Raw genomic sequence first — 130,536 nt, forward strand, 5'->3', positions numbered from 1 at the left:
CACTGCAATAAAGAGAATATCACAGTAAAGTGATACACACGAGTGTGTTTGTTTCTTAGTACATATAAAAGTTATGTTAATCCAATATTGTAGTGTTATGTGTGCAATAGCAGATCTTAAAAAAAAAAAATTTACATACCTTAATTTTTAAAATATCTTATTGCTATAAAATGCTCACCATCATCTGAATCTTCAATGAGTTGTAACCTTTTCTTTTACTAGTTGAGGGTCTTTCCTTGACGTTGATGGCTGCTGACTGATTAATTTGTAAAAAATCGACCTATCTGCTGACGGCAATGAAACAAAGTGCAGCAAACCGAGGAATGTCTGTACTGTAGGATATCTAAAGCTTAGGAATCAAAGAGCGCTGCGACATCAGGAGCCTTACCGCTCTGGTTCACAGGCTGACCTATCATAGGTCGTCACTGAATAACGGATTGAATGACTGAATCCACTAACCAATATATCATAATGGCTCAATGGAGGCCTCCAGTATAATAACGCAGAGTAGAAGCTTTGAAGTCAGATCTGAGTTTGAATTCCAGTGGGGGCGCCGGGAGTTTCTGAGCCTCAGCTTTTACACCTGCAATGCTGAGGCGGTTACATTGAATGTTAAGTGCTTGGTACGGTAACTGGCGCGTGGTGGGCGCTGCATAAATGGTCTCAGTTGTCGGTAAAATCCCTTTCCCAGGAATGCTCAGCTCTCCCAGGCCGAGGACTGGGTGGAAGTAGGCGGCAGGAAGGATGCGGGTGTGAGTGTGATGGGGAGCGGGGAGGAGGGGTGGGTACACACAGCCTGAGGTGACGCCCAGGACCCATAGGGCCCAGCCAAGGGCGGAGTTGCCGGGCGGGCGGGGGCCGTGCTGTCCCCTGGAGGCACCCAGGGGCCCGGCCAGCCATTCGCCCGCCCACGGTGCGATGACCAGCGCCGCCCGGGGCCCGGGGCCGTGGCGCCCGCTCCTGCTCCAGCTCGCCGCGTTGCTTGGGATGCTCGGGCCCCAGGTGAGAGCCGCGGGCGGGCGCCGAGGCTCTGCGGTAGAGTCCGTGGGGCGCAGAGGGATGGGTGGCGCTCGCCGGCGAGAGCGCCCCGAGGCAACAGGGAACTACTGCCTTGCGCTCCCTTGGGCCGGTCCCCTCAAACGAGAGAAAACCTCTTAGGTTTGGGCATTTGCCAGTTGCCCCCATAAACACCTTAGCAGGGAAGAGCTGCCGGCGCGGAAAGGCGCAGGTGGACCCAAGACTCGTCCCTTCTGCTGGTGGGGGTGGGGGTGGGGGAAGGGAGCTTGGCTTTATTCCGGGCTTCTTAAACTTCTGGGGGATCCGGGGTCCCTTTGAAAATGGGGTAGACTTAAGAGTCCCTCTCAGCCAATAAAGGCGCCTAGGCGTCCAGGTTTACAGACAGCTGCAGGGGGTTCACGCCAGCCCCCAGGGCAACGGATTCCAGGTTAGGAACCTCTGGGGCGATAATCTGGTCCACTCCTGCCGGGAGCAGGAAATACACATTTACAGAAATACAGTGAGAAGGCAAAAGATCCCCAGCCTAGAATCCAGGTGTCCAGATTGGAACCCCCAGAATAGCTACGGGGAACACGGGCGCCTGTGCCCCCCACTTCCTGCTCCGGGTCTGTCCCAGGTTGCCAAGTAGGAATGTGAGCCCAGTGTGGTCAGCTGCAGGGCTTCCAGAAAAATCATAAATCTGGATTTTTAAAAACGAAGTCTTTCATTTTTTTATAAATTGGCAGTTAATTAAAACAGATTTTTTTAAACACCACGAGGGCTGGACAAACCCACCTGTGGGCAACCATTTTGTAGCCTCTTCTCTTTTCCATGCTCCTCCTGCCTGTTGCATATGACAAAACTGAGGCTCAGAAAAGAGGGACTAAAAGGCAGTTACCTCCAGCACCATTGGCTCAGCCCCAAAACTGAGGGTCCTGGAGCAGGATGTGGCCTTTGCAGGGATGTGGCTGGGCCACCCGGATGTTAGGGTTCCTGCTGGGAGCTCTGCCTCGCCCTGTTTGCTCAAGGAGGGGCTGGAGCAGGTGAGTTAGCCCAGCAGGGGCCAGATATAAGGGTAGCTCCAGCCCTCCCTCCAGAAGCCAACTGCCCAGCCTTGGCTCAGGGGGCCCCCCTGGAGCCTGGCACCAAAAGCAACTGAGCCAATTTGAGGAGGGAGAAGGGGATATCCCAAAAGCAATAGACCACGTGGCAAAGGAGAAAGAGACCAGGTGCTGGAATCAGAGAGCTGAGGGTTCAAATCTCAGCTCTGTCATTTGTTATTTGTGTACCTTTTACTTAACCAATTACTGTGTACCAATTACTTAACCTCCCTGGGCCTCAGTTTCCCTCACCTGTACAATGGGGAGAGTCATAGTACCAATCTGTTAGGGAGGCTGTAAGGATCAGTCAAATAGTTTTATAAAGGCTTTGGAATAGTTTTGTAAAGACTTTGGAACCAAGAGGAATGGTTTTGTAGTTTTTGGAAAATGAGAAGGAATTGGGAAGGGGAGATGGAGGGTGGGGGGACTCGCAGACACAGTGGAGCTGGAACCCACTCCATTCCCACTACAAAGAGATGATGGGTGGAACCAGCAGCTTCTCAAATCATTCTCTCTGCCCCTTCTGGTCACACTCTGGGAAAAGTAGAGCCAGAGACAGCCCCGTCTGGGACAGGGGCAAAGAATGGTCCCAGGACCCTCAGGTTTTGTTTCCCACAGCAGGTCCAGACCCTCAGGCCGGAGAGCCTCCTGCTCGTGTCCACCTTGGATGGAAGTCTCCATGCACTGAGCAAGGAGACTGGGGACTTGAAGTGGACACTGAAGGATGGTAAACAGCCTTTCCTCCCTCTGTGGGCCCTGAATTGGGGGTATTACAGTACCATAGATAAGAACATATGTTCTAGAATCCAGCAAACCAATATCTACAGGTAGCTTCACCACTTACGTGCTGTGTGGCCTAGGGAAGGTCATTTGACCTCTCTGAGCCTCAGTATCTTCACCTGTAAAATGGGCAAAGCGTAGTGACCTTACATCACAGAGTTCTTGGGAGGATTGCATGGAGCAATGTATATCGAATGTTTGGCTTGGTGTCTGGCGCGCGGTAAAAACTTCAAATGAATCTACCTTTTTTTAATGGGAAGTCTGGATGGGCTACTCATTTTTCATGTCCCTGTCCCTGCAGATCCCATCATCCAAGGGCCAATGTATGTCACGGAGTAAGTGAATCTGGGGCCTTCTGAGGAGGGGGCAGCCGGGAGATGGGGGAGCCCTAATTGTCTGGAGGAGGTCATGTTGGAAGCAAAGGAAGAGAATGGGTTCTGAATGTGATGTCGCGGGTGGGGATTCTTGAGCTCCTGGATGTTTCCTGCAGGGATGGGCTTCTATTAGATGAAGGGTTGGAGTAAATGGGGACTTTCATGAAACCTGGAGCATGAACCCAACCCGCCCCCTGTTCTCTCTGCTCCACAGAACAGCCTTTCTCTCAGATCCAGCAGATGGCAGCCTGTATGTCTTGGGGACCCAGAAGCAACAGGGATTAATGGTGCGTTTCCTACAGAGCCTGGGAATGGGTGAGGATCAGGGCTTCTGACAGCCAAAGCCCTGAGGGGGTGGAGTGGAGTGTGGTCAGGATCTGGGTGTCCTGCAGATGTAATCCAGGCCCTGAGTGCACTGAGGAAAAGGCTGTCTGGAAGGGCCTGTTGAAAGGGCATGGGGAATGGGGTTGGGCTCTGGCTGTGTCTACAGACACAGATTTGGTGGCCTCTCCTTTAGGGTCTGAGAGCTTTAAAAGAAACCTATGTAAGAACTTTTGCTAAATAACAAATCATGGCAAAACTCAATGATTTAAAACCAAACCATTTGCTTAACTCACAGTTTTGTGGGACAGCAGCTTAGGCTGTTCTCAGCTGGGCGGTTCTGCTGGTCTTGGCTGAACTTGCTTGTGCATCTGTGGTCAACTGCTGGTCACTAGGCAGCTCTGTTCCAGAACATTGGCTGGTGGTCCGCTAGCTTTTGGCAGGGGGAACTGGGTCATGTGTCTCTCATCCTCCAGAAGGCCAGCCTGGGCTTGTCAACAAGGGGCCCAAAAGCAAAAACGAGCCAAAGCCCAGTGCACAAGCACTTTTCATGCTTCTGCTTGAATTGCATCTGCCAGTGTCTCATTGGCTGAAACAAGTCTCATGGCCAAACCCAGAATTAGACTCTACTTCTTTATGAGAAGACCTGAAAAGACACATTGCAAAGGGCGAGGAGGAATTTGTGGCCCTTTTTGCAATTTTCCACAACCTATTAGTCCAGGAGCTTGTCAGTGAGGACTCGGAAGGGGACTATCAGACATGACTCGGCATTGCTTTTGGTGAATAGGATGGGAGGTGCTTTGTCTGAATTTTGACAGCGCCAGCTACCAGGCTTCACACGCATTGTCCCCTCTGGAATACTCTTCTTCCGTCTCAACTTCCCTGAAATAGTCAGTCTGCTTCCCTGAGTACTTGGGAATTTGCTCTTACAAAGGCCACCTTCAACCACCCACCTCAGTAGTAGCGAAACTTGCAGCTCTCTTGGGCCGTCGTTGATTCCAGGGGTGGAATGGGGAGGCATCTGGGTTCCGAAAATCCTAGCTGTGAGTGTTGAGAGTGGGGACTGTCAGTCATGGGCTCTGGTATGCCAGAGTGGGAAAGGCATTACAGTATAGAGATTAAGAGCATGGGCTCCCCTTGGGTCCAAATTCCAGCCCTGCCACTGACTGACTAACTGTGGGGTCTTGGGTCTCAGTTTTCTCATCTGCAAAATGGGGATGATAACAATCGCTAATCCATAGGGTTGTCGCGAAGACAAAGGATTGAGTACATGTAACATGCTTAGAATAGTGTGCCTGGACTGTAGCACATGCTCCAGAGAAGTCAACTGTCATTATTACGGAGGCAGGTGGCTTGGCCCTGATGTACCCGGGGGCTCTTGCTGCTAGTGCTGGGTGTGGCTTGTGGACGGGGCTGCCGGGCAGGCCGACAGGGCAGCTGTGGTGGCTGGGCAGGGCTGAGTAGATAATAGGAGGTAGGAAGTGCTCCGAGTGTGTCATTGTGGCCACTTCCTGGCAGGAGTCTCCGTCACTGGTGGGGTGGATAGCAGGGGGCTGTCTGTGAGACACTGGGTTATACAACACGTTTCTGAGGATGATGTTGGCTGGAGGGTGAACAGGCTGTGACATGACTTTCGAGCATGGCCTGGGTGCTCATTGGCAGAGCTTTGTATATGGATTTTTGGTGATGGGGAAGGGAAGTAAACCTTATAATACAGTATAATTTCAAACTTAAGAGAAATTGCAAGAATAATGCAAAGTACGCTTTATCCAGATTGGCGAATTTTTAACATTTTGTCACATTCGTTTTATCATTCAAGAGAGAGAATGATAAAGCAAATATATATATACATATGATTTTATATGTATCATTTCTTTTTGGAACTATTTTAGAATAGGCTACAGGCATCATGGTCCTTTGCTACTATTTATTCAATGTGTACCTACTAAGAACAAGGGCTTTCTCCTATGGAACCTTAGTTTAATGATCAAAATCAGGAAACATAGCATAAATACAATCGTTTTATCTAAATCACAGTCCACATTGATTGTCTCGACTCTTCCATTAATGTCCTTTATTGTTTTCCTGGTTCAGGATCTCCTCCAGAGTCACCCGTTGAATTGGGTGACTTGAGAAGAGTTACTCCGCCTTTCCAAATCTTTCATGGCTGGTAACAGATTTGAAAACCCTGAGATGTGTTTTTGAGGAGTCTGTCAGGCCAGGATCAAGTGGATCATGTGGCATCTGGGCACTGGGTTGGGATTTTCTGCGGTTCCACAAGAGGCAGCATAGCAAAGTTCTTTTTTTTTTTAATTTATTTATTAATTAAAAAAAATTTAACAAACCAAATAAAACACCAACATACATAATCAGTAATTCACAATATGATCACTTAGTTGCATATTCATCAGTAGCAAAGTTCTTAAGGACGCTGGCTCTGGAAGCTAATTGCCTGGGTTCAGAATTACTAGCTGTGTGATTGTGACTGAGTTACTTAGACTCTCTGAGTTTCAGTTTCCTCCCTTGTAAAATGGAAATGATAATAAAAGTACCTATGGAATTGTAAGTACGATGTAAAAACTAATAATAGTACTTGTTGAGAAACGAAATGGGTTAACATATGTGAAGTGCTTAGAAGGGTGTCTGAGAAGCGTGCCTAGCAGTGAATACTGAGGATGTCTTTCTTACTCTTACTCCTTCCCAGAAATGTTCTCTCTCCTTAGAAATTGCCATTCACCATACCTGAGCTGGTTCACACCTCCCCATGTCGCAGCTCTGATGGGGTCTTCTACACAGGTGAGCATCTTTCCAGCCTTTGGGGCCCGGGGGGGGGTGGTGGACCAGCAGAAAGAGGGACCCAGGTCATACGGGCTGGCTTGGACATGAAGCCAGCAGGACACACACCATCTCCCGCGTCATCTTGAAAGCTGGGACACTTTTTACCCCCATAGGCCGGAAGCAGGATGCCTGGTTTGTGGTGGACCCTGAGTCAGGAGAGACACAGATGACACTGACCACAGAGGTTCCCTCCATGCCCCGCCTCTACATTGGCCGAACACGTGAGTCAGACCCAGCTGCCCCCCAAGCTCTGGGCAGAAACTCCTTCAGTTCTGCCTACGCCTGGCAACTGTTTTCCAAGTTGAATCCGGGTCAATCCGTTGATCTGTCAGTCAGTCAACAAACATATTACTGAGCACTGAACAGGTTGCTGGGGATACAGCAGTGAGCAAGACAGCCCCAGTTCCTGCCCTTGTGATGCTCACAGACGTCTGGACCTCTGGGCTGGGTGCTCGGGATGTCCCCACACCCACAAGCTGAATGGTCCCTAGGGTTGGGGTTGGAAAGAGCATCTCATGGCGTTCCTGGTAACTTTGTTCCTGGGGGTTCCCAGAGTACACGGTCACCATGCATGACCCAAGGTCCTCAGCCCTCCGCTGGAACACCACCTACCGCCGCTACTCCGCAACTCCCATGGATGGCTCACCTGGGAAATGTGAGTACCACCTTTCTTGGTCCCACTCCAGAGCAAGGCCCCTGACTCAGGGAACCCGAAGTGGCAACCACAACCCAGTCTCATCCACGTACTGACCAAGACACCCGAGCTCCTCGGGGACACACCCTCATGGATGACCCTAGGCAACCCCGTCAATATGCAGATGGACCCCCACTTAACCTGAGCGATCTCTCAGCGTCCGAACTCTTCCGTACCCCGAATGACTCAACCCACTCTGTCTGACTCCCTACATCCTGAGTGACTCCAACCAATGCACACATCCTGAGCAACCCTTACATGCCCAAACTGAGCCCCAAATGTTGAATGACCCCTGCTACATGACCTTAAGTGACCTTTCCCCCAGAGTGACCACCTGTTGATATTATGACTGTCCTACACAACGACCTGAGTGACTTCATAGGTGCCCCTGACTAACTCTCATTCCCTGACTCCAGCATCTGCATGAGACCCTATGCAGTTAACCCTGACACATCACAAATGACATCCTCGGGCACCACTGACTGATTCCCCTCAGAGCCTAAGTAGCTCCCAAGTGACACATATGCTTTCGGGCCGCCTGAACTGACCCCCATCCTGGGTTGCCATCAGATGGGTCATGACTGACTGCCCCACATCTCAAGTGTTCTTTCTCAAGTGATCAGACTTACACACACCTCAGTGACCCCCATCCTGCATGGCTCTCCACTTAGCCCTGAGCATTTCCCTCATAATTCACAATAACCCAGTGAACTTCAACTAGCCTTCTAATGTCTTGATAACCATCCTGGTGATTTCATCTGACCTCCACACACCTGAATGACACACCCCTTTCCCGAGATGACCCACTCTTGGGACAATTCCCCCAGCCCCAGACGCACTGAGGTGCCCCACGGCACCCACCCCAGACATCTTTCTTGGCAGACATGGGGTACCTGGCCTCCTGTGGGATGGGCCTGCTGCTCACTGTGGACCCGGGAAGCGGAGCAGTGCTTTGGACACAGGACTTGGGTGTGCCTGTGACAGGCATCTACACCTGGCATCAGGAGGGTCTGCGCCAGCTCCCTCATCTCACGCTGGCTCGGGACACCCTGCATTTCCTTGCCCTCCGCTGGGGCCGCATCCGACTACCTGCCTCTGGCCCTCAGGGCACAGCCACCCACTTCTCTGCCTTGGACATCCAACTGCAGTAGGTGCCCATACTTAGGGCTTGGGGAGGGAGGCTTCTGGAAGTGTCGCAGCCTGGACCATGGGTGATGTTCAGCCATGACCCACTGGTACGGCTGAGCCAGGTGTCGAAATATTGAAATAATTCCAAACTGGCTGGTAAATAACCAATGCCCTGAGTGCCCCCAGAAGGGTCCCCAGAACCCCTGGAGAGCCCCACTGTCCAGCAACTGATAGGGTAAAATCTTGCCCAGGAGAGGCCTCCAGAATTCTACTACCATGCTGCAGCTGGCACCTGTTCTGATTGGCAGGTGCTGTGTCTTATTGGTTATTAAATATTTTAAATGTCATCCCTCCTTATAGCATATAATATCTTAGTGTCCCCATCTTAGGGAAGCAGGAAATAGGCTGGGGAAATCACTCATTCAGTTCATTCTGCAAATATAGTGGAGTACTTAGCATTTGCTGGTCACTTGCTAAGCTCTAGGAGGACAACAATCAATAATTCCATCATTGTCTTGTCTAGAGGAATATCCAAGTCTAATGGGAGAGACAGATGTTAAAGAATTAATCATAACATGGTATGATAGAAGATGAGAAAAGAGAGGTACAGAGTGCCACAGGAAGGGGACCTAATACCAGATAGGGCGTGGGATGCAGTCGTGGAAAGCTTTCTGGAGCAACAAGCCTCTGAGTTGAAACCTGAAGGATAAATAGAAAATAAGAGAGAGGGTACATGGCATCAGGGAACAGAAATAAGCTAAATAAGGCTGGAGTATAAATATGAGCAAGAAATAAGTCTGAGGCTATAAGTTAAGGAGGGATCTTATAGCACCATGTTAAAGGGTTTGGATATTTTCTCCCTAAGCTAAGAAGGTGTCACTAGAGGGTTTTAAGCAAGGAAGTTCTTTGATCAGATTTTCATTTCAGAAGGATCACGCTGGCTGCAGTGTGAAGAATTTCTTAGAGTGGTATAGAGATGTGGAAATACACTTAGTGTGACGTTACTTTAGTTCAGACAAAGGATGGCGATACCTTGGACCAGGGTGGAGCACAAGAGATGGAAATAAGTGAAGGGTAAGAGATCTTAAGAGGAAATACTGGTAATTATTGAGGAGTTTCATGACTGTAAGCAAGAAGTCAAGGGTGATGCTCAGGTTTCTAGAAGCCATGAGTGCTATAATTTTCAGAGGTGGGCAGCATTAGAGGAGGGGGGAAAGGAGGAAGAGGAGTTGAGGAATGAGAAGATGAGTTTGGATTTACAAAACTGAGCTCTTGAAAAATATCAGGGCAAGACATTGATTTAGAAATCATGACTATGGAATTTGTATTAGTTAGCTTTTGCTGTATAACAAATCACTCTAAAACTTAGAGTTTAAAACATCAAAAATGTATACCTTTCAAGATTCCATGGATCAGCTGGTTGGTCTTTACAGAGCTGGGCTGGCTTAGGTCACATCTGCAGCCATCAGTGTCTAGGCTAAGGCTCGTCGGTCTAGAATGACTTCACTCCCCTATTTCATTTCTGGTGCTCTTTGGCTTACAGGGCATTAGATAGAATGATTTATCCGTACTACAAAAGGTCTCTAATGCCTCTGCAAGCTAGCCCGGTCTTCCTCGCATGGTAGTCTTTGGAACAACATGGTTGTTCCTTGAAACAATACTAGAGGGAAGCCCCAAAACACAGACACTTTTCAAGCTCTGTTTGTGGCACATTTGCTATTGTCTCAGTAGCCAAAGAAATTCATAAGGCTAATCCCAGCCTCAATGTGGAGGGAATAACACTAGGGCATAGATACAGTAGCCACTGAAACAACCCACCACCACTGCTCATCCTTCTCCCCTTTTTTCTCCTCCCTCCTCCCCAGGATGACACTGTATGTGGGGAAAGATGAAACTGGCTTCTATGTCTCTAAAGCACTGGTCCACACAGGAGTGGCTCTGGTGGTGAGAAGGGGTTTCTGAGTGGGGTGGAAAAGGGGGAAGGAGCAGAGGAGAAACCTCCCTCACTTGTGCTTTCCGTTTTCTGCCCTAGCCTCGTGGATTGACCCTGGCGCCCATGGATGGCCCCACTACAGATGAGGTGACACTCCAAGTCTCGGGAGAGCGAGAAGGCTCACCCAGCACTGCTGTCAGATACCCGTCAGGCAGCGTGGCCCTCCCTAGCCAGTGGCTGCTCATTGGTGAGGTCCCTTGGCTCAAATTTGAAATAGAAGAAGATAAAGGACCTCTGAGCCCAACTTCTTTCACTTGCAGCTCTCTGACCTTTGCCCTGCCTCTTAGGACACCACGAGCCACCCCCAGTCCTGCACACCACGATGCTGAGGGTCCATCCCATCCCAGGGAGTGGGAGTACTGAGACAAGACCCCTAGAGAATAGCCAGACTTCAGCTCTCTTCTCCAAAGAGGTAAGTGCTAGAGAAAGTGAGAAATTAAGTCAGAAAAACTATAAAATTGGTCTCTCCTGGGAGAGGGTTGGACAAGAATCACTAATGGTTCAAGATGAGAAGGAATGGCCATGCCCCGAGCAATTATTCTCAATTAGGTTTGCTCATCAAAATCACCTGGATAGATAGATAGAGATGAATGGATAGATGACATAATTGGACAATTGGCAGTTGGATAGAATGGTATGGCAAATGTGGTAAAATGTTAAAAGTTGGTGAATCTTTGTATCTGGGTGGGAAGTATGTTAGAGTTTTCTATATGGATTTTATATTATCTTTCCAACTGTCCTGTTAAGTTTGAAATAATTTCAAAATAAAATGTTTATTTAAAAGAAGAATCACCTGAAGTCCACTCCAGACCCACTGAATTCAGAATTTCTGGATATGGCATGCCTGGGAATCTGTATTTTTTGTTACATCCCAAGAGATGCTAGTTAGCAACTAGGTTTGACAGCCTCCTGTCGTGGGGCACCACGATGTTTCAGCACCACGGAGAGCGCCCGATTTCCCACCATACACAGACCGCTGTGCTTTCACCTATCCAGGCCCTGATAGTGGGTGATTAAGAGGGACTGGGGGATGGGCCACTGTGGCTCAGCAGGCAGAGCTCTCGCCTGCCATGCTGGAGACCTGAGTTCGATTCCCGGTGCCTGCCCATGCGAGAAAAAAAATTTAAAAAGAGGGTTGAGAGGGGTTCTACGTTAGGGTGGGGGGAGGGGTGCTAAGAGCCCCTGTTGTCCTTAGATCCTAAGCCTGGGCCAGAAAGAACCTTGGGACCTGGAGCTTCATCCTGAAGAGAAAACCCCAGACCTGCACCCAAGACTGGGAGCCCAAGACTTGCTGGCAACCAGCCTCATTGCTGTGCTCCTGGGAGGATGGATTCTCTTCCTGATGAGGCGGGTAAGCCCATCGCCCACGACCTCAGGTTCCTCTTAGGGCCTTCCAAGACCCCCAACCCTGCCTATCCTTTCTGAGATCACTCAGCCCCTCTCCTCCTCACCCACCTCTGATTTCTCCCCCTGCTCTCCTAGCAGCTACCTGAGTCCCTGCCACCATGCTCTGTGTGTCCTTGCTCCTATGTGAGGCCACCTCAGGTACAGCTACTGGCCCATTGGGGTAGGGCCTGGCCACAACTGAGCCTTCTTAAGCTCTCATGTTTCAGCAGCAGCAGCTGGTGGAGAAGCAGCAGCAGGCACCCCCGGCACCTGCGGGCTCTTCGCTCATCTCACAGGATGCTCAGTCCCAGCCCTCAGAGGCCACTGCAGAGGTCCAGGAGAGTCTTCAGAGCCCCTCAGAGCAAGTCCAGCCACTCGATGACCCCCAAGGTAAGTTTAAGTGAAAAAGGAAAGGGCAGAATCAAAAATAGAGGAAAGCGAGGGACAGGTTTAGCTTAAAGTCGGTTTATTAATACCTAAATGATTTTAATATAGAATGTTATGAATATAGAGTTTTGAGTTAATATAGGGAGGGTGTGTGAATAGTGCCTCGTATATAATTGAACACTCTAGAAGAATCTACAATTATTACTTATTGGTGGTGTTGTTTTCAAAGCCTCTAGATACTGAAGAACCAGGTATTAAACTTAACTCCCTTATCTGGTAACAGTGATGAGCTGCTTAACTACTCTGACCTTCAGTTTCCTCATCTATCAAATGGGCATAAGAATAACGCATACCTTATTGCATCACTGCATTGTGAGAGGTTAACAAACAGCACCATTATTAAATCATACCTAGGTAATGTTGTTAATTAATATTTAGGTTAAAATAATAATAGCAAATCGCCTAGGTTACAGCTGGGTACCTTTACCCCGGTTTAGGGTTTTGGTTTTTTCCCTTTTTAACATTTCTCTCATCTTTTCTAAATTTAATCCTATAAACAAGCTCTTTCAAAGTTCCTCTGGTATATGTGGGATGCTACAGGTGATCTTTCACATGATTTTCAGGGCCAATCCTGGTTACCTCTCCAGCGTCTTTGGCTCTGGGCTGGGCTCGTGCTCTCAGTCCCCTTGGGGAACTGCTGCTGGCAGCCCTTGGTCACTGCTTACACCACCACCCCAAGTCTGGGAGTCCCCCCGGCTGCCACCTTAACTCATACTGCAGTCCATCCTGCACCTGGCCTGAAGCTCCAATATTGCTTGCAGCCACCAGTGCTTACCTTTCCTCTGCTGAGAGGGAAACGCTCCTCCTCCTTTGGGGTTCGCTCCTGTAGAAGGTCCCAGAGCAAAGTTGCCTGTGCCCTGAAGTGTCGTAGTTCTTGTCATTTTACTAGCCCTGAGGGTGGACTCCCCTACCCCCACTGCGCCCCGAAGTGCTCATCACTTTGGACCTTCTGACTCTGGAGCCGAATGTGTCTGTCACTCCCCAGAGAACCCAAACTACATCTTTTCCAGGGTGGCTCTCGGCAAAGGGCCTTGTGGTTCCTCCTTACCATTTTCCTTCCATTGCCTTTCCCCCACTACCATGTTTCGTTAGAGTCCAATCATTAATGTGATTTTAATTCCTTCCCCAGAAGTCTCTTTTGACTCATATAAGTCAGTGGATACCAATAATCCTCTGAGGATTGAATGCTGAATCCCAGCTCTGGTTCAGCCAGGTTACCTCGTTATATAAAATACTTTTCTTGCTATAAGGAAAGCATCAGGAAGATGCCTATGCATTAGGACAAGAGTCTAAGAAAATAAAACAAAATAGAGTCTGGTACACCTTTGCTACTAAACCCAATGGTCACCATTTCTATATAGTGTTAGAGTCCCTCTGTAATTTATGTTTCTTTCACTTTGATTAAAGTGCTAATAAACTCTCCACTCTGGCGCTTCGATGACTCCTTGCTGCCAGCACTGGCAGAGCAGGGAGGACACAGAAGAATAGGCAATTATTATACAGTGCAATGAATGAGGCGAGGCAGCTCCTGGACAGTGCCGTGACAGTGGCGTCACGGAAGGAGTTGTGGGAACCAGAGGAGGGACATGTAACCCAGGCTGGTGGAAATAGGAAGTATCCCAGAAGTAAGCTCCAAAGGATAAGAAGGAATTACGCAGTGAGCCGGGAGGAGTAGGGCAGAAGCATTCCATGTGGCAGACATGACCTAGGCAAAGGTTCAGAGAAGACAGAAAGCAGGGATCGCATCCTGGAACCTGAAAGTTGGGTTGCAAACTCATGGCTGTGGGGAGGCCAGATGGATAAAGTGAATGAATGAAGCAGCCATGTGGGACAGAGAGTTTGGGAATGGTAGGGACTGTGGCAAACTGGAGAACATCTGCACTGTCTCAACTGTGGCAGCTCTGCCTGTCTTGCTTGCTCCAACAGCACCAACACCCTTCTCAGGCTCGGTGAATATCTATTGAATCAATAACTGATGCTGGATGCTGGAGAGTCTAAAACAATGTTCTCCAACTCTAATATATGTGAAATGGATAGGTGATAAGCAGATGTGAGGAAAAGGCTCACACGCTGGGACTTGCCCGTCTGAGATGCAACTAATCGCCATCTAAGGAATCAAAATCTTGGTTTAGTGCTGGCGAGTCAAATAAGTGAATGCAGGTGGGAGTGGAAAAGCTGTCAAGAACCACTCTGGTGCAGAAGGCTGAGCAAGGAGATGGCAGATATCGGTGTGCAGACTCAGCCTCCTCCGCTCGCGATTTCTTGCACCCCAAGCCTTCCTGGCCATAAGTCTGGCCTCGGTCTGGCTTGAACATCGGACTTGGCAAGCACTGAGCAAGTGTTTGCTCCAGGCCAGCTGCACCGAGAGCAGGGTGAGGCAGACACACAGAGCCAAACGAGTGGGGCGAAAGAGCTGCTCCCGGGGCTTGGTGGCCAACGTGACCCAGTCTATCTAATGGACAGTGACCATCACCTGGAGTCAGATGAGCTGGTCTTTGTACATAAGCACCTCTCATCCCGCTCTCTGCACAGCCAAAGAGACAGTGAGGGCCACTTTTATCTATGACAGGGCCCCGAAGACGCCCACTCCCCTGAGCCCACCGTCCACGAGTAGCAGGTTGCTGCCCCACCTTGCCGACAGATGAGAGCCAACATTTAAGCAAAGAATCCAGAGCAGTGCTGAGGAACAGTTTGGCACTTTTCTCCCTAATCCTCAATGTTGTTTTTCATTTGCTCTTCCTAAAAGTTGATGGGAGAGACTGAAGGCGGCAGCTGTCCCCAAGTGATGTGTTCTCAGGCTCCCGCACTGCCCAGCTCCAGGTGCCGATACACGTGCTGTGTGGGAAGGGTGTGCCCCGGAGCTGAGCAGGGCACAGCCTGTCCATATGCGCCTGGGTCGGGGGCAGGAGTCTCTTGCACGCTACCCCAGGGCAGGAACAGAACATCCAAGCCTACGGGCTGCTGCCCACCTGAGCCAACCCCACCCGTCTCAACGGGAAACCAAGGCCTTCCCAGGGGGGTTGCTTCCCAGTTAGTTCTTAGAACTAACTCCAGGGCTGCTTGGCATTGAATGTCCACTGCTTCCCCACTGCCCTGTCCAGGGCAGACATTTTGGTAACCACACTCATTCTCACTATGCCTCCAGCTGTCAAACTCACCTTGCTTTCTGAAGCCCATTCAACCTCCATTTAGTTCCTGTCAAAGGGCGGAGGTAGGGGGAGTGAGAGAGAAAGGAGAGGAAAGAAAGCTTTCCAAAAGATGCTAAGATAGGGCAAGTGATAAAAGAGGATAATGTGGGAAACACCTCCCTGGCCCGCCCACTTCCCTTCTTTCCATAAACTCATTAAGTCTCATGATAATACTGCTTTACACATGAGAAAGCTGAGGGCAAAGCAACTAAGCAGCTTGCCCAAGGCCACGTGCTGGACCCTGGCACTCTGGCCCCACCTGCACCTGGCTGAGCACATGTGGATGGAAATCAGGGGGGAGGAGGAGGAAGGGGGGAGGTGGGCACAGGGGTGGAGGCATTGAGAGGACACCCTGTGAGGCTGGGCTCCCTGAGGCCCCATCCTTCTCCTCCTCCACCCCCCTAGCCGAGCAGCTCACTGTGGTGGGAAAGATTTCCTTCAACCCCAAGGACGTGCTGGGCCGCGGGGCTGCTGGGACTTTTGTTTTCCGGTGAGTGGCATCCAGAAGCCAGGCTGAAGATGTGGCGTGAGTCCTTCGGGCCAATAACTTTTGGAGAGTCTTGCTCTCAAGGACTCCCCAAAGTGGGAGGTGGGTACAAGTTGGTACCCCCTTTCTGACTCTCCTGCTTAACCAGGGGACAGTTTGAGGGGCGGGCAGTGGCTGTCAAACGGCTCCTCCGTGAGTGCTTCAGCCTTGTTCGGCGGGAGGTGCAACTGCTGCAAGAGTCTGACAGACACCCTAACGTGCTCCGCTACTTCTGTACTGAGCGAGGACCCCAATTTCACTACATTGCCCTGGAGCTGTGCCAGGCCTCGTTGCAGGAGGTGAGGCCCCGGTGCAGGCAGGTGCCTTTGGAGAGGGGTGGCTAGGAGGGCCTGGGTTGGAGGGTGATGCTTTGACCCTCGCTGTTACTTAGTACGTGGAAAACCCAGACGTGGACCACTGGGGGCTGGAACCTGCAATGGTGCTACAGCAGCTGACATCTGGCCTGGCCCATTTACATTCCTTACACATAGGTATCTCCGCCTGCCTTGTGCCCACTCGCACCCACCTCATGCCCACCACCCTTAAGCACCCTCCCTCTCCCTCCCCTCAGCTGTCAGCCTCCCTCTCTGCTCCACAGTGCACCGTGACCTGAAGCCCGGGAACATCCTCATCTTGGAGCCTGACAGCCAGGGCCGAGGCCGGGTGGTCCTCTCCGACTTTGGCCTCTGCAAGAAGCTGCCTGCCGGCCGCTGGAGCTTCAGCCTCCGCTCGGGCATTCCTGGCACAGAAGGCTGGATGGCACCGGAGCTCCTCCAGCTCCCGCCCCCAGATGGCCCTGTGAGTCCTCCCAGCTGGCAGGCACCTACCCCAGGCCCCAGGATCCCTCCCTGTGCCAGTACCCCTCCTGACAAGGCTCCATTAGGCAAATTATGCAGCGGTTAAGGCTTGAGGACACTACCCGCTCTACCACTTGCTATGTGACTCTGTCACTCTTCCTGGCCTTAGCTGTGTTATCTGCCTAACCTCTGGAGGCATGAAGCTTCCAAGCCTGAGCTAGAAGCTCAGAAGGGGCAAAGACTTTGGATGAAAACCATGGGCCCCTTTCCATGGTACAAAGGGGAGGGGAGCCTGAGCCAAGGAGATGCCTCTTAGGAAGCATCCTTGAGTTCTCCTGTCTACCATATCAGCCCATGGGATAAATTAGCCAGGAAGATTTCCTGGAAGCAGACCTCCCTCATCTCCTTCTCTCTGGCCCCTAGACCAGTGCAGTGGACATCTTCTCTGCAGGCTGTGTGTTCTACTATGTGCTTTCCAGTGGCAGCCACCCATTTGGAGAGAGTCTTTATCGCCAGGCGAACATCCTTGTAGGGGTTCCTTGCTTGGCTCACCTGGAGGAGGTGGCCCATGGTGAGGGAGACCTGGGTCCGGTGGGGAAGGAAGGAAGCAGGGTATGAGGCTGGGCTGCCCGATGCCACTTCTTCTCCTTCCACCATACAGATAAGGCTGTTGCCCGGGACCTGGTAGAAGCTATGCTGAGCCCGCTCCCGCAGGCACGCCCCTCTGCTCCCCAGGTGCTGGCTCATCCCTTCTTTTGGAGCAGAGCCAAGCAGCTCCAATTCTTCCAGGTCAGAGGGAAATCTTTGAAATGGTACCTGAAAGTTCCAAGTTTGGGGGCCTGCAAGACCAGAAAGGGGAAGCCAAATTGGCTGAGGGAATTTGGAGTGTGCCTGGCCTGGCCCACTCCAAACCAGGATGAAGCCCAGATTCCTGCACTTTGCCACTTTCGCACTCTAAATCCCCCTACCAGGTTCCTAGTCACAGTCACCTTCAGGCCAGTATATACCCCATTCCTTGGAGCACAAGTTGTCATTCAGGCCAGAACCACGCCTGGAGAGCCTGTTCCGCCTGTGTGACTTGAGTGAGGGACTTCATGCCTCTGAAATTGTTTCCTTGTGTAAAGGGGGTACAATAGTCCCTCCTGCCTAAGCTGGTGATTAAGATCTGGGGGGGATAATATAGGGATTCAGCACCAGGAAGTCACACTCCAGAAGCAACAGCAGCAGTCCTGGTCACCCTAAACCAAACAGCTGTGGCAGCTTCGCTTCCCCTCTGAGCCATTCAAACCCTGGCCTCGTGACCTCTGGTTCTGGTTATAAGGCTGAGGTGCTTTCTTGTGTCCCAGGATGCCAGCGACTGGCTGGAGAAGGAGGCTGAGCAGGGGCCCCTGGTGACAGCTCTGGAGACAGGAGCCCACGTAGTGGTTCGGGGCAACTGGCACAAACACATCTCAGTGCCACTGCAGACAGGTACAGCAGCAGAGGTCCAGGTTCAGGGTGGGCCTGGGAGGCTGCTGGGAGCCCCAGATGGAACTGCTTTGCCCATGCTGTCCCTGCCCACAGATCTGAGAAGGTTCCGCTCATATAAGGGAACATCCATGCGAGACCTGCTCCGCGCCATGAGGAACAAGGTTGGAAATTCTGGCCTGGGTGGGGCCTAGCCTCGGGGAAGGAAAGTCTGGCCAATACTGAGCCAGCTCTCTGCTCCACCCCTCTCCAGAAGCACCACTACAGGGAGCTCCCCACTGAGGTACAGCAGGCACTAGGCCAAGTTCCTGATGGATTTGTCCAGTACTTCACAAGCCGCTTCCCACAGCTGCTGCTTCACACGTACCGTGCCATGAGGAGCTGTGCCTCTGAGAGCCTCTTCCTGCCCTACTATCCACCAGCCTCGGGGGCCAGGGAGCCTCGTGCAGGAGCTGTTGGGAGCTGAGGTGGCCTGGAGGCAGAGGCACCTCCCCCCAAGGCCAAGGAGGAACAGGCCTATGGTCTAGATTGTCCTCAGCATCAGAAAAGACAGGCTGAGGAAAGCAGCCTGGTGGTCTTAGAGCAAAGGCGGACTCAGGAGCCCAGGCGCCAGCCACAGCTCAGGGGAAACAAGAAGAAAAAGAAGATTCACATATATTTAATGTGGATAAAGCCAAGGAAAGGAGAGTCCCAAATTCAATAGAAATAATCTGTACAATTCATATGGCGGGGTTGGGGGGAAGCAGCCACAGAACCCACACCGGAACATGTACAAAAATAACTTACATAGCAACCCCCACCTGCATGGCGGCAGCTTTCCCACCCCAGCCCCCAGGGCTGGGAGGCACATTAAAAAGCCAACACCAGGGGAGCTGGCCCATGGTGCCGGGGGTGGTGAGGGGCACCCAGTCCGGAGAGGAGGGGACTACGAGGAGGCCTTGAGGCGGTGGGAGGCAGAGCGGGAGCTCAGCAGCTTGTCCACCATGGTGCGGGCATAGCGGAGCCGACTGGCCAGCTCCTTGGAGCAGCCATACTCCTCAAGGAGGCTCAGGCGGTACGTTCGGAAGTCCCGCTTCTCATCGATATAGGTCACAGCCGCCATCAGGGGGCACAAGATGAGTTTGGTGTGGTCCTAGAAGGGAAGGGGTAGGGACAAATGGAGCATTTTCAGTGGGTTGAAGATCCCAGCTACTAGAGTATGCAAAGGGAGAGGTGGGGGAGAGCATCCAGCTGATGGAGGGGCGGGGGAGGGCATCCACTTCACTCGTGCACCTGTTGCTAAGGACAGGTTCCCAGACCTCCTATTCCCTGTGGAGCTAGACAACCTACCCAACTCCTGTGGGCCCATGGCCAGGCCCAGATACCCCATCCAACTCTCCCCTGCTCCCGGGTTCACCTCTGGCTCACCTGGAAGAAGTTGATCTGCACACAGCCGTTGCTCAGGTGCAGGATGATGGCACTGCGGGTGCGAAACCAGGTACGCAGATAAGGCAGCCGGGCTAGCTCATCGCCTTCCCGGGGCGTGATGTTGGCACCCGCCTTTAGCAGGTGTTCACTCATGTAATTGCGGAAATACTTAAGGAGTGTGATCTGGTTGGAAAGTCAGGGAAGCAGGGTCAGTTACAGCTGGAACTCTGGCATGACACCCTCCCATGTCAACTGGCAGCCTCAAGTGCCCTGAGCCGGCCAGCTCTCACCTTCTTCATTAAGGAGTTGGGATGGGAGCTCACAGTAAGGTAGGACTCTGTGCCATTGCGCTCAATGTACTGCAGGCTATCCCCATCGTTGTAGAGGATGAGGCGTGTGGAGTCGTTGAAGAGCACTCCCACGCTGTTGTCACACAATTGATAACCTAGAGGTAAGATGAGGGGAGACCTCATAAAGTGGGAGTTGGGAATGGGGTAAGGGGCATTAGAAGCTGGAACTGGGAGCCTGGGATGGAAATAGGAGAGTGCCAAGAGAAGGGAACCCAGGTCACAGGCAAAAGCTGTGACAACTCAGAAGGGTCATTTGGTCATACCAAACCACCTGCCCATTCTGGAAGAAACCTACCAAGGCCGTACTTGTCCGAATAGTCCACCCACTTGCTGACCCAGAAGATGGGGATGCAGGCAGGATCCTCAGCTTCCTCTGAGACAGAGACAGAAAGAACACTGGTCAGGACTGGCCTCTTTCCTTCTGGACCACTCATGCAGCCCTCACCAGGGAAGCTGTGCCAGCACCCCAGCTGGGCTCAACCAGAAGGAGACACCTACTATTTCAGGCAGACTAGAGCCCTAGAGAAGAGCAAAGCAGGGCTTCTGCTGCCAACCAGCTCAGAAAGCACAGGACAAGACATTTAAGCAGAAGATTACAGCACAGTGCACCAAGTACCATTCATTCATTCAATTGACCTATTTATTGGAGGCCTACTGTGTGCTGGCCACTGTTGTAGGCAGAGTGAAATGGAGACAAAAATCCCAGCCCCCATCTCATGGTGCTTTCAGTGTAGTTACAGGGATAAAGACTAATAAAAATAAACATGATAAAACACATAAGTTACTTTGATATGGTGAGAATCAATGACTGACAAATTGTCTAGTGTTCCAGATTTTGAGTGATTAAAAAATTGTGAGAAGACAGTCAATTCCAAATACATCAAAATGTGATGTTTAGGGCATGCATTAAATCTCGTTTTAGGTGCAATACATAAATATGGAAATCTTAGGTGAGACATACAATGAAGAAAAATGAAGCAGGTGGCATGAGAAGTGCTAGGAATAGGTATGTCGAGGAAATGCTCACAGAAGTGATGCTAGAGCAGAAAATTGAAAGAGGCAAAATGAACCATACAGATGCTGGGGGAAGAGCACTGCTGGGGAATAGAACAGTAAGAACAAATGTCCCAAGCTGGATCATTTCAATTGCTCTAAGGATAAATCGGAGTTCACTGAGCAGAGGAACAGATGCAAATGTATAAAGGTAGCATATTCAGGAAACAGCCAGAAACTGAGGTGTGAGAAGACAGGGCAGCTATGTAGTGAGAATAGATGGATCAGAAAAAAAGCAGGAGCCAAACCATGGAGGTCTTTCAAATACCATACGGATTTTAACCTACAGAAAATGGGGGAGCTAAAGGTATTATGGTATCAGAGCCAGGACAAGGCACCAACACTCTGGTGGCTGGGCCATCCCTGCCCTCCCCAGATGCCCCTGGCAGACCACCCCTGTGCCAGAACCTCGCAGTGCCTACCTTGCCTCACCAGACCCCGTTCTGAGGGCTTGGCGGCATTGACACTGTGTAGCTGCTGCAGCATGTCACCAAGGTGGCAGTCAACCGCCTCGCCCATCTCCTGCACCACCGGCTCCTCTTTTTCCTGGGGACGCTCAGGCACGGGGTTTTCCAGGGCTAGGAAGAAGACAAGGGATAGTCATCAGCTGGGCACAAAAGCAGCAGGGTTGGGAGGGTATAGGACCCCATGCCACAATTGGTGCTTTCCCCAGAGAAAAAGTCTTTCAATTGCCATTGTCAATCTGTACCAGGTTATCAGAGCAGCTGCTGCTCATGATGTCACTGGTACTTCAGGGCCAGGCCACCCTTTAGAAAGGCTTTGTGGATACAGTGTCAGACACTCAGGCTCTGACCCAGCAGCGTAGCCCTGAAGGTCATCTCCCACGAGATGGCTGGAAGACATGAGCAGCTCAGAGCTGCCCATCTTTAAGCAAAGAACTAAAAGCATCGTCAGCATGCAGGAAGATGAGAGGGCTCAGTGAACCACAACACAACTCATCATTAGGATGGATTAAGTGAGCATTTAAGTGAAAACATAAAAGGGGAATTATAAGATCTTTTTTCACTCTAAAATTTGCTTTATATGTTTATATATGACCAAAAAGAGTCTGAAAATATGTACATCCAAATTGTAATCCTGGTTATATTTGGGTAGTACAGACATGGATGGCTTTTATTGTCTTTTTATCTAAACATTTAATTTTTTTTCCCACCACCATGTGCCACTTCTTGAGCAATATATATTTGAGCAATAGGAGTTTTTCCTTAAAATATTTTAAGATCAGAGTTTTTTATTTAAAAAATAACTATCCTGAGACAAGGATTTAAGTGTGAACTAAGACACAGCAAAGAAAAAAAAAGAACTTGGGGTGGTGTGGAACAGATTAAATAAGTATGGACAAATATTGGTAACTATGAAAATAAAACCAAAAGAAAAAAAAGAGTATTATAATTAAAATTACAATATCAGATTAAAACCCAAAGAATAAAATAAGTATCCTTGAGTCTATATTGACATGAATAACCAAATAAATAAGTAAAGAAATGAGGGAGAAGCCACAGCATAAGTAGTGTGGGAAAGAGAAAACACACCATTAGACCACCGCAGTAACTGCTGTAGACAAGATCCCCCAGGGGTGAGAAAATTAGTCGGCAAGTTTGAGGATAAACAGGATCATCTCAAAGTACCTCCTCCAGCATATTTATTAATTACAAAGGCAGTAAATAGTAACTTTGCAGTGGAGAAACCTGTCAGACACCATAACCAAGGGGTCAAGGCTAACACCACCTGTAATAAGACATCTGGTAGGATGCACTGACAAGTGTGTGACACTGCCGTGGTGTTCTCCCCAAAACGTATCACCTCTACCTAATCTTAAAAAAACATCAGACCCAAATAGAGGGCACAATACTGAGCAGTGCTCTTCGGAGGTGTTAAGATAAGGAAAGTAAGGACAGCCGAAGGAAATGGCACCAGTTGGAGGAGTCTACAGAGACAGGACAACTAAATGCAATGTCCTGGGACAGAAAAAGGGCATTTGTGGAAAAAACTGGTATAATCTGTAGTTTAATCGAGGGTGTTGTCCCAAGGTTAATTTAAGTTTTGATAATTGTTCTACAGCTGTGCAAGATGTTAACTTAGAGGAGTGTGAATGACAGAGACATAGGAACTCTCTGTACTACTTTTGTAAATTTTCTATTTAAGTCTAAAATTATTTCAAAATAAACAAAGTAATCCCTAAAAATTGAAACTTAACTACAACAAATGAGCTTTAGCTGTATATCAAATTGGTGATATATCTACACAGAGAAAAAAAAGTCTTGTGTTTTTTTGGCATTGTACATCCTTAATGGAACCTATTCTAAACAGAAATAGAACTGTAAAAAAACAAAACACCATTTAAAAACCAGAACTAATTTATGTATGTTGAAAAATATATTAATATAGGGAACCAAGATTTTCAGTTTAAGGTAGAAGAAATAGAAGTATAAAATCAAAGAAGTAAAAATCCTCATAAATTATTTTCTAAAGAAAAATAGTTAACTGCACAGTGGGGGAAAAACGGCTCTAAGACAATATTGTATCAATGTTAAATTGTTAAATTTCCTGAACTTGATAACTCTGTTATGTACTATGACTGTGTATAAGAATCTTTGTTCTTAAGAAATATATGCTCGATAAAGTACAGGATTTGTAGAACTTACCCTCAAATGATTTATAAAAATAAATACAGATACTGAAAAAAATGTTCATTGGTGGATCTGAGTAAAGCGTATATAGGAGGTTCTTTATCTACTGCAATTTTTCATGAGTTTGATATATCAAAATAAAATGTTTAAAAGAGGTGAATCCGAAATATCAGTATAAACTCAAGGCTTTTATCCTCTGAAAATATGCATTTTCTAATTCTATCCTTCTTTGAAGAATCCTAGAAGCAATAAAACCTAAGTAATGCATGTGATTTTATAAGATATCTGTCCTTTTAAAGAGATATAGACTGAAGTTTATGGAAGAAAATGGCAAGATGTCCGGGATTCTTTAAAAATACTTCAAAGGAACAAAAAAGAAAAGGAAAGATGAAGCAAATGTGACTAAATCTTAAATCTTTAATTACTGGACATGGTGAATACATAAGGGTCCATTATATTATGCTCCAGTGTTCATCTGAAATGTTTTACTTTTTTTTCAAGAAACCACCTAAGAGGTTTGAGAAATTTTTTTAAATGATCAAAAAGAACTTTTCAGGCTTGGAATTAAGGTCCACTTTCTTCTTCTTGGACCTAAGGGAACTGATTCAGCTTGGTAAAGTCTGTCTTTCCTGACCAGGGTCAAGCAACAGAGAGCATTTTGTTGCATGAGGAAAAGGACCATGGACTCCAGGACATAAGACTGCCCTACTCCACACCTGAGCTCCGGGAGCCAGGGAGTAAGCTACCCACACACCTAAAGCCTGGGTTCTCTCTGGGGGCTCTGCTATCTACCCAGACCCTTGTTTTACCTTTATTGAGGACTGTGAGAGGTCTCCGGGTGCTGGGGTCCAGGCTGCTGGGGGCAATTGAAAACCTAGGTGGAATGGTAAGGCAGGTGATGGGGAGACGGGCCGGGATGTAGCCAGAAGTAAAGAACTCGTCGTTAAGCAGCTCACTAATGGTTGGGCGGGCCGTGGGGTCTGTCTGAAGCATCTTCTGGATGAGGGAGGCAGCCAGGGGGTTGATGTGCTGGAACAGAGAGGAGGAGCCATGAGCATGAGTGCAGCAGGGACACAAAGAACTGCAGGCCCAGCCCACACACAGTCCTTTGGTCTTAAAGACACCATGGCTCAGCACCATAAACAATGCCAGTCAACCCTACTATTGGGTTCACTGAGTCAACGAGTGCCAAGCAAAGTTATGAGAATGATGATTTTGTTTTTCCTTCTTGAGACCCAAGACTTATTTTATTTTGACATGGGGAATCTTTCCCCCCTGAATTTCTTTGCACAATTAAAGTTGCTCACCACTAGAGTAATACGTGAGAACATAGGTTTGTAGTCATACAGACCTGGGTTCAAATCCCAGCTCTGCCCCTTAATACAAGCTGTGGGACCTTTGACAGATAAGTTGACTCTCTAGGGCCTTTGTATCTTCATCAGTGAAATGGGAAGATAGTGCCAATCTTAGAGGCCTGCTGAGAAGATTCAATGAGACATCACCTAGCAGACATCTGGTATACGGAAATAAGAATCTAGTGTTAATCATACACTTATTAGGTGCCAAGAAGGCATTCTAAGCCTTCGTGTATGTTAACTCGTTCAACCTTCACAAAAACAGCTATGGAAGGTGGGCAACACTGGCTCAGTGGCAGAATTCTTGCCTGCCATGCCAGAGACCCGGGCTCGAGCCTCTGGAGCTAGCCCATGCCAAAAAAAAGAAAAACAATGATGAAGTGGGGCTCTCCAGTATCACCCCTCTTTTGCAGGTAAGGAAACTGAAGCACAGAATGGTTAGGCACCTTGCCTCAAGGTACATGACTAGTAAATGGTGGAGCCAGTATCCACACCCAAGCAGTCTGGTTGGCTTGTGCACCCACATTCTGGGCCACTTGTCTGCTTGTTCCTTTTGACAGTTAACTGCTTCTTAGCCCTTCTGTTCTTGTGGGTAGACAGGGCTCCTGGCTTCACACAAGTTAAGGACACACAAAGTAGCCATGTGTCAGTTTCTACAGGAACATGCTATTCCTTAAAATGCATTTTCCTGGTGGTTGTGAAAACAACACCAGTTTGCCATTCATGATTGGATTCACAGTAGGCCACAATTCTATGAGCTCTTACTACATGCAAGGCATCCTGCGAGGCATTCTAGAGGCAGTAACCTCATTTTATAGATGCAAAAACTGATTCAGAAGGTTTGAGTCATTTGTCTAAGACGACCTGGCTGCTAAGTGGCAGAGTCCATTTGAATCAAGACAGTCTTTCCAAAAGCACTTCTGCCCCCTACTCACTTCGCTTATTTTTTATTTTTTGCTTTTTACACATCTTTTGGGTCACACATCCCTTTAAGAATCTACAACTCTCTCCCCAGGGTAAAATACGTAGGTGCCAAGTTCTGTCGTAACCTCAGACCCGACCCTCTAAAGCCCTGTGGTCACTCTAGGGCTGAGCATAGCTGGGCTCAGTAAATAGCTACTAGAGACAAATATAATAAATTCAAATATAAAGTACTGTTAGTCACCTTGGGAATACTGTATTCATTCTTCTTGATCCGGAGGTAGGTCTCTTTTAGGCAAGAGGTCTCAAAGGGTGGTTTGCCCACTAACAAGGTATACCTGTAAGCAAAGAATAGGATTTGGCTCAAGGCTCCCAGCCAAAACCCAGATGCAGGAGGAATAATTTCAAAACCAGAATGTAATCAAGGGATTGTCTGGACCCTCACTCTGGTATCTGTGAAGATAGATCTTACGTCTACTCAGCACCCTCAGAAGCCAGGACAGTGGCTGGGATGAGTCCTCAGGATAATACAGATGACAAAAGCACAATTCTTATGGGCCAGTGATTTCTCAACTAGAGCCCACAGTAATCTAAGGTTCTGCAGAAGAGGTAAAGAGGCTACCTGCCGTACAGACAGATTAAAGTGGATGGTCTCCCTGTTTCTATGGAAACAACTTCACGTTTATAGTTCTATGCAGAAGAGAAGACTTAAGATTTTGAAAAATAGCTCCATTGCCAGAAAGTATGAAAGTCATTGCTACTACTCATTTCTAATTCTCCAGTACCCAGACCAGCAACGACAAACAGAGATAATACTTGAAAAGGCCCGGGTCTCTGCCTACCATGGAGTCCCCACTCCACTCTGATGGTCTTAACCTGAGAACACACCTCTTCCTGCCAGCAATAACTCCCAGTCTAATTCCTCTTGCTCAGTGCTGCTTCATAGATCAGTGTTTCTAAAACTTTAATGTGTGTGAGAATCACCCAGGGATCTTGCTAAAATCCAGATTCTGATCCAGCGGGTCTAGGGCCTGAGAGCTTGCATTTCTAGCAAATTCCCAGGTGGCACTGATGCTGCTGGTCTGCACGTGACACTCTGAGCAGCCAGGGTCTATAGCAAGGTGGTGGACATCTTTGGACAGCTACCCCACCCTCTCTCTCTGGACCCACGGCCCAGCTTGTGGGATACTCCAGAGTAACAAGGAAAGATAAGGAAATTAACTTTGTTTTTAGACTAGACTATAATCCACAGGATAAGGTTAGCCAAGTGAGATTCCAAAAGGGGCCCTGATGAGGCTGAGTGGGTCCTAAGACAGCTCCCTACTTACATGATGCACCCAATAGACCACACATCCACTTCAAAACTGTGCCCCTTCTTGCTCAGCACCTCAGGAGCTATGTAATTAGGAGTCCCACACAGGGTCTTCTTCCGTTCCCCGTCATATTCAACTTTGGTTGCCAGACCAAAGTCCCCTGGGACAGAGGGAGAAAGGGGGGAACTTGGATGCCTGTCTCTGCCATCAGTCAATGCAGACAGCTTGTTTGTGTCTATCAAGACCCAGGGTCATTTGATCCCACAGGCCTCTACTCCCTGCAACAACCAATGAGGTTTGCCCAGAAATCCTCCCACCTCACAGGGAGGTGCCTCCCAGTGCCCCATGCCCCACCCTTCCTCTTAAAAATGAGGGCTATGCGTCTAAAAGGATGCTTGGTAGGGACAAAAAATTCAAAAGCCTTTAGGGTTCAAGCCAGTAACCTCAAAGACTTAGACTAGGCAACAAGCTTGGGGACTAGGGAAGGGTGGGGACTGGCAAGCTACAGGGAGTCTAAAGCTGACAGTTGCTCTCAGCTCAGCAAAGGGCTGCCCTGAAGGAATGCTGCCCGTGTTGCTGGAGCTTCCAATTGTTTAAAAGGAGCTCCAAGGACATATTTTTATGTCAAGTTTCCCAGTTTAAAAATCAGAAACTAATTCCAAAAAAAATTTTTTAAAGACTTATAGGGGTACAAAAATGCTTCGGCAGGTAAGAAACTGGCTTGTGGGCTCTTTAAAATTTCTGGACTAAAGAGAGGATCCAAAGTCAATTATCAGCCCAGACTTCCCACTGTCCTCTTCCTCCTTCCCCCACCTCCTCCTCAATCTCCCTTCTTCCAGGGGTGTTCAGCACCCGTGGAGGCCCAGCACCTCACCTATTTTCACCTCCAGATCCTCATTTAGGAAGAGGTTGCCCAGCTTGAGGTCCCGGTGAATAACCCTGTTCCGGTGCAGGTACTGGCAGCCAAGGATGATCTGCCGCAGGTAGTAGCGGGCCTCGGGTTCAGTCAGTGCCTTCCTCCTTTTGTGCAACTCCAGCAGGGACTGGGCCAGGAAAGGAGGGGAAGAATGGGGAGGAGGCCTTGAGGTCCAGGTGCTAGGAGGGGTCGCTAAGGAAAGGCAGCCCAGGACTGGATCTGGACCCCGGGTGCATGCAGAGAAATGTGAGGAGGGGTCTTGGCAGGCTCTCCCCTTTCCGCAATCCTACCTCCATTCCTTCTCCAAGACAACTGCAAGCCCAGTCTCCTGGTAGCTCTATTCTCTGAAGCCTCTTACCCGAGACCCTTCTCCCAGCCCTACTCCGGAAGCTCAGAGTCCCCAGTAGCCCTCCGCGGGCCTTTTGCAGCTCCAAATCCTCTTTCAGACCCATCTCTTCCTGAGAAGCTCCGAAGTCGGGCCTCAGCCCCACTCTGGAAGCTCCGGGTCCACCCCAGTCCTTACCTAGGACTCCTCCCTTAGCATCTATTACCAACTCTCCCATCCCCACTTCCGATCCCTAACCCGCGCCCCTTCTCCCCACCCTGGGCAACACCTCGTGTCCAGGGGCCGCTTTCCCTAGCAGCAAAACGACTCCGGCTCTACTTAATCGGACCCCCTCCCCCAACAGCCAATACTTCCTACCCGCGATCTTTTCCTTCCCTGGCTCAAAGTTCCCACAACATCTTCCCCAGAGGCTCCGAGCGCCCTTTCCCGGCCCCCAAGCAGTTCCAACTCCCCAGCAGTAACCCTCACCCTCCGGCGGCACAGCTCCAGCACCACGAATACGAAGTCGTTATCCTCAAAAAAACCGTGGAAGCCGACGACATGCTGGTGGGCCAGGCTGCGGTGAATGGATATCTCCATGGACATTTTCTCCTTCTGGTGCGGCTTGAGCAGCAGCGACTTAGGCACGATCTTGCCCGCGAACACCTCCTTGGTGTCCGCGTCGGAAATCTCAAAGCACTTGGCGAAGCCCCCTTTGCCCAGGAAGCGGCCCCGCAGATAGCGCTGCCGGCTGCGCGGGTCCACTAGGACCTCCGGGATCTCTTTCGCCGGCGGGGCAGCCGCTGTGGCCCCGGGTGCCGCAACTCCCGGGGCCCCGGCCTTTCCAGGTTCGCCAGGAACCCGCGCCAGCTTCCCTGCAGTCCCCGCCGCACTCATGCTCCTGGAGTAGCTCAGCAGACCTAGCAGGGTAGGGGCGGACGCTCTGCTGCGACCTGCTCCTCTCCGGAATTCAAACGCGGCGCTGGGAACGTTACAAAACCCTTCGCGCCACTGATTGGCCGCGGGGATTTAAAATCCAAACCCGCCCGCCGCGCGGCACCATGGGAGTGTTCTGTATCGTAGCCGCCTTTAAACCCCCTACCCAGCACCGAAAAAAAAGAAAAACTTAATTGACGGGACGCTTGGGCAACAGACACGTGGGATGCCTGGGAAACCACACCTAGGAGACGAGTTCTAGGTTTCTTCCTTTCGCGGACCGCTAGGGGAGTTCCTGCAATTCCCATGCACCTCCTCCAGGAAGCTTTTCCTAATACCCTCCTCCACCTACCCCACCTCCCACTCCGTCTACCAAAATGTAAGCTAAAATCTAAGTAAAAACCGGATGCTCGCTAGGCAAATTCACCTCCATAACAAGTCATTTTAGCCCCCCTTCCCCAACCCCTACAAATAAACAGTCCCTCTGAATGGAAGAATGCTACTCAGAAGTATGATCCAGGGACCCGCAGCAATCATCATCAGCTGGGAGCTTGTTAGAAAGGCAACCTTTCAGGTCCCATCCCAGACCTCTTGTGTCAGAATCCCTTTCAACGAGACTGCTCAGGTGATCGCCCCACATACTGAAGTTTGAGAAGTACCATTCCAGAGTGCCCACCATGCAAGAAAGTAGTCTGATTTGCTCACTGCTATGTTTTCCAGTGCCTAAAATAGTGGACATTCCACCTGTTGTTCAGAGAGGGAAGGCTGGCTGGATGAATGACTAACAAACTGGCAGTCCATAGCCGAATTTGACCTGCAGGAGTGTTCTGTTTGGCCGCCTCACTTAAAAGAAAAAAAAGTTGAATTTACAGAATTTAAAATGAGAGCTCACATAAAAATTCACGTATGGCTTTCCCTGAAAAAATGTGAAACTCTGGCAATACCGGGCCTACTCATCTTCCCAATCAACAAGTCTCCACCTCTCCCCTTTGCCTTTTGTAGCACTTGTGTGGAACACCCATGAAATGGCAAAATGCTGGTTAGAAGTACCTTCACTGTGTTCCCTTAGAGCCCTATGATGTCCCTGACAGAACCCAGCAAGAATCAACCACATTATGATCACCTGCCTTCCAATTAAACTGGGAGGCATGCTGTCTTTTCAACCTGTGTCTCAGGCTTCTAGTGCAATACCTGATTAAAAAGGGTTACTAAAATATTTGCTGAATAGGAAGGTTTTTAAAAAGTTGTTTTTTATCCCCATGATGTATAATCTTCTACTCTTTTTCTTTTACATTTTTATTGAGATGCAGTATACTTACAGAAAAAGCATACATCATAATTGCACAGCTCAGTGAGTTCCCACAAACTGAACACACCCTGTGTAAACACCACCAAGAAGCCCCTGTGTCAGGGATCCCCAAGATCACTCCTTGGTTCGATGATTCACTAGGATACTCCCAGGAATGGGCATATGGTTGTACTCACAGCTATGATGCATTATAGTGAAAGGATATGAAGCAAAGGGAAAGGCACATGGGGCAGATTCTGGAGGAAACCAAGAAAAACCTTCCAAAAAAGTCTTCTCCCAGTGGAGTCACACAGGATGTGCTTAATTCTTCCAGAGATGTAAAATGTCCACGAGAGAAGCTAAAAGAGGCTCCATACCCAGGGTTTTCTGGAGAGTTTGTCATATAGGCACCCTCTGGCTAGCACAGAGAAAAACTCTAGATGCCCAGAAGGAAAGCAAATGCTCAGCATAAACTACATTGATTGTACAGTTTAGGCAAAGTGAGCCACCCTTATCATTTACAGTATGGTGAGAGCCTTTCTGAAACTAAGTTCCCAGATGCCAGCCAAGGGCCAGTCTTGCAAACAGCCCTAAGGAGAACAGTCTTAGGCTTCCTGTCAACTCTATTCTGCATAGTCCATCCCCTTGGCCCTTGACCAAGACTTCTTTAAGGCAGGACCCCAACACAGCAGGGTGAGACTAATCTGCAGCACCAATCTCAGTTATGCCCTTTAGGATTCCTGGAATTAGCCAGTTAAAACAAATCCCATTAACCATAAAAGCCTAGCTTAGAAAGCAGGTTATTTCCTCTGTTTCTGTGTTAAGCTTTTTTTTAACCTGCTCTGAGATATAAATTTGTGCACAGCCCACTTAGGCCAATGAATTGAAGCTGACCTGAAAGAATACCAGGGCTAAGGCAGTGTCATGATAGTTAGGGTGCAAAAAGTACAAACCCAGAGAACACACATGGTAACCCTGGAAACACAGTTTACAAATGTTAGGTACCCAAGCAGGAGAGCTACGAGTTGGGCTGTTCAGCTTCACAGGGCCCCAGTGTGGCCTTCAATTATGGGGCTTCCATCCTGGGGTTTTCAATCAAGCAAAAAATTCAATTCAGCTCTTGGTTTCAGAGGCGCGCACTGAGGCAGTCAGTTACAAGCATTTTTTGCTTGTCCACGATATGTGTTCATTCATCTCATGAGTGTGAATGACACTTGAAGGTATCTTTATGAAAGTGCAGGAACAGGGTCACTCCCTTGTCTCCCATTGAGTGCTGCCAGGTGTGACCCTAGGCTCAGCAGTTGGAATTCGAAATGCTCACAACACTTAGGCAGCACTGAGAATTTTCCTTCAGAAAGAAGGGAAAGCTTCCAGGAACAGTACTGAAAAGCAAAGATCAAAAGTGCCCTCCCCACTCCCTCATGCCTCCCAGGATGCCAGGTTTTGGGTTTTTTTCCTCTTTTGTTACAAAACCAGTGGGTTCCAGTCAACAACTCTAACTTGATATTTTTTTCAATCATCCCTTTTTCTCACCCAGGCCTTTACTTGGGGAGAGGTGTGTGCAAGAAGCACGAAAGCATTTTGGCAGAAAAATATTTTTTCAAAACTTAACCAGAAAGACACATTCAGGAATTAGTCAGGACAAAATCCTTAATTTTCAAAACTTTTAAAATGGGGTTTCATAACCTCCCACCCCTTTTGTCTTGATTATTTACCCAGTGAGCAGCCTGCAAAAGAGCGCTCCCTTTCTGAGGACAGCTGCTTTTAATAATCAATCTACCTCACTAAGGTGTGTGTAAGGGGAGAAAGGGGAGGTAAGCAGAGGGACTAACAGTTCATTGTTGCAAACTGCAAGCAATCTGGAAAGCTGAACACATCAGCAGTGAGCTATCTCCAGAGAAGGTGGAGTCTGATCTGCCAAAAGCAAGTCGAGGGGACACAGTCCCTGTGATGAGATCTCCCCCAATTCGCAGCTTTGGGCAAGAATCCCAAATCAAGAATCCAAATAGCCCCTGCATTAAGATCCAGGGCTGACAAAGTGATTTGATCAGTGAGTGGAAAAGTATTTGCAAAGCCCCCTTCGGGGAATGATGAGAACAGGGAGTTATGCAACTTCCCCAAGTTGAATTCTTGATATTCTCACAAGCAGTGTGGACAACCAAAGCTATAGGCTGAGCCCCCAGTCTTGGGGTTTGTTCATATGAAACTTAACCCCACAAAGGATAGGTCAGGTTTACTTAAAATTTAGGCCTAAGAGTCACCCCCAACCCCTTTTGTTGCTCAGATGTGGCCTCTCTCTCCAGCCAACACAACAAGCAATCTCACCACCCTCCCCGTCTACGTGGGACATGACTCCCAGGGGTGTGGACCTTCCTGGCAACGTGGGACAGAAATCTTAGAATGAGCTGAGACTTAGCATTAAGGGATTGAGAAAAACCCTAGAATGAGCTGAGATTTAGCATCAAGGGATTGAGAAAACCTTCTCAACCAAAAGGGGGAAGAGTGAAATGAGACAAAGTGTCAATGGCTGAGTGGAGAGGTTGTCCTGGAGGTTATTCTTATGCATTGAGTAGATATCATCTTGTTATTCAAGATGTAATAGAGAGGCTGGAGGAAACTGCCTGAAAATGTGGAGCTGTGTTCCAGTAGCCATGTTTCTTGAAGATGATTGAATAATGATATAGCTCTCACAATGTGACTGTGTGACTGTGAAAATCTTGTGTCTGATGCTCCTTTTATCTACCTTGTGAAGAAACGAGTAGAACATATGGAATAAAAATAAATAATAGGGGGAACAAATGTTAAAATAAATTTAGTTTGAAATGCTAGTGATAGATGGGGGTGAGGGGTGAGGGGTATGGTATGTATAATTTTTTTTCTATTACTGTTTTATTTCTTTTTCTGTTGTCTTTTTATTTCTTTTTCTGGATTGATGCAAATGTTCTAAGAAATGATGAATATGCAACTATGTGATGATACTGAGAATTACTGAATATATATGCAGAACGGAATTATATGTTAATGTTTTTGTTTGTTCTTAATTTTTTAAATTAATAAATAAATTAAAAAAAAAAAAGATCCAGGGCTGATCTGCAGCTTGATTTTATGGTTCCAATAGAGAACAAGCCCCTTCCTGTGATGGTCCAGCCAGCATCCATGATGCTTTCATGGTTTAGAGTTTACGGAGAGATGGCCTAAATTTCCAGTGATTCAGTCTGCGTCCTGTTCAGGAGTCCAAAAAGGCCAGCGGTTTTTCTTCAGCAGTAACAAGGGTGAGATGTTGCAGGGCCAGACAGCTGTCTCCCAGGCCCAAGTGACAAGCAAGGCTTTCCTAAGTTCCTTCTACCTTGTCAGTCTTAAAGTCCAGAATATGTACATCAGACTAGAAAATCATCAGCCTCTGCAGTCAGACACTTGATTGCACCAAGGGGGTCACTGTTTTTTTCTAATTCTAAATGTGTATTTCCATGTAGAGATTGACTCTCTTTTCATGTTATCTCCCTTTTTCCAGAGGCTCCAATAGCCATAAGTCATAGTATAGCAAAAACATCAGTTACAAAAATTCACTGTTTCCAATACTTGAAAATTTTTAATTTCAACCCCACCCATCGGTGGCAAAAGAAGGAAGTTGTATCCCACTAACACCTTTTTTCATTTTTTTTTTCAGCTTTCCCTGAATGGGATGATGCTTTCAGCATTTATGAAATTACAAGCATATACCATTTCACATCAATTTTATCATACAACCAGATTCATGAGCCATAAAACACAATGCCTTTAAAAAACTTTTTTTTCATTGATAATTTAGTCAAACTCCTAGCAGTAAATTCAGCATTTATGGTGTTAACAGTACGGGCCTATCAGGTAACCTCTTTTCAGCATAGGCCCCCTAGCAGTGAAAATTTCAAGAAAGCATAGGATTAACCAACTGGGCAGGAAGCTTAGTCTTCAAAGGAAACTATATGGGAGGCCCAGGATATTGAAGAAGGCCCATAAAACATGGACTTTGCAGCCAGATAAGACCTGGCTTGGATTCCAGTTAGACCATTTATTAGCTGTGTGACATTAAGCAAATTTACTTAGCCTCTCTGAAGGTCAGTTTTCTGTTCTGTGAAATGGATTGTAAAAATTTCTGCTTTTTCAACAGTTGGGAGGAGTAAATGTTTTGTACTAAGTGCCTGCCATCCCATAGATGCAAAACGAGGAAGGGTGAGTTTTTTTCTCCCACCTCCTCTTTGTAGTAGACTAAATATAAAGGGCAAGATGAGCTTAATTTAATTTTTAATTTTCAAAGAATATAATGCCAAACCTTAAATTAAAAGGGGTTTCATTCAAGGTTTGTCATTTCCCAACAACAGTAGTTATAACTACCATTTATTGAATGCTTGCCCCCAGCCAGGTGCTGTACTCATGCTTTACATATATGAATGCACTTAAGACCTCATAACATCCCCTGCACATTTTCCCCATTTTGTGGATGAGAATGCTGATGTTCCACAAGGTACGATAACCTGCCCAAAGTCATAAGGCCAGTTAATGGGAGGGCAGGGATTCTTTCTGGCTGACTTCCAGGGCTTATACTCCTCCTCATCAGGACTCTCAAGATGGGCCCCTTAGGCCTCTACCACAGAACTCTATTTTCTGCTCCCTTGGCTTTCTCCCAACTAAGGTGTGAGATCTTTACATGCAGGGACTGGCTCCATCTTATGATCTATTTTTTTTTTTTTAACTTTTTTATTGTAACATAACATATCTACAAAGCAAAGAAAGAAAAAAGCAGTAGTTTTCAAAGCACTCTTCAACAAGTAGTTACAGGACAGATCCCAGAGTTTGTCATGGACTACCATACCATCTTCTCAGATTTTTTCTTCTAACTGTTCCAGAATATAGGAGGCTAGAAGGAATATTTTTTAATCATCACAATCAACTTTTTTTTTGGTGAAAAATAACATATATACAAAAAAGCAATAAATTTGAAAGCACAGCACATCGATTAGTTGTAGAACAGATTTCAGAGTTTGGTATTGGTTATAATTTCACAATTTTAGGTTTTTACTTCTAGGTGCTGTAAGATACCGGAGACTAAGAGACATATCAATTTAAAGATTCAGCAATCATACTCATTTGCCAAACCCTACCTTCTCTGTATAACTCCACCATCACCTTTGATCTTTCTGTTCCACTCTTTAGGGGTATTTGGGCTATGCCCATTCTAACTTTTTCATGTTGGAAGGAGCTGTCAATAATATGGGGTAGGAAGATGGAACTAGCTGATGTTCTGGAGAAGCTGGCCCCTTAAGGTTTCAGGGCTTATCTGGTCTAGGAACCCATCTGGAAGTTGTAGGTTCCTGGAAAGTTATCCTGGTGCATGGAACATTTGCAAAATGTTATGTTGCCCTAGATGTTCTTTAGGATTGGCTGGAATGGTTTTGGTTGGGGTTTGACCAGTTATGAAAGGTAGCAATGTCTAACTGAAGCTTGCATAGGAGTGATCTCCCGAATAGCCTCTGGACTCTATTTGAACTCTCTCAGGCACTGATACTTTGTTACACTTCTTTTCCCCCTTTTGGTCAGGATAGAATTGTTGATTCCACAGTGCCAGGGCTGGACTCATCCCCAGGAGTCATCTCCCACACTGCCAGGGAGACTTTCTCCCCTGGTTATCATGTCTAAGTGGTGGGGAGGGGAATGATTTCACTTAGTGAGTTGGGCTTAGACAGAGTGAAGCCACATCTGAACAACAAAAGAGGTCCGCCAGAAGTAACTCTTAGGGATACCTACAGGTAGGCTAGTCTTCTCTGCTACCTACATAAGCTTCACCAGAGTAAGGCTCAAGATTAAGGGCTTGGCCTATTGATATGGGTGTCCCTGATGTTTGACACAGTATCAGGGGATTCTCTGATGATAAAGTTTAATAGTTCCATAATTTTTCTCCCATCCCTTAAGGGACTTTACCATTACTTTTGACTATCTGCTTAATATATTCTAGGATATATTCAGGTATTACATTAAGCTACATCTTATTATCTATTATACCCCCAGGACCTGGGGCGGAGACTGGCACTCTGTAGTGGCTCAATAATTACTTCTTAAATGAATAAATGAGTGATGGTACCTCTTCTCTCTATGTAGCATGTAGTGAGGGCCCCACCTTCCTATCCCTAAATGGTGGTGAGGACATGTACAAAAGCACAGACCGATCACTGACACCCTAGCTTCTGAACTCATGGTCCCTAGCACTGTTAAGGTCAGCTCAAGGGTCTTGCAGTTCCATAGGAGCTATCCCAGGTCATCAGACAGCTAGATCTGATGACCCATGGCACACATTCTGGTCTGCTGAATGCGAGTCTGCTTTGGAGGGTGGCTGATGGTCAATTAGAACATGGTTAGGGAACATCCTCTGGGTTCTTACAGGCCAGATCAGGATGTTGAGAAAGGCCTCCCCAGCCACCAAAATCCCTTCTTCATGGCTGAAAAACTCCCAGGGATGTGTTAAACAGAAGCCATGTTCATCTGATTCACTTCAAATCTGCCATCTCCCAGATGGGTCAGAGATACTAAGAAAGGAACTGTGGTCTCAGGCTCTGAGTGAATCAGGTAAGTGACTCATTTAGAAGCTAACAAGGTTCCTGAGCAACCTATGCAGCCATGAGAAAACAGATTTTGTCAGCAGGAGGCTCCCAGGTCAGCCCTTCAGCCTTGTTTCCCTACTGATCCTGCAATGTGAGACTTATCTGGGGCTGGGGTGTGAGGGCCCATCCAGGAAATCACTTCATAAGTACCTACTGGATACCCAAAGGCTCACTCTTGACTGCCGAGGAGCTTTCAGCTAATGGGGCTCAGAGAAGAACAAAGGTAAAGAACTGTAATTCTATTCAGACCTTGACAAGGGCCCCTCCACAAAAGACTCCTGAAGGAAGCAGTTCCAGGCAGAAGAACATACCTCTAAATGGCAGTCTGATGAATTCTGGTTAAGCCACATCCTCCCTACGCCCTTAATCCAGTCCCAGGTTCATCTTCAGAACTGAAAAAACTCAGATATCAAGAGTAATGAACACTGGGCAGGGAGACAGTGGAAGGCAAAAAGATCTGGGGAAAGGAAAGTGGCCTGTACTAGTCCTCTGAGTTTTCGTGCCCAGAATTCCTACATTCCCTCTTCTGGTAACATGATCCTCCACATGCCCCCAGCCACCAACCTTCAGTCCTTGTGGGTTGTGCCCAGGACTAGCCAATACTCCATCTTCCCAGCCACACTGAATACTTGAGGCTAATGAGAGCCAGGTCCAGGGGTCTTATCAGAACTCTCCCAGCTATTACTGGGTTGTGGGGTGACACTGTGAAGCGTGAGAATAAAGCCAACCAACTCAGAGGAAGGCAGACACTCTCTCTAAGCCAACTCAACAGGTAAACTCACTGCCCTCCCCACTGCATGGGACATGATTTCCAGGGTGTAAATCTCCCTCGCAACATGGGACGTGACTCCTGAGGATAAACCTGGCCCTGGCATCATGGAATTGAGAAAGCCTTCTTGACCAAAAGGGGGAAGAGAAATGAAACCAAATAAAGTTTCAGTGGCTGAGAGATTTCAAATAGAGTCAAGAGGTCATTCTGGAGGTTATTCTTACGCATTATACAGATATGCCTTTTCAGTTTTTGGTGTATTGGAGCAACTAGAGGGAAATGCCTAAAACCATTTGTGCTGGTTTGAAATGATGTATGTACCCTAGAAAAGCCATGTTTTAATCCTAATCCCATTTTGTAAAGGCAGCTGCTTCTTCTAATCCCTATTCAGTATTGTATGCTTGAAACTGTAATTAGATCATCTTCCTGGAGATGTGATCTTATCAAGAGTGGTTGTTAAACTGGATTAGCTGGAGGCGTGTCTTCATCCATTTGGGAGGGTCCTGATTAGTTTCTGAAGTCCTATAAAAGAGGAAACATTTTAGAGAAAGAGAGATTCAGAGAGAACACAGCAGAACGACACAGCCACAAGAAGCAGAGTCCACCAGCCATTGACCTTTGTAGATGAAGAAGGAAAATGTCTCCTGGGGAGCATCATGAAACAGGAAGCCAAGAGAAGAAGCTAGCAGACGATGCCATGTCCGCCATGTGCTCTTCCAGATGAGAGAGGAACCCTGACCGTGTTCACCGTGTACCTTTCCAGATGAGAGGGAAACTGTGTTCCCCATGTGCCCTTCCACTTAAGAGAGAAACCCTGAACTTCATTGGCCTTCTTGACTCAAGGTATCTTTCCTTGGATGCCTTTGATTGGACCTTTCTATACACTTGTAATTGGGACATTTTTCTTAGCCTTAGAACTGTAAACTAGCAACTTATTAAATTCCCCTTTTAAAAAGCCATTCTGTTTCTGGTATATTGCATTCCAGCAGCTAGCAAACTAGAACACCATTGAACTGTAATCCAGTAGTCTTTTTGCCTGAAGATGACCATATAATTATACAGCTTTGACAATGTGAGCGTATGATTGTAAAAACCCTATACCTCGCATTCCCTTTATCTAGTGTATGGACTGATGAGTAAGAATGTAATAACAAAAAATTAAGAGGGAGGGATAAGGGGTATGGGATGTTTTGGGTGTTTCTTTTTACTTTTATTTTATTCTTATTCTTTTTGGAATAATGAAAATGTTAAAAAAAATCAATGGTGATGATGAATGCAAACTATATGATACTGTGACCCACTGACTTTAGATGATTATCTGATATATGAATATATCTCAATCAAATTGCTTTAAAAAAAAAGGAAGGCAAAGGTGAGAGCTAAACAGTCAGATTACTGGTGACACCTATTTTGAGTCCTAGGATCCATCTTGAAGCCTGATCCAGACCTGGCCTTTTCAACTACATGAGCCAGTAAATCCTCTCTTTGCCCTAAACCAATAGGATAAAGTCCCAACCTATCCCCCACCTGCCTGCTTTTCTGGGAATATTCTGACTGCAAATAAACTTTTTTCCTTTCCTGGGGTTATAAAAATAATTGATCACATGACATCCAAGAGTGAAAGTCTCCCTGGCAACATGGAATATGACTTCCAAGGATGAGACAGGCACTGGCACTGTGGGATTGACCAAAAGGGGGGAAAGACTAACAAAGTGTAGTGGCCAAGAGAGTTCAAATAGAGTCAAGGGCTACTCTTATCCAAGCTTCAGCTAGATATTGCTACTTATCATGGTTTGCCAAACCCCAATCAAAACCATCCGTGACAATCTTAAAGAAGACCTGGGGCTTTAATCTGAGATTCCACAAAGGTTCCATGTACTATGATTACTCTCCAGAAGCCTACAACCTCCAGGTGAGTTCTAGGCCAGATAAAATCTGAAACACAGAGGGGACAGCCTCTCCAAGACATCAACTAGTTTTCTCCTCCTACCCCATATATTAGTAGCCCATTCCAACATGAAAAAATCAAAATAGGCATAGCCCAAATATCCCTAAAGATCAGGAGAAAGATCAAAGGAGAAGGTGGAGTTATAACAGAGAAGATAGGATTTAACAAATGGGTATGATTGCTGAATCATTAAATCAGTATTTCTTTTAGTCTCCAGTGTCTTAGAATAGCCAGGTGGAAAAACCTAAAGTTGTAGAACTGTACCCCTTATCAAACTCTGAAATCTGTTCTACAACTAACTGTTGCAGTGTGCTTTGAAATTTATTGCTTTTTTGTACATATGTTATTTTTCACCATAAAAAATAAAATAAAAAACAAGGTAACAGAATGTCCCTGGGGCCAGAGCAACCATGGAGACAGAGTCCAGCCGGTCTTCCCTTGGACACCTACTCATGCTTGTCAACACACTTTCAAACAGTATCAGCACATAATTATAGACTCACTTATGGTTTGTAGTAGCCATTGTTTTTGTCTTTCCAGCATGTTGTTTCTTGCAATCATGAAACTGTTTCCTTTTTATAGTGGGGGAAGGATGGAAAAGGTTGTGATCCAGATTGGGCTGCACACCCCTGACCACAGTGATTGATCCAAGAGGTCATGTGACTCACAACACATTACTGAGAACTTTTCTCTGGGATTTTCTAAATTAAAACTGGAAGAGTTCGTTTCCCGGTGCCTACTAATGTAAAAAACAAACAAACAAACAAACAAACAAACTGGAAGAAAAGAAACCTTTCTTTCAGGGTCACCAAGTTGGGAGGATGTAACCCTGGAGTTGTTAGCAACTGTATCTCCCAATGCAGGGGAAAAGTTCATTTGCACAAAGAAAAGGAAGGCAACAAAGAGGCAGGTAAAGCTGCTTGCCGTCTCCCAATGCCTATTCTTTCCTTCTCCTTTCTACTATCAGAATCTCCTTTCTCAGACTTTTGACTGCATGACTAGAGACTAAATTTAGAGCCTCCCAGTACCTAAGTGCAGCCATGGGGCAAGACAGGAGGTTCTGTGTGCCTGGATGACAACACGGAGCAGAGCCACCTACCTGCCCTGGACTGTATCCTACCTCTGCAGTCAGGTGAGAGAGAAACCAGCTCCTCAGACAAGAGTATAAACCACTGAAATTTGGTGGCCTCTTTTTTACAGCAGCCCAGTCTATACTTTTACTAAAATGCAGGCAAAAAGGACATAATAAAAAATAAAGAGTCCTAATGGGGTTTAAAGTCTTAGATATAGTTGTTCCTCAATGACCACAGCTATTCCGTATGAAGTGCTTTCTAAGTGTCTTCACGTTTACAAATTATAACTCATTTTATTCACACCAATTCTATGAGGTAAGTGCTAATGTTTTCCTACTGTACAGTAATCTGGAAATCAGGGCACATGGATATTAAATAATTTGCCCAAGGTTCACATTATATTGCCCCTCAATCTAGACCTTTCCATGACTTGTTGTATAAGCCAATAAAACCCCTTTTCAAAGTGGATTTCTGTCATTGGCCACAAAGCATTCTAATAAGATTATTACCTAATCTAGTTTACATATTCCTCCAGAATGCCAGTCATATTGTACAGAATTTTAAGTTACCATTTAAAAGCTGTAAGCAATTCTCCTAAGAAACTTGCTCCCATTTAACTAGTCAGGTCACAATTGTAGCTACAAGACAAACGAGGCACAAGGCAAGGAGTAAGTCTTCTCGGAGAGGACATGAGGCTTTTTGCCTGCAGTAGACACTGTCAGTCGGTTCACCCAATCTCCATTCCCAAACTCCTTTTCCTGTCTACCTGGAAAAGCAAAATACTCACTTTCCCACCTTCCTGCACAGCAAGGACTGGCCAGATGACATCATTTTGGGCAATGAAAGGTATTATAGAAGGATTACAGCATAATGATTAAAAGTATGGTTCTAAAACCAGAATGCCTAGATTCACTGTCACATCAGCTGTATAAATCTGGGGAATTTCGCCCTGACCAAAAGGGGGAAAAGAAATGCAACAAATAAGGTATCAGTGGATGAGAAAGTTCAAATAGAGTCGAGAGGCTACTCTGGAGGTCACTCTTATGCAAGCTTCAGTTAGATATTGCTACCTATCATAGCTTGCCAAACCCCAAACAAAACCATTCCTGCCAATTTAAAGAATACCTAGAGCATTATATAAGATTCTACAACGTTTCCATGCACTAGGCTAACTCTCCAAAACCTACAACCTCCAGTTGGGTCCCTGGACCAGAGAAGTCCTGAAATGCAGAGAGGCCAGCCCTTCCAGAACATCAACTAATTCCATTTCCCTATTCCATATTATCGAGAGCCCCTTCCAACATGAAAAAGTTAAAATGGGCATAGCCCAAATACCCCTAAAGAGTGGGAGAAAGACCAAAGATGATGGTGGATTTATATAGAGAGGTCAGGTTTAACAAATGAGTACTGAACCATTATACGGACATTTCTTTTAGCCTCCAGTACTTTAGAGAAGCTAGAAATAAAAATCTAGAATTACGGAATTATAACCCATACCAAACTCTGAAATCTGTTCTACAACTAATTTTTATGATATACTTTGAAATTTATTGCTTTTATGTATATATATTATTTAAAGAGAAAAAGGAGTATAACAGCGAAGACAGGATTTAACAAATGAGTATGACTGCTGAATCATTACATTGATATTTCTGTTGGTGTCCAGTGTCTTGGAGCAGCTAGAAGGAAAAATGAAAAATCGTGGAATTGTAACCCAATCCAAACTTTAAAATCTATTCCACAACTACTTATTAAAATGTTCTTGAAAATTTATTGTTTTTTTGTATATATATTTCACAATAAAAAACAAAACAAAACACTTCCTCTTCTTTTTTGTTGCTAACCAACAAAATGTATACTCAGTTGCAAAAAGCAGAAAGCTTTTTTGGGGAAAGGTTCAAACCCAGGCATCAGACAGGTCACACAGGAGATGTGCTTCAAGCGTAAGCTCGTCTCACCTCTCCAGGGCAAGAGTTGCTGAGTATACACTGTGGAGCCAGACTCCAGGGTCAGCCATGTTGCTATATGATTTGGAGTTTTCTCATCTATAACACGGAAATGACATCAACCTCACAGAGCTGTTGTAAGAAATAAGCCAGCTAGTGAATGTAAAGCACAATGCACAGCACCTAACACACAGCCAAGCACCCGGGAAACAGGCAGTCATTGCTAGATCTGGAGAATGATCACCTTCAAAGGTTTTGTTCGAGGTATGAATCTCTAATGTACAAACATAAAAAAAAAAAGACAAACCAGAAAGCAGTTTTTACATTGTACCATCAGAGATGATTACATTCAGCTTTATTAGCAAACTCCACAACCCAATATTAAGTTGAGAGTTTCTTTTAAGCGTCTAACCTTCAAAGCTGAACTGTTCTAACCTATTCTTTTACAGCAGAATCAGAGAATAAAGCAAAAAAACAAAAACAAAAACAACCTTCTCAGTTCCTCATTTCTCAATCTTCCTTCCTAAGCCAAGAGGTCAGAGCAGGACCAGGAAGGGCAGCATCATTAGCCAGAAGGAGGTGGTAAGAATGGTACTAGTAACTTCACGTAATACCTGGGGCTCTTTGCCCACAAGATGATTTTAAGAGCCCCACTTCTATATATGTGAGTGGTGACTGGGCCCATGGCAGATATTTTGGTCTGAACATACAGGGTGGGTTGAATGGTTCTAGGCCAGCGAATACATGCTACATCAAATAAATAATAAGTGAAATAAGGCATATACTGATACCCAAAATATCTTGAGGCAAGGAGTGATTACCAGACATGGAGAATCAAATCTGAGACTTTGCAAAAATAGAGTCTGGGATGCTGAGTGAAAGCCACAGGTTCTAGGACACAATGCGAGAAAGTCTCCTATTAACCACCCTGGGGGTAGTTAGCATTATTTTGAGAAGAAAAGAAACATTAGCCATACTTATGTTCAAGTTTTGGTGTCCAACAGGAATCAAGGCTCTGAAAATTCACTAACACTTTTTTCAAGGATTATGAACAATTGTGGCAACCGCCAAATGCTTTAGGAACAGGGAAGCTAAGAGTGACCGGCATGTGTGCTCACTGGGGGTAGTCTTATTGCCACGAACAGCACACCTCCACCTTCACGCTTGAAGAGTGTTTCTGCTCTGCAATTCTGCTTCAGGCAGGATCCATCCCTCCAGAGGACCAAGCGAGTAGTGTGCTGAGAACAGATGAGTCTGTCTTCCGAAGATAATGGTATGAAGTGACGGTTAATAGATAAGGTGTAAGAACAGCATTGGAGACAACTCTTCCAGATGTTCTGTTACTAAATTCTTAAGAGCTTAGAGCCTTGAATGACTGAGAAATTCTACAGAATTTAAAAGTAAAGGAGGGTGGAAGATATAAAAAACACAAGAGCTCTTTGTAGATGCTGACTGTGGCTCATTTTGTCCCCAAGTTCATCTAAGAGCTCAAATGAATTGAAGACATGAGGCAGAGACACTAGACCTGTGTCAGGGGCAAAAACTTCTGGTAGTAGCTCTTGGTGACATCAATCATCAGCTCCTGGGTACACTCCGGGAGCTCCCCTGAGAAGAGTCCTGGGAAAAGAAAGACGTGATCAACCGAGTGGTGTGGTGGAAGGCCTGCAACTTCTGCTTAAATCCCCAAAGGGCTTTTTCAAATTTTTTTTTTAAGTCATAAATGTCTAAATGCTACATTTTTCATCTTCAGTGCTAACAGAAAATTCTTCTGATCACATCCTCTAGATGACATACATTTTTGGTGTATGGGGAAACAAATAAGGAGGCTCCTCAAATGATGAACTATATTCCAGGTAAAAGAGGTTAGTATATTAAATGACCTAAAGAGTTAAAATCTCTCTGACCATATTAGAGGTTGTTCCAAAGAAGGGCTTGTCCACCCCAGTATTCTGTTGTAACACCTACTGAGTGAGCCAAGGTGAGTGTCCTTGAGGCAAGGGCTGCCCTGCTGTTCATACAATGAAAGTGAATTCAGTGCCCAAATATCCCGCCAGATATGCTAGATACCAACAAATCACGGGGTGGGATTAGAACAGAAATGGCCTATAGAAAGATAAGAGGGACAATTACATAAAAATTTCGGGGAAAGAGACTCTCTCTACACTATTAGTGAGAGTGTACAACCTTTTTGGAGGAGAATTTAGAAATATCTAGCAAAACTTTAAAAATTCATACCCTGTGACCTGACAATCCAACTTCTAAGAGTTTATTCCACAGATAATATTGTCCAATTGCATAAATATATATACGTACAGAAGAGTGTTCATTGCAGCAAAATTTCTAATAATAAAAAACAAAGTAAAATTTATAATGATATATGATACTACAGGACTGATTAGATATATTGTGGTGCATTTATTCAATAAGAAACATGTAACCATTAAAAGGAATGAGATGAATCTCTACATACTGACCAAAAAAAAGACGTCCAAAATATATCATTAATGAAGAAAGCAAGTTTCAGAACAGTATAGAGAACAGCATACAGAATGTGATGCTGTTTAAATAGTGTGAACAGTTTCATGATATACCCATATTTTATAAACATACACCCTTATACATTCATATACATACATAAACACACACATTTACACATGTAAATACCAGGACAGGGAAAAGAAGTCTTAAAAAAAAACCCACAAAATTCTCACAGGCACTTTTTGCAAATTAGCATCCCATGTTTGGTTTGCAAGCATATGTTTGATATGCCTAGGTGTTTAAAATTTCTTTTTTAATTAGTAGTCAACATTTAAAAATTCAGATGTTTGGCTCCTCTTGAATCATAAGATCTCACATTAGGTCTGCATTCTTAGATAGCTATGATAGGCTTACTTCAATCATTTACATTATTTGCCTGACTCCTATAGGATGAGTTTTTGGCTCCTGACCCATATCTTTTCTGGACGGTTTGCCTTTCATTTTGTTCCATTATTCAGTTTCATGTTGTGTAGCCATCTAAGAATGTGCCAGTCTTCCTGTGACCCTATCTCTGTATTACAAGATGGAGTATGTCAATACTAGATAATTAGGATTTTTTGGTGAAACTACATAAAATAAACATGGAAGTATCCTGGCACACTGTAAAAATTACTGGACTCTAAAAAGTGCTACTCAAGGCTTTCCACTAAGCAGCTCTGACACTTTGGACAATCCAACCTCTCTAGATCTCAATTTCCTCATTTATACAATGCTTTTAAAGTTGTTTGTAGCTTGAATCCCCTGTTATAATCTCTAAAAAGTGTTTATCTGGATAGAAAACCAAGTAGTACTTCTCTACCTTCTGTCAAGAATGCTCAATACGCATAATAAATTGGTACCAAGGAATCTGAATAAATTCAAAGAGATTAAGATATTTCACTGACAATATCCTTTTCACTTCAGATCAGACACATGTCTGACAATCACTTAAAACAACCATTAGGATTGTTCCAATCCAGCATTTACTTAGAACAGCTAACCTTTTTCACAGTTGGAATCCAGAATGGGGAGAACTACTAAGCAAAAGTCTCTTCCTCCTCCTCCTCTCCAAAAATGGAGATGTGTGAAACAACATAATGGTCAATTTTATCCCCAGGGAATTTGAGTAATAATTTTGTACATCTTTGAAACTCATATTCACTAATCTGAGTGATTAGATTTTCATTTGGGAAAAACAATTAAACAACCCAATAGCAGATACCATATACTGTCAAACCTCTCTCTTCATATTGTCTTCCATCTGTGAATTTGTGGATGCACCCCGTACATGCTATATGATTTCAACTGTGTAAAACAATATGTAGAATAAAAAAGTCTGTAAGGAAAACTTTAGCAGTAGATGCCTTGTGTTGGGGAATATGAGGTTTTCTTCTTCCTTCTGCCTTTCAGTACCTTCCAAGTCTTCTGAGATGAGCACGTGTTACTTCTGTTTCCTTGCTTTTTGTAATTTGGAACTCTGAGCTCACAGGGGGTTTTCATTTTGGTATTCTGTCAGCCAAGGTTAAGAGGCACCATGCTTGCTTTGTCACATGTCCTAGAGGTAGCACTGGTCTCAGATCATATTCTATGTTTACTCTTCAGTTTGGGGATTCCTGGATGATGCAGGAAGGATAAATGAAAGCCCAAGCCATGAGAGGGTAAGCCCATAGTAAGAATCCTTTAGAGAGACTTTTTCTTTTTCCACCCAGAGCCCAGACCAAGAGAGATGTGCTTTTTTGTTCTTTTCCTGTGCTGGCAGGCAGACTGTTCAACATCATCCTTTACTAAGGGATAACCCTTCGAGGGTACTTGCTTTACTCAAGGATCTCAGTTTGACTTGCAGTTATCTGTGAATCCAAGGCTTTATCTCCCATCCTCACTTGAGTATCGAACCCTAAACCACTCTCTTACAAAGAAGGCATCAACCTTCTTATGTTTACAGCTTGGGTTTAGTTTCCTCTTTGTTTTTAATCCTTGATAATTCCCTTATTTTTTTGTGACTCAAAGATGTTTCTTATAATTTAGATAGCATTTCTAGTTATTTAAAAGCAGGAGAATTTGTTAATTAGCTGGACCAACATATCTGTCAGGAAAGTAACTGCATGCGTTACTTTTGTGATGAAAAATATTGACTTGTACGTAGATTAAAATAAAAATAATCAACATCCATAGTTACCTGGGCAGCCTGAGAAGACAGTAAACGGTGGGACCACAGTTTCTGGTGGTAATACCGTGTTGTCAAGAATTTTGCAACAGTCCTTCAACACACACCGGCGCCCCTGAAATTTAAATTTTGTTAAAAGGAAATAGATCAGGAAATGGGAGTAAAAGTAGTCTAGTCTGCCATATGGAAGGAATTTTATATTTTCTCCATTCATGGTATCATATAACAGTCAGGGAAAGTGACAGAAAGAGGAGGTACGGGTGTGAGTGAGTGTGTTTATGTGCTTTTGGTTGGGGGTAGGGGGTATATGCCAGGAATAGTTCAGGTTATCCAAGGCATTACAGACAACATGAATTTTGGCCTTATGAGATTTCTGCTTAATTTTTTCTTTGATTTGATTTAGTGGACATCTGTTGTTTTGTTTGTCCAACATCCACTTCCCTTTCTTCTGATAAAAGAATCTATATTTTCTTTGGGAAACCACCTATATCCATCACAGTTCAATCCCAAGCCTGGCCATAAAAACTGGTTTAAGGAATCAGTCTATAAGCCAAAACAGTTCGAAGAATTTCAACCTCAGGGCTTCTACTGGGACAATTGGGAAAAGGAGCTCTTTCCACTGGGAGTTCCAGGGGATAGGCTGGAAGTATACAACAGCCATCTTGTTTCCAGGAGGAAAGAATCTGTCTGAGAGTGTATGTGTCAGAGGAAAGCAGAAAAGGTACAGAGACTAATTCTCATTTGAACTCCTACAACCATTTACACATAAAATTAGGACCTGCTTCAGCACTCGTGGCTTATATTTGCCAAAAGACTCCCTTTTGTACCTACCAGATTAAGGGTTTTTTTCTTTTGCATGGGCAGGCAGAGGGACTTGAACCCGGGTCTCTGGCATGGCAGGCAAGAACTCTGCCTGCTGAGCCACCATGGCCCGCCCAGATTAAGGTTGTTTTGGATTTCCAACTGGAAAAGCCTTGACAAATTCATTTGGATATGGAGTTTATGGTTCATTTGTTTTTCCAGAGGTGAGCAGTTATTTGAAGGTATGGGCTGAACTTAATGCTTGACTTTACACACTAACATCACTTTTCAATTCTGTCACGACCTATAGCATTTTTGGGGGATGATGATGATGGTGGTGGTACACAGTCTAGGAATTGAACCTGGGTCTCCCTAATGAAAGGCGAGCATTCTACCACTGAACCACCAGTGCACCCCACCTATAGCATTTTGTGGATAAGAAATGAGACCTGGGAGACTCCTCTGTTTCAAGGGTTAAGGGAAAGAAAAAATTTCTGTATTTCAGTTTAATGCTGTGCCTCAGACTCTTGCTGAGTAAACCAAAGTTTTAGTCTTTACTGGCTGCATTTACAAAATCCCAGTGGCCCGTAAGTTCACTTGTGTTCTGGACAGATAAACAGCTAAAACATACCTGGCTGAGAATGTGGAAATCTTTACAAATACCAGGACAATGTTAACTTGTCCAGATCTCAGAATTTACCAAAGAACATGAATGAAATTTTGATTTGGTTGTGTTCAAATTTTTCCCATCATTAATACATTAATACATTAATACCAAATAATATGTTTTTCCAGGAAAGGGTAGATTGTCAAATGAATTTTTTAAAAAGCTTACACCTCCAATGTTAGATTTTCCCAAGTGGCCAGCTAAGTTGTCTCTAGCTGCGTAGAGAGTGCAATATTTCACAACATCCTCAGCTCAAAAGCAAGTTATGGCTACTGCTCTTCATTCCTCCTGTCAAGTTCTCTTCCATGGATTATCTGATATTGACAATTTCAAAAATATGGCAGTTGGCCAAATACTCTGGTGACTCCCAAACTGTTATTAACTTGAAGACTTCTTGTGATGCCTGAGCTCCTGATACCTCAGACTAAGCACAGAAGACACTAAGTAAAAGGAAACACAATGCGCCACATAACACTGAAACATACACAAATAGGGATCTCTAGGTGAAAGGTCTTGGAAAAGAGGAGTGGAAATGGATTTTTGCGCTATGTACCACAAGCCACCACCCAGCCTGTAGGCACCTGATTTGGCCACTAGTTGGCCAGTCTGTCCACTTGGAGAAATGATGCTTAACTGGATTTCCGAAGTATTCTGAATAGACTGACCAATTAAATAGCAGGAAAAAAAAATGCAGGTGCTTGTCAGGAGTGAATGGATTGGCAATAGCTGAGGAGTTCAAAAGCTGAAATCAATTCTTTATTCCTCCGTGGAGATCATTTCAGAGAGGAAAGGAAGGAACTGGAGTGATGTTGCTTGTCTAACAGCTACCTACAGATCCTTGTGCAAGTTATTTATCATCTCTGATCCTCAGTTTCCTTCTCTGTGAAATGGGATGTGACACCAAATCTGCAGGGACGTTGTCAGAATCAGAGAGGTAAAAATTTAAAAGGCATATCACAGTAACAGTACCTATTATTATGCTTGTTAGCTTTTTAAAAAAATTTAGTTATTAATTAAAAAAATTTAACAAACGAAAACTAAAACATTAACATATACAATCAGTAACTCACAATATCATCACTTAGTTGCATATTAGAACATTTGCATCAATTCAGAAGCTTGTTAGCTTTTTATAAAATAGCTTTATAATATTCTGATGAATTCTGATGAACATCAACCACTTCACATATTCACAGAGAAGAAGTTACACTACTGCATGAGATGCTTTTGGAAGGATCTGGGCGTTATGTGGACAAGACTCTAAAAGACTTCTTGTTAATTCTGAGGTTCTGGAATTCCAGAAGAATCTTTCTACTGAGATCATGTGAGAATTTGTAAAGGCTCAACAAGTATTACCAGAACTGAGCAATAACTACATCATGAACCGATACATTGAAAAGTGGTACAAAAAGAAGAGAACATAGGGCGCACGGATAGATCAGTGGTTAGAATGTCCGCCTTCCATGTGGGAGACCTGGGTTCAATTCCTAGACCATGCACCCACCCCCCATAAAAAACAAGCAGAGCACATGACAACAGGACTAGAATTCTCTAGGCACTGGGAATAAAATTTGGGTTTTAACCTTTGTTCTAGGGATAAAGGACAAGGCTCCCAAGGTGGGGTCTTCACTTTATCATGAAAAATATAAGAAAAAAAAAAAAGAAAAAGAAAAAGCGGCTAAGAAGGCCAACTTTGTCAAATGGTCAGAGTGAGGGAAGAGGATGGATTATGTTATTATCTTCCTCCATTCATCAATATCAGGCTGAACCAAAGGCTTTTGGTCTCTAATAGGTACTAAGGAATTCTTCTGGAGTAAGAATATTTGGTAAAAACAGCCACTTTCCTTAATTCTGAATAGCTAGTCAGATTTGAATGTTTTTCCAAGAAACCTGGTTCTCAACTGCACAGTTCATCTTTGCTGGGCCTTTGTGCCTCCTGGAATGTGAACTGCATAGCTTTTTTTTTCTTTGATCTTTTTAGAGTCTGAGTTTCATTTAGGGTAGAGAGCTATCTATATTAGTGGGAGCAGCCATAAAAAACAACACCATGAAAACGGCCTTGGCTTTTCCTTGAACCCAGTTTGAAATACAAATTTAAAATGTAGCAAACATTTTCCCGAAACGTTAAGGCAGCTCAGCTATGATCATTAACATTCTCATCCAGGATTTTCTCATAAATCCCAACAGAAATCAAGCTCTTCATCTATGAAGCAGCATGAAATCTCATGTTGGAAGGCCTTGGTCGGGTTAAACCAACCACAGAGCCTAAGCTCTGGTGGAGCAGTGTTTCACAACTTCTACTGAGCACAGAGTCCACTTGCGCCTGCATCTCAATCACCCTGAACTACTTGACATTCCTCTAAAGATATGTTCTTGGGTAACTCTGACCCTTACACAAGTCAATTCCTTTCCTGAAATGTTTATTGTCCCTTGTACACTGGGCTGATTTTGACTCACCTTTAAGATCCCCCCTCTCGAACTGCCTGAAAATGTGGAGCTGTGCTCTGGTGGCCATGTTTCTTGAAGATAATTGTACGATGGTATGGCTGTCGCAGTGTGACTGTGTGGTTGTGAGAACCTTGTGTCTGATGCTCCTTTTGTCTAACTTATCGATAGACAAGTAAAACATATGGATTAAAAATAAATAATAGGGGAACAAATGTTAAAATAAATTTAGTAGATTGAAATGCTGGTGATCAGTGAAGGGGATGGGTAAGGGGTACGGTATATATGAATTTTTTTCTGTTGTCTTTTATTTCTTTTTCTGAACTGATGCAAATGTTCTAAGAAATGATCATGATGATGAATACGCAACTATGTGATGATACTGTGAATTACTGATTTATATGTAGAATGGAATGATAATATGTTAAGAATGTTTGCGTTTCTTTGTTGTCATATTTAAAAAAAAATTTTTAATTAATAAAAAAATTAAAAAAAAAAAGATACCCCCTCTTTCACTAGACTCAAAGATCCTTGAGGTAACGCAACAAGTAGATGATATAGTGTTATTCTACCTGGCTTCAAATCCAAGCTCCATCACTTACTAGCCTTGTCAAACCCCTAATATCTGGGAGACTGTCTTCTCGTCTGCAAACAGGGATAATAACAGTATCTACAAACCTTGGATGGGTGTGAGGATTAAATAAAATTAACCCAGAGAAAAACTTAAACATCATATGGAAGAGATTTAACAAAAATTACCTATTATCATTAATGTTAGAGAAAGCAAGAAAGACCCAATTTCAGAAAACCAGAAGCTATTATTACCCAGCTTTGTCACAAAAACAGGGTCCTTCAGATGTGGGATGGGAATTATAAGCGAAGTGAGGCTGATAAACCAGCTGAAGAGTCATCATACTCACAATCACACAGTTCTTGCCAACATGAACATAAGAACCAATCTGAGCTGCGTTGACTACACAGTCTTCCTCAATAAAGACATGGTCTCCAATATGTAAAGGAAAGAATGCAACACTAGAGAAGGAAAAGATGAATGAAGAAAGGTCAAGGTGATGTCCTTTTGGTCAAGGTTTGCAGAATTGTACAGACTGTAATCTCAACCCCATCATTCTATCTTAATAAGACTGTTTCCAGCAAGAAAAGGTTTTTCAGGCTACAAAAATTCTATTATGTTGAAGAAAATAAGACTACTAGCTCAAAATCATCAACACTGGACCAAAGAAATGTATAAGGAAACAGCAAGGCAGAAGGAGCAAGATCTTCAAAGCTAAGAGAGCATTAAATAAAAATTAAGGAATGATTACTCATTCCTGCTTCTTCTGAAAATGTTCACAAATGACATTTTTTTTTTTGTCATTTGTTCTATAATATTTCAGGTAACTAACATCAGGTTCATGAGCTACAATTTCTAGCCCCCAATATTTTGAAAATTTATTCATTCCCCAGTTTTACTGAGTGCCTCCTAAGTGTCAGACTCCATGCTAGAAATTGGAGATAAAATGGTGAGCAAAAGAGAGACAATCACTGTCCTAGAGAAGTTTCCAGTCTAGTGAAGAAAAAAGACTAAATAAATGATTATATAAGTAACTAGTTATAATTGTGATAAGTGTTACCAAATTATGACAGCATTTAATAAGGAGACTTTATCCAGACTGCGGTCTTGGGGAAGGTCTGAAAGTGGTATTTAAGTCCAGACTTGAAATATGGGTAAAAGTTAGCCAAGCTTTCTCCAAACTACTGACTTTGCTGTCATACTCCTGAATTCCTTAAAGGTCACTGACAGTAGTAGTTCTGTGATCACATTCACAAGTAATTTCAGTACCTTAGGACATAAAATGTCTGGACTAGAACTAATATAAAATAGCTCAAAGCTCACCAGTTCTTTCCATTTTGTGTCGTGTTCTATCAGGAATATTTTGTCAGAGATGATATCTGTCATCATTTACTTATATCTTTCTTAATCCATTAGTATTTTCCATCTGTATCCTTGTGGAACAGTGAGTCCCTTAATATCACAATTTATAGTAGTATTGCAAATTCTTTTAATTTAAATGAAAACTTCCAAATTTTACAGTATTTTCTGGTACTGGAATATGGGGGGCGAGATCCATATTCATTTTCTATTCATTCAGGCCTTTATATTTCTATATTTATGCAGATTATTTCTATTTACACATCCCTCTATTTACCAATAAACTCCTTATTCATTCTCAGTACATTTTCTGGATCATGTCAAGCGCAATAATTTTGTTAGAGGGTCATGTCAAGAATTCTGGAAGAAAAAAATAAACCAAAACCCTAGCAGAGTATCAGTCACTGTATGAAATCTCAAAAGAAGATCGCATGTTTTCTGGTTTCTGACCAATAGCCTTCTGCACTCATGAGCAATGCTTTCATATGAACGATTTACAAGGACTCCCTGATCCAATTCCTAAATGTGGTGGAAAGCCTGGAGCACACTATCATTGTGGGAAATGTGGGAGTATTTCTGTAGATATGCTCTTAGGGTTCCTCAAAGGCCAGGCAGAGCAGGTATCAGAGTAAGTCTGAGCTAACTGCTCCCTTCTGTATGCCTCTATGATTAACTGTTCATACTGCTGTGACAACACTTATCACATTATACAGATGCCATTGTTTATGTAATTGTTTCCTTTGCTAGGTTTTGAGAACCTTGAGGACAAGAACTCTGTTATCCATCTTTACATGTCCACATTATAATCCAGTGGCTGGCATGAGGAAGGTGCTCAATAAATGCAGATGAAATGCAGACTGCCATAGGTAGGAACCAGGAGGGCAATAAACTGAGGGGAAGAGAAGCAGAGAAAATACCACCATGAACACAATCCTTATTCCCACTGAGGGGTCAATGGGTCACAGTTGTTTAGACCAGGTAGGTATTAAACTCAAGCAGAACCAACTGGAATTTGGAATGAAGTTATTAGAATTCCAGCTGGTATCTGCTAAAAGCCTAAATAGAAAAGTTATGTAAATAAAGAAATGAAACAGCAAAGTTGGCCCAATAAGCAAGGAGGGCAGATAATGCCAGTTTCTGAGAGGGGAGAGAGAAGCAAAATGTAGAGCGAAGGATAAATAAGAAATAGTAGAAAGAACAGCTATCTTGATTCTGGCTAGCTGTCCAGTTCCATATTCTAGTCCCTTGTGAGGCCCAATTCCTTTTTCTATCCTTAGCCTCCATCATGTGTGCCTATGCCTGTTTAATCAGAGTGCCTTTTGCTTTTGTTAGCTTAAGCAGATTCTGTTTCTGGCAACAGTCATCTCTGACTAAGACAATCACCTCCAGAGTTGTGTTCATTACAGCAAACTCTTACCCAGTACTCCAAACAATGCCACAACTTAACACCTCAGTCACGGTATCTTTCCCCAAACGGAAACAAGGTAGTTAGTTTACATACCCTTTGCTGAATTTCTTGAATGGTGGCCTTATGACACTACGACTCTTCACAACACAATGGCGTCCAACTCTAACATTTGCCAGATCTCCTCGGATAATACAGTCATTCATTACAATGGTCTATAAAACAGCACATTTAAAGAAATTACCACCATATCTTAAAACAACAAAAAAGCCCAGTTAATAGTTATTTTATGTTGTTATGAGAATTACGTTCTGATCCATTGAGTTACATGTTCTGTCAAAAGGGGTAACTTTTTTTTTTTATTTTATTTTTACATGGGCAGGTACCGGGAATCGAACCCGGGTCCTCTGGCATGGCAGGCAAGCATTCTTGCCTGCTGAGCCACCGTGGCCCGCCCAAAAGGGGTAACTTTTAAGGTAAAAAGACAATTGTCTTCATGCCATTGACTGCGTAATGTTACAGATTTTCCCAGCCCATCACACATTTTGCCCTTGATATCCCATGAATAGGATGCATTGAATAAGCAAACTTTTACTGACAGCACCTGTAGCAGACCTAGTTTATATGCTCCTTAGATTCTCTCAGTTCTTCTTGCCCTCCAATCTCACCCCTAAGCCTCGGCTGCTTTCTTAGTGATTCCTGGCTGCTCTCACCTTTGTCTTAACTCCTAAAACCACTGACTATCTTCAACCTAACAAGCTTTGGACCCATTAAGGCTCTGATCCCTCCCCAACTTCTGAACTCAGATTAAATGCCAAACTACAGAATATGGGATCTTGCTTCCCCAGATATTGCCTGGAGTAACTGAGTATCACAACCCAGAAGTTTGGGGAAATTAATGTCTCACGCTTTGTAAAAATTAGGCATTCCAGATACATCCATTGAATAAATGTGGTAAACAGTGAATAAAGAGAGGCAAATGACTGGAGTTGCAGCTATAGAGAGTAAGGAAGGGGGTGGTGCAATGGTGGATCAGTGGCAGAATTTTCCCTTGCCTATGCCAGGATCTGGGTTCGATTCCCGGAGACTGCCCATGCCAAAAAAAAAAAAAAAAAGTAAAGAGGACCAGCTCTTAAGGAACTATACCTACTGAGCAAAGAAGCTTTAGTTTACTTGTTAGAGAATACAATAAATCAATGAAAGATCTGAAGCAGAGGATTAATACAACTGAATTTTCATTTGAAAATAGTACTCTTGAAGCAGTCTGGAGTCTGAATGGAGGAGACAATTTCTTGACTGGAAGGAAAGTGACCTCTTAGATGGCTGCAGTGGATCAAGGTAAAAAGAGGTATGACCTTATCTAGACAATACCTGTGAAGGTGGGAAGGAGAGATGAATGGGAGGTAGATGAATGTGATTCAAACCTCTGATTCTACCAATTTAGAGTAAAGACAGGGGATGGAGACCACATTAAACAATACCGTGTGGATATAATCAGCAAAATTCAGAAATCTGAAAATTCTACAGAATAGTGATCCAGTTTCTTTGATACATAAATGGCAGGGGAGAAAACGAGGGTAGGGAAAGGGAACTGTTACAGAATAAAAGAGACTTAAGAGATGTCAACCAATGTATATGTGACCTTGCCTGGATCCTGATTTGAACAAACCACTATAAAAAGACATTCTGAGATAACTGGAAAGACTGAATGGGGAATGAGAATTAGATGATCTTAGGGAATCAATGTTTGTTTTTTTTAATGGCACAATAATGGTACCATACTCAATTTTTTTAAGTTCTTTAAATATTAAAAATACATATTGTACTATTAATGGGTACAATAATACAATGCTTGCAATTTGCTTTAAAATACTCTAGTCCCCATCATCTTCATCCCTCCCTATTCCTCAAAAAACACATCAGGACTGGGGTGGATAGAGATGAAACAAAAATGTCAGAATATTACTAATTGTGGAAGCTGATGAATGGTGGACGAGTACATGGGGATTCATTACAGATTCTCTCTACTTCTGCACATGTTTTAAAAGTTTCATAACAATACTGCTCAGCCACAAAAAAAGGATGAACTACTAACCTACTAATTACCATGGAAAATCTCAAAAACATTATGTTGAGTGAAAGAACGCTGACATACAAGTAAGTGATTGTAATTATATGAAACTCTAGAAAATGCAAAGCTAACTTGTTTTAGTTTTAGATCAGTGCTTGCCTCAGGCTGAGGGTAGAAGGTGGAATGACTACAAAGGGTCACAAAGTAAACTTTTCAGGGAGATGGAAATATTTTAAATCTTGATTATGGTGTGATAGCTGCACAGATATATATATATTAGCCAAAACTTATCGAACTGGGCAATTCAGGTGTAGAGTCGGGTTTAAAAGCACTGGAACAAAAAAAAGGAAAAAAAGAAAAACAACCTCCAGAACATACTTGGGCCAGATGTGGGGCTGGGGTGGGATTGGGGTGGAGTATTCTGCAGCTTGCAGTCTTGTCCCCTTCTCTAGCTTGTCCGCAAGTGCATCAGCACACCTACTCCTCTAGAGGGTTCTGGGGTCAGCTCAGCTGAGGCCTATACGGCCTGCAGGTGTTGGGGCAAGGCCCCAACACATGGCCAGGTTCAGCCCTATGGCAGGATTCCAGGCCAGCAGGCAGGCAGATGGCCTGCACTTCCTCGTGTTGGTGAGGCTGCTGGTGGTGAACACCTTCCTTGCTTTCAATTACTGGAGCATCTCCTCTGGCCACTTTCTACTTCAGGAGGTGACCAAGTTGCAGGGCCAGGTCCAGGGCACTGAAATAGCCCATCAGTGCCTAGAGAAGTGCAATTGGTCAGATCTCCTGCTCTTGATGGACTTGCACAAGAAGCAGATCGACCAGGAGGTCGATTATGGTTGCCTCAGCAGCCAGCTGAGAGCTTGAGAAGGCCTGGGGAAGAGATGAAAGGATGACAGGGACCTCTAATACAATGTGGAACAGAAGCAGTGAGATTAGATATCCTTGGAGAAGAATTGACAAAATTCAGCACCCGTCAAGATAAAGCTCTCAGCAAACTAGGAATACAAGGAAACTTCCTCAAATTGATAAATGAATGGGTCTTCTGGGTAAAATGGCAGAATAGGGACTCCTGCACCAAAACTACTATTAAACAGGCAGGAACCATTTGAAGCAACTATTTTGAAACTCAAGGTCATAAGAATGCTGTACAGCATCCAGGGAATACTGGGAGGAAGAGCCTGATAAATTAAGGTAAAGAACTGTAAATTGTTCTCTGCACTGTGGCTAATGGTGCCCACTACCCACTCTCATAGCAGGCTGCCACAGGGTCCAGTTCCTGGCTATCTGCTGCTGACAGAAAGGGACACAAAATTCCTCTTTCTCAAGAAGAGGGGTGGGCATGGACAATCACTGATTACAGCTTTGGATTAGGGAATTCAGAACAGGGTGCCAATTTCAACCTGTGCTGGACAGAGGTGGAGGTGGTGAAAATTTAAAGATGCAGGACTTCCTCAGGGCTATGGGGCAAAGTTCCTTAGGTCTGCATTTGCTGGCCAGGGAAACTCAGCTTTGGCGCGCCATTAAAGAAGTTTTGGTGCCCTTTCTGACAACCCTCATCCCTGCCCCACACACACATACACAGGGCATGTTGCAGTCAGTCTGCACGCCCTTTGTGGGTACCAGGCTTTGTTTTGGCTGGGAAAGACTGAATTGGGAAAGTCCTCCCAGGGGTGACCCTCCTACCAGAACTTGCCCTCCAGGCAAAAACAGCATGAGACAATGAAAGGACTGTAAAAACTTATAGAGGTTGACAGCCTGGGATGGAAGGCCTGCTGACTTCAGATATCTGGGAAAGGGAGGTTTGTCCCCTGGGAAAGAGGGGATGACCAAACACAGGGGAACTCCGAAAACACTAACAAGTAAAAGCCCAGGACAAGACAGAGTAAGTCAGGGAAACCCCTGCACAGTGCATTCACTTTGGACAGATCTTCCTGATAGGAGGGCTGAAGCTCAAGAAAATTTCTGTCTTTTTACCAGCTGGTTACAAAACTAAGAAACATGTCTCAGGGGGTAAATCCCAGAGTTAACACTTTAAAATATTAAAATGTACAGTGCGCAGCAAAAGAGTACAAGACAAAGAAAAAGGAAATAATGACTCAGCCAAAGGAAGAAGATAAAAATCCAGAAAACACCCACAAAGATGAGAAAGTGAACATACCAAACAAAGCCTTTAAAAAAGCGACCTTAATAATGCTTAAGGAAGTGAAAGAAAGTAGAGAAAGAAGAACCGGATATCTGGAAAACAATAAATGAACAATATGAGAGTGTAATAAAAGAGTTAGAAATTTTAAAAAGAAACCAAACAGAACTACTGAAGCTGAAGATCACATTAACTGAAATGAAAAATGCCGAGGAGGGTTTCAGGAGCAGAATGGAGCTGGCAGAAGAATCAGTGAACCTGAAAACAAGACAACTGAAATGAGTCAGGCTAAGGAGCAGAAAGAAAAATGAAATATTTACAAGCAAAAATAGTCTAAGACAGCTATGGGACACCATCAAACACACTAATGATATACATTATGGGAGTCCCAGAAGAACAAAGAGAGAAGGGGGCAGAAGGAATAGTCAAGGAAATAATGACACAGAACTTCCTAAACTTAGCAAAAGACATGAATATGTACATCCAGGAAGCTCAGGAAACACTAAAAAAGGTTAAACATGAGGAAAAATATACCCCGTCATATACTGATTATGTTACCTACAGCAAACAGACAAGGATAGAGTTCTGAAAGCTGAAAGAGAAAAGCAACATGTCACATCAAGGGAAACCCAACAAGATTGACAATTTCTCATCAGAAACCATAGACATAAGAGGGCAGCACATTGAAAAATCTTAAAGTGTTAAAGGAAAACAACTGCTAGCCAAGAATGTTGTATTCAGCAAGACTCTCTTTCAAAAATGAAGGGGAAATGGATGGGGTGGACCGAAGGGTACAATGACTGAGTAGCCAAAAGACCAACTGTGATATGTGTGTATGTACATGGGAATACTGTGCGGCTATGAAAAGGAATAATGTCGTGAGGTGGGCAACCAACTGAATGAACTTTGGGTACAATGTGTTGTGCAAAATAAGCCAGAAACAAAAGAACAAATATGTTATGGTCTCTTTCAGAAAACACTTATAAGAAAATTGGAGTCTTGATTGTAAGCTCTTATAGCAACCATACTTAGTTTGAAGTTGTAAGTGTATTTCTAGATTCTGAGACACAAAGTTATATGTATATAAGCTGGTATTTCCCTGAAACTTTGAGTATCTCAGTGACACCTAAGACTCAGAGCTGGAGCTCAGCAACTCTGAAAGTCAATACCGCTATATACAATAACAGTTAAAGTAACCAAAAGAGATCAGGCTTCAACTGGAGATAAAATAAAGCCCATCTGGTTGGAACTAAGGAAAACTAGAATACAGTGTGAAAGATGATAGCGTACATACTCAAGAGCTTCATCAATCATAAGAGGCCAGAGGAAAAGAGGTTTATTGGGTCTAGAATGTAAATTTTCTGTAACACAATCTGAATTAACCTATCTGGAAAGCTCATTTAAACAATCCAAACATAAGGAGACCAAAATGGGAATGAGACTTGTAATTCTGTATAGCTCAATAATACCTGAAAAATTCCAGACAATGGTGAGCTGGTAATTAAAAAGTATTGGTAGAGTCCCTTGAGGGACTGGAGGAAAAATATGGAACTGTTACACTTTCCCATCTGGGACAGCCCTAGTGTTCTCTTAAGCAGCAGGGACTCCCAAGGAAATAGGCCAGGCTCTTGATTTTGAGGCTTGCCCTTATGAAACTTATTTCTGTAGTGGAGAAGCTAAGACTACCTATAATCTCGCCTAAGAGTTGCTTCCAGGAAAACCTCTTTTGTTGCTCAGATGTGGCCATTCTCTCTCCAAGTCCAACTGCAAGGAAAATCATTACCCTCCCCACTACGGGGGCATGATATAAGGGGTGAAATTCTCCCTGACAACGTGGGACATGATTCGCAGGGATAAGCCTGGCCCTGGCATCATGGGATTAACAATGCCTTCCTGACTAAAAAGGGGAAAAGAAATATAACAAAATAAGGTATCAGTGGCTGAGAGTTCAAATAGTTGAGAGGCTACTGTGGAGACTACTTTCATGCAAGCTTAAGCTAGATATTGCTAAGTGCCACCATTTACCAAAACCAAACCAACATCATTTCTATTAACCCTCCAGAACACGCAGGGCTCCATTTGAGCCCTACAAAAGTTACACGCATTAAGTTTACTTTTCAGACACCTAAAACTTTCAGATGGTTCCTAGGCCAGATAAATCTTAAAACCAGAAGGGGTAGTTTCTCCTACATCAATCAGCTCTTGTCGATATACCTTTACAACATGAAAAAAGTTAGAATGGGTACAATCCAAATATCCCCAAAGATTGGGAGAAGGATCATAGGAGAAGGAGGAGTTATAGCACAGAAGTTAGGATTTAACAAATGAGTATGACTGCTTAATTATTATGTTGATATTTCTGTTTAGTCTCCAGTGTCCTGGAGCAGCTAGAAGGAAAACCCTGAAATTGTGGAACTGTAAACCATACCAAATTTTGAAATCTGTTCTATAACTACTTGTTAAATGTACTTTGAAATTTAGTGTTTCATATATATGTTATATTTCAAAATGTACAAATGTTAAAAAAAAATGAGGAAGAGAGTAAGACATACTCAGATAAACAAAAACTGAGGGTGTTCATCAGCAGTAGATCTGCCCTACAAGAAATGCTAAAGTTCTTTAGACTGAAACAAAAAGACACCAGACAGTGGTTCAAAGCCGCATAAAGAAATATAAAGACCTGCAGTAAAAGGTTAAACTATAGAACAATATATCATATCATATGGTAGACACACATCATTTAAAGGAGCAACTAGCTGGGCTTTGTCACGAATTTCTTCAACAAGAAGACAGCTTCAGGACTAAAGGAAGAACAATACCTCTGTGAAAATGTTAAAATGTTAGAATATAAGAGTTTTCAGTGGGCATAACAGATATAGGAATTAGGAACATGGCATGAAGAAAATATTAAAAAGTTAGCAGATCAGCTTTTGCAGGAACAGAAGACCAAGCTCATGTCGACCTTGTAAATTACTCTGAAGAAGGTATCGGTAAACTAGAGCCCACTAGAAAAGTCCAGTCTACTGCCTGTTTTTGGACTGCCGACAAGCTAAAAATGGTTTCTACATGTTTAAATAGTTGAAAAGAATCAAAAAGAACAAAAGCATTCTGTGAAATGTGAAAATTATAAGAGATTCAAATTTCAGTGACCATAAATTAAATTCTGTTAGAACTTAGCCATACTAATTTGTTTAGTACTTTCATGTTGCAAAGGCAGAGAAGCTGTCTTAAGACCAGAGAAGACTGAGGAAACCTGAGAATTAGATGCAGTGCTATATCCTGGAGTGAATCCTGGAATAGAAAAGGACTTAATGTCAAAACTGGTAAAATATGAATAAAGAGAAGGGTTCAGTTAATAATAATGTACTAATAATGTTGGTTTCTTAAGTTTGACTAATGTACCAAAAGATGTCAGCATTAGGGAAACTGGGCAGGGAGTGCAAATAAACTTGCCGTATGACCTTCACAACTTCTCTGAAAATCTAAAATATTTCAGAATATTGTTTAAAAAAAAAACTTCAATTGTACACTGAAAACGGGCACATTTTACTGTATGCAAATTATACCTCAATAAAATTGATTTTAAACAGTTCGATAGTAAATATTAAACAAAATAGAAAAAAAAGGAAGAGAATCACCCCAAAGAGAGGTATGGAAAGATCAAAGGTGATGGTGGAATTATACACAGAAGACAGGACTTAACAAATGAATATGAATGCTGAATCATTAAATTGATATCTCTTTTAGTATCCAGCATTTTAGAGCAGCTAGAAGTAAAAACATAAAATTGTGAAATTGTAGCCCATATCAAAGTCTGAAATTCGTTTTATGACTAACTGTGGTACTGTGCTTTGAAATTTACAGCTTTTTTTTTATATATGTTGTTCACAAAAAAAGAAGGGAAAAAAAAGTTGATTGTGATGATAAAAAAGTATTTAAGGCCTCTAGCCTTCTATATTCTGGAGCAGCTAGAAGGAAAAATATGACAGGATAGCATGGCAGTCCATGACAAACTCTGGGATAGGTCCTGTAACCACTTTTTGAAGAGTGCTTTGAAAACTATTGCTTTTTTATTTCTTTGCTTTATATATATATGTTATACCATATAACAAAAAAAAGTTAAAAAAAAAAAAAGGAAGAGAATCAATATAACTCAGTCATTGTTTGGATGGTAGGGGTAAGAGAAAGACAGTCTAGGATGGGATGAGGTGCTTTAGGAATGAGACGATAAATTCAATTTTTAAATGTTGGGTTTGAGATATCTGTGGGATGACCAAAAGGCAGCTGTAAATAACAGTGTGGGGCCCAGGGCAGAGGGTCAGGCCAAAGAGGTAGATAGAACACGGGGCATACAGGTGAATTTAGATAAAGTAGCCTAAACTCTAGGTTCAGAGAGGATACTAAAAAAAAGAATGGGCTCGTATGTGGAAGAGCTTGCCAATCTGACCTGTACATGCTTGGTTTATAAAACCTCTAGTGGTAAAAAAGAAACTTGCATGTAAAAAGAAACTTTCACATCTGCTACTGATTGTAAAGTATTATAGTTTCTCTTGGTTTTCAAAAGCTATCTTCAAGCTTAAAAAGATGTCTACTTCTAATATATATTTCTTTCATTTATGTGCCATCTATAATGAGAAAAACAACTTTCTTTTCTTCTGAAAGAAAACAGAATTCCAAGAGCTCTGGGTGGTTGGTGACTTCTTGAAAATAAATATTGCAATCTTAATTTAGAAATAAAGAAAATCCATATAGTAAATCCCTCGGTCAGCCTAAATTACACTCCAACCAAAGAAAACAAACACATAAAAAAGAAAAGAGTTCCAAAATGAAAAAATATACATATATAAGAAATAAATCGAATCCCCTGATACTGTGTCAAACCTTAGGGATATCCAAATCAATAGGCCATGCCCTCGATCATGAGGCTTACTCTTATGAAGCTTATGTAGGTTGCGGAGAAGCTCAGACTACCTACAGGCATGCCTAAGAGTTACTTCTGGAGGATCTATGTTGTTGCTCAGATGTGGCCTCAGTCTCTCTAAGCCCAACTCCGCAAGTGAAATCACTGCCCTTCCCGTTATGTGGGGCATGACATCCAGGGGTGAAAGTCTCCCTGGCAACTTGGGAGAGGACTCCCAAGGATGAAGCCAGACTTGGCATCATGGGATCAACAATTACATTCTGACCAAAAAGGGGAAAAGAAGTGTAATGAATAAAGTATCCGTGGCAGAGAGAGTTCAAATAGAGTAGAGAAGGCTACTCTGGAGGTTGCTCTTAAGCAAGCTTTAGGTAGACCTTGCTACCTATCATAACCTGCCAACCCCCAATCAGGACCATTCCAGCCAATCCTAAAGAACATCTAGGGTAATATATAAGATTCCACAAGGGTTCCAGGCACTAGAGTAACTTTCCAGAAACCTACAACCTCCAGATGGGTCCCTGGTCCAGATAAGTCCTGAAACCTAGAGGGTCCAGCCTCTCCAGAACATCAGATAGTTTCAACTCCCTACCCCATATTAGTGACAGACCCTTCCAATAGCAAAAATTTAGAACTGCCATAGCCCAAACAACCCCAAAGAGAGGTATGGAGAGATCAAAGGTGATAGTGGAACTACACAGAAGATAGGACTTAACAAATGAATATGAATGCTGAATCATTCAATTGATACCTCTTTTAGTCGCCAGTATTTTAGAGCAGCTAGAAGTAAAAAACTAAAATCGTGAAATCATAACTCAGTCAAAGTCTGAAATATATTCTACAACTAATTGTCATGCTATGTTTTGAAATTTATAGCTTTTTTGTATATATGTTATTGTTCACAAAAAAAGAAGGAAAAAAAGTCAATTGTGATGATAAAAAAGTATTTAAGCTCTCTAGGCTCTTATATTCTGGAGCAGGTAGAATGAATATGAGAGGATTGTATGGTAGTCCATGACAAACTCTGGGAGCTATCTTGTAACCGCTTTTTGAAGACTGCTTTGAAAACTAATGTTTTTTATTTCTTTGCTTTGTATATATATTATAGTATACAATAAAAAAAAGTTAAAAATAAATCAAATCACAACTTGCCAGAGACATTTAAAAAAAGGGACTCGAATTCTGGTTTCCTATCTTACAAGGTGTGGCGCTAAGGAAAAGTCAGATTCAAAATGGAAGCAACAGAGCATTAAAATGAAAGGAAGTGCCTCACAAGGCCCTTACAAGAAAGAAAATAATACCAAGGCAGAAAGAGTTCTAACAGTTCACTGAATTCAACAACGGAAAAGATAGAGGTGGCAAATTGGATGTCTAAGCACTGAATGTGCAAATGTTTTGTTTGGTCCATGCAGCATTCTTTATCATTTAAGTTAGAGGCCATTATTTGAAATGGGGTATTTGCATTATGAAAATCTAGATTTCAGTTTCTTTTGAAAAAATCAGAAGCTCTGAATAAATAGGGCTATATTCCCACACAGCAGCAATCAGCTTGAGCTTAAATATTCATTTACTAGGTCCCACTACCCTTTATTGCTCTTTACTCATTTCATCCCCAACTAATCCTGCATGCACTGGGACCCCTTATGTAAGAGTTCAGGAAAACAGACATAACAATGTCTGGCTAGAAACAGTTATGGATTGTTCAAAATAGCAAAGACTGGAAACAACATAACTATCCATCAGTAAGAGAGTAGGTAAGTGAAATTATATAACCCTGAAAATACACAAACCACAGCCACATGCAAAAAACATGGATGGGGCAGGGTGGGCCACGGTGGCTCAGCAGGTAAGAATGCTTGCCTGCCACACCAGAGGACCCGGGTTCGATTCCCGGTGCCTGCGCATGTAAAAAAAAAAAAACATGGATGAATCTTAGAAACATGGAGCTGAGAACTACGGTACTTAGTAAGTATAATGTTAATTGTTTCCTATTATTATTATACTATTATACTAACTGGGTGAAAAAAATAAAACTGAACAATATGCTATAAATTATTCAGGGATACTTATGTACGTAGTAAGCTTTTTTCAAAAAGAAGTAAATTAATTTAATTATAAAACACAAAATTCATGATAGTAGTTTCCTCATGGAGGGAGACAGAAGAAAAAGATAATGGAGTAGCACAAAGGTAGCATTGTATTATTATATATTGTTCCAGTTCTTCAGTCACATGGTGAGTTCCCAAGTGTTGATTTAAGTTTTATGCTTCATAACTTATATATACTCTTTAGTGTGCACCAATTTTTTTTCAAACAAAACACCTTTTAAAAGCGAAGGAGAATTGGAAGAGTACAACAATAAACAGGAGACACAGTAACATTTGATCTACTCCTACTAACATGATACTTAGTGGAAAGAAAGCAAAGGTATGCTTCTTTGAGGTGGTTTTGTCCCTTACCTTGCCATTGAGAACAATGTTCTGACTTCCACACAGTACTGACTGTCGACTAACTTTGTTCCCAGATGCCTGAAAGGAAACAGCAGAAAGGTGGGTGAGCCATTTGAGTGGGTACTGGGCTGCTGGATTCCACCAAGAAAGCTAATACTGGAGAAAAAAGAACTTGAAATGGGATGTAGTCTACAAGCATATTAAAAAGTAAGGATGGATTAGGAGATTAAGGACCCAAAGAATGGATAAAGAAATTGGATGTGGTGGTCCATAGTTTAGTGGCAACAGTGAGACACGTTAGATTTCAAAATAAGAGGTCTATACTTCGGTTCTGCAATCCTAAAATGAGGATAACGACTGTACCGATAACACAGAGTTGTGAGAATTCACCGACAAACAAAACAACCTAACGTATAGCATCTACTGTTTCAAGCACTTTAACAAATATCATTTACTGACTATAAATAATCTAATATTCCTTAGCACACTGTAATTAAGAAACGCTAGCTTTAAAAAATCGGTTAAAGGGCCCAAAGCCTGGAGCTGTCAATTAACATTAGGATAGCTGGGTCTTGGTCCTGCTTTTTGGGAGACACTTTATCTCTAGGGAGAAATCAGGAATAAAGACAAAAAAGAGTAAACTGGCTACGCAAGGAATAAATAACGAAGCCAGACCAATCGCGAAGCGTCACTAGGTAATCACTAATTGACAAAGGGACTCTGGGTGTGGCTGGGACAGATTGGGGACGCAGGCAGACTTGGAAACACAGGGGAAGACAGATGTCTGGGCACGCGCACCGTTTCGATGTACTCGGACTTGTTGTACAGCAGCTCGCCCAACTCCATCGCCGCCGCCGCGGTAGCCTCCTTTCTCCAGCCTCGGCTTCTATCAAAAGGTGTCGGGAAGGTATTCCGGCTACTTCCGGTTGCTCCTCCACTTCCGCTCTCGGCTTCTTGCCACTTTCACAGCTCGGCTCTCCTCTACGCTGCCCCGCTCTATTGCTCGGCAGTCGCCGGCTGCGCGTGCGCCGACCGAGCAGCCGCTGTAATTGGTTGGGGAGGATAGCGCGTCCGGCTGATGAATCGCCGCCTTTGTGGGTTCTGCGCCTGTGATTCTTCCTGGGGCGCCTTTGGGTTCCGGGGCTATCCGGCGTGTTCGTGTCCGCAGGCCCGGGGTCGGTGACGGCTGCTTTTTTCTTTCGGCCCCCGGCGGAATGGACGAGCTGTCCAGGAAGCCCCTCAGCTGTGAGGAGAAGGAAAAGGTGCCGGGAGCGCGGGAAGGGCTAACGCGGGACTCTGAACCACCCCCACCCCCTCCCCAGTCCCGGACTTTTAAGTCTTACCTTTGTTTAGTCGATCGTCCGAGTTGAGGAACAGGGGGAAAAGTGTAGAGAAGAGCGATGTGGTGACGTTTAAAACAAATTTTTGTTGCAACAATATTGCATGAATATAAAATGTGAAACTTCATAAATAAAGCTAAAGTTCCCCCCTCCTCCCTGTACACACACGCAGTCAATCTTGGTTCCACCTTCCACAGAGGTAAATCTAACAGTAATGGTACTTCCATATCTTCTCGTAGTTGTGTGTTGGTGGTGGTTGTGTTCCCGAACACCCCCGCCCGCCCCCCCAAAGAATATGTACTTTTTGGAGAAAGTCATAAATGGTTTGAGTTGTATGGTTCGGCAACTTCTGTTTTTCTCAGACGCTACTTCTTATGCTTATACCTGGAGTCCATGTATTACATCGTATTAATGCATGTATATGTGCTTTGTTTTTTGCAGTTCTGTATATTATGGAAATGCCATCGTTCCTTTAGATATTACTCTGCTGAGAGACTTTAAGGTCATTTCGTGCTTTTTTTTTTTTTTTTTTCTGTTACGTGGGCAGGCACCGGGAATCGAACCTGGGTACTCTGGCATAGCAGGCAAGCATTCTCGCCTGCTGAGCCACCGTGGCCCGCCCATTTCGAGCTTTTTGCTTCTGCAAACGGTGCTGTCCTAAACATTCTCATGCTTCCTTGTGCTTATGCAGTTAATGTTATGCGGGGTATATTTTGTGCTCCCTGTGCCAGGCAGTGTACTAAGCTCATCAATCCTCTTATCATGGCTTACCTTCTTGTCCAGGTGAGGCAGATCATTTACAAAGAAACAAGATAATTCCAGATATTGATAAGGTCAGTGATAACAGGGCTAGCATAGACGTTAAGAACAGATTCTAGAGCCTGACTACACAGTTTTGAGTCCTGTGATTTATTAGCTGTGAACTTAGACAAATTGCTTAATTTCTCTGTTTCCATTTCCTTATCTCTAAGATGGGGATAAACAAACGCTTGTTGGTAGCATTGTTTTGAGGATTAAATGAAGTCAGTAAAGTCCCTGGCACAATTTTGGCACATTGTTGCGTCAGCTTTTATTTTTGCTTTTTAATTGAGAATGAGTAGGGGCAGAAATAGATATTAGTAAGATACCAATAAATGTTATGGTAACTGGAAACAAGAGTACTATGGATACTGAGGAAAATTAAGTAACTTGCTCAGACTCACACAGTTAACAACTTGCCTAGTAACATATTTTGCAAGTGGTAGGTCTTTTCTTTCTTTTTTTAAGGTTAGGTACTGAGTATAGAAATCCTGATGATATTTTATTGACCAAAGGACTACTTCCTCCAAAAGGGACTCTTGGTTCCTAGGAAAAAGGAAAAGTAAAATGGGGGAGGAGTGCCTTTACTGCTGAGAGAGAATCCTTTGAACCACTGGAGCCAGAAGCACAAAGAGAATCTAAACTTTCAGAGAATAGAAATTAATTGAACTCAACCTAGTTCATTTATTTATTTAATAAATAGATGTTAGCTGCCTACTGTGTGGCTGGCTGGGACTTCGGCCAATGAAAACTCCAACTTCACTTGTCTCTTGTGGTCCTCAAATACACCTAGCCATTCCACCATGGAGTCATATGTGGTTCACTCTTCTTCCCAAAGTCAACTCATTCTAACTTCAGGACTAAGCTCAAATGGGAATTCTCAGAAGTGTTTTCCTGGCCAACGTATATGTACAGTGGTCTACTCCCATTTCTTATGTAGGGGTCCTGCTGAGCACTGCGTGCTCATGTCTGATGTTTACTGTATCCCTTCCCTCTGACTTTATCTTTCCTCTAGCCCAATAATGTTTGGTGTCTTTCTTCTTCCAGTTGAAAGAAAAACTAGCATTCTTGAAAAGGGAATATAGCAAGACATTGGCCCGCCTTCAGGTAAGTGAATCGTATTGTTTTCTCAAATTGGAGTGCTGTAATACAGACAGTATAGAAATGATTCTCCGTACTAGAAGAACTTTACAGGAAACTCTATTCCTTTTTCTTAAATTTGTTCCTTGCTTTTGTTTTCGGTAGCGTGCCCAAAGAGCTGAGAAGGTTAAGAATTCTATTAAGAAAGCAATAGAACAAGATTGCTTCCTTCAGCAGGAAATTTCACCACAACTAAACCACTCAGGTAATGCTAGCTCATTCACTCATACTTCCCTTATTATTCATTTCCCAGATATACTTGGCTGTGACTCTTTTCCCCAGAGCTAGAAAATAAGGACTAGCAATATATTTTTTAATTAAGATATAATTCATATACCATAAAATTCACTCTTTTAAAGTTTTTATTATACACATGAGTTTTTATTATATTACAAAACTCATGAGATTGAACGACTACTGCCACTGTAATTTCAGAACGTTTTCATTACTTTAGAAATAAACACCTGTACCCATTAGCCGTACTCGCCATTCTCTTCTGCCCCCAACTCCTAACAATCACTGATCTACTTTCTGTCTCTATCCATTTGCCTATTCTGAATATTTATTATGAATGGAATCATATAAGTTATTTTGTGTCTAATTTCTTTCACTTAATGTTTTCAAAGTTCATCCATGTTGTAACATATATCAGTACTTTTTGTGGCTGAATGATATTCCTTTGAATGGATATGCCACATTTATTTATCCATACATCAGTTGATGCACATTTGGGTGTTTCCACTTTTGCCTGGTATGAATAATACTGCTATTAACATTCATGTACAAGTTTTGAATTGATAAAGTTTTTAGATTTCTTGGGTATAGACACAGAAGTGGAATTGCTGGTGATACAGTAACTCTATGTTTAGAGACACTGTCAACTTTTTTCAAAGTGGCTAAACTATTTCACATCCCTAACAATGTTTGCAGTTTCTGTTTTCTCCACATTCTCACCAATAGTTGTTATTTTCTGGCTTAATGTTTTTAACTTTTTTTATTATAGCCATCCTTATAGATGTGAAGAGGTAGCTTATTTTTGGTTTTGATTTGCATTTCCTTAATAATGAATGATGTTGAGCATGTTTTCATGTCCTTATTTATTATTTGTATATCTTCTTTGGAAAAATATCTATTCAAATTGTTCCAGACCAGCACAACCCAAAGACCAAAGAACATGCCGGACAGAAAGTTAGCCATGAGTTTTAATTACGGACTTATGGACAGGAGAATAATTCTTCCCACTGGCAGTATACTGGGAAATGGAAGTCTGCACTCTGCCCAAAACCAATAGAGAAGTGTGCCAGCGGGTAAATCTTATAAAGTTCAGCAAACATTTATGAGGTTTGGTTGCAGTGGACTCTCACAAATTTGGCAGAGTTCCACGAGAGGTGGTTACTGACAGTGATTATGGGAGGGGAGTTTTATGTTCTTTGACCTTTAACATCTGTCTGGGTCATGTAAACGGCTAAATAACTTGCTCTCAAAATGGAGGACAGGGCAGGGCCCAGGCCCTGGGCCTTTTTAAAATTAGTCTCCTTGTCTTTTTATTGTCAAGTGTACAGGTTCCTCATATATTCTGGACGATTGTACCCTTTTCAGATATATGATCTACAAATATATTCTCCCATTCTCTCAGCAATAGACTTATTTTTTTTTAATTAAAGAAGTTGTAGATTTACAGAGAAATCCTGCACAAAATACAGAGTTCACCTATGCCACCCTACTATTTACACTTTTCATTAGTGTAGTGCATTAGTTGCAATTCACAGAAGAACATTTTTATAATTGTACCATTAAATACAGCCCATCATTCCTTACAGGGTTCACTGTGTTTTACAGTTCTATAGATTTCTTAAGACATTTTTTATTATGAGATATATATACAAAAACAATAAATTTCAAAGTACATTGTTACAAGTAATTATAGAACAGATTTCAGAGTTTGGTATGGATTACTGTTTCACAATTTGAAGTTTTTCCTTCTAGCTGCTCCAAGACATTGTAGAGTAAAAGAAATATCAATACAATGTGTATTAGCTAGGGTGAGCAGAATCAGCCTGAAATATCTGTAGATACAAAATGTATAAAAGTGCCTCACATAACCATGGGAATTTAGAGTTCAAAATCTGTAGGGCAGGCTGTGAAGCTAATGACTCTGATGAAGGGTCTGGATGAACACAGGAGAGGCTTACCAGCCAAAGCAGGAAAAGAGCCTGTCTCTTCTGAATCCTCCTTAAAAGCCTTCCAGTAATTAGATTAAGTGTCACTCATTGCAGAATACACTCCCCTTAAGCTGATTACAAATGCAGCAGCTGTGGATACAGCCAATGTGATCGTGATTTAATTCTATGAAATGTCCTCATAGCAACAGACAGGCCAGCACTTGCCCAACCAGAAAAACAGACACCAGCCAAATCGACACATGAACCTGACCATGACACAATGATTCAGAAGTCATACTTATTTGTTAAATCCTATATTCTCTGTTATAATTTTTTTATTGAGAAAAAGCTTCACACATACTTTCTATACATGGTACATAATCAGTGGCTCACAATATCATCACATAGTTGTCTATTCATCACCATGATCATTTTTTAGAACAATTGCATCACTTCAGAAAAGGAAAAAGTAAAAAAGAAAACACATATATACCATATACCTTACCCCTCCCTCATTGACCTCTAGTGTTTCATCTATCCAATTTATTTTTCTCTTTTTCCACCATTATTTATTCATTTATTCAATTTTATCTATATTTTTTACTCATGTATCCATACCCTGGATATAAGGAGCATCAGACACAAGGATCTCACAATCACACAATCATACTGTAAACGTTTTATCTATATACAATCATCTTCAAGAATCTAGGCTACTGGAATACAGCTCACAGTTTCAGGTACTTCCCTCTAGCCACTCTAATATGCCATAAACCAAAAAGGGATATCTATATAATGTATAAGAATAACCTCCAGGATAACCTCTCGACTCTGTTTGAAATCTCTCAGCCACTGAAACCCTGAACTGTTTTTTATGTGCATTCATGGTTACCAGCCTTGGTTGACCCTTCCTCATCCTTTAGGTCACAGCTCAAGTGTCATCTCCTCAGGGAAGCACTTCCTGATATTCCTAACAAGGTCAAATACCCCACATTTGCATCATCATAGCACCAGATACCTTTCTACTGTGGTAACTCCACAGTGGTGACTTTACATTTATTTATATGGTGCCAAGACCTCAGATTTTGTGTCCAAATCACTAGCTGTGTGACTTTGTGCACATTACTTATCTGTGCCCCCATTCCTTCCTCCATTAAGTGGGGATAATAATATAAACCTATTCTACATGGTTGTTGTTAGGATCAAATGCGTTCATAATATGTAGAGCATTAAAAGTAGTGCCTGACATGCGGGGAGAGCTGTATGTGTTAGCTGTGACTAGAATAATAATTATTCCCCATTGGAATTTATAAGGCCCCAAAGGAAGTGAGGGTCATTATCTGCCCTGTTTGTGTATTCCACACCTGTACATGCCTGCACTTGTGCTCTTCAGTGACTACCTATTGAACAGAGTGGCATCTCAGTGATGTTCCTGGTAAAAGGTGAAGGATGGGTTCCGGCCTTGCAAAAATAACTTAGGTTTCTATTTTGGGTTTGCTAAAGCTGCAATATGCCAGAAATGGACTGGATTTTAACCATAGGGGTTTATTAGCTTATAAATATAAAGTTCTAAGGCTAAGAAAATGTCCAAATTAAGACATCAAGAGGAAGATACTGTCTTTGAAGAAAGGCTGCTGGCATCCAGGATTCCTCTGTCAGATAGCATCTGCTGGTCCTTTGCTCCTAGGTTTTGTTGCCTTCAGGTCCTGGATCCAACAGCATCCTCTCTGAGGTTCTGTGGCTTCTCTCTTAGCATCTTGGGGGCTTTTCTCTCTAAGCCCGCTGTGGGTATTTCTCTCTGAGCTCTTGACTTTCTCTGTCTTTTAACCTCATAAAGGACTCCAGTAAAGGATTAAGACCCACTTTGAATTGGGTGGGTCACATTTCAGTTGAAACAACTTAATTAAAAGGTCTCACCCACAGTAGGTCTGTACCGCAGGAATGGATTAAAATAATTTATTAAATAATCCAGGACTGGATTAAAATAATCCATCTAGTGGCCTTTTCTGGGATACATAAACATGACAGCTTCAAACCAGCACAGTACCAAAGTCAGCATCCATAGATCTCATCTTCCTCAGTTAAGCCCTGTCTGTGGTGGACCTAATGGTTTAGGATCATTGCTGTTGGGGTGTGATTAGAACCTCATGGGTTTGCTGGGTCTGGGGCCCCAGGAGCTGATGGTTGGTTTGGAGACATTTGTTTCGCAGCTCCACTGCAGGAACAAGGGGCTCCTCTCTGATTCATTAACTAGGTATGTCTGTCTACCTAAAGGTTTTCTCCTCTGAAGTGCAGACAGTTGGTGTGCTCAGTGCTTCTGTGGCAGAGGGAGCTGTCAGGAAGCCAGAACCATGCAGCACACCCAGAAGCCAAGCTGATACCATCCTTGCAAGTTGTGTAACCTTGTGTCATGGTACTGTGTTTGGGTGTTCCCTACTCGGACATGCTTAGCCCATGTCTCTCCCATTGGCTCATGGTAACATGGAGAGGATCAATGTGTGTGCTTTGTGGGTGATGGAGGGTTTATTTATAGCATGAGGGTGTGATCTGTTGGCAGTGTAACCATTCCCTGAAACAACTGCTATGTGCTTGTTCTAGTTTACTAGCTGCCAGAATGCAAAATACCAGAAATGGAATGGCTTTAAAAGGGGAATTTAATAAGTTGTTACTTTACACTTCTAAGGCCAAGAAAATGTCCCAATTAAAACAACTCTATAAAAATGTCCAATCAAAGGCATCCAGAAAAAGATACCTTGGTTCAAGAAGGCCGATGAAGTTCAGGGTTTCTCTCTCAGCTGGAAGGGCACATGGCAAACATGGTGGTGTCTGCTGGCTTTCCCATGGCTCTACCAAAAAGGACTCCCTCCAAAATGTTTCCTCTTTTAAAGGATTCCAGTAAGCAACTCCACCTTCAGTGGGTTAGACACACCGTCATGGAAATCATCTAATCAAAAGTTACCACCCACAATTGGGAGGGTCATATTGCCATGGGAACAATCAAAATGCTCCTACCCAGCAATATTAAACGAGGATTAAAGGACATGGCTTTTCTGGGATCCACCACAGATTCAAACTGGCACAATGCTCTTGAACAATGAATCCAGCCATGCAGCCTTCACAGGAAGGGACTGGGCAGACTCTATGGACCTGTATGGCTCCTAAGTTGTCAGAGCTTGGAGGCCCGTGGGGAATACGTGGCCTAACCCCATTGTTCTCTGAAGGGACAACTGAGACCAGAGCGTGAAAGTGGCTTGCCCAAGATCTTGGAGGTTATTCTTATTTTAAGCGAACATTTATCAAGTGCATCCTATATGCCAGTCACTGTGTTAAGCCCATTATAAACTTGCTGTCATTAATCACACGTGTAGAAAGCAGGCACCTTTATTTATCCAATTTACTCAACAAATGCCTGTGGAGTACGTACTGTGCTGAGGCCACTACAGATATTAGCACATTAAATCCTTACAATCCTATGAGGACTTAGTGCTTTTGCTATTCTTTCCATTTTGAAGATGAGGAAATTGAAGCACAGAGAGATTAGGTAACCCATCCAAAATCACACAGCTAGGAAGTCATTCATTTGGAATTCAAACCCAAGTAGTCTGACCTTGCAGATTTTGCTACTGTATTATACTGTTTCCCACATAACCTTTATTATCTCCTTTATATGGGTGAGAAAATCAAGGCTCATACGTTGTTGAAGGTACAGAACTAGGGATTAACAGAGCTGAGAATAAATGAGCCTGTCTGTGGAGTTGGATTCATGATCTCCCTGCTAAACTCCCTCTTGTGGGGCCTAGGACGCGGGGTCCAAGCTGGGGACAGGACGTGGGGGCTGAGGCATTTGAAGCCAGGCAGGCAGCAGTGACGGGGACAGTGTCTGCAAGGTCTTCCTGAGTTGATTCTGCATATAGTGTGAGATCTACCTTCATTCTTTTGCATATGAACATCCAGTTTTTCCAGTACCATTTGTTAAAAGGATGTTGTTTCCACAGTGAGTGGAGTTGACACCCTTGTCAAATCACTTGGACACAAATATGAGGGTTCATTTCTAAACTGTCAGTCCAGTTCCACTGGTCTGTGTGTTTGTCCTCCTGCTAGTACTATGCTATTTTTTATTACTGTCGCTTTCTAATAAGATTTAAGATCAGAAAGTGTGGGTCTTCCAATTTATTCTTTTTCTTTTTTTTAAATTTTTATTAATAAAACCAACACACAATATGAACATTCTTTTTTTTAATCACATAGCTGTATATTCATCATCATCGTTTCTTAGAACATTTGCATCAATTCAGAAAAAGAAATAAAAAGAAAACAGAAATCATACTATACCTTTTACCCCTCCCTTTCATTGATTACTAGCATTTCAATCTACTAAATTTATTTTAACATTTGTTCCCCCTATTATTTACTTATTTTTAATCTATATGTTTTACTCATCTGTCCATAAAGTAGATAAAAGAAGCATCAGGCATAAGGTTTTTCACAGTCACACAGTCACACTGTGAAAGCTATATCATTATAACAATCATCTTCAAGAAACATGGCTACTGGAACAAATCTCTGCATTTTCAGGCAGTTCCCTCCAGACGCCTTGTATTAATTAGGGTTCTCTGGAGAAACAGAATAACAGGGAACACTTGCAAATATAAAATTTATAAAAGTGTCCCATGTGACTGCGAGTACACAGAGTCCAAAATCCGCAGGTCAGGCTGTGAAGCTGATGATTCCGATGGAGGGTCTGGACTAATGCCACAGGAAAGACTCACCAGCCGAAACAGGAAGAGCTTGTCTCTTCTGAATCCTCCTTAAAAGGCTTCCAGTGATCCGATTAAGCATTACTCATTGCAGAAGACACTCCCCCTTGGCTGATTACAAATGGAATCAGCTGTGGATTTAGCTGACACAATCATGATTTAATTCTATGAAATGTGCTCATCACAACAGACAGGCCAGCACTTGTCCAACCAGACAAACAGGTACCACCACTTGGCCAAGTTGACACATGAACCTGACTATGACATGCCTTAACTAAAAAGGTGATATCTATTGAATGTGTAAAAAAACCTCCAGGATAACCTCTCAATTCTGTTTGGAATCTCTCAGCCATTGACACTTTATTTTGTCTCATCTCACTCTTCCCCCTTGTGGTCGAGAACGTTTTCTCAGTCCCTTGGTGCCGAGTCTCAGCTTATTCTAGGATTTCTGTCCCACATTGCCAGAAAGGTCCACACCCCTGGGAGTCATGTCCCACGGGCACTGAGTTTGCTTGTTATGTTGGCTGAGAGAGTCTACATCTGAGCAACAAAAGAGGTTCTCTTGGTGGTGACTCTTAGGCCTAATCTTAAATAGGCTTGATGTATCCTTTGTGGGGTTAAGTTTCATATGAACAAACCCCAAGATTGGGGACTCAGCCTATTGCTTTGGTTGTCCCCACTCCTTGTGAGTATATCAAGAATTCTCCACTTGGGAAAGTTGAATTTTCCCCCTTTCTCACCATTCTCCCAAGGGGACTTTGCAAGTACTTTTTTATTCACTGTTCAAATCCTTCTGGGATTTATCAAGGCATCACTGTGGACAAACCTACAAAATCTCATGCCCTACTCAAGGTTCCATGTACTTATGACGTTCAATTAAACTGTCCACGTAAGTTATATTAGGAAATGCACTAGTCAGAATATAAATTTTGTACCAAATAAACATTTTTTGCTTTAGTCTCATGCATAAGTTAAAATTTTAAAATATGAATTACCATCTTGCAACACCTTGCAATATTGACATTCCTTTGTTTTTCCCCATGCAAAACATTTTTTAATTTGTACATTTAGTCACTATCATTCTACACTCTAGGCATTCCTAGATTATACCATCTCAGTCTTTATCGTCTGTGTTCTAGTTTGCTAGCTGCCAGAATGCAACACACCAGAAACAGACTGGTTTTTAATAAAAGGGGATTTATTTTGTTAGTTCTTCAGAGGAAAGGCAGCTAATTTTCCACTGAGGTTCTTTCTTACGTGGGAAGGCACATGATGGTTTCTGCTGGCCTTCTCTCCAGGCTCCTGGGTTCCAACAACTTTCCCCGGGTGACTTCTTTCTGCATTTCCAAAGGCCTGGGCTGAGCTGTGAGTGCTGAGATGAGGAACACCGAGCTGCTTAGGCTGTGCTACATTGTGCTCTCTCATTTAAGCACCAGACAATTAAGTCAAACATCATTCATTGCAGCAGGCACACCTCCTAGCTGACTGCTGATGTAAATCAGCAACAGATGAGGTTCAGGTACCATTGGCTCATGTCCACAGCAACAGAACTAGGTGCCTTCACCTGGCCAAGCTGACAACTGAATCTAACTACCACAGTTTGTCTTTCTTTCTGATTTCATTTGTGCCCTTAGCCCTCCTCCCTCTGTCGTTCTCACATTCAGTTTCATTCAGTGTACTAACATTGTACTACAGTTAGGTAATATTGTGCTATCCATTTCTGAATTTTTACAATCAGTCCCGTTGCACAATCTGTATCCCTTCAGCTCCAATTACATAATCACTACCCTATTTCTATCTCCTGATGGTCTCTGTTCTTAAATGAAATTCTCCAAGTTCATTCACTAATGTTACTTCATGTCATTGAGACCATACAGTATTTGTCATTTTGTTTCTGGCTAATCTCACTCAGCATAATGGTCCCAAGATCCATCCATGTTATTACATACTTCATAACTTTATTGTCTTAGAGCTGCATAATATTCCATCATATATATATACACCATTTGTTTAATCACTTGTCTGTTGATGGACATTTTGGCTTTTTCCATCTCTTGGCAATTATAAATAATGCTACTATAAACATTGGTGTGCAAATGTCCATTTGTGTGCTTGCCCTCAGATCCTCTGAGTAGATACCTAGCAGTGGTTTTGCCAGATCATATGGCCATTCTATACTTAGCATCCTGAGGAACTGACAAACTGCCTTCCACAGCGGTTGTACCATTTGACATTCCCACCAACAGTGGATAAGTATACCTCTTTCTCCACATCCTTTCCAGCATTGTCGTTTTCTGTTTTATTGATAATGGCCATTCTTGTGAGTGTGAGATGATGTCTCACTGTGGATTTTATTTGCATTTCTCTAATAGCCAGGGGAGATGAACATCTTTTCATGTGCCTTGTGGTCATTTGTGTTTCCTCTTCTGAGAAATGTCTGTTTATGTCTTTTGCCCATTTTGTAACTGGGTTGTTTGTCTTTTTGTTGTTGAGTTGAACAGTCTCTTGATATATTCTGGATACTAGACCTTTATCTGATATATCATTTCCAAATATTTTCTCCAATTGTGTAGGAAGTCTTTTTACTTTCTTAACGAAGTTCTTTGATGCACAAAAGTGTTTAATTTGAGGAGTTCCCATTTATTTATTTATTTATTCAGTACTCGTGCTTTGGGTCTAAGATAGAAAACTGCCTCCTATTATAAGATTGATAAGATATTTCCCTACATTTTCTTCTAACAGTTTTATGGTCTAAGATACAGTGTTTAGGTTTTTGATCCATTTGAGTTAATTTTTGTATAGGGTGTGAGATATGGATCCTCTTCCATTCTTTTGCATGTGGATATCCAGTTCTTTAGGCACCGTTTATTGAAGAGATTGTTCTGTCCCAGGTAAGTTGGCTTGACTGCCTTATCAAAGATCAATTGTCTGTAGATGAGAGGGTCTATATCTGAACATTTTATTCAATTCCGTTGGTCAGTATATCTATTTTATGCCAGTCAGTATATCTGTTTTATGCCAGTACCATGCCGTGTTGACCACTATAGCTTCGTAATACGCCTTAAAGTCAGGTAGTGTGAGACCTCTGACTTCATTTTTCTTTCTCAGGATGTTTTTAGCTATTTGGGGCACCCTGCCCTTCCAGATACATTTGGCTATTGGTTTTTCTATTTCTGAAAATTAAGGTTTTTGGATTTTAATTGGTATTGCATTGAATCTATAAATCAGTTTAAGTAGAATTGACATCTTAACTATTTAGTCTTCCAATCCATGAACCAGGTATACACCCTTCCATTTATTGAGGGCTTCTGTGATTTCTTTTAGCAATTTCTTATAGTTTTCTTCGTATAGATCTTTTGTATCCTTAGTTAAGTTTATTCCTAAATATTTTATTCTTTTGGCTGCAATTGTAAATGGAATTGTTTTCTTGATTTTCCCCTCAGATTGCTCATTACTAGTGTACAGAAACACTACAGAGTTTTGAGTGTTGATCTTGTAGCCTGCCACTTTGCTGTACTCATTTATTAGCTCCAGTAGTTTTGCTGTGGATTTTCAGGGTTTTCGACATATACTATCATAACATCTACAAACAATGAGAGTTTTACTTCTTCCTTTCCAATTTTAATGCCTTGTATTTCTTTTTCTTGTCTAAATGCTCTGGCTAGAACTTCCAACACTATAAAATTGAATAATGGTGGTGACAGTGGACATGTTGTCTTGTTCCTGATCTCAGAGGAAAAGTTTCAGTTTTTTCCCCATTGAGGATGATGTTATCTGTGGGTTTTTCATATATTCCCTTTATCAGGTTGAGGAAGTTCCCTTCTATTCTTATACTTGGAAGTGTTTTCAACAAGAAAGGATGTTGAATTTTGTCAAATGCCTTTTCTGCATCAATCAAGATGATCATGTGGTTTTTTCTGCTTTGATTTGTTGATATGGTGATTACATTAACTGATTTTCTTATGTTGAACCATCCTTACATAGCTGGGATGAATCCTACTTGTTCATGGTGTATCATTTTTTTAAGGTGGTGCTGGATTTGATTTGCAAGAATTTTGTTGAGGATTTTTTTTTTATTATTAATTAAAAAAAGAATTAACAAAACAATTAGAAATCATTCCATTCTACATGTACAATCAATAATTCTTAATAACATCACATAGTTGCATATTCATCATTTCTTAGTACATTTGCATCGATTTAGAAAAAGAAAAAGACAACAGAATAAGAATTAAAGCAATAATAGAAAGAAAAAAAAAACCTATACCTCACATGCAGCTTCATTCAGTGTTTTAACATAATTGCATTACAACTGGGTAGTATTGTGCTGTCCATTTCTGAGTTTTTATATCCAGTCCCGTTGTACAGTCTGTATCCCTTCAGCTCCAATTACCCCTTCTCTTTTTTTTTTTTTTTTTAATTAACGGAAAAAAAGAAATTAACCCAACATTTAGAAATCATACCATTCTACATATGCAATCAGTAATTCTTAACATCATCACATAGATGCATGATCATCATTTCTTAGTACATTTGCATCGGTTTAGAAGAACTAGCAACATAACCGAAAAAGATATAGAATGTTAATATACAGAAAAAAATAAAAGTAATAATAGTAAAATCAAAACAAAACAAAAACCTATAGCTCAGATGCAGCTTCATTCAGTGTTTTAACATGATTACTTTACAATTAGGTATTATGTGCTGTCCATTTTTGAGTTTTTGTATCTAGTCCTGTTACACCGTCTGTATCCCTTCAACTCCAATTGCCCATTATCTTACCCTCTTTCTACCTCCTGCTGGACTCTGTTACCAATGACATATTCCAAATTTATTCTCGAATGTCTGTTCACATCAGTGGAACCATACAGTATTTGTCCTTTAGTTTTTGGCTAGACTCACTCAGCATAATGTTCTCTAGGTCCATCCATGTTATTACATGCTTCATAAGTTTATCCTGTCTTAAAGCTGCATAGTATTCCATCGTATGTATATACCACAGTTTGTTTAGCCACTCTTCTGTTGATGGAGATTTCGGCTGTTTCCATCTCTTTGCAATTGTAAATAACGCTGCTATAAACATTGGTGTGCAAATGTCCGTTTGTGTCTTTGCCCTTAAGTCCTTTGAGTAGATTCCCAGCAATGGTATTGCTGGGTCATATGACAATTCTATATTCAGCTTTTTGAGGAACCGCCAAACTGCCTTCCACAGTGGTTGCACCATTTGACATTCCCACCAACAGTGGATAAGTGTGCCTCTTTCTCCACATCCTCTCCAGCACTTGTCATTTTCTGTTTTGTTGATAATGGCCATTCTGGTGGGTGTGAGATGATATCTCATTGTGGTTTTGATTTGCATTTCTCTAATGGCCAGGGACATTGAGCATCTCTTCATGTACCTTTTGGCCATTTGTATTTCCTCTTTTGATAGGTGTCTGTTCAAGTCTTTTTCCCATTTTGTAATTGGGTTGGCTGTCTTTTTGTTGTTGAGATGAACAATCTCTTTATAAATTCTGGATACTAGACCTTTATCTGATATATCATTTCCAAATATTGTCTCCCATTGTGTAGGCTGTCTTTCTACTTTCTTGATGAAGTTCTTTGATGCACAAAAGTGTTTAATTTTGAGGAGCTCCCATTTATTTATTTCCTTCTTCAGTGTTCTTGCTTTAGGTTTAAGGTCCATAAAACCGCCTCCAGTTGTAAGATCCATAAGATATCTCCCAACATTTTCCTCTAACTGTTTTATGGTCTTAGACCTAATGTTTAGATCTTTGATCCATTTTGAGTTAACTTTTGTATAGGGTGTGAGAGATGGGTCTTCTTTCATTCTTTTGCATATGGATATCCAATTCTCTAGGCACCATTTATTGAAGAGACTGTTCTGTCCCAGGTGAGTTGGCTTGACTGCCTTACCAAAGATCAAATGTCCATAGATGAGAGGGTCTATATCTGAGCACTCTATTCGATTCCATTGGTCGATATATCTATCTTTATGCCAATACCATGCTGTTTTGACCACTGTGGCTTCATAAAGTCAGGCAGCGCGAGACCTCCAGCTTCGTCTTTTTTCCTCAAGATGTTTTTAGCAATTCGGGGCACCCTGCCCTTCCAGATAAATTGCTTATTGGTTTTTCTATTTCTGAAAAATAAGTTGTTGGGATTTTGATTGGTATTGCATTGAATCTTTAGATCAATTTAGGTAGGATTGACATCTTAACTATATTTAGTCTTCCAATCCATGAACATGGTATGCCCTTCCATCTATTTAGGTCTTCTGTGATTTCTTTTAACAGTTTTTTGTAGTTTTCTTTATATAGGTTTTTTGTCTCTTTAGTTAAATTTATTCCTAGGTATTTTATTCTTTTAGTTGCAATTGTAAATGGGATTCGTTTCTTGATTTCCCCCTCAGCTTGTTCATTACTAGTGTATAGAAATGCTCCAAATTTTTGAATGTTGATCTTGTAACCTGCTACTTTACTGTACTCATTTATTAGCTCTAGTAGTTTTGTTGTGGATTTTTCTGGGTTTTCGACGTATAGTATCATATCGTCTGCAAACAGTGATAGTTTTACTTCTTCCTTTCCAATTTTGATGCCTTGTATTTCTTTTTCTTGTCTAATTGCTCTGGCTAGAACCTCCAACACAATGTTGAATAATAGTGGTGATAGTGGACATCCTTGTCTTGTTCCTGATCTTAGGGGGAAAGTTTTCAATTTTTCCCCATTGAGGATGATATTAACTGTGGGTTTTTCATATATTCCCTCTATCATTTTAAGGAAGTTCCCTTGTATTCCTATGTTTTGAAGTGTTTTCAACAGGAAAGGATGTTGAATCTTGTCAAATGCCTTCTCTGCATCAATTGAGATGATCATGTGAATTTTCTGCTTTGATTTGTTGATATGGTGTATTACATTAATTGATTTTCTTATGTTGAACCATCCTTGCATACCTGGGATGAATCCTACTTGGTCATGATGTATAATTCTTTTAATATGTTGTTGGATACGATTTGCTAGAATTTTATTGAGGATTTTTGCATCTATATTCATTAGAGAGATTGGTCTGTAGTTTTCTTTTTTTGTAATATCTTTGCCTGGTTTTGGTATGAGGGTGATGTTGGCTCCATAGAATGAATTAGGTAGTTTTCCCTCCACTTCGATTTTTTTGAAGAGTTTGAGGAGAATTGGTACTAATTCTTTCTGGAACGTTTGGTAGAATTCACATGTGAAGCCATCTGGTCCTGGACTTTTCTTTTTAGGAAGCTTTTGAATGACTAATTCAATTTCTTTACTTGTGATTGGTTTGTTGAGGTCATCTATGTCTTCTTGAGTCAAAGTTGGTTGTTCATGTCTTTCCAGGAACCCGTCCATTTCATCTAAATTGTTGTATTTATTAGCATAAAGTTGTTCATAGTATCCTGTTATTACCTCCTTTATTTCTGTGAGGTCAGTAGTTATGTCTCCTCTTCCATTTCTGATCTTATTTATTTGCATCCTCTCTCTTCTTCTTTTTGTCAATCTTGATAAGGGCCCATCAATCTTATTGATTTTCTCATAGAACCAATTCTGGTCTTATTGATTTTCTCAATTGTTTTCATGTTTTCAATTTCATTTATTTCTGCTCTGATCTTTGTTATTTCTTTCCTTTTGCTTGCTTTGGGATTAGTTTGCTGTTCTTTCTCCAGTTCTTCCAAGTGAACAGTTAATTCCTGCATTTTTCCCTTTTCTTCTCTCTGATATAGGCATTTAGGGCAATAAATTTCCCTCTTAGCACTGCCTTTGCTGCGTCCCATAAGTTTTGATATGTTGTGTTTTCATTTTCATTTGCCTCAAGGTATTTACTAATTTCTCTTGCAATTTCTTCTTTGACCCACTCGTTGTTTAAGAGTGTGTTGTTGAGCCTCCACGTATTTGTGAATTTTCTGGCACTCCGCCTATTATTGATTTCCAACTTCATTCCTTTATGATCCGAGAAAGTGTTGTGTATGATTTCAATCTTTTTAAATTTGTTAAGACTTGCTTTGTGACCCAGCATATGGTCTATCTTTGAGAATGATCCATGAGCACTTGAGAAAAAGGTGTATCCTGCTGTTGTGGGATTTAATGTCCTATAAATGTCTGTTAAGTCTAGCTCATCTATAGTAATATTCAGATTCTCTATTTCTTTATTGATCCTCTGTCTAGATGTTCTGTCCATTGATGAGAGTGGGGAATTGAAGTCTCGAACTATGATGGTATTCGTGTCTATTTCCCTTTTCAGTGTTTGCAGTGTATTCCTCACGTATTTTGGGGCATTCTGGTTCAGTGCGTAAATATTTATGATTGTTATGTCTTCTTGTTTAATTGTTCCTTTTATTAGTATATAGTGTCCTTCTTTGTCTCTTTTAACTGTTTTACATTTGAAGTCTAACTTGTTGGATATTAGTGTAGCCACTCCTGCTATTTTCTGGTTGTTATTTGCATGAAATATCTTTTCCCAACCTTTCACTTTCAACCTATGTTTATCTTTGGGTCTAAGATGTGTTTCCTGTAGACAGCATATAGAAGGATCCTGTTTTTTAATCCATTCTGCCATTCTATGTCTTTTGATTGGGGAATTCAGTCCATTATCATTTAGTGTTATTACTGTTTGGATAATATTTTCCTCTACCATTTTGCCTTTTGTATTATATATATCATATCTGACTTTCCTTCTTTCTACACTCTTCTCCATACCTCTCTCTTCTGTCTTTTTGTATCTGACTCTAGTGCTCCCTTTAGTATTTCTTGCAGAGCTGGTCTCTTGGTCACAAATTCTCTCAGTGACTTTTTGTCTGAGAATGTTTTAATTTCTCCCTCATTTTTGAAGGACAATTTTGCTGGATATAGAAGTATTGGTTGGCAGTTTTTCTCTTTTAGTAATTTAAATATATCATCCCACTGTCTTCTAGCTTCCATGGTTTCTGCTGAGAAATCTACACATAGTCTTATTGGGTTTCCCTTGTATGTGATGGATTGTTTTTCTCTTGCTGCTTTCAAGATCCTCTCTTTCTCTTTGACCTCTGACATTCTAACTAATAAGTGTCTTGGGGAACACCTATTTGGGTCTAATCTCTTTGGGGTGCGCTGCACTTCTTGGATCTGTAATTTTAGGTCTTTCATAAGAGTTGGGAAATTTTCAGTGATAATTTCTTCCATTGGTTTTTCTCCTCCTTTTCCCTTCTCTTCTCCTTCTGGGACACCCACAACACGTATATTTGTGCGCTTCATATTGTCCTTGAGTTCCCTGATACCCTGTTCAAATTTTTCCATTCTTTTCCCGATAGTTTCTGTTTGTTTTTGGAATTCAGATGTTCCATCCTCCAAATCACTAATTCTATCTTCTGTCTCTTTGAATCTATCACTGTAGGTATCCACTGTTTTTTCTGTCTTTTCTACTTTGTCCTTCACTTCCATAAGTTCTGTGATTTGTTTTTTCAGTTTTTCTATTTCTTCTTTATGTTCAGCCCATGTCTTCTTCATGTCCTCCCTCAATTTATCAATTTCGTTTTTGAAGAGGTTTTCCATTTCTGTTCGTATATTCAGCATTAGTTGTCTCAGCTCCTGTATCTCATTTGAACTATTGGTTTGTTCCTTTGACTGGGCCATATTTTCAATTATTTGAGCGTGATCCGTTATCTTCTGTTGGCGTCTGTGCATTTAGACAGATTTCCCTGGGTATTGGATCCAAAAGTTTGGAAGATTTTTCTGTGAAATCTCTGGGTTTTGTTTTTCTTATCCTGCCCAGTAGGTGGTGCTTGTGGCACACGTTTGTCTGTGGGTCCCACCAGTAAAAGGTGCTGTGGGACCTTTAACTTTGGAAAACTCTCGCTGTCCGAGAGGTTCGCTAGCCGAAGCGGCTTGGAAGAGTGCGAGCCGGCCCGGGGTCCGAACGCGGGGAGGGTTGCTGGCCGCCGCAGCCCGGGAAAGCACCCGTCCAAATTTCCTAGTTGGCCTGGGGCGACAAGCGTGGCTGGAGGGCGCCAGCGGCAGCGGCCCACCCGGGAGAGTGCACGTTCCCGGGGAGTCATGGTTTGGAAGGCGCCTCCCCCACCCGTCACCGTTCTCCGCGGCCTGGGGATTTCTGATCCAATTCTCTCAATTGGTCCGGGGGGCTGCGCGTGGTGTGGGCGCCAGCCGCCTTGGTTTCAGGGGACCGCCTCTCCAATTCTCCCAGCCGGCCCGGGAAGGGGGAAGGGAGTGAGTCCGGCCGCTTGCCGCCCCGCCCGGTGAAGCCCGCGCGCCTCGGCGATCTCACCCGAGCGGCTTCTCTCAGCCAGCCAGCCGTTCCAGGATGGGGTACGCTGTCTTTTTTATCTTTGTTGTGGCTTTGGGAGCTGTTCTGTATCGTTTCTACTCCCCTAGTAGCTGTCCTGGAGAAGAAACTAAGATCCACGCGTCTTACTAAGCCGCCATCTTCTCCGGAAGTCTTGTTGAGGATTTTTGCATCTATATTCATTAGAGAAACTGATCTATTATTCTCTTGTAATTTCTTTGTACAGTTTGGTATGAGGTTGATGTTGGCTTCATGGAATGAGTTAGGTAGCCTTCCCTCCTCTTCAATTTTTTTTGAAGAGTTTGAGCAGGATTGGTACTAATTCTTTCTTGAATGTTTGGTAGAATTCACACGTGATGTCATCTGGTCCTGGACTTTTCTTTTTTGGGAGGTTCTTAATGACTTTTTCAATTTCTTTACTTGTGATTGGTTTGTTGAGGTTGTCTGTTTTTTCTCGAGTCAGTGTTGGTTGTTCATGCCTTTCTAGGAAGTTGCCCATTCCATCCACAATTTCTAGTTTATTAGCATAAAGTTTCCATAGTATCCTTTCATTACCTCCATTATTTCTCCAGGGTCAGTGGTTATGTCTTGTCTTCCATTCTTCCATTCCTGATTTTATTTATTTGTATCCTTTCTCTTCTTTCTGTCAACCTCGCTAAGAGTCCATCAATCTTACTGATTTTCTCATAGAACCACCTTCTGGTTTTGTTGATTTTCTCGATTGTTTTCATGTTCTCAGTTTCATTTATTTCTGCTCTGATCACCATTCTTTCTTTCCTTTTGCTTGACTTGGGGTTAGTTTGCTGTTCTTTCTCTAGTTCTTCCAAGTGGACAGTGAATTCCTTGATTTTGCTCTTTCTTCTTTTTTGATATGGGCATTTAGGACAATAAATTTCCCTTTTAGCACTGCCTTTGCTGCATTCCATACGTCTTATATGTTGTGTTTTCATTTTCATTTCCCTGAGATATTAACTGATTTCTCTTATAATTTCTTCCTTGACCCACTGGGGTCCATATATTGGCCTCCATATATTTGTGAATTTTCTGGCGCTCTGCCTAGTATTGATTTCCAACTTCATATCTTTATGATCTGAGAAAGTATTTTTTATGATTTCAATCTTTTTAAATTTATTAAGACTTGCTTTGTGACCCAGAGACAAGGGGACCAGTAGGATAAGCACTAAAGTTTATTAAAAGAAGTTTATCAAAGAGAGAGACTATATGTAACACCAGCATGCCTAAGGGAGGGACACAAACTGAATGGAGTGGGCCAACTTGTTTTATAGGAAAGTTTTATAGGTAGCAGTTTTCCATAATAACCTTTGAATACTAGGTGTTTTCTTTGTTCTAGGAGGAGATAACTAGCAGAATTCCTGTTGTCACATACCTAAAATTTGTCTTTGGGCAAATGTTAACAGTCTTCATGACCCTTTGTTTCCTATTATTAACCAAGAGTTTGCTTTGGGCTCAGAATTTTACAAGCTTTTATGTTTGGGGAGATTTCAGTGGTTTGGGGAGGTTTGGAGGCTTTAGGGAAGTTTTTGTCCCAGGAAGTTTGCAGCTCTATATTAGTTCCTGTGGAGCTAGATGAGAAATTAGGGACTTTGAGATGTCTGTTAACTCCTTCAGAGCGGAACAGGAAACCAGGGACTTAGAGTTTTCCTATTTTATCCTGCTTCACTGCCAAAAGAGGGAAACATGAAGTGTCCTCAAATTGTAATTGCTTTTTATGAAGAGATTAACTTTGCATTCTTGTCCAAAAGATGAAGCTCAATAATTGTTGCATTTCTTTTTTTTTTTTTTTTTTTTGGAGGGTGGGGGGCGAGTGCATTGTCCAAAAATTGAACCCTGGTCTCTGCATGGAAGGTGAGCATCCTACCACTGAAATCACCTGTGTACCCTGTTTGCATTACTCTTTGTATATATTTATATACATATATAAAATCTGGGTTTTGGTTTTTTAATTTATTACTGTGAAGAATAACTACATTGTAATAGAAATCAACTTTGATATGGTTGTTTTTAAGTAATATTATTGGGGGAGTTAGTTTTTTTGGTGGCGTGTAGTGGCTTTTGTTTTGTTTTGGTTTTGATCAGTATCACTGGTTACTCTGAACAAATAAAAATTTTGTAGTTGCTTCCTTTATCAGAAAAGAATATTTGATACTGAGGTATGTTATTTCCTTTTCATTAGAGAACTGCTTTTCTAAATCTAGGAAAAATTTTTCATAGTCATTATTTAATCAGAACTTGTGTTTAACCCCATTTATGCCTAAGAGACCACTGTGACCACTCTGGGGTTTTTTGTTTATTTGTTTATGTGTGTGTATGTATAAATACACATAATTTTTATTTTTTATTGTTATTATTTTTTATATTCATCAAAAACAAGACCATTCAAAACAAAAATGGCATTTCATAACCATGGATGAGTTCATGGTGCTTCTGGGATGCCATCATTCTGAACAAGAAATCATACAAGTTAAACTGAAAATTTTCCTGAAGTCATAAACTTTCAGATCAAATAGATGATTTGGTAATTAATTGGACAACTTAAATGTAATACAGATAATTTAAATTACATTGGACAACATAAATATAATACAGATAATTTAAATTACATAATTTAAAGCAGCCAGAGCAAAGTCCACGTCTGAATTTGTAGTCATATAAATGCAAAATATTTGCGAAACTCTGAGAGGAAAATAGACTACAACCAACAATCTCCCAACCCAGATGAGAAAACAAGGTAAATACTGTCATGTTTTCATTAGCTTTAAGCAAGGCTTAGTTAAATGGGCATTTAAAGGTTCCTTCTAGAGAGCCATTCCTTAATGGAAAGTTAAAATCCCTGTGCTGTATTGACTAAAAAGGTCATGATTCACGGAAATCTAATCAGATGGTCAAAGATGTTGCAGTTTAGGACCTGTTGGCATAAATGGATAAACAGACTTTTATAATCGGAACTGTTGACCTGCATGTTTTTTCTTTACCCCCATTGCGTTCCTTTGGCTCAGTGTTGGGGGGGTTGGGTTACTGGTTCAGCAGAAGCCAGGAGAAAACAGTAACTTCATAGTAATTAGAACATTTTCCAATTTTATATTGCTTACTGTAAATACTGGTGAACTGTGGTCAATAAATAGTTCTATATTTAAAAAATTACTTGATTCTTGGACCATGTACCACCACCACCGCCCAAAAATTACTTGAACCAAAATTATAAACAAATGCAATTAAAATCCAGTGAGATTTAAAAATGAAAAGATGACTGTTAAAGAATAGATAATCTTTTAGTTTGTAAAGAAATTTTAAGTACAGTTCTATTTTAGGTGTATATTTACTTGAAATTACTATTATTTATTAGATTATTAAAAACTTTGAACTTTGATCTGCCTGCATGAAGTACCATTGACCCTTAAGTATATGTGTGGTAGTATTTATTTGTAATATTTTAAAATAAATATGGAATACTTTTTGTTTTATTTTTAAAGGAATCTGTTAGTTATATAAATTATTTTTCCTCCTCAGAACCTAAAAACAAAGTACCTCATTGTGAGAAATCACAACTCAGTACCCAGCTTGATGACAAAACTGGAGAAAAGACCCCTGTCATACCTGATGTTAATCCTGAGTCCTTTAACCTTGGAGATGGCCCAGTGGAAGGATTACCTCTACAAAGAATAAATGATATCCATACACATTTTCCATACAAGGTCAACAGCCCCAGTGGTAAGAAAAGTCAGAGTAAGCTGCCAGGGAAAAGAGAGAAGCAGCAGAAAATAAAATTTATTTCACAGGAAAGAGAACCTTTCTTCAAATCTAATTCACTTATATACTCCGGAAAAAGAATGAAGGAACAGGAAAAAATTAACAGAGAGAATCCTGGGACACCAGTATCCCAAATAGGAACTCACCTTTCTTGTCCTAAGCCTGAAATTCCACATTCTCCAGCTTCAATAACAGAAACTAATGGAGGGAATGTATTAATTTCACAAAGTGTCAAACCAAGAAGAGGTGTTGATGGACTTCTAAGAGGAAATAATCTTTCCAGGGTGATCACAGTTCCTCTGCATACTCCACCAGATAACAGGGGTGGCCAGGAACTTGAATACATGCCAACTAAAGGTAACTGTGAACTAATTACCCAGCCTTTAGTCAGCATTAGCCCTACTTCACCTTTAAACTTAGAGGCACAAGGTAAAAATATGATTTTTATTACAAATAACCCAGTGGTAGATAAAGATATAAGTGCAAGTAACCAGTTGCCTAGAAGTCCTAATTCAGCAGTAGATGATTCATGTTCTCTAAATGGGCTCACTTACAATAACTTATCACCAAATGAGAAACAATACTTAAAGGAAAAAAATCACACTGAGAAGTCTTTGAACTCTCCCAAGAATGCTCTTAATGATAGAAATGAAAGTTTCCAGGAAAATGAGGTTCTAAGTCAATGTCAGAGTCTTTGCTTAGAAGCAATCCCTCCTGTTTCTACAGAAAATCAAACACATTCTTGCACAGTTCTTGACAGCCCTCTGTTTCCTGCAGAGTATTATGTTAGAACGACACGAAGCATGTCAAAATGCCAAAAGAAAGTAGCCCTGGAAGCTGTAATTCACAGTCATTTGGGTGTCAGGAAAAAAGGATCAAAAAATAAAAATAAGGAGACAGCTAAAAATTTAAACCTTTCCTATGTAGAAACTGATCAGTGTGAGATTGGGATATCTGACACATGTGTGGGACAACCAAGTTCAAAAAGTCCTTCTCAGAAATTCCTCTCATTAACTGAGGCTACTGAAGATAATGACATTACTAGGAAGGTGGTTACCCAACCATCTCCTAGGCAACACATAGGAAGAAGAAAATCAATCCGCACCCCAGGATTTAGTCAGGAACTATTTTTGCCAACTTCTCGCATGCCAGGTGTGAAGAGGACCAAGGAAAAAGTTGTCTTGCACCAAGATCAGAATGAAAAAGAAATGATTCAGAGCAAGGAGCGAGTTAAAGGTAAATCACAGTGTGGTTGATGATGGTTGCTAACACTGTGTGCCTGGACCCATTTGAAATGCTATTCAGATACTAACTCATTGAATCAGCACAGCAACCCTGTATGTGAGAGAATCTATTTTTATCCTCACTTTACAGATGAGGAAACTAAGGCACAGAGAGATTTAAAGTGACTTACTCAAGGTCACACAGCTAGTAAGTTTCAGAGCCAAGAGTCAAACCTGGTGGTATGGTGCCAGAGTTCACTAATGTGGTTGGAAAAGTAGACACTAAAAAGAAAAATATATCAGGACTTTACCTAAAATTAGTATTTATTCAGGTACAGTGCAATCTTTATCCATAGTTAGAAGCTTTTTTTTTAAGAAAAATCAAATGTGTGTTAGAGTAAGAGTCCACTGATGAACTCTTAGAGTGATCATGTAATAAAATGCAAAGGTCTAAGTAACTTTTTTTGATGGAATATCTAATGTAGTCTCTTTTGGTTCTGTGGGACTTAAGATTTTGTGAGATAGCAAGTGATGTGTTATAATTTACTTTTTTATTCATTTACTCACGAATTATCATAGCTGATAAACTGAGCAGAAAAACTGAATAATTCACTGTGGCTCAATACTAGGGCTCAGCCAACTTGTTCTATAATAGGCCAGATAGTAAATATTTTAGTCTTTGTGGGTTATGCAGTCTGTCACAACCGCTTACCTATGGTACAAAAGCAGCTGTAGACATTACATAAATGTGACTGTTTCTATAAAATTCTTTCACAAGAAACAGGCAACAGGCTGTTCTGTACCACTGAACTCAGGTCTTGGTCTATAAGCTATAATTAATTAAGCTAAAAAATAATAATTGTTACTTTTTTCACCCTTTTCTTTTAAGCCAGTAAGAATACAAAGGAATAAGAAAGTAGGGCAAACCACTAATAAACTAGAAACATTCTTTGAAATAATCTGCTGTGATTTTAATAATCTACAGCTACATTTTGACTGGTATAGAATTCCAGTTATGTAGGAGCAGTAAATAACTTTGTTTGAAAGGGAAATTTTGTTTCTGTGAGAAGAGCCAGTGTTTTGTAGGTTGTATTCTAGTAGCCTTTTGGAATCATAATGTTATAGGTGTAAAGGACCTTAGAGATTTTTAGTCTAGTCCCTTAGGAGAGACATAGGGGATAGGGGAAAATGAAGTGAACTGACTTGACCCAGGTAACACAGTCAATCAGTGGTTGAGACTAGATCCAGTCTTCTCCCAGTAATGCTGCTGGCACCAGAACATTCTGCTTTTTGGTGCTACCAAAGGAAAGCTGCTAGTTAACCATCAACCATGACCATTTTTTGAAACTTTTACTGAAATTTCAGAGTGGTGGATGAGAAAAGCCATAAACATTTTATGCTGTATTTGAATTTAGAAGCTCATTCCTTTTAGGATGTTAATGTTTCTTTTGTTGGGTTTGTGGTGGTGTTGCTTCTTATTCTATTTTAGGGAAGGAAGGTCGTTGTCAGAAAGAGGACTTCTTTTCTTCCAGTGGCAGTGTTTATTTAGCTTTGGATCATGATGCCTTCAGCCCTCCATTTTATAAGCATGAAATGCCAAGTTTGAAGCAACTGTCATCTTTTCTCAAAATCACAGACTTTCTGTTACCTGATGAAGACTTTGGACCTCTTAAACTTGAAAAACTCAAGTCCTACCCAGAAAAATCAATTGAGCCTTTTGAACCAAAAATACATAGAGAGAGGCATCTTAAAGAAGGAAATTATACTATTTTAGAAGAACTGATTCCTGAACAAGTAGACATAGAAAAGGAGGACTTGGAAAAGGAACTCATTGTTTTTCCAGGAAAAGCACATTCAAAAATGCCAGACCTAGAAAGCCAGCCTAAGAAGAAGGGCTTTTCTTCATCCATGTTACTTTTCACTCCTTTAAATAGTGTTGCACCTGACGATAATGACAGACTTGCAGTGGACCTGAGTTCACCTCCTTTTTCCATCTTGGGTACTACTCCAGCTTTTGGCTCCCAAGCACACTGTGAAAATGTATCTGTGGAGATTGCTGGACATACTTGTGCGTCCCAACTTTTTCATTTGAAAAACAAAGTCAGTCTTACTAGTGTTAATAAACAATGTGACAGTCCAGCCAGTACATCAAGATTGGATAGCAGCCTGCATGTGTCTGGTAGAGAAGATCAACCTGACCGGGACTGTTGCTCGGGCCCCCAAGCAACACCCCTACCTGTGGAGTCATTCACTGTCAAAGAAGATCACCTACCTGAAAGTACATGCCTGGCATTGTGTAAACATTTAGTTGAACAGGTACAATTTATTTCCTTCATGAAATTTTCTTGGAAAGAATGAAATGTCTCCAGGCATATGGACAGCATGACTTCCTTACACATTAGCTCCTTAGTATTTAAAAATATCTTACCATTTTCTTTGGTATGACATTACAAATGTTAAATTCATGATGTAGCAATTAAGGCTAATTAAAATCTGTATTTTTTCAATATGGAATGCTATTTTCTTTGTTTTTCAATGGAGCAGTTGCATTTGGAAGTTTGCTTCTGTTAACAGATGAAATAAAAATATATGAAGTAGGCATTTTGATGAGTGAGTACTGCAGGCCGACATCATACATGCAGCATGGACTAATGGTGTGACTTTTGTTTCCACAGAGTGAAATGGCAGACCTTCCTGCTTCTGATAGCTTGAACCCAGGCAACCTTCAATTGGTTTCAAAGTTAAAGGTCAGAAGAACGTTCCTCTATAGTGTATCTTGTGTCTTACATCTGAAAAGTTTAGCAAATTGGTAGGAAAATTGAAAAGAATGTGATTATATAGTTTCTCATTCTTTTTTTTTAACACAGTACTATTAAATAAACTTGGTAAAAACAGATTTAAATGATTTATTTTTCACAATATTTTGCCTGTATTTATATTTTGAGATTTCCTGAGGAAGTTTATATGTGAAGCTGTTACTAAAAGCAACTTAAGTAACCCCACTTTATATCTAAATTTAAATCATTCTGACTAAAAGAGAGAAAGGAGTCATTCATATCCCTTCTACATAAATGGTGTAGTGTTTCTAGAAGAATTGCTTATGGTGATTTATAAGAAAATGGGTATCAGTTTTAGATTATGATGTTATATTGTTACAGTGGTTAATGCTACATGATAGATATGATTCTGAGATATATCAATTAATGATATCCTATAAATGACATTTTTGTAAATCCTGAGAGGAATGAATCTGTGCCCTGGTTAAGCTTTTATACATGATATTTAAAATAGCATTCTATATAGTGCAGGGTTTCTCAAAATCAGCACTGTTGGCATTTGGATTGGGTCATTCTTTGTGGTCAAGGGCTGGCCTGTGCTCTGTAGGATGGTGAGCAGCAACCCTGGCCTCTCCCCACGAGTTGCCAACAGCAGCCCCTTTCCTAGTTGCAACAACCAAAAATGTCTCCAGTTATTTCTAATTGTTCCTTGGTGGGGTGGGGAGTGTGTGTGAGCAAAATCATCACTAGTTGAGAACCACTGTTACAAAGGACAGAGTTTTATAGCAACATAGACTGTTTGCACTTTGGGACTGTATGACCTGGGACAAATTATTTAGCCTCTGAGACCATTTCCTTTTCTATAAAAGGCAGATAGATAGAAAAGCTGTTCTTTTTTCTTTTTAATCGTTTTTTTATTGTTAAATATCACTTATATAGAAAGAAAAGAAAGAAAGAGCAATGATTTTCAAAGTACACTTCAACAAGTAGATACAGAATAGATTTCAGAATTTGTTATGGGTTACCATTCCACTGTTTCAGATTATTTCTACTAGCTGCTACAAAACCCTGGAGGGTAGAAGAAATATATTTTCTTCTTTATTGTGAAAAATAACATATATACAAAAAAGCAATACATTTCAAAGCACATTGCAATGATTAGTTGTAGAACAGATTTCAGAGTTTTTTATGGGTTATAATTCCACAATTTTAGGTTTTTACTTCTAGCCGCTCTAAGATACTGGAGACTAAAAGAAAAATCAATATAATGATTCAGTAATCATACTAGTTTGTTAAACCCTACCTTCTCTGTATAACTCCACCATCATCTTTGGTCTTTCTATCCCACTCTTTAGGGGTGTTTGGGCTCTGCCCATTCTAACTTTTTCATGTTGAAAGGGGCAGGGGGATGGAATTATTTGATGTTCTAGAGAGGCTGGCCCCTCTGCATTTTAAGTCTTACATGGTCTGGGGACCCATCTGGAGATTGTAGGTTTCTGGAAGGTTACCTTAGTGCATGGAACCTTTGTGGAATCTTATATAATGCCCGAGGTGTTCTTTAGGATTAGCTGGAATGGTTTTGGTTGGGGTTTGACAAGTTATGGTAGCAGTGTCTAACTGAAGTTTGCATGATGATAGCAAACTCCAGAGTAGCCTCTTGACTCTATCTGAACTGTCTCAGCCACTGATACTTTATTTGTTACACTTCTTTTCCCCCTTTTTGTTGGGATGGCATTGTTGATCCCACAGGGCCAGGGCCAGACTCATCCCTGGAGTCTTCTTCCACTGAAACTATTCTTACGTCAATTTTAATAACTTGGTTGCATAAGAAATCAAACATCTCATATTTTCAGATTTGTAGGTTAAGAAGTTATTTATTACTCTTATAGGGTTTTTGCCTGTATGTAATTAAGCTTCCCTCCCCTCAACCCCTCATTTCTATTTATTTTTCTTCATTTTGTTCTTACATCAGTTATCAAAGATTTGTCCATTCTGTTGGTCCTTCAAAAAAACTAGCTTTGAGTTGTGTTGTTAATTGTTTTGTTTGTTTCCCATTTCTTTTATTTATGCTCTTATCCTTAATAATTCCTTCCCCCTATTTTTCATTATGCTCATTTTGTTGTTCTTTTATTGTTTTTTAACTAATTTCTTAAATTGCATGCTTATTTTATTTTAATCTTTGTTTTCTAATAAATGCCCTGATGGGGGTAAGTTTTTCTTGGAAGTATTGTTTGGGCCATACCCTGTGAGTACAGGTATACAGTGCTCTTTGTTGTTCATTTATAAATAGTGTCTTTTCAATTTTTATTTCCTCTTCAATTCATAAGTGGTTGAATGGGATGTTTAATTTCAAATGGATAAGTTCTTATGGACTGTCTTTTTGTTAAATCTGAATTTATTCTCTTCTGGAACTATATATTTTAAAATCTATCATATTTAAATGGGCAATTTTCTAGTTAAATAAAACCTATAAAAATCTCTCTTTTGACGTGATTAAATTTGAATTATTCTTACCTGGCATTTCAGGTAATTTGTCACTTTTGATTTATTCTTTTCATAAAGCAGACCTCACGTATCACTTTAAAATAATTAAAAAGAAAAAAATAACTTGTTCCTGTTTTGTGTCAGAATCCTTCAGGTTCCTGTTCAGTAGACGTAGGTACCATGTGGTGGGAAACAGGCGGTCAGAAAGAGCCATGTATTATAACTGCCTGTGAATATACTGTTTCTCTTTGGAAGCCTCTGGATACTTGGCAGTGGAAAAAAGTTTATTCCTGGCACTTCACAGAGGTAAATCAGAATCTTAGAGTTGAGAGGGATCATTTGCATTATAGTATAGATGGGCCACTCACCAAAACTGGACTCTGTGCAAGGGAGAGCAGAGATGAGATTTTTTCCCAATGTTTTGTTATGAAAATTTTCAAACATTTATAAAAGTTGTACAGTGAGCACCCATATACCTACCATCTAGACTATGCAATTAACATTGTACTTTAGCCTATCACGTTTATCAAGACAGTTGTATTTTTTACAGAGCTGTTGGAGGACTTGTAATTTTGTGTCTGTTCTATCTTCTAAACTTGCTGATATCCGTATTCCTTGCCCTTGACCAAAAGATTATTTCTGTGTGTTTTCTTTCTAATCTTAGTCCACATTCATACATTTCCTACATGGCTGCAATCCTGCTGTGTTTAATATTTTAAAATCTGCTTTTCTTACCATATAAACATTTTCTCTTGTTTCTACATATCCGTCATACTTTTTTATACTTCATTCTTTTTCTACACTATATCTCCAATTCCTAATACCGTGCTTTGTAAACAGGTGCACAATAATTATTTGTTGGATTAATAAACTTTAATTTTAAATGGTTGTGTAATGTTTTATTCAGTTCACCTGCAAGAATTTACTTAATTATTCCCATATTGTTAGAAGTGTAGATTACATTAAATAAATCCTATAGTAACCACTGTTATGCGTATAGTTTATTTGTATTCACATCTTATAAAAAAGTGGAGTTTGTTGAACCACCTCACATTTGTTGGAATATTGGGAAACTATTCTGGTACAGTGAGCAGAGAAGGGAATGTGGTAAATTTTGGAAAATTTAGATTCATTAAAAAGGAAACAATAAAATATGATTTTTTTTGTTTTGTTTTGTTAAGGTTCCAGTATTGCAAATAGTTTCAGTGCCTGATGTTTATAATCTTGTGTGTGTGGCTTTGGGAAACTTGGAAATCAGAGAAATCAGGTATGTAACTCTCAAGAATTAATATTTTTTCCTTTATTGTTGTTAGAATGTTTTGAGTTGCAAAAAGGCTTGAGTCTTGAATGGATTTGAATTTAGATATAAAGAGAGAGCTGTTTAAAAAAATATTTACTATCAATAGGAATGATATCCCTGGGTGAAGTTTCATTTAAAATTTGAACTAGTTATTTAATTTTAAAGGCTTACTCCTAACATCTCCCCATTTTTCCTTTTATTTGGTTTAGGGCATTACTTTATTCCTCAGATGATGAAAGTGAAAAGCAATTACTACTAAAATCTGGAAATATACAATCTGTGCTTGGCCTGACAAAAAAGAGACTAGTTAGTAGCAGCAGGACCCCTTGTGATCAACAAATAGAAATCATGACATTTGCAGAAGATGGAGGGTAAGGAAAGCAATGGTTGATTTTAATTATAAGGTCAAAGATTATTTGATTACAGGGTTGTGTCACTAGGATCTTGTTTTCCTGTGCTGTAGGTGTAGTGTAGCAGGTGTTTTCTCAACACCACGAGGCTATAACGTGGAAACCCTTTGGAAAGGTGGAAGCCAGACAAGGAAAGGAACAAGTCAATGCAACAGAGAGACTCAGCAAAAGTAGTTATTCTTTCTTCAGGCTTCTTTGAAATTTGTCTCTCCCTTAAATATTAAGAGTACCTCAGTCCTATGCCCTTTTCTTGTTTCACACACTTTATTTCCATTGCTTCAGTTACTCTTCTAGATGCTGAGTACTTGCCCACATCTATCCCTAGCTCTGAGCTCTCTATCAAGCTCTAGACTGCATACCTATTCCCCATGTTGAAAACTGACTCATAGTATTCTCTGTATCTATAATACACTTGCCACATTTGATTGTAATTCATTATTTATCTGGCTTTCCTAATAAGAGAGGGCAGAAACCTTGTTTGTCTTGTTCATTCATGATCTGTTAGAATAATCTCGACAAGAGACAGATAACAGTTCCCTTAAAAATAGGAAAGCATTAATGGTGATGGTGAAAGTCAGATAGATGTGAGAGAGATGAGAAAATAAAATCATTAGGACTTGGTGATTGAGGGAGCAGAGGTCCTTGGAAACAAGGACAATGTCCATGTTTCTGGGCTGGTCATCTGGGTCAAAAGTAGACAGTTTCTTGAGATATGTAATGCAGAAAGAAGTACAACTTTAAAGATAAAGTTTAAAGATAAAGCTAGTGAGCTTGAGTTTGGATATGATGATTGAAGTGCTTGCAAGATAACCAGCTAAATAATATGAAAGTATTGACTTTCTACATGTTGACTGTAGAAAATTTAGAATATACATTTTCTTCTAGTTTAAACTTTTTAAACTAGTTTTCATTATACATAGTTTTAAGAATGTATAGTTAGTCTGCTTAGAAACTGCTTTGGTGCAGAGTACTTATTTTAATACTGTTTTAAATGCAGAAGCAAAGAAAAACAGTTTTTGATGTCCCCTGAAGAGACTATACTAACTTTTGCTGAGGTTCAAGGGATGCAGGAAGCTCTGCTTGGTACCACTATAATGAACAACATTGTTATTTGGTAGGTTTTCCCTCTTAGTTCTCAGTTTCCTCACCTGTAATGGGATATCCCCCAAACTTCACAGAATTATTGTGAAAATTAAATAAGAGACTGTGTAAACATGATTGGGGTTTTTTTCCTTCAATTGTTTAATTTTATATACTTGTCCAATAAGAACATCATATTAATTCAGATGTTGTCAGTAAATAGATTATTGTAAAATAAGTGGAATTTTGCTATTTTCAAACATGTACAATTGTTTCTGCTTCTGGTTAGTGCCTAATTAACATTTGCAGAAGATGGAGGGTAAGAAAAGCAATGGTTGATTTTAATTATAAGGTCAAATTATAAGTTCATCACTATTAGATGAACTTTCTACCTCAAATAACGATAAATTCTGGACAAAATTAAAAAAAAACAACTAAAAGAACTGTATGTAAGTACAAACAAAAGCAGAAAGATATTTAAGGTTGAATACAGTGGAGAAACCTCAGGGTTCTGCATAGAGGTCTTATTTGAGGACAATACTGTTTACAAAAGTTGTCTTTTCTATTCTTTTCTGCTACTTATATAGTCCAGATCTTAATTATTTAGCTCCTATACTACTAACATAATTAGTAATTTGTCAGTCAATATTGTTATTAATTAATATTTGACCTCCAAATCATCTTTTATAGTATTACTTTGTAATAGTATAACCCTATAACAAGTTAACCCTCTTAACCCTCCTAACCCTCCACCCACCAAAAAGAAAACAGAAAACTTTGAGTTGTTCTCTGTTATGTTCATCCTACATCCAGATTGTTAGCCTGTTCCTCAGTCTTCCACAAACTGACCCTACCTATCATTTCTAGCCTTATCTTCCATTATGTGTTGTTCCAATGAAACAGCTTGCTTGTTCCGAAAAGTCTCTCACCCAACCAAATATGTTTTTTGGACCATTTAAACATAATAAGAACTGTCACAAGATCATAATGATAGAGCTGTACCATGTGCTGAATTCAGTACTAGGCAGAATGAAATAATGGAAAACTTTTCTCATGGAATTTAGAGAGATGTATTACTAGTGGCATAGCAGATTCAATCTAAGACTGTACTGTCAAACTACTGACTAACTATACCTATGGTTCTATTTTTTGCTAAATGTGTAATTTAAACAAAATTAAGGTACTTTGTACCTTGCTTTTTCTTTTGATCACTCTAAAGGATGCAGTGATAAATAAGAGAATATTGTATGAAAAACAGCTTGCTAAAAAAGTGTTAACAATTTATTTATTTTGGGTATCTGTCTAGGAATTTAAAAACTGGACAACTTCTGAAAAAGATGCACATTGGTGATTCTTACCAAGCTTCAGTCTGTCACAAAGCATATTCTGAAATGGTAAGTAACAATCTGCTAGGAACATGTGAGAACAATAACTTAGTAAGTAGTAATTAACTGACCCTCCCTCTTGACTTTTTTGTTTGCTTTTCTTTGCAAATTTAATGTTTTAGTTTCCTAGGCTGCTTAAATATCATACAATGGGTTGGCTCAAACAGTGGGAATTTATTCACTCATGGTTTTCAGACCAGGAAAATGTCCAAATCAAGGCATCATCAGGCGATGCTTTTTTCCTGAAGATGGATGCCAGCAGTCCTTAGCGCCTCTGTCACATGGCAAGGCACATGGTAGCACCTGCTGATCTCTCCCTTCTCTTCTGGGTTTTGATCTCAGCTTCTTGCTTTCCTGGTTTTCGCTCTCAATCTGAGTTTCTTTCTCTTGGAAAGGACTCATTCATAATAGTATTAAGAACCATTATGATTGAGGTGAATCGAGGTGAATCGCACCTTAACTGAAGTAACCTCCTCAAAATGTCCTGCTTACAATGGATGCACACCCACAGAAAAGGATTAGATTTAAAAACATGTTTTTCTGGGATACAACTTCAAACAACCACATTTAGATAGCAGTGTTTATTCTTTCTTGAAATTTATGGATGAAAATAAATATTAGTACCATATGATTGCCTGGTAAGTTTTCTGTCTGCAGGACTTAAGGGCATTTATTTCTAGTTGTGAATTTGTGCTGAGAAATATTAATGCCTATTATCAAGCTTGACTTCCAATCACATTGCCTTGAATGATTTAGCGTATGAATGAGTACCCTTAAAGAAAAAGATTCAATGGTCCTAGACATGATTCTTTCTTAGATTTAGTCTTCCTATATAGAAATAAACACCTTTCTTAGCCACTGTGTTAACAGAATTGGTGCACAGTCTAATGTTGACTTTTGAACAAGTTTAAGGTAGTTGTCCAGGAGTTGGGAATAACCTCTTGAGGGCATCAGCTGTTGAAACACTGGGCAGCAGGGGTAGTAGCAGGATGCTCAGTGTTTGCATAAAGACTAGTTTGCCTAGCCTCAGTGACAACATGAGCTGGAACTGTCATTCCCTGCCTAGCAGGATCTATGGAATCAAGTTATGTTCAGCTAGTAAGTCCCATAATATTGAACTTAACTTTTTATATCCTTAAAATAAGAGGGTTGACTTTGTCTCTAGAATTAAATTTATCTATAGAATTAAATTTATCTATTATGCATTTAATTAATTTCATATCTTTTTATTATAACAATACTTACGTGCTATTAAAAAACTGAAACTGCAGAAATGCTCACAGTAGTAAGTAAAAGTTCCTCATAAAGCCACCCCATATATAATAATTAATACTTTAGTACACGGATCTTCAAACATTTTCTCTAAAGGGCCAAATAATAAATATTTTCTGTTTTGTGGGACATCTGTCTCTGTTGAAGCTTTGTAACTCTGTTCTTCTAGCATAAAAATAGCCATACGTAACAAACTATTGGACAAAGCTCTGTGGTCTAATAAAGCTTTATCTATGAGCACTAAGATTTGCATTGTAATTTTCATGTGTCATGAAATATTCTTTAGATTTTTTTCAACCATTTAAAAATGTAAAAATCTTTCTTTGCTCACAGACCATATGAAAACAGGCAGCAGACCATATTTAGCTGTGGGCTATAGTTTGTGAACTATAGCTAGGTATACGGCATGTAACATTTTGAAAATCTCACATGTTCTCCAATTAAAAAGCAATTAATTCTCATAAAAATTCAGTCATTCTAGAAATACATAAAGTAGCAAATGAGTGTTAATCCTTATGGTCCTGTAATTAATTTCCCCATTCCATCCTCAAAGATAACCACTTTTTATTTGGAAAGTCCCCTTTGGGGAATGGTGAAAAAGGGGGAAAATTCTTCTTCCCCAAGTTGAATTCTTCATATTCTCACAAGCAGTGTGGACAATCAAAGCTATAGGCTGAGTCCCCAGTCTTGGGGTTTGTTTATATGAAACTTAACCCCACAAAGGATAGGTCAAGTCTACTTAAAATTAGGCCTAAGAGTCACCCCCAAGACAACCTCTTTTGTTACTTAGATGTGGCCTCTCTCTCCAGCCAACACAACAAGCAAACTCACCACCCTCCTCCTGTCTGTGTGGGACATGACTCCCAGGGGTGTGGACCTTCCTGGCAACGTGGGACAGAAACCCTGGAATGAGCTGGGACTCAGCATCAAGGGATTGAGAAAAACCCTAGAATGAGCTGAGACTCAGCATCAAGGGATTGAGAAAACCTTCTCAACCAAAAGGGGGGAAGAGTGAAATGAGACAAAATAAGTGTCAATGGCTAAGAGATTCCAGAGTCGAGAGGTTATCTTGGAAGTTATTCTTACACATTAAATAGATTTCACCTTGTTAGTCAAGATGTAGTGGAGAGGCGGGGCACTCCTCTCGGTCGTCGCCGCCGCCGGTCATCTCACGCAGGATAACCTGGTTCCGGAGTCTGGAACAGAACTGAGCAGCCACCATGTCGAGCAAAAAGGCAAAGACCAAGACCACCAAGAAGCGCCCTCAGCGCGCAACATCCAGTGTGTTTGCCATGTTTGACCAGCCACAGATTCAGGATTTCAAAGAGGCCTTCAGCATGATCGATCAGAACAGAGATGGTTTCATTGACAAGGAAGATTTGCACGATATGCTTGCTTCTCTGGGGAAGAATCCAACGGATGCATACCTTGAAGCGATGATGAATGAGGCTCCAGGTCCCATAAATTTTACCATGTTCCTCACTATGTTTGGTGAGAAATTAAATGGCACAGACCCAGAGGATGTCATCAGAAAAGCTTTTGCTTGCTTTGAGGAAGAGGCAACAGGCACCGTCCAGGAGGATTACTGAGAGAGCTGCTGACCACCATGGGGGATCGGTTTACAGACGAGGAAGTGGACGAGCTGTACAGAGAAGCACCTATCGACAAAAAGGGGAACTTCAACTACATCGAGTTCACTCGCATCCTTAAACACGGAGCAAAGGACAAGGATGACTGAAAGAGCTTTAGCTAAAACCTTCCAGTTAATTTGTCTTACTCTGTTTTATCTCCAAGACACTTCCCCCCACCTTCATAGGACCTTTTGCATGCATTTAGCTTCACAGCTCTGTCTTCTTTTTTCTTTTGAGGTATTTATTCCAGACCTTTCTACCACTTAGCAATTGTATAATCGGATTGGAAATGGGGATGAAAAAGAGATTGTGTTGAAAAAGATTGTGAATAAAAATCAACAAATGTGAAAGCCCAGGAAAATATACCCATATTTCTGGTTTTGCTGGATTTTTACATTTATATATAATAAAAATGCTGTTTTAAAATAAAATAATAATTATAATAATAATAAAAGATGTAGTGGAGAGGCTGGAGGGAACTGCCTGAAAATGTGGGGCTGTGTTCCAGTTGCCATATTTCTTGAAGATGATTGTATAATGATATAACTTTCAAAATTGTGACTGTGTGATTGTAAAAACCTTGTGTCTGATGCTCCTTTTATCTACCTTATCAAGAGACGAGTAAAACATATGGAATAAAGATGAATAATAGGGGGAACAAATGTTAAAATAAATTTAGAGTGAAATGCTGGGGAATGAGCGGAAGAGGTGGGGGGTATGGTATGTATGAATTTTTTCTGTTTTCTTTTTCTTTTTCTGAGTAGATGCAAATGTTCCAAGAAATGATCATGATGATGAATATGCAACTATGTGATGATATTGTGAATTACTGATTATATATGTAGAACGGAATGATCAAAAATTAAAAAAAAAATAAGATAACCACTTTTAAGTTTGAGATATTATATACACTCGCATATACACATTCATGAATATTGTTAGAACGTATTTTAAAACCAGGAGAGCTCTTAAACTCACTGTCCTACAGAAACAACCTTAGATGATGGTGTCTCTCTTTGTCACTCTTACTCTCAATAGCAAGTAGAACTGTCTAGGTTTCAAAAGGCTATTATGGACTGGCCTGAGAATCCATTCACCACTTACAAGATTATGTTTATGGAAAATGTGCTCTGAATTTTCACAACACAACTTAAAAATGAACATTTCTAATTTGAGGTTCATTCCACATGATTACATGACCTCTTTCCCTCTGCCAACATTAACCCAGATGCATGGCATGAGATGTAAGATCTAAGGTGGAGGAAATTGGTAAGTGGTGCAGACATCTTTAGCCATCCAACACTGACTAAAAATGTTGGATGCCCTGTGTTGGAGAAGTCCTGCTCAGTGATATTCTCAGCATGAAAAAAGTGAATCCAGTGATTAATCCTGGGCACTTAAAGTCTTTCCTGTTATTCTTTGGTTTTATGTCCATCGGCCCTTTCCTTTTCCCAGCATACTCTTTTTTTTAAGCAGTTTTATTCACACACTGTACATTCCACCCCCAGCATACTCTTTATTTGATTATTATTTTTTCCTCCTAAATTAGGGGCTCCTGTTTGTTGTTCTGAGACATCCTTGTGCCAAAGGAAGTGAGTCTCTGGGAAGTCCTGTGTTTCAGCTCATTGTGATGAACCCTAAGACGGCCCTGAGCCTGGGCGTGATGCTCTACTGTCTTCCCAACGGGCAGGCTGGAAGGCAAGTGTGTGAGACAGGCGTTCAGTGGCTGTGACATGTTAAAAGGGCTTGAGCAAATAAAAACACCTGGTGTTTTTGTGTCACATAAATGGCAAACGTGAATACTACAGATCACAGTAAGAATGTTAAGAAGTTGCATGAAGTTTAGTGGACTTGAGCTTCAAACTCCAGATTTACTACATCCTGATCCCTATTGATATGGGATTGGATAGGTATTTTTATGTGTGTCCAAACCTCATTTTTTTTTCCATAAGGAAAATATTTTAAGTACAGAGTATTGTTCTTTACAAAAACCTTAAAATTAATGTTCTTTCCATAAAATTTAAATTAAATTTTAAATGTACTTTAGGAAGACATCTTTATGTGGAAATCTGACTTGAGATCAACCTGAGCCATGGCAGTTTATATTTATCTGTTGATAAACTTGTCTGTTGATAAATTTATTAATTTATCTACTAACTCATGACAAGAGCTGCATCCCAAGATTTTTCTAACCTGTACAGATCTTTGAAGTAGTACTGACATAGTTAGGCCAACGTAACCATATCTGTACATCTAATTCCTGAACGTTGCTTTTAGTAACATTTGAACTTAGCAAGGATTGAAAATAGACCTGGTCATATGAAATTTAACCCCACAAAGGATAGGTCAAGCCTACTTAAAATTAGGCCTAAGAGTCACCCCCAAGAGAACCTCTTTTGTTACTTAGATATGGCCTCTCTCTTCAGCCAACACAACAAGCAAACTCACCACCCTCCCCCTGTCTACGTGGGACATGACTCCCAGGGGTGTGGACCTTCCTGGCAATGTGGGATAGAAATCCTAGAATGAGCTGGGACTCAGCATCAAGGGATTGAGAATATCTTCTCGGCCAAAAGGGGGAGGAGTGAAATGAGACAAAATAAAATGTCAGTGGCTGAGAGATTCCAAACAGAGTCAAGAGGTTCCCTGGAGTTTATTCTTGCGCATTAAGTAGATATCACCTTGTTAGTCAAGATGTAATGGAGAGGCTGGAGGGAACTGCCTGAAAATGTAAAAGCTGTGTTCCAGTAGCCATGTTTCTTGAAGATGATTGAATAATGATATAGCTCTCACAATGTGACTGTGATTGTGAAAACCTTGTGTCTGATGCTCCTTTTATCTACCTTGTCAACAGACAAGTAGAACATATAGAATAAAAATAAATAATAGGGGGAATAAATGTTAAAATAAATTTAGTTTGAAATGCTAATGATCAATGAAAGGGGAAGGGTAAGGGGTATGGTATGTATAAATTTTTTTTCTGTTTTCGTTTTATTTCTTTTTCTGAATAGATGCAAATGTTCCAAGAAATGATCATGATGATGAATATGCAGCTATGTGATGATATTGTGTATTACTGATTATATATGTAGAATGGAATGATCAAAATAGGAATGTTTGCATTTGCTTGGTGTTTTTTGGTATTTAAAAAAAATAAAATTAAAAATTAAAAAAAAAGAAAATAGACCTGCTAAATCAAAATCATAAAGTCTAACTTTAATAACTCACAAGGATAAGGACCCTTGATAATTACAGTCCATATTTCTTTGGACCCAGTAGAGGCATTCTCTTTCCCTGTGTATTTGGCAAACCTAGAAAGCCTACTTTGGTGCCAATCCTGTAGGAAGCACTACTGTTTCTAAATCATAGAAGTTAGAAAGGAAAATTAGACACTACTTTTCAGGGCGGAAAGTACTGTGATGGAAGCTTGCACTATTTGGGAACACAAAGGATGGACACCTTAATTGGCAGTGAAGGATTTGAGAGAGATTGTCTAAGAAAGTTTTGTTAGATTTAATGAGATGAGTTAAAAGTTAGCTACACAAAATTGGGTGGGAGTCAGGGATTGTTCATTTCACATAGAGAATATTCATTGAGGGCTGATTATGTGCCAGAAATTAGTCATGTAGCAGACTGTGGCATTGGTGATATGGCATGAGTGATACTAATAGCTGATTTTTACTGAACACCACTTGTGTACCAGGTACTGTGCTAAGCATTTTACATGAACTATCTCATTAAACTTCACAGAAGTCCCATGAAGTAGTTATTCTCATCTTCCTTATTTTACTTATAAAGTTAAATAGCTTACCCAGGGCCACACAGCTCTTAAGTTGTAGTTAGGATTCAAACCCAGGTAGCTAACTGCAGGACCCCCACTCTTAAAAAGATGACCAAATTTCTGCTTTCACGATGCTTACATTTTTCTGGGAAAGACACCCACCAAGTAAGTAAAAAGGAATAATCTCACAAATGAAAGTGTAAGGAAGCTAAAAAAGAAGGAATGGGATAGAAATGGGCAGAATATATGTATGCAGGACCTCAGCTAGGTGATTACGTCTGACCTGGAGGCAGTCTTGGAAAATGGCAAGAACTCAGCCATGCAAAGATCTGGGGATAGAACCTACCTGGGGAGGGAACAGCAAGAACAGCCATTCTGAGGTGAGACTGAGTTTGGCTAGTTTGATTATGATTCAGAATGAGAGTGGTAAGAGATGCAGTCAAAGAGATCAGAAGAGACCAGATAAAAATGTGATTACATCTCACACTGAAACAGACTAGTTGATGATCTTCTAAAAATTTAAATATGATCATTTGTATTTACAGGTATTTTTGTTCTTATTATTGCTTTGGGAAGTGTGGTTTGGGCGTAATTTTTTTTTTTTTAATTCTTTTTGATATGTGATTTGAGTTGTCTCTTCTCTTTTTGATATTAGGTTCTTGGAAGGTGATGTGAAAGATAATTTTGCAGCAGCAGTATTGACTTCTGGAAAAATTGCCATTTGGGACTTACTTCTAGGCCATTGTACTGCCCTCCTCCCACCTATTTCTGATCAAAATTGGTCTTTCGTTAAATGGTCAGGGACAGATTCTCATTTGTTGGTTGGACAGAAAGATGGCAATGTATTTGTATACCACTACTATTAAGATAAGGTGGAAACAGTTTCTGGAAATATTTCGCCTCTTACTACTTTTTGGAGTTGTAATATAAACGGAACTATCTGGATGACATTGAAAATAATTAGTCTTATTCATTGAGACAGATTGACTTTTTATTATGATGGTGGAAGGGCCTGCTGATATTGAATGTTTACTTATACTCAGGAGGAAAAGATTTGAGGTTTTTTCCCCCCAGATTTGCATACTTGCTTTTAAAATGTGTATGTATACTTGGTTTACACTTCAAATGTTAATAAATATTTATTTTGATACATTCTGCTTGACATGTTTTTTTCCCATTCCATTAAGACCCTTTTTCAGAAACAAGATCTGTTTATTATACAACTAGAATACTTACTCAGTGATGCTTACATAATAAGAGTAAATTTCAGTTAACTAGTGTGTTAAGATGTAACATGACTTTTATCATATTTGTAATATTTGATTATTTTTATATACATGCTGAAAATAATACAAAATATCAAAATATGCTAATTTAGAAGAACTGTTGTGATTCTTTTTCCATTCTCACATAAATCCTCAATACCAGTGCCTGCATCATCACTAGAATCATTTTTTGAGTCAGTGACACACCTTTTTTACTATATCGTCATCATTTTTGCCTGAGTGATTTGTGGGGAATAGAGTCAAGAAGCTAGAGAGATAGCTAGGAGCGTGTGAGAAATGTTAATAAACCTGGACTTTATTCTGCAAATGAAGGAATCTTTGAAGGGTTTGAGCAGTGAGGTGATGAGGCCCTACTCTGGCTGCAGTGTGAAGAATATATTTATGGAGATCGAGAGAGGAGACAGGGAGGCAACCATGAAGGTCTGATCTATGGCAGTGCAAGTGAATAAATTGAGAGATTTAGGAAGAGAAAAAAATGAGCAGGACTTGTTTAGGAGGAGAAAGAAATGAGCAGTAACTGGGTGATTAGGTAGGAGATAAAGAAGTCTCATTTTCTGTCTTACTGGATGATGGGGTCAGCAATTCAGAGAATAGACATGGTGGGGAAGATAACTAATTAGGATGCTTACAGATCTGGTAGGAATGTTGTGTAGCTAATTAGATACAGACATATTTCATTTTATTTTGCTTCATTTTATTGCACTTGGCAGATACTGCATTTTTTAAAAATTGAAGGTTTCTGGCAGTCCTGCATTGAGCAAGTCTATCGGTGCCATTTTTCCAAAAGCAGGTACTCATTTGGTGTCTCTGTGTCACATTTTAATTAAGGCCTGTACATTATTTTTTAAACATGCCATTGCACATTTAATAGACTAAAGTATAATTTGAACAATTCTGTATGCACTGGGAAACCAAAAAATTTGTGTGGCTTGCTTTATTGCAGTAGTCTGGAACCAAAACCACAATATCTCCAAGGTATGCCTGTATAGGACTGCAGAGCTCAGAGAAAAGGCCAAGGCTGGATGCAGGTGGGAATTAAAACCTCTAGAATATATTAATTCTCAGGACAGCATATATGTTTTCAGTCAAGAATGGGCCAAGATAACAGAGACCATCAGGAGATAAAATAGGGTAAGATATTGGGTGATTGGAGCTGAAGGGATACAGATTGTGCAACAGGACGGAATATAAAAACTCAGAAATGGACAGCACAATATTACCTAACTGTAATACAATTATGTTAAAACACTGAATGAAGCTGCATATGAGAATGATAGAGGGAGGAGGGCTGGGGCATATATGAAATTACAAAGAAAGATAGACGATAAAGATTGAGATGGTGTAATCTAGGAATGCCTAGAGTGTATACTGATAGTGACTAAATGTACAAATTAAAAAAATGTTTTTGCATGAGGAAGAACAAAAGAATGCCATTACTGCAGTGTGCTGAAAATAGATGGTACTTAATATTTTAAAATTTCAACCAATGTGTGAGACTAAAGCAAAAAATGTTTACTTGGTACAAATCTATACTTTGACTAGTGCATCTCCTAATATAACTTATGTGGATAGTTGATTGAACACCTTAACTACATGGAACTTTGTATAGGACATGAGATTTTGTTGGTTTGTCCTGGTGATGCCCTGATGAATCCCAGAGTGATTTGATCAGTGAGTGGAAAAGTATTTACAAAGTCCCCTTCGGGGAATGGTGAGAACGGGGGAAAACTCAACTTCCCCAAGTTGAATTCTTGATAGTCTCACAAGCAGTGTGGACAACCAGAGCTATAGGCTGAGCCCCCAGTCTTGGGGTTTGTTCATATGAAACTTAACCCCACAGGGGATAGGTCAAGCCTACTTAAAATTAAGCCTAAGAGTCACCCCCAAGAGAACCTCTTTTTTGCTCAGATGTGGCCTCTCTCTCCAGCCAACACAGCAAGCAGACTAACCACCCTCCCCGTCTACATGGGACATGACTCCCAGGGGTGTGGATCTTCCTGGCAACGTGGGATAGAAATCCCAGAATGAGCTGAGATTCAGCATCAAGGGATTGAGAAAAACTCTAGAATGAGCTGAGACCCCGCATCAAAGGATTGAGAAAACCTACTCTAACAAAATGGGGAAGAGTGAAATGAGATAAAGTGTCAATGGCTGAGAGATTCCAGACAGAGTCGAGAGGTTATCCTGGAGGTTATTCTTATGCATTAAGTAGATATCACCTTGTTATCCAGGATGTAATGGAGAGGCTGGAGGGAACTGCCTGAAAATGTAGAGCTGTGTTCCAGTAGCCATGTTTCTTGATGATGATTGTATAATGATACAGCTTTCACAGTGTGACTGTGTGATTGTGAAAACCTTGTGTCTGATGCTCCTTTTATCTACTTTGCCAACAGATGAGAGGAACATATGGAATAAAAATAAATAATAGGGGGAACAAATATTAAAACAGATTTAGTTTGAAATGCTAGTGACCAATGAAATGGATCAGTAAGGGGTATGGCCTGTAAAATTTTTTTTTTCTGTTTGTTATATTTTTCTGCTGTCTTTTATTTCTTTTTCTGAATTGATGCTAATGTTCTGGGATATGATCATGATGATGAATATGCAACTATGTGATGATATTGTGAATTGCTGAGTGTATGTGTTGGGAATGTTTGTTTCTTGTAAATTTTTTTAATTAATAAAAAGTTTTTTAAAAAAAGATCAACACTCAAAAGTCAGTGTTTCTGTACATTAATAATGAGCAATATAAGGAGGAAATCAAGAAAAAATTCCATTTACAATTACAACTAAAAGAATAAAATATTTAGGAATAAATTTAACTACAGATATAAAAGACCTATACACAGAAAACTACAATAAATTGCTAAAAGAAATCACAGAAGACCAAATAAATGGAAAGGTGTCATGGTCAGGTTCATTGTCAACTTGGCCAACTGGTAGTACCTGTTTATCTGGTTGGGCAAGTGCTGACCTGTCTGTTGCTATGAGGACATTTCATAGAATTAAAGCATGATCACGTTGGCTGGAGCCACAGCTGATTCCATTTGTAATCAGCTAAGGGGCGTGTCTTCTGCAATAAGTGATGCTTAATCTAATCACTGGAAGTCTTTTAAGGAGGATTCAGAAAAGACAGGCTCTCTTCCTGCTTTGGCCGGCAAGCCTCTCCTGTGGAGTTCGTCCAGATCCTCCACTGAAATCGTCAGCTTCACAACCTCCCTTACAGATTTTGGACCTATGTTCCGATGGTTACGTGAGACACTTTTATAAATTTTGTATTTATGAATATTTCCTGTTGATTCTGTTTCTCTAGAGAACCCTAACTAATCCAATTTGGTATGAGGAGTGGTTCTTAAGAAACAGAATCTTAAAAATAGGTGTTTATGAATGTTTTTCTACTCTGACTGGACTCAAAGGCACTAAGGACTCTGATTCCCATAATCAGAAATGACACTGCCAATCCATGGAGTGAGTTGACAAAAGAGATAGTTAAAATATCACCATTTGATTCTTCTAATGCTTTGCTTGTACAAAGCCAGGCTCTGGGGGTAATGTTTTTGACACCTTAATGGAGTTTTGTGGAAATAGGAAGTATAGAGATATTGGCTGGTTGTTGTTAGATACACTGGATACATTAATGAGTGAAAGGGATGGGCTTAAGTCTTCAAATGAGAAGCTTAAGTGCCGTCTGACAGATGTAGAACTTTCTATGAGTGTCCTGAAGGGAAATCTTATTTCCTGTAGCCATAGACTTGAGATCTCAGATAATCAGACTCAAAATCTTTCTGTTAGAGTAGCAACTTTACAACATTAAGTGAAATCTCAATCTTTCATTGTGTCTGCTGTTAAAGTGAGGGCATATATTGGAAAGGAGTAAAACCTTGCAAAATGGGATGGCGACATATGGATTGATAACAATGTCGGGGGCGAGGTTGAAACCCTAGGTCATGCCGAGTCTTCTCTAAACAACCCTGTAATAGTCTGCCCTGAGGACATAGCCACCCCACCTCCAGCCTGCCTTGAGGAGTTGGCCACTGTCCTAGTTTGTTAGCTGCCAGAATGCAGTATACCAGAAACAGAATGGCTTTTAAAAAGGAGAATTTAATAAGTTGCTAGTTTACAGTCCTAGGCCGAGAAAATGCTCCAATTAAAACAAGTCTATAGAAATGTCCAATCAAAGGCATCTAGGGAAAGATACCTTGGTTCAAGAAGGCCAATGAAGTTCAGGGTTTCTCTCTCAAGTGGAAGGGCACATGGCAAACACAGTCAGTTTCTTCTTCATCTGAAAAGGCACATGGTGAACATGGTCAGGGTTCCTCTCTCATCTGGAAGGGCACATGGCGAGCACAGCATCATCTGCTACCTTCTCCTGGCTTCCTGTTTCATGAAGCTCCCCAGGAGGCATTTTCCTTCATCTCCAGAGGTCACTGGCTGGTGAACTCTGCTTCTCATAGCTATGTTGTTCAGCTCTGCTATCTCTAAATCTCTCTTTCTCCAAAATGTTTCCTCTTTTATAGGATTCCAATAAACTAATCAAGACCCACCCAAATGGGTAGAGACATGGCTCCACCTAATCCAGTTTAACAACTATTCTTGATGAAATCAGATCTCCAGGGAGATGATCTAATTACTGTTCCAAATATACAATGCTGAATAGGGATTAGAAGAAATGGCTGCCTTTACAGAATGGGATTAGGATTAAAACATGGTTTTTCTAGGGTACACGCATCCTTTCAAACCAGCACAGCCACCGAACATCCACTTGAAGGGATTAACCCTAGTGTGATTAATCCTGTTTCACCATATGAAACTGCAAATGAAGGCCCTGAAGCAAATGTCTTGGAAGATATTTCTAATTCTTTTCATGACCCATCCCCACTACCCCTCATTTCTTCCAGACCTGTAACTAGACTAGAGTCCCAACAGGTCCCTAAAGGTGAGGTATAAAGTATCATACATGAGGAGGTACATTATACTCCAAAAGAACTGAGTGAGTTTTCCAATTTATATAGACAGAAATCGGGGGGAATATGTGTGGCAATGGATTTTAAGGTGTGGGATAATGGTGGGAGAAATATAAGGCTACATCAGGCTGAATTTATTGCTATGGGCCCACTAAGCAGAGACTCTGCATTCAGTGTTATAGCTGGAGGGGTTAGAAAAGGCATTAACAGTATGTTTGGATGATTGGTTGAAACATGGATCAAAGGTGGCCAACATTACCTGAGGTGGAAATGCCAGACTGCCCTGGTATAGTGTAGATGAAGGGATCCAGAGGCTTAGAGAGATTGGGATGTTAGAGTGGGTTTATCATGCAAAGCCTGCTCTTACACCCCAGGAATGTCCAGAAGATGCACCTTTAACCAAAATAGTGAGAAATAAATTTGTGAGACTAGCACCATCATCCCTGAAGAGTTGTTTAGTTGCACTTATCTGTAGGTCAGATATTACTGTGGGAACTGCTGTCACTGAGCTAGAATCCTTAAACACAATGGGGATGACCGGATCCCAAATTGGAAGCCAGGCGGCAGCACTCAATTGCCAAAGACAGGGTGGACGTGGCTATTATAATAGACAGCAAACTCAAAGCAGAAGTCAAAATAATCTGACTCACAGAGATCTGTCATTGGCTAGTAAATCATGGGGTACCTAGAAATACAACAGATGGGCAGTCTACTAAGTTCTTATTTGAGTTGTATAAACAAAAAAGTTCTAGGTCAAGTGAACAGAAGTCTAACCTGAATTATAAAAACACAGAGTCACGGCCCCTTAATCAATGTCCAGACTTGAGATAGTTTACAGACCCAAAGTTCCTTCAATGCAAGGGGAGGCCAGGTCCCTTTGGGAGAGAACCCTTTTACACTGCCACAAATTTATACCATTAATCTTCCTCCAAGCCTTTCCCAAGGAGACCGATGTCCTTTTACCAGGATAACTATGCACTGGGGAAAAGGAAATGATCAGATATTTCAGGGATTACTAGACACTGATTCAGAAATGATATTCATTCCAGAGGACCCAAAACGTCACTCTGGTCCACCAGTCAGAGTGGGGGCTTATCAAGGCCAGGTGATCAAAGGAGTTTTAGCTCAGGTCTTTCTCACAGTGTGTCCAGTGGGCCTCCAGACCCATTCTGTAGTTATCTGCCCCATTCCAGAATGTATCATTGGAATAGACATACTGAGCATCTGGCAGAATCCCCATACTGGCTCTCTAACTCATGCAATGAGGGCTATTATGGTGGGAAGGGCCAAGTGGAAGCCCCTAGAACTGCCCCTACCTAGCAAAATAGTAAATCAGAAGCAATACCGGATTCCTGGAGGGATTGCAGAGATTACTGACACTCTTAAGGACTTGAAGGATACCACATTCTGATTCAAAGCTATTTGGCCTGAGCAGAAAACAGATGGGACTTGGAGGATGACAGATGATTATCATAAGTTCAACCAAGTGGTAACTCCAACTGCAGCTGCTGTTCCAGATGTGGTATAACTGCTTGAGCAAATCAGTACATCCCCTGGTACCTGGTACGCAGCTATTGATCTGGCAAATGCTTTTTTCTCAATAGCTGTTAGTAAGGACCATCGGAAACATTTTGCTTTCAGCTGGCAAGGTCAGCAATATACTTTCTCTGTCCTACCTCAGTGGTATATCAGCTCTCCAGCCCTATGTTATAATATTGTCCGCAGGGACCTTCATTCTTTCTCCCTCCCACAAGACATTACACTGGCCCATTATACTGATGATATCATGTTGATTGGACCTAGTGAGCAAGAAGTAGCAACTACTCTAGACTTACTGGTAAGGCATTTGTGTGTCAGAGGATGGGAGATAAATCCAACAAAAATACAGGGGACTTCCACTTCAGTGAAATTTCTAGGTGTCCAGTGGTGTGGGGCATGTTGAGTTACTCCTTCTAAGGTGGAGGATAAGTTGCTGCATCTGGCCCCTCCTATGACCAAAAAAGAGGCACAATGGCTAGTAAGTCTCTTTGGATTTTGGCAACAACATATTCCTCATTTGAGTGTGCTACTCCAGCCCGTTTACCGAGTGACCAGAAAAGCTGCTAATTTTGAGTGGGGACCTGAACAAAAGAAGGCTCTGTGACAGGTCCGGGCTGTTGTACAAGCTGCTCTGCTGCTTGGACCATATGATCCAGCAAATCCAATGGTGCTGGAAGTGTCAGTGGCAAATAGAGATGCTGTCTGGAGCCTTTGGCAGGCCCGTATAAGAGAATCACAATGCAGACCCTTAGGATTTTGGAGCTAAGCCTTACCATCTGCTGCAGATAACTACTCTCCTTCTGAGAAATAGCGTTTGGCCTGCTACTGGGCCTTAGTAGAGACTGAATGCTTAACGATGGGCCACCAAATTACCATGAGACCTGAGTTGCCTATCATGAGCTGGGTGTTGTCTGACCCACCAAGTCACAAAGTTGGGCGTGGCAGCAGCACGCTATCATAAAATGGAAATGGTATACATGAGATAGGGCCAGAGCAGGTCCTGAAAGGCACAAGTAAGTTACACGAGGAAGTAGCCCAAATACCCATGGCCTCCACTCCAGCCACGTTACCTTCTCTTTCCCAGACCAGAGCTATGGCCTCTTGGGGAGTTCCTTACAGTGAACTGACTGAGGAAGAGAAAACTCAGGCCTGGTTTACAGATGGTTCAGCATGACATTCAGGTTCCACCTGAAAGTGGACAGCTGCAGCACTACAACCCCTTTCCTTCAAGGATAATGGAGACGGGAAATCCTCCCTGTGAGCAGAACTTAGAGCAGTGCACCTGGTTGTTCAATTTGCTTGGAAGGAGAACTGGCCAGATGTGCATTTGTATACTGACTCATGGGCTGTGGCTAATGGTTTGGCTAGAAGGTCAGGGACTTGGAAAGACCATAATTGGAAAACTGGTGGCAAAGAGGTCTAGGGAAAAGGTATGTGGATAGAACTTTCTGAGTGGGCTAAAAACATGAAGATATTTGTGTCCCAAGTGAATGCACACCAGAGGGTGACTTCAGCAGAGGAAGGTTTTAATAACCAAGTGGATAAGATGATCCATTCTGTGGATACCAGTCAGCATCTATCCCCAGCAACTCCTGTCATTGCCCAGTGGGCTCATGAACAAAGTGGTTATGGTGGTAGGGATGGAGGTAATGCATGGGCTCAGCAACATGGACTTCCACTCACCAAGGCTGACCTGCCATCAGCCACTGCTGAGTGCCCAATCTGCCAGCAGCAGAAACCCACACTCAGCCCCTGATATGGCACCATTCCCTGAGGTGACCAGCCGGCTACATGGTGGCAGGTTTATTACATTGGACCACTCCCTTCATAGAAGGGGCAGCGGTTTGTTCTAACTGGAACGGATTCATACTCTGGATATGGGTTTGCTTTCCCTACATCAATGATTATGCCAAAACTGCCACCCATGGACTTACAGAATGCGTCATCCATGGTCATGATATTCCACACAGCATTGCTTCTGATCAAGGAACACACTTCACAGCAAATGAAGTGTAGGAATGGGCACATGCGCATGGAATTTTCTGGTCTTACCACTGTCCCCATCATCCAGAAGCAGCTGGACTGATAGAACAGTAGAATGGCCTTTTGAAAACTCAATTATGGTGCCAACTTGGTGGCAATACCTTGAAGGACTTGGGTAATGTTCTCCAGGACACTGTGTATACTCTGAATCAGCATCCACTGTATGGTGGTGTTTATCCCATAACCAGGATCCATGGGTCCAGGAACCAAGGGGTAGAAATGGGAGTGGCACCACTCACTATTACCCGTAGTGATTCACTAGGAAAATTTTTTGCTGCCTGTCCCTGCAACATTGAGCTCTGATGGTCTACAGGTTTTAGTTCCAAAAAGGGAAGTGCTTCCACCAGGAGAAACACAATTACACCATTGAACTGGAATCTAAGATTGCCACCTGGTCACTCTGGGCTACTCATGCCCCTGGATCAACAAGCCAAGAAGGAGATTACATTTTTGGCTGGGGTGATTGACCTTGATTATCAGGGGGAAATAAGACTGCTATTACACAACGGAGGTAAAGAAGAGTTTTCCTGGAATATAGGAGATCCCCTAGGGCATCTTTTAGTGCTACCATGCCCTGTGATTAAAATCAATGGAAAGAAGGGGAGGGTTGAGGGGTATGGTATGTAAGAATTTTTTTCTGTTGTCTTTTCATTTCTTTTTCTGAATTGATGCAGATGTTCTAAGAAAGGATCATGATGATGAATAGGCAACTATGTGATGATATTCTGAATTACTGATTATATATGCAGAATGCAATGATCATATGTTAAGAATGTTTACGTTTGTTGTTATATGTTTAAAAAATTTAAAAATTAATAAAAAATAAATTAATTAAAATCAATGGAAAACTGCAACAACCCAATCCAGGCAGGACTACCAATGGCTCTAAAACGTCAGGAATGAAGGCTTGGGTCACCCCACCAGATAAAGAACCAAGGCCAGCTGAAGTGCTTGTTGAGAGTAAAGGGAACATGGAATGGGTAGTGGAAGAAGGTAGTGATAAATATGAATTATGACCACATGATCAGTTATAGAAACAAGGACTGTAATACTGTTTTGTTCATGTTATACCATTTAAGTTGTAAGATATCAAGTTTAAGAATGAATATTACCCAAGGACTTACACCCTATTCTGGAGAGATTTAATGTGTTTCTGATTATATGCGGGAGAGCTGAGTATTGTTATGTGAAAGAACAATGTGTGTTTTATTGTTTTTTATTTAGAAATTAGGTATGGTTTAAGATGATGCGTATAGCTGCCACGTTGACAAGGGGTGGACTGTCATGGTCAGGTTCATAAATCAAGTGGTGGTACCTGTTTGTCTGGTTGGGCACATGCTGGCCTGTTTGTTGCTATGAGGACATTTCACAGAATTAAATCATGATCACATCAGCTACATCCACAGCTGATTCCATTTGTAATCAGCTAAGGGGAGTGTCTTCTGCAATGAATGACACTTAATCTAATCACTGGAAGCCTTTTAAGGAGGATTCAGAAGAGACAGGTTCTCTTCCTGCTTCGGCTGGCAAGCCTCTCCCGTGGAGTTAGTCCAGACCCTCTATTGGAATTGTCAGCTTCCCAACCTGCCCTACAGATTCTGAACTCTACATTCCCACGGTTATGTGAGACACTTTTATAAATTTTATATTTACAAATATTTCCTGTTGCTAATGTTTCCCTAGAGAACCGTAACTAATACAAAGGGCATACCGTGTTCATCGATTGGAAGACTAAATATAGTTAAGATATCCAATCTACCTAAATTGATTTACAGATTCCAAGCAATCCTAAAAACTTACTATGCAGAAATAGAAAAACCAGTAACCAAATTTATTTGGAAGTGCAGGGTGTCCTGAAGAGCTAAAAATGTCTTGAGAAAGAAAAATGAAGTGGGAGGTCTCACACTACCTTACTTTAAGGCATATTATGAAGCTACAGTGGACGAAACAGCATGATACTGGCATAAAGATTGATATACTGACCAATGTAATCGAATAGAGTATTCAGATATATACCCTCTCATGTGTGGACAATTGATCCTTGATAAGCTAGGCAACCCAACTCACCTGGGAGAGAGTAGCCTCTTCAATAAATGGAGCTTAGAGACATGGATATCCATATGCACAAGAATGAAAGAGGATCCACATCTCACACCTTATACCAAAGTTAACTCAAAATGTATCAAAGACCTAAACATTAGAGCTAAGACCTTAAAACTTTTAGAACAAAATGTAGGAAAATATCTTATAAAACTTGTAACAGGAGGCTGTTTCCTAGATCTTACACCCAAAGCACAAGCATTGTAGAAAGAAATAGATAAATGGGAACTCCTCAAAACTAAACACTTTTGTGCATCAAGGAACTATGTCAAGAAAGTAAAAAGGCAGCTTATACAATGGGAAACAATATTTGGAAACCACATAACAGATAAGAGTTCAGTATCCAGAATATATAATGAAGTTCTTCAACTCAACAACAAAAAGACATTGTTTGTATATACAAACGGGAAAAGGCACATGAAAAGGTGCTCAACTTCACTGGCTATTAGGGAAATGCCAATCAAAACCACAGTGAGATATCATCTCACACCCACTAGAACAGCCATTACAAAAAAGACAAAAAACAGAAAGCATTAAGTGCTGGAGAAGATGTGGAGAAAGAGGCACACTTATCCACTGTTGGTGGGAATTTAAAATGGTACAACTGTTGTGGAAAGCAGTTTGGTGTTTCCACAGGAAGCTAAGTATAGAAGTGCCATATGATCCAGCAATACCATTGCTAGGTATCTATTCAGAGAATATGAGGACAAGGACACAAACGGACATTTTCACATCAATGTTTACAGCAGCATTATTTACAATTGCTAAGAGAGAGAAACTGTCCACATGTCTATCAATAGATGAGTGGCTAAACAAGCTGTAGCATATACATACAATGGAAATTACACAGCTGTAAGACAGAATAAAGTCATGAAGCATGCAACAACATGAATGGATCTTGAACATTATGCTGAGTGAAATTAGCCAGAAACAAAAGGCCAAATACTATATGGTCTCACTGATATGAACTAACATATTGAATGAACTTGGCAAATTTCAATTAAGAACACAGGTTATCAGGAGATAGAAACAGGGTAGAGATTGGGTAATTGGTGCTAAAGGAATACAGATTGTGCAACAGGATTGACTGTAAAAAGTCAGAAATGGATAGCACAATACCACTTGATTGTAGCACAATAATGTAGGTACACTGAATGAAGCTGAATGTGAGTATGATAGAGGGAGAAGGGCTGGGGGCATGTATGAAACCAGAAGGAAAGATAGAGGATAAAGACTGAGACAATACAATGTAGGAATGCCTAGAGGGTACAATGATGGTGATTAAATATAAATTAAAAATGTGTTTTCTTGAGGAAGAACAGAGGAATGTCACTAGTGCAGGGGGTTGAAAATAGATGGTATACGGGAAAAAGTACAATCAATGCAAGTTAGGGTCTTCAATGGTAACACTGAATGTAACTAAGACATTATGCCAAAACTAAATGTCAACAGGTAGGGGGACTGGGAAAGAGGTATGGATTCTTTGTGGAAGAAAAGGAAATGTCTTCAGATACAGAGTATGGTGGCAAAGGCATATATATATATATATACACACAGGTTGTACTGTATTGAAGTAGTTTACAAGTTTAACCTCAGTATTATTGTATAACTTTATGAATTTACACGTATCACCTCAGTATTGTTGTATAACTTTATGAATTTATGTGTATAACTTTATGCATTCATGCATATTACTCTGTGTATTTGTGTGTGTGCTGGTTTGAAAGGATGTATATCCCCTAGAAAAGCCATGTTTTAATCAAAATCCCATTTCATAAAGGCAGAATAATCCCTATTCAATACTGTATGTCTGAAGTTGTAATCAGATCATCTCCCTGGAGATGTGATTTAATCAAGAGTGGTTGTTAAACTGGATTAGATGATGACATGTCTCCACCCATTTGGGTGGGTCTTGAGAAGTTTCTGGAGTCCTATAAAAGAGAAAACATTTTGGAGAATGAAGGAGATTCAGAGAGAGCAGAGAAGAATGACATAACCACGAGAAGCAGGGAGCCCACAAGCCAGCAACCTTTGAAGATGAAGAAGGAAAATGCCTCCGCAGGAGCTTCATGAAACAGGAAGCCAGGAGAGAAAGCTAGCAGTTGACAGTGTGTTCACCACGTGCCTTTCCAGATGAGAGAGAAACCCCGAATGTGTTTGCCATATGCCTTCTCATTTGAGAGAGAGACCCTGAATTTCATTGGCTTTCTTGAACCAAGGTATCTTTCCCTGGATGCCTTAGATTGGACATTTTTTCAGACTTGTTTTAACTGGGACATTTTCTCGGCCTTAGAACTGTAAACTAGCAATTTATTAAATTCCCCTTTTAAAAAGCCATTCCATTTCTAGTATATTGCATTCTGGCAGCTAGCAAACTAGAACAATGTGCATCACTTTATAAATTTATGTATTCATAAAAGTTTAAAATTGCTAAGCTTTCTTGCAGGAAGAAAAGCAGAATGTCTGCAGTGTTGTAAATCATGTCCAGGCTTACTCAAGCATGTCCGAAGATATCAGTGTGCAACCGGGAGACTGCCAGGCCTATTTCTTGTCATGCCTAGGAGCTGCCCTTATCTTGGACAAAAGAGTTCAGCTAAGGGCCAGACAGTAACTCCCACCCTGCAAGTTCTGTCTCTGTACTTTTCCAGTGTTTACCACGTGTTCCTTTTAGTAACTCCCACCTTGCTCACTAGCCTCTATAATCTAGAAACAAAAAATATTCAGGGTTCAGACTTTGGGCAGAGAGTCCTCTGGATCTGCCGGCAATAAAGTTTTGGCCACTTCTCAGAGGTTCAAGTGCTTTCTTGGGTGAACAGAATTTTCCCAACTTCAGCATTATGTGTGAATAAAACTATTTAAAAATGAACAGAGAGAAATAAGTACTAAATAAAATATGGAGAAAGAGATTTACCTATTCACCATCAGCAGGGAAATGATAGGTACAGCCCCTTGCAGGACAGTGTGGTGGTTCTACAGGAGAACAGGAGTGGGTTTGCCATATGATCCTGAAACCCCACTGCTCAGCATATACCTGGAGGAGCTGAGTGTGCGGGAAGGAATGGACATCTGCATACTGATATCTCTGGCGGCAGTGTTCATTTGCACACTGGTATCTCTGGTAGCAGTGTTCATGATCCACAATCAATGATGATGGCCTAAGGGTACAACAAATGAAGAATGGAAGGGGGATCTTGGCTGTATACATCCAATGGACTACTGAGTGGCCACAAGAAGGAATGAACCTGTGAGGCATGCAACTAGATGAATGAACCTTAAGAGCTGTATGTTAAATGAAATGTCAGGAACAAAAAGACAAATATTATCATGACTCAAATATATGGACCAACTGTAATATAAAAATTCGGTGAACTAAAGTTGAGAGCATGGGATATCAGGTTGGGGCATATTATAAGCTCTTACAGCACTCATATATATTCAGGAGATGTAACTGTTAGTTCTGAATTCTCAGATACTGAGATGTCTGTATATAACAAACATCCCAGAAATGTCACAGGAAGTGTTTAAAAAGCTGAAAAAGTGATCAGATATCCAGTAGAGATATGAATGAAGTTGATCGGGATAGGACTAAGGTATATCAGAAGACTGGGTAAAGGATGATATCATCCACATTTTACAACTTCAACTTCTTTGTGAGACTAAAGGGAGAGATGTTTATTTGGTGCAAAATTTATTTTGGCTAGTACATTTCCTAATTTAACTTGTATGGTCAGTTTAACTGAATACCATAAATACATGGAATCTGAATAGGTTGTGAGATTTTGTTAATTTGTCCAGGTTAGTGTGATTCCCCAATAAATCCTACAGGGATCTGGACAATGAATAAAGAATTATTTGCAAAGTCCCCTTTGGGGAATGGGGAGAAAGGGGGAAATATCCAACTTCCCCATTTGGAGAATTTCTGATATTCTCATAAATAGTGGGGACAACCAAATCAATAAGCTAAGCCCTCAGTCTTGGGGTTCACCCATGTGAAACTTATTCCTGCAAAGGATAGGCTAAGCCTACTTAAAATAAGGCCTAAGAGTCACCCCCAGAGAACCTCTTTTGTTGCTCAGATGTGGCCTCTCTCTCTAAGCCAACATGGCACATGAACTCACTGCCCTCCCTCCACTACGTGGGACATGACTTCCAGGTGTGTAAATCTCCCTGGAAACATGGGACAGAAATCCCAGGATGAGCCAGGACCTGGCATCAAGGGATTGAGAAAACCTTCTCTACCAAAAGGGGGACAAGAGAAAGGAGACAAAATAAAGCATCAGTGGCTGAGAGATTTTGAACAAAGTTGAGAGGTTATCCTGGAGGTTATTCTTATACATTATATAACTAGCCCCTTTTTAGTTTATGGTGTATCTGAGTGGCTAGAGGGAAGTACCGGAAACTGTTGCGCTATGGTCCATGTTTCTTGAAGATGACTGTATGATGATACAGCTTTTACAATGTGATTGTGTGATTCTGAAAACCTTGTGTCTGATGCTCCTTTTAACCAGGATATAGACAGAGGAGTAAAAAATATGGATTAAAAAATAAGCAAATAATCGGGAGAACAAAGGTTAAAATAAATTGAGTAGATTGAAATACTAGTGGTCAGTGATAGGGAAGGGTAAGGGGTACAGTATGTATGTTTTTTTCTTTTTTCTTTTTTCTTTTGTTAGAGTGATGTAAATGTTCAAAACATGATTATGGTGATGAATACACATCTATGTGATGGTATTGTGAGCCACTAATTGTATACCATGTATAGAATGTTCGTATGTCAAGAATGTTTGTAGGTCTGTTTGTTAAGGTTTTATAACAAAAATATTTAAAATACTAAAAAAAAACACCAATCCTCCTCAAGCTCTTCCAAAAAATTGAGGAAAATGGACCACTACCTAACTCATTTTATGAAGCTAACATCACTCTAATACCAAAACCAGGTAAAGATGCTACAAGAAAGGAAAACTACAGACCATTCTCCCTAGTGTATATAGATGCAAAAATTCTTAACAAAATACAAGTAAATCGAATCTAAGGACATGTTAAAAGTGTTATGCATGGGTGGTGCAATAATGGCTCAATGGCAGAATTCTCACCTGCCATGCCGGAGACGGGGTTGGATTCCCGGAGCCTGCCCATGCCCCCAAAAATAGAATTACACATCACGACAAAGTGGGATTTATACCAGGAATGTAAGGAAGGTTCAGCACAAGAAAATCAATCAATGTAATACAGTACATAAACAAATCGAAAAGGAAAACTCACGTGATCATATCAATTGATGCTAAAAAAGCATTTAACAAAAATTAGTATCCTTTCCTGATAAAAGGTAGGAATCAAAGGAAACCTTCTCAGTATCATAAAGGGCATATTTGAAAAACCCATAACCAGGATCATACTTGACAATGAGAGGCTGAAAACCTTCCTCCTAAGATCTGGAATGAGACAAGGATGCCCTCCATCACAACTATTATTCAACATTGTACTGGAATTCTTTGCTAGAGTTATTAGACAGGAGAAAGAAAGAAAAGGCATTCAAATAGGAAAGGAAGAAGTAAAACTTTCATTATTTGCAGATAACATGATCCTATACTTAGAAAACCCTGAGAAATTTATAACAAAGTTACTTGAGCTAATAAACAAATTCAGCAAAGTGTCAGGATTCAAGATTAATATTCAAAATAAGTAATGTTTCTATACATAAGCAATGACCTCATTGAGGAGACGATTAAGGATAAAATTCCATTCAAAATAGTGGCCAAAAGAATCATGTATCTTGGAATAAATCTAACCAGGGATGTCAAGGACTCACACATAAATAATTATAAAACATTGCTAAAAGAAATAAAAATGACCTAAATAGACTGAAAAGCATCCCATGCTCATAGATATGAAAGCTGAATGTCATTAAGATGTCAATTCTACCCAAACTGACCTACAGATTCAATGCAATACCAATCAAAATCTCAACAACCTACTTTGAAGACTTGGAAAAGCTAGTTAGCAAATTCATTTGGAAGGGAAAGAGACCTCAAATAGCTAAAGACATCCTTAAAAAGAAGAGCAAAGGGAGAAGACTATCACTTCCTGCCTTAAAGCTTACTATAAAGCCACAGTGGTCAAACGGCATTGTACTGGCACAAAGATAGAAGTATCGACCAATGGAATCAAATTGAGAGTGCAGAGATAGGCCAAATCTATGGACAGTCAAGCTTCAATAAGGCCAAGTCTATGGACAGTCAAGCTTCAATAAGGCCCCCTAAATCCAATGAACTTGGACAGAATAGTCTTTTTAATAAATTGGCATGGGAGAAATGGATATCAATAGCCAAAAGAATGAAAGAGGACCCCTATCTTACACCCTATGCAAAAATAAGTTCAAAATGGATTAAAGACTTAAATATAAGAGCCAGTACCTAAAACTAGAACAAAATGCAGGGAAACATCTTCAAGATCTAGTAATAGGAGGTAGCTTCTTAAACTTTACTCCTAAAAGCAGCAAAAGGAAAAAGAGATAAATGGGAACTACTTAAGATCAAGAGCTTCTGCCAAGAGTGGCTAAACAAGCTGTGGTATATACATATGATGGAATATTAGGCAGCTGTAAGACAGAATAAAGTTATGAAGTATGTAACAATATGGATAGACCTTAAGGACATTATACTGAGTGAGATTAGCCAGAAGCAAAAGGACAAATACTGTATGGTCTCACTGATATGAACTGACATTAGTGAATAAACTTGGAGAATTTCAGTTGGTAGCCCAGACCATCAGGAGATAGAAATAGGGTAAGATATTGGGTAATTGGAGCTGAAGGGATGCAGACTGTGCAACATGAGTGATTGTGAAAATTCAGAAATTGATAGAACAATACTACCTAACTGTAATACAATTATGTTAGAACATTAAATGAAGCTGAATGTGAGAATGATAGAGGGTGGAGGCCTGGGGGCACAAATGAAATCAGAAAGAAAGACAATAAAGACTGGGACGCTATAATCTAGGAATGCCTAGAGTGTATAATGATAGCAACTAAAAGTACAAATTTAAAAATGTTTTTGCATGAGGAAGAACAAAGGAATATCAATAATGCAGGGTGTTGAAAATAGATGGTAATTAATATTTAAAAATTTTAACTTATGTGTAAGACTAAAGCAAAAAAATGTTTATTTGGTACAAAATTTATATTTTGATTAGTGCAGTTCCTAATATAATTATGTGGACAGCTTAAATGAACACTGTAAGTACATGGAACCTTGAGTAGGGCATAAGATTTTGTAGGTTCGTCCAGAGTGATGCCCCAATAAATCTCAGAGTGATATGAACAGTGAGTAAAAAAGTATTTGCAAAGTCCCCTTGCAGGAATGGTGAGAAAGGGGGAAAATTCAACTTCCCCAAGTGGAGAATTCTTGATATTCTCACAATCAGTGAGGACAACCAAAGCAATAGGCTGAGCCCCCAATACTGTGGTTTGTTCATATGAAACTTAACCCTGCAAAGGATAGGTCAAGTCTACTTAAAATTAGACCTAAGAGTCACCCCCAAGAGAACCTCTTTTGTTGCTCAGATGTGGCGCTCTCCCCAGCCAACAAAACAAGCAAACTCACCACCCTCTCCTTCTCTATGTGGAACATGACTCCCACCAGTGTGGACCTTCCTGGCAACGTGGCACAGAAATCCTAGAATGAGCTGGGATTCAGCATCAAGGAATTGAGAAAACCTTCTCAACCAAAAGGGGGAAGAGCGAAATAAGACAAAATAAAGTGTCAATGGCTGAAAGATTCCAAACACAGTTGAGAGGTTATCCTGGAGGTTATTCTTACACATTAAATAGATATCACCTTGTTAGTCAAGACGTAATGGAGAGGCTGGAGGGAACTGCCTGAACAACCAGTAGCCATGTTTCTTGAAGATGACTGTATAATGATATACCTTTCACAATGTGACTGTGTGATTGTGAAAACCTTGTGTCTGATGCTCCTTTTATCTACCTTATCGACAGACGAGTAAAACTTACTGAATAAAAATAAATAATAGGGGGAACAAATGTTAAAATAAATTTAGTAGATTGAAATGCTAGTGATCAATGAAAAGGAGGGGTGAGGGGTATGGTATGTTTGAATGTTTTTCTGTTTTCTTTTTACTTCTTTTTCTGAATTGATGCAAATGTTCTAAGAAATGATCATGATGATGAATATACAACTATGTGATGATATTGTGAGTTAATGATTATATAACAAGAATGGAATGATCACATGGTAAAAATGTTTGTGTTTGTATGTTGAATAAAAAAATTAAAAAAATAAAAAAGATTTAGTGGTAATGGCCAATAAGCACATGAAAAGATCGCCAACATTATTAGCCATTAGGGAAATGTATATCAAAACCACAATGAAGCTCGTTGCGCAGTAGAGCTAGCGGCTTCCCCTTCCTCTCCTCCAACTCGACCCGGCAGCCCTTACGTGTGCTGAGCTTCTAGAAAGCGTCTGTCGGCAAGCTCGTGGGAGCTTGAAATCATCCTCACCTCGCTCCGACTCTGGGGGGGAAAATGGTTGAAGCAGATCGTCCAGGAAAGCTCTTCATTGGTGGGCTCAATACAGAAACAAATGAGAAAGCCCTTGAAGCCGTGTTTGGCAAATATGGACGAACAGTGGAAGTACTCTTGATGAAAGACCGTGAAACCAACAAATCGAGAGGTTTTGCTTTTGTCACCTTTGAAAGCCCAGCAGATGCCAAGGATGCAGCTAGAGACATGAATGGAAAGTCTTTAGATGGAAAAGCCATCAAAGTGGAACAAGCCACTAAACCATCATTTGAAAGTGGTAGATGTGGGCCACCTCCACCTCCAAGAAGCAGAGGCCCTCCCAGAGGTCTTAGAGGCGGAAGAGGAGGAAGTGGAGGAACAAGGGGACCTCCCTCACGTGGAGGACACATGGATGATGGTGGCTATTCCATGAATTTTAACATGAGTTCTTCCAGGGGACCACTTCCAGTAAAAAGAGGACCGCCACCATGAAGTGGGGGTCCTCCTCCTAAAAGATCTGCCCCCTCAGGACCAGTTCTGAGCAGCAATGGAATGGGAGGAAGAGCTCCTGTATCACGTGGAAGAGATAGTTATGGAGGCCCACCACGAAGGGAACCTCTGCCCTCTCGTAGAGATGTTTATTTGTCCCCAAGAGATGATGGGTATCCTACTAAAGACAGCTATTCAAGCAGGGATTACCCAAGTTCTCGTGATACAAGAGATTATGCACCACCACCAAGAGATTATACATACCGTGATTATGGTCATTCCAGTTCACGTGATGACTATCCATCAAGAGGCTATAGTGATAGAGATGGCTATGGTCGTGATCAAGACTATTCAGATCATCCGAGTGGAGGATCCTACAGAGATTCATATGAGAGTTATGGTAACTCACGTAGTGCTCCACCTACATGAGGGCCCCCGCCATCTTATGGTGGAAGCAGTCGCTATGATGATACAGCAGCTCACGTGAGGGATATGGTGGAAGTCGAGACAGTTACTCAAGCAGCCGAAGTGATCTCTACTCAAGTGGTTGCGATCGTGTTGGCAGGCAAGAAAGAGGGCTTCCCCCTTCTATGGAAAGGGGGTACCCTCCTCCACGTGATTCCTACAGCAGTTCAAGCCGCGGAGCACCAAGAGGTGGTGGCCATGGAGGAAGTCGATCTGATAGAGGGGGAGGCAGAAGCAGATACTAAAAACAAATACAACTTTGGACCAAAATCCCTGTTCAAAGAAACAAAAAGTGGAAACTGTTATAACTACCCAAGGACTACTAAGGAAAAATTGTGTTACCTTTTTAAAATTTCCTGTTAAGTTCCCCTTCATAATTTTTATGTTCTTGTGAGGAAAAAGTAAAACATGTTTATTTGATTTATGACATTGCTTTCAACAAGCAAATGTTAAATGTGTAAGACTTGACTTGTGTATTAGTGTTGTAACTTTCCAAGTAAAAGTGTCCCTAAAGGCCACTTTCTGATTTTTCCCAGTAAATGCGGCAAGCACGCCTAAAAGCTTCCACAAACATCTAGCCATCTAAAATGGAGAGATGAATCTTTCTGCTTATACAAACAAGCTTAGATAATTAGAGGGTGGTCGGGGTAATGCTACTCTTAGGATTTCAGGATGTCTTCAAACTGAAATCTCAATGTTCTCATTATGAAAACCTGAGATCAAATGCTTATGTAAGGAAAGTGCTATTCACCCAGTAAACCCCCAAAAAGCAAATGGATAATGCTGGCCATATTTTGCCTTTCTGACATTTTCTTAGGAATCTGCAAGAACCTCCCCTTTTCCCCTCCCCCAATAAGACCATTTAAGTGTGTGTTAAACGACTACAGAATACTAAATAAAAAAGTTTGGCCAAACCCCCCCCCCCAAAAAAAAAACACAACAAAAAAACCACAATGAAGGGGTATGGACCTTCCTGGCAACATGGGACAGAAATCCTAGAATGAGCTGAGACTCAACATCAAGGGATTGAGAAAAATCCTAGAATGAGATGAGACTCAGCATCAAGGGATTTAGAAAACCCTCTCTACCAAAAGGGGGA

General features: G+C 41.3%; 4 protein-coding genes and 2 pseudogenes across 16 annotated transcripts; 4 read left to right on the forward strand and 2 right to left on the reverse strand.

The window, feature by feature from the left end:
- The first annotated feature begins 861 nt into the window (after positions 1-861).
- On the forward strand, positions 862-20,572 carry ERN2 (endoplasmic reticulum to nucleus signaling 2). 5 transcript variants are annotated; one of them, XM_077141533.1, is made up of 22 exons: positions 862-1,002; positions 2,715-2,823; positions 3,178-3,211; positions 3,465-3,537; positions 6,295-6,367; positions 6,523-6,630; positions 6,963-7,064; positions 7,986-8,250; positions 10,097-10,175; positions 10,264-10,411; positions 10,512-10,636; positions 11,420-11,575; positions 11,838-12,000; positions 15,651-15,735; positions 15,881-16,070; positions 16,163-16,262; positions 16,370-16,569; positions 16,992-17,139; positions 17,230-17,357; positions 17,915-18,038; positions 18,132-18,199; positions 18,289-20,572. In XM_077141533.1, exons 1-22 carry the CDS (start codon positions 919-921, stop codon positions 18,499-18,501), a joined length of 2,775 nt encoding a protein of 924 aa, XP_076997648.1. In that variant the 5' UTR covers positions 862-918; the 3' UTR covers positions 18,502-20,572. The 5 variants fall into 5 exon arrangements, with proteins under 5 accessions (XP_076997648.1, XP_076997650.1, XP_076997651.1 ...); XM_077141535.1 differs by having other exon boundaries at positions 2,718-2,823; XM_077141534.1 differs by having other exon boundaries at positions 863-1,002; positions 11,841-12,000.
- Positions 18,678-29,333, reverse strand: PLK1 (polo like kinase 1). The gene is made up of 10 exons (XM_077141538.1): positions 28,816-29,333; positions 27,960-28,128; positions 27,101-27,245; positions 26,017-26,110; positions 24,306-24,525; positions 21,268-21,423; positions 20,088-20,165; positions 19,733-19,887; positions 19,443-19,625; positions 18,678-19,167 (listed from the first exon to the last, which is right to left on the reverse strand). Exons 1-10 carry the CDS (start codon positions 29,221-29,223, stop codon positions 18,961-18,963), a joined length of 1,815 nt encoding a protein of 604 aa, XP_076997653.1. The 5' UTR covers positions 29,224-29,333; the 3' UTR covers positions 18,678-18,960.
- A 296-nt stretch (positions 29,334-29,629) lies between these two features.
- Positions 29,630-67,431, reverse strand: DCTN5 (dynactin subunit 5). Of its 4 annotated transcripts, XM_077141539.1 has the most exons (7): positions 67,225-67,430; positions 66,436-66,504; positions 54,944-55,062; positions 52,433-52,544; positions 47,612-47,714; positions 44,444-44,535; positions 33,478-38,473 (listed from the first exon to the last, which is right to left on the reverse strand). In XM_077141539.1, the coding sequence occupies exons 1-7, from the start codon at positions 67,270-67,272 to the stop codon at positions 38,459-38,461; spliced, it is 558 nt and encodes a 185-aa protein (XP_076997654.1). In that variant the 5' UTR covers positions 67,273-67,430; the 3' UTR covers positions 33,478-38,458. The 4 variants fall into 4 exon arrangements, with proteins under 4 accessions (XP_076997655.1, XP_076997654.1, XP_076997658.1 ...); XM_077141540.1 differs by lacking the exon at positions 44,444-44,535 and having other exon boundaries at positions 29,630-38,473; positions 67,225-67,431; XM_077141543.1 differs by lacking the exons at positions 33,478-38,473; positions 44,444-44,535 and adding an exon at positions 44,542-45,258.
- A 40-nt stretch (positions 67,432-67,471) lies between these two features.
- Positions 67,472-109,182, forward strand: PALB2 (partner and localizer of BRCA2). Of its 6 annotated transcripts, XM_077141529.1 has the most exons (14): positions 67,472-67,688; positions 69,612-69,671; positions 69,810-69,909; positions 90,448-91,044; positions 91,840-91,923; positions 93,400-94,226; positions 94,586-94,657; positions 97,316-97,477; positions 98,353-98,438; positions 98,681-98,842; positions 99,879-99,995; positions 101,268-101,355; positions 105,799-105,947; positions 108,686-109,182. In XM_077141529.1, exons 1-14 carry the CDS (start codon positions 67,641-67,643, stop codon positions 108,894-108,896), a joined length of 2,763 nt encoding a protein of 920 aa, XP_076997644.1. In that variant the 5' UTR covers positions 67,472-67,640; the 3' UTR covers positions 108,897-109,182. The 6 variants fall into 6 exon arrangements, with proteins under 6 accessions (XP_076997644.1, XP_076997641.1, XP_076997642.1 ...); XM_077141526.1 differs by having other exon boundaries at positions 90,448-91,923; XM_077141527.1 differs by lacking the exon at positions 99,879-99,995 and having other exon boundaries at positions 90,448-91,923.
- LOC143667365 (myosin regulatory light chain 12B pseudogene) lies at positions 103,728-104,528 on the forward strand (annotated as a pseudogene).
- A 19,180-nt stretch (positions 109,183-128,362) lies between the features above and the next one.
- On the forward strand, positions 128,363-129,796 carry LOC143666614 (RNA-binding motif protein, X chromosome-like; annotated as a pseudogene).
- The last annotated feature ends 740 nt before the right edge of the window (positions 129,797-130,536 follow it).

Source organism: Tamandua tetradactyla, chromosome 23 (genome assembly GCF_023851605.1).
Source record: "Tamandua tetradactyla isolate mTamTet1 chromosome 23, mTamTet1.pri, whole genome shotgun sequence".
In the NCBI taxonomy this organism is placed as follows: Eukaryota; Metazoa; Chordata; class Mammalia; order Pilosa; family Myrmecophagidae; genus Tamandua; species Tamandua tetradactyla.

What these genes read in the sequence shown, in the direction of transcription:
- ERN2 (XM_077141533.1), top strand. Translation starts at nt 919, where the DNA reads ATGACCAGCGCCGCCCGGGGCCCGGGGCCGTGGCGCCCGCTCCTGCTC. An exon ending in TAGCCAGTGGCTGCTCATTG is followed by an intron (nt 10,412 to 10,511) that starts GTGAGGTCCCTT and finishes CCTGCCTCTTAG; the next exon opens with GACACCACGAGCCACCCCCA. An exon ending in TTTACATTCCTTACACATAG is followed by an intron (nt 16,263 to 16,369) that starts GTATCTCCGCCT and finishes TCTGCTCCACAG; the next exon opens with TGCACCGTGACCTGAAGCCC.
- PLK1 (XM_077141538.1), bottom strand. Translation starts at nt 29,223, where the DNA reads ATGAGTGCGGCGGGGACTGCAGGGAAGCTGGCGCGGGTTCCTGGCGAA. An exon ending in GGATCTGGAGGTGAAAATAG is followed by an intron (nt 27,246 to 27,959) that starts GTGAGGTGCTGG and finishes CCTCTGTCCCAG; the next exon opens with GGGACTTTGGTCTGGCAACC. An exon ending in TTCGGACAAGTACGGCCTTG is followed by an intron (nt 19,888 to 20,087) that starts GTAGGTTTCTTC and finishes TCTTACCTCTAG; the next exon opens with GTTATCAATTGTGTGACAAC.
- DCTN5 (XM_077141539.1), bottom strand. Translation starts at nt 67,272, where the DNA reads ATGGAGTTGGGCGAGCTGCTGTACAACAAGTCCGAGTACATCGAAACG. An exon ending in TTCAAGAAATTCAGCAAAGG is followed by an intron (nt 52,545 to 54,943) that starts GTATGTAAACTA and finishes TTCCTTCTCTAG; the next exon opens with TGTTGCATTCTTTCCTTTAC. An exon ending in TGTCTTCTCAGGCTGCCCAG is followed by an intron (nt 44,536 to 47,611) that starts GTAACTATGGAT and finishes TTCTTTTCCCAG; the next exon opens with GACTCTTCTCAGGGGAGCTC.
- PALB2 (XM_077141526.1), top strand. Translation starts at nt 67,641, where the DNA reads ATGGACGAGCTGTCCAGGAAGCCCCTCAGCTGTGAGGAGAAGGAAAAG. An exon ending in ACCACAACTAAACCACTCAG is followed by an intron (nt 69,910 to 90,447) that starts GTAATGCTAGCT and finishes TTTCCTCCTCAG; the next exon opens with AACCTAAAAACAAAGTACCT. An exon ending in AATTGGTTTCAAAGTTAAAG is followed by an intron (nt 94,658 to 97,315) that starts GTCAGAAGAACG and finishes GTTTTGTGTCAG; the next exon opens with AATCCTTCAGGTTCCTGTTC.